General features: G+C 40.1%; 1 long non-coding RNA gene and 1 other non-coding gene across 2 annotated transcripts; one reads left to right on the top strand and one right to left on the bottom strand.

Annotated features, from left to right (window-relative positions):
- Positions 1 to 31,501: 31,501 nt before the first annotated feature.
- LOC129655998 (uncharacterized) lies at positions 31,502 to 91,503 on the top strand. The gene is made up of 4 exons (XR_008716152.1): positions 31,502 to 32,682; positions 45,060 to 45,205; positions 88,151 to 88,305; positions 90,940 to 91,503. It is a non-coding gene; the product is annotated as an uncharacterized LOC129655998 (long non-coding RNA).
- Positions 78,094 to 78,219, bottom strand: LOC129642646 (U6atac minor spliceosomal RNA). Its single transcript, XR_008709897.1, has one exon. It is a non-coding gene; the product is annotated as a U6atac minor spliceosomal RNA (small nuclear RNA).
- Positions 91,504 to 109,132: the final 17,629 nt, after the last annotated feature.

The raw sequence follows: 109,132 nt of genomic DNA, 5'->3' as shown, positions 1-109,132 counted from the left end.
TGAGTCTTTTGAGGCAAACAAATCAGGTTCCTGGGCTAAACCTCAAATTGCTCTAACATACAAGCTATCATTTGTACAAATCTATGAGAAATGAATGAAGAATTTGGCTCTCAAATAATATGGTCATGCCATTTAGAACTTTCTACTTTCTTTTTGTTTTAAAAAAAAATGAAGAAACTATAATTAAATTACTTATATTCCCACCACCAAGTAGTTATTTTTATTCAGTTTAAATGTTTTTATTGTTTACATTTGCCTTAACAGTCAACATGCCATTTATATTCTGCCTCTTTTACTTAACATTATGTAACAAATGTTTCCCCATGATTCTACACTGCCTTCATCATGATTATTTTTAATGACCTGAGCCCATCCTAATGACATTTACTCTATTTATCCATTATTTTATTATTAGACTTCCAGCCAACCTCTTGCTATTGTGCCTAAGACTACTGCAAATGCCTTTGAACACATGACATTATTCTTTTCTTCAGTCATTTACTTTCTATGAATATATTCTCAGAAGGAAAATTGCTAATTTAAGGTTAATAATGCTATTAAATGCATTGTATACATTAACTATTTAGGAACTCTGCTTTTTCTTGAGCCAGGGACGAAGTTCCCTTTTTTAAACAAATATACGGGACATTTGGATTTAGTTCTTTTCATAAAAGTTGCCAGCTTGGGAAATCATTGATGGTTAAACATAGAATCCACAGACCATTTTGTAACAATGAACTGCAAACCCTGAATAGGATCCTGCCTCCATATTTATACATAAAATACAAGGAAACATAGGCAAGCAATATACTAGTGACCAGACAGAAACCAAGCCTGCATAAGTGGGCCAATAAATTAAACTCAAATATACCCTCCAAAAATGCACAAATGACCAGTCACCAAATACAAAGAGCTTTTCTATGTCCTTTATTTGATTATTTAAAAAAAATAACCTACAATTTATTCTTCTCTGCAAATCCTGTTTTTCTCCGCCCAAAGTATCCACCTCGTCTAGTAAATGCTAAAAGCATATAGTTTAACTGGAATTATGAACAGAGAAGGCCAATTTAAACAGATGTCATAATAAAAAAAAAAAATTTTACCCCACTTACATGTATTAGTTAATAGATGTCGAAATGGCCAATTTGACAGGAAGAGAAGACGGAGCCACTTCAGTTACAGATTTCATGAAATCTGCCCCCCCACACAATAGTTCCTCTTATATGCAGTCCAAAGGTGTTGCATAAGCCCCTTCCTGGCAAGCAGGGATACATCATCAATTTCTTTGACAGTTCTGAAAGTCTACTATTCAAATTGCTCTTTCACCATCGCAGTCTCCATGGAAGGCTCCAATATGTTAACATAATTCCAGATTCACTATTCTCAAGTGTGCTGGCATCTGAGAGCTCTCTCTGAAGGAGTCTTCTTGAATGGCCAGATCTGTTTTAAAAATTTTAGAGGTGACTCCAACTTTATGTTTCTCTTATACACATACATACCATTAAACAGAGTGTCCTTGGCAACTACTCAAATTTTAAAAGGTTTTTTAAACTCCAAATGACATGATGGATTATAATAATAATGCCAACTAAATATTTATTGAGTGCCTACTCTGTGCTTGGTGCTGTTCTAAGCATTTTATATTTATTAACTTAGTTAATCCTTATAACAATCCTAAGAGGAAGGGACTATATTATTTCTGTTGCTTTACTGAAGGGAAAATTGAAATAAAGAGAGGTCAAGCAACTTGCTCCAAGTAAGAGGAAGCATGAGAATGGTAAAATCAAGGTTCAAATCCAGGCATCTGGCTTCAGGGTCCAACTACTTAACCATTACAGGTAATGTCTCACCTCTTGATTGTTTAAGGGGCTTCTGTGTTGGTCTTAATTTTTTCAGCTTCCTCTTGAGAAAATCAAGATATTGGTGGGTGCATAACCCTAAAAACCTCAAGTAATTTGATTCTTTCTTGGTTGTCCTACCTCTAAAGGGTAGGTCTCATAATCTACCAATCAGACAGAACAGTTTTTGCAAATGGCCAAAAAAATATTTGTTTTGTTTTTTTTTCTTAGACACCTAAAAAAAGTTTCATTATTAAAAGGAAAGGGCTCAGATGGTAAAGAATCTGCCTGAGGTGTAGGAGAACCAGATTCAATCCCTGGGTCAGGAAGATCCCCTGGAGAAGGGGATAGCAACCCACTCTAGTATTCTTGCCTGGACAGAGAAATCTGATGCTTTTCAGTCCATAGGTTTGCAAAGAGTCAGACACGACTGAGCAACTAACACTTTAACACTTTCAAAATCATAAGTAAAGTGATCTTGAACTTTATGCCCAAAATAATAATAGATATTTTCTTTATTTTTTTTTATATTGGAAAATTAAACCTGAAAGTTCAAGTCATTTTTTCCAAAAATAACTAAACCTACAAAGTGCTAAAAATCAAATGACAATTATGGACAATATTTAGAGAAAGCCACTCCATGACATGTCTGGAACAAGACAGCCTAGAACATTCTCAACATCTCTCTTCTGACTAATATGTTATTGCTACTTTGTAACAGAGACTACTTTCAGCCCACTTTAATTCTCCTGACTAAGAACAGTCGTTGAATGTCCCTAGCTCTTTTACAACCTCCATTTCAAAACTGTATACCTTGTGTTTTTAAATCCTCACTACAACCTTGCCCTACAAGCCCAAATCCTGTAAGAAGCTCCTAAAAACTCTTCTCTTACTGAGACAACTCACAATTCTCCTGGAGTGCTTCTCTGCTGGCTTTAGTAAGCGAGATAAATCTAACTTGGATGGCAGTTTTCTTCTTAGTCCTCTCGGTTGATGGGCTATAAAAGTTTCTAGGTTGTCTTGGTGGAAGTTGGTGCTAAAGTGCACTGAAGAGCAGTATCAGGGAGAAAACAAATTCTATTTCAGATATGTTGCGTGTAGGATGCTTTTGAGAAATTCAAGTAATATGAAAGAAACACTGGTTCAAAAGGGTTTGTAGAACAAAGGGGGAGCCTGGATGCAAATTTTGAAGTTATCAAGAGACAGATGGGAATTAAAGCCAGAACATGGATGAGATCACTCAGTACAAAACGCATAAGAAGATAATGAAGAAACTGAAACTCCAGTGTTAAGCTTCTGTAGAGAAGGCTGACCAGCAAAGGTGGCTGAGAAAGCACATCCAAAGATAAAGCAGAAAACCAGGGACAGATCATCACATGAGTCAAGGAAGAGGATATTTCAAGGCCTATGAAGTAACCAATGGTTGAAAAGCATTTGAAAGATCAAGTAACAAGAGAATGGAAAATGTTCTCTTGGAGTCCATCATTGATACTTTTTGTGAGAGGTTTTTCAGAACTTTGATGGAAGCAGAAGTCAGAATACAGAGAAGTATTCGGTAAGCTAAATGAAGAAAGAAGGATCTTTCAGTATGATAGTGCTGTAAACAGTGATTAAAAGAATTGGTTCTAGAGAGAGACTGATGGAGTTGAAATTGTTTCCATCACTAGCTGTGTGGCCTTAGTGAGGTTACTTATTTCTACTTCACTTTCTCCATCTGTCAACTGGGGGAAAAATGGTAACTGACCACATGCAGTTGTGAGCAGGAAGAGATCAAGTAACAGAGATCCTTTTATATAGTAACATCTCAATAAGGACTAGCAACAAGTATTGCAAAACATGAGAGAGCATGACTTCTTTAGGGACTTGAAATTTGATGAATGTGAATAGTGAGTATGGAAATAAGAACAGCCAGGTTGAAGGGGTCCCAAACATGGAAGCCTTGAGTGCTATACATTTCCTCTCAAGACATTATTGAGGGAATTTAGGGAGAGTGATGTGACTATAGGTCTATTTTAGAAAAATCACTATGACTGTATAGCCTACAGTATCCTGTAGGGTAGAATTCATTGAAGGCCAGGACAGCAGTTAGGAGCCCATTTCAAAAACCTACATGAAAAGAGGTAATGCCTTGATTAAGGCAGAGGAAGTAGAAATGAAAAAAAGACTTAAGGAGATAAAATCATTACGACTTGATTACTGGTTATATATTGTAAGTGAGAAGTCTAGGATACTCACCCTTCACCTCCCAACACGTTCCTGATGTGGGTGGCTAGCTGAATAGTACAGTAATTTACTGAGGAGGAGGAGGAGTCTGTGAAGAAACAGAGGTCTAAGGGGTGCTTGGGAACTAGGGGTTTCTTATCATTCAATTTTGGATTTGCTGGACTTGGGGAATACCCAGATTTTAAAGATATCCCATATGCAAACTAGAACCCTTAGGAAAGTTTCAGCTCAAGATCCATAAGTGGTTATTTAAGTCGTGAGTATCCAAGTAGTTACTGAGGAGGAATATCTCGAGAGAGGAGTATTGAAAAAGGTGTTATGCAGAGATTTATCTAGGAAAATATTGGTTGACAACAGACAAATGTTCAGTCTTCTTGAAAATGTGGTGGAAGACCAATGATGGCAGCAGCCAGAGCCAGTAAACATCCTCAAATGGGCTGCTTTAGTTCAACCGCGGAGAATCAACGATGAGACTAAGAGTGGGCAGGGAGAAGGCTAACCCCTCTCTCCTCCATTCAGCCTTCCAGTGTCTCCTTGTGGTCCACGTGATGTCAGAAAATAAGCATCCTGCACTGGAGAGGTTAACAAGTGGTTCCTTGAAAGGTAGCCAAGCTTCAGGAGCCATGTGTTAAATGAGAAATGTGATGGCATAGGGTCGTTGGTTTTCTGTGAAGAAGGATTTCCAGATGCTCTTGGTGGAAAGGACAGCAGCAAAGGGAGAGTGAGTGAGAAGCGGGAAGAAGCCATTAGGTTAGACGTCAGAACACGAACAGGCAAGATGATGGGCACTGCAGCTACTTTGTCCACTTGGGAAGGATGACAAGGTGAAGGCAGGTAGTTCCAAGTTGTTGGTAATCCAAACAGAGGCCACAAGAGGGCTGTGTCTCCAGGCGTGATAATCACCTCATCCCAGGCAGTAGATACTGTACACTTAGCCCAAGTCACACCCTTTGCCTTACCTTTTTGCCTGGTGAGCCCTGCTCACAGTTCACAACCCACCTGAAATGTCATCTTTTCAGGAAAAACCAGGACTCTGGTGGAGCATATACCGGAGAGTGGAAGGCTATTTTTAAAACAGTGGAAACTGACTATACTAAAACAAAAGCAGTAACAGCAACACTGAGTCATGAGTTGGGGAGCCGGTGTTCTGTTCCTGGTTTTGCCACCAACTATGTGACCCTGGACAAGTGACTTCACCTCTTCAGGCTCAGTTCTCTTATTCATATAATGAGAGAGGTTATATAATGAGAGTCAGTGAGAGACATTCTGTTATGTGAATAATGAGTGAATTCATATAATGAAAGCCAGTGAGTTCTGTGATATTTTATGAGTAGCCCGTGACACCATGGCCATCGCTGGGTGGAGGAGCAGCATGCATCCCGACTGGGCTGCCCTAGCATGCTGTCAGGACTGGCAGAAACCCCTGCCAATGAGTCAGCATCATGGAGCATCCCAGAGAAATCATAAAGCAAGCCTATGGGCAGCCTCGCTTTCCTTGGTGAGTGCCCTCAACAGCAGAGCCTGTTTGCTCTTACAGGACCAGGATGGTTCCCTTACATTGGGTTTTCTAGGGGATCCATTTGATTACCTGTTAACTCTTAGGGAGGTGAGGAGAAGTAAAGAAGTGAAGGGGGAAGGACCTTGCAGAGTGGACTTAGTGTCCTTTGTCAGCCTCTTCCCTTTCCTGCAGTTTACCCACATCACTTCTTCCCTCCCTCCCACAGTATCATTTAAAGAGATCCCTTCTCCATTTTCTAATCATAGTTCTGTTATCTGTGCTCATAGATCCAAACCCACTGCTCTGGTACTGAACAGGGGCAAATACCTAAAGTAAGAAAGTATATGTTTGAGAAGTGAGGAAAAGGGCAACCATCGCTAGACTCAGTCCTGGATCAACATCAGCCTCCTTCTTTTCCTTTATATTAGAAAGTTCGAAGTAAGGATCCTGATGAAGGGGAAACCACAGTTCTACCTCTCCACTTCCATCCCTCATTCACTGCCCACTCACAGCAACCAGATCCGTCCCCACCATCCCAGCAGCTGACATCCACATCACCACATCTGCAGGATACTTTCTTGACCGTACTACAGGGTCTGCCATTGTTGAAGAATCCCTTCCATAAACTTTCTTAAACTACAGATATCATTCAGCCCAACTAACCACATTCTTCTCTTCCCGTCCATATCTCCTCTCAAAGGGATGAACACAGCCAGCCATGTTTTATACCTGAGACTCTTGGGACCGTAGGTGACTGGAATGTGAGTACACACCTGGTCAGTGTATCCTGGATCCTTGATGTGACCTGGCCCTACAAGAAGAGTTAAACCTATCAGAGTCTCCCTTTCTCAGGAATTTGAAATAGACAACAGTATGGGGTAAGAGTTGAAAGGTCCTGGTATATGAAGAGATTCTAGAGGCAGTTGTTTGATCATCTGAGCCCAAAGTTATGAGGGTCAGAAATTATGAATGAACAGAGAAAGAGGTCCTTAGAGAGAAATAGATAAAGTCAATACAAAGAGAGAACCAAAAAGGCCAAAAGATTCAGGGAGATGGAGAGAACATGTGACCTCCAAGTATTGCTTCCCAGAAGCCAAAAGAGACACTTTGGCCTCCCATTGTCTGTTCTCTCTCTGCCCTCCGAGAACTCTTCTCTATTTGTCCTTTAACTGTTGTTGGTTTGTTTAGTTGCTAAGTTGGGTCTGACTCTTTGCAACCCTATGGACTGTATCCTGCCAGGCTCCCCTGTCCGTGGGATTTCCCAGGCAAGAATACTGGAGTGGGTTGCCATTTCCTCCTCCAGGGAATTTTCCCAACCCAGGGATTGACTCCACATCTCCTGCATTGGCAGGCGGATTCTTTACTGCTGAACCACCAGGGAAGCCCCCTTTAACTATTAGCCTTTTCCACGAAGGCTCTGTCCTTTGGCCTTTTTCAGTCCATGCAGGTGGCGCTAGTGGTAAAGAATCCACCTGCTAGTGCAGGAGACATAAGAAACTCGAGTTCAATCCCTGGATTCAGAAGATCCCCTGAAGGAGGAAACGGCAACCCACTGCAGAATTCTTGCTTGGAGAATCTGGGCAGAGGAGCCTGGCAGGCTATAGTCCAATGGACAGAGGAGCCTGGCAGTGTGCAGTCCGTTGGGTCGCAAAGAGTCAGACACAACTGAAGTGACTTAGCACACACACACTTTCCATGGGATGTGGTCTTGGCTTCCAAAAGCCTATATCTGATGGTGCTCAGGTCTGAATCTCTGTGCTAGCTCTCTCTCTCTCTCTCTCTCTCTAATCTCTCTGCTGAGCTCTAGACCTGTTTATTCATCTGCCTGATGGACACTGCCATTCCCCATGGGCATTCCACCAGCACTTCAAAATCCACGTCTAAAGTCAAACTTCCGGTCAAACCTACTCTTCCTCTAAAACTCCTTTTTAGTGAAAGAAACTTTCAGCAGAAAACTAAAATAACCTTAGACTTCTGCTCCTTGGATCCATTGGAACATTCAGTTCAGTCACTCAGTCATGTCTGACTCTTTGCAACGCCATGAACTGCAGCACACCAGGCCTCCCTGTCCATCACCAACTCCCAGAGTCCACCCAAACCTGTGTCCATGGAGTTGGTGATGCCATCCAACCATCTCATCCTCTGTCGTCCCCTTATCCTCCTGCACTCAATCCTTCCCAGCATCAGGGTCTTTTCAAATGAGTCAGCTCTTCGCATCAGGTGGCCAAAGTATTGGAGTTTTAGCTTCAACACCAGTCCTTCCAGTGAACACCCAGGACTGATCTCCTTTAGAATGGACTGGTTGGATCTCCTTGCAGAACAAGGGACTCTCAAGAGTCTTCTCCAACACCACAGCTCAAAAGCATTAATTCTTCAGTGCTCAGCTTTCTTTATAGCCCAACTCTCACATCCATACATAACCACTGGAAAAACCATAGCCTTGACTAGATGGACCTTTTTGACAAAGTAATGTCTCTGCTTTTTAATATGCTGTCTAGGTTGGTCATAACTTTCCTTCCAAGGAGTAAGCGTCTTTAAATTTCATGGCTGCAGTCACCATCTGCAGTGATTTTGGAGCCCAGAAAAATGAACATTAAGTCATAGTCATTCAGCCTCCAATGTTTCTCGCCACTGCTCCTCTTCTCCAGTCCCACTGCTGCTGTTTTAAGCTCAGAGCCTCATAACTGCCCTTTTGGTTTCCTTGGCATCAATCTTATATCCTTGCTTATAACTTCTGTGGCTTTCCCATTTTCCTACAGGGAAACCCAAACTCTTAAGCTGTGGTGTCCAGTTCTTCCATGATGCTTCCCTGCCTGCTTCATCCACACAGTCCTTCTCTGCACTCCCTCTAACCCCAGTTGCAAATGATTCAGACTTTCTGCAACTCCCACAGCATATCAAGTGTTGCCTCCATCTGGACTTTGCTCTCCCGGATCCTTCTTCCAGGAAGGCTAACATCCCTTTCTCTTCCTGTCAACACTTTCCTGTGTTGTTCTTCAGTATTTATGAGCCTGCCCCCACATTTGAATCCCTAGCCTTTTATTACGCCCGAACTCTCCTCTGCACAGATGACTCTGACAGCATCAATATCATAGCACATAATTTTAAAATGTTTGTATTCCTCTGTTCGACCTAGAAGGGCAGGAAATCTATCATTTTTACTGTTTGTCCTGTGCCTAGCAGTGAAAGCATCCAGAGCATGCTGTAGACGAAAGGAAGGAAATGAATACCCTGATCCTCTGGGGGTGGTGGTGGGGTGGTGGGGACCAGCTTACTCTCTCTAGAAAAAGAATAATACCCAATAAGTGAGGTCATGAAATTTTATGGTCATAATTTAAAATGTCCTCCAAAAAGGGAAAAAAAAAATCTCTCTTACAGAGGGCAAAAAAGGGCACCATCCTTTTCCTCAGAAACTATAGTATATCTTTGGCAGCTGGAAGTGGAAACCCCTCAAAGATAGGCAGCCTGTTTCTCATAATGATAAGTGAGCAAAATGAAACAATTTCCTGAACTACATAGAAACCCACAAAAACACAAAGATTTTTTTCATCTGCACCCCTGTCTTATTGAGATGCATGGGTGGGATTTGATCCATTGAGATCCTGGTAAGCAAGGTGAAAATAGAGCCCGTCACAAAGGACTGGCAAGGCTCTGTCCCTGCTGCTAAAACTGCCGGAGCATCCAGTAGTCCCTAACTAGCTGAGCAGCCCCTGCTGCTGGCCGGCTTGAAGAAACTCTCGAGAACAGTTCAGTAATTTCTGCTTAGGACGTAATAAATGGCTCATTTAACCCAGGTGGGAGAAGACTGCCACCCCTCTAGCCTGGATCCCTGGGCTGAAGTGCCGAAGGAGAGACTGGGACTGTGAGTCTATACTCGGGTGTCCCTCCCGTGTGCACTGTGATATCTAAGCACCTGCTCGTGTGTCATGCCCTCATGCAGGAGGGAAGGAACTGGCTGAAGCCCAGGAGGCATGCTGAGAGAGCTCTTGGGTGGAGGACACAGCCGAAAAAGGCATAGGGAATGGGGACGGACCCTTCCAAAAGGGCTCCATCAGCCACGGGCTTTGCACTTAATAGCTTCTGGGGACGGGAAGGACGTGAGAGAAGGAATATTCGCCTGCCAGAATAAAATGGGGAATGCAAACTGAATGCATTCTCCTCAAGAGTGGAAAGCCACTTGATTTCTGCATTGTGAGGAAGATCGTTTTCCTGGGCACGAGGGAGTTGGAAGGCAGGCAATGCGTGTTTCCTCCCTTAGGCATCCTGCTGCCACAGGCCTGCAGGCAGATTAAGTCTCAGACTTGCACAGGTTTCCTCGGTGTGAGTCTCTTCCCTGTCTGGTTAACACTTTCTCACTCTCCAGGTGTCCTCCTGTGTGTCAGTTACTGTGAGCTAACATTCCGCCCACACTTCCAAAGAATTGATGCTTTTGAACTGTGGTGTTGGAGAAGACTCTTGAGAGTCCCTTGGACTGCAAGGAGATTCACCAGTCCATTCTAAAGAAGATCAGTCCTGGATGTTCATTGGAAGGACTGATGCTAAAGCTGAAACTCCAGTACTTTAGCCACCTCATGGGAAGAGATGACTCATTGGAAAAGACTCAGATGCTGGGAGGGATTGGGGGCAGGAGGAGAAGGGGATGACAGAGGATGAGATGGCTGGATGGCATCACCAACTCGATGGACATGAGTTTGCATGAACTCTGGGAGTTGGTGATGGACAGGGAGGCCTGGCGTGCTGCAATTCATGGGGTCGCAGAGAGTTGGATATGACTGAGCGACTGAACTGAACTGGACTGAACATTCTGCCCACACTTCCACCACCACCCCAGCAAAGGGCCAGAGCACCATCTAGGTCACTGCCATGTGGTCGTGAGAGCACAGGAGCAGTATTGGCACGCCTCCTTCCTTATCTGCCCTCAATTCTGGGGCGAACTGACTCAAAGGCAAGAGCCACAAGAAAACCATCAACTCTCCAGATTCTGACACAGAGCATTGTCCAGTCTCACATGTTTAATAAAGGGTTTGAACTTTAATTATCAATATATAATATGTTATACATCATCATTATATATGGTATAAGATGAAATAACCCAAATCTGGCAACATTCTAAACAGAATTCTAAACAGAATTCTAAACAGAGGCATTAAAGACACTCTGAATGGACTATACGGGCTGGAGGACAGCCTAAGCAGTAGGTTTGTGAATGGGAATACAGAGGGCAGAGCTAAACCATTTCTGTGCCAAGGACCCTTGGGTCCCTTCTCAAGCAATTTTTAAAAATATATAGTGAAATACAATACTTTGGCCATTTGGTGCAAAGAGCCAACTCACTGGAAAAGACCCTGATGCTGGAAAAGCTTGAAGGCAGAAGGAGAAGGGGACATCAGAGGATGGGCTAGTTAAATAGCATCACCAACTCAATGGACGTGAATTTGAGAAAACTCCGGGAGATAGTGGAGGACAGAGGCGCCTGGCATGCTGCAGTTCATGGGGTTGCAAAGAGTTGGACATGACTTAGCAACTGAACAACAACCAAATACATAATTTGACGAGGGAAACTAATCATATCGAGATAGTTAACAACAAAGTTTTTAAAATTAAAATTCAGTAATATGTGTTTTTTCAATTACTTATTAAATAATAAGATTAAGTAGCAGTTCTGAAAGCCACTGTGATTTTGAAGTAACAGCCAGTGTAAGAGAAACCTGAAGACATCAGCCACAACTGCAGTAGGACATGAAAATACCTGCACCTTCCCTTGGCAGCAGTTTCAGATACTGCCAGTCCTATTGAAGTTTGCTGCCCACATTTGTAATTGAAGGAAACACTGAATTTCAGTCAGAGGTTAGTGAAAATAAAGAAGTAAGTTTTGTTCAAGATCCAAGATTATGGATGACCTAAATTCTACCTGTGGATCCCCTGCATTGGATAAACCTTCAATCTGTGGCCCATAGGAAAACAGAGCACCTAAAATAACAATTATGAATAGCAACTCTTCCATATTTGGAGGAAAGATATCTTCCCAAATCAGCACAATCTTCTACCTACACTGTGTGATAAACAGCGATTTCAGGAGTACTTCAGTTTATAAAGGATATAACTATTCCTTTATTTATTTAAAATGTTAAATTTTACAAGGCTTACTATAAAATTATAGTAATCAAGAGTGTGATAATTTGTCTAAAAGCAGTTATATAGGTGAATGGAACCAACTAATGAACTCAGAAATACATCTACACATATATAGTCAGTGGATTTCTGACAAAGGTGTCAAAGCTTTTCAAGGGGTTAAAAAAAAGTACTCTTTTCAACAAGAAGTGCTAACCAACGATTAGGTATCAAAATGAAAAAAGAAAATCTCAACCCTTACCACATGTCACATACAAAACTTTTTTTTTTTTTTTTTTGCTGTACAATATATTCTTGTAGTTTATTTCTTTTATACAAAGCAGCTTGTAACTCTTATTCCTCTACTCCCATCTTGCCCCTCACCCAGTTAGTAACCAGTATTTTGTTCTCTACATCTGTGAATCTTTCTTTATTGTATCTATTTGTTGTGTTTTAGATTCAACATATAAGTGAAATCATACAATATTTGTCTTTCTCTGATTTACTTCACTTATACCCTCTAGGTCCATACATGTTGTTGCAAATGGCAGAATTTCATTCTTTTTTGTGGCTGAGTAGTATTCTATTGTATATATACACTACATCTTTTTTATGGGCTTCCCTTGTGGCTCAGCTGGTAAAGAATCTGCGTGCAATGTGGGAGACCTGGGTTCAATCCCTGGGTTGGGAAGATCCCCTGCAGAAGGGAAATGGCAACCCACTCCAGTATTCTGGCCTAGAGAATTCCACGGACTCTACAGTCCATGGGGTCACAAAGAGTCAGACACGATTAAGTGACTTTCACTTCACTTCACTTCACATCTTTTTTATACATACATCTGTGGTTGGATGCTTAGGTTGCTTCCATATTTTGGCAATTGTAAATAACGCTGCTGTGATTATTGGGGTGCATGTATCTTTTAGACTTAGTGTTATTTTTTTCCTTCAGATATATACCGAGGAGTGAAATTGCAGGATCATAATGTAGTTCTGGTTTTATTTTTTTTGAGGAATTTCTAACTGTTTTCCATAGTATGTTGTCATAGTGTATTTCCATAGTCAGTTGGCTGCACCAGTTGACATTTCTGCCAACAGCATGTTATTAGGTTTCACTTCTCTTCACATCCTTGCCGGTTTGTTGTTTCCAGTCATATGATAGCCATTCTTAAGTTGATAACTCATGTTTTGATTTGCATTTCTCTAACGATTAAGAACAGTTAAGCATCTTTTCATGTGCCTCATAGCCATCTGTATATTTTCTCTGAGAAAATGTCTATTTGGGTCTTTGGCTCACTTTTTAACCAGGTGAGTTGTTTTTGATATTCAGTTGTATGAGCTGTTTCTTTATTTTTGATATTAATCCCTTATTAGTCTTATTATTTCAAATATTTTCTCCTATTTTTATCCCATTTTGTTCTGTTAATGATTTCCTTTGTCATGCAAAATATTTTAAGTCTCATTTGTTTATTTTTGCTTTTATTTCCTTTGCCTTAGATACTCTAAAAAAAATTGCTATGATTTATCTTAGAGTGTTATGCCCATAATTTCTAGATGTCTTGCGGTTTCCAGTCTTATATTTAGATCTTTAATCCATTTCAGGGTTATTTTTGTAAGTGGTGTGAGAAAATGCTCTAATTTGAAATGAATTTTAGAGCTAAATGTAAGAGGAAACTGGAAGCCTTCTAGAATAAAATGCAGGAGGAAATATTTGTTACCTTTGGTTAAGGAAAGGTTTCTTAGAAAAACAAAAACCGTAAGCCATAAGTGAAAAATTTGACAATTGGTCTTCATAAAATGTAAAATTTCTGCTCTTCAGAAGAAAATGAAAAGCAGGACCCAGATTGGTAAGAAATATTTGCAAAGCACATTTCTAATGAAGAGTTTGTAGACAGATTACGTAAATAGTGAAATAAAAACTCAGCAAAAAGAGAGGCAAAAGATTTGCACAATATTTCACCAGAAAATACATACAAATAGCAATGAACACATGTAAAACTATTCAATATCATTAATCATCAGGAAAAAATGAACTAAAAGGAGATAACCACTACATGCCCATTCGAATGACTAAAATTAAATGGATTAATAGTACTAACCCGGAGACAACCAATGGAGCTCTAAAGATTGCTGGTGGAAATGCAAATGACACAATTATTTTGGAGAACAATTGGCAGATTTTTACAAAATTGAACATACTTACCATACTTAGCAACAATTCCATAGATGTTTACCTAAGAGAAATGAAAACAGAGGTCCATACAGCAAATGTTAATTGTAGCTTTATTCCTAGTAGCCAAAAGCCCATCAGCAGCAGAATAGATAAAAACATTGTGGTATTACCATATACAATAGAATACTTCTCAGCAACAGCTAGCAATGAGCTACTGATAACAGCAACAATATATGTGAATTTCAAAAGCATTGCTGTAAGTGGACAAGCAGAATAAGCTGGACACATGCCGTACATGCTGTATCTATGACATTAACACAACATTCTAGAAAAGTCAAAGCTGTAGAAACAAAGCAGATTGGATTGGTTGCCATTGGGCTGTGGGTGATGGGAGGAATTGCCTGTATACAGGGGTCATAAGGGAACTTCCTAGGGTGATGCAAATGTTCTACATGTTAGTTTGGCTGTGAACACACAATTGCATGTGTGTCAGATTTTCAAACTGCTCTTTAAAAAGGCGAATGTTATTGTATATGTGATTTGTATCTCAAAACCTGACTTATAAAAAATTCTAAAGTTTTATCAAAGAGAACTTGTAAATATTTTGTTACTAGAGCTAAAGTGTCATGTTAGAGAATTCAAAATCAGGATTTTCCACCCAAAATGAAAAATAGGCATTTGTCTGTACTCTAAATACAGAGAAGAACAGATGTATTGGCTCAGTATCTTATTGGGTTTGTATGCTATTTGGAAATTGGATTGTTTTGACAGATTACTTGCTAGCCAGGAAAAGCATTAAGGGATTATTTGTCCACTGTGTTTTCATATTTTTCCCTAATGATAAAATCATTTGAAATTTAAGAGGGCAGCCAAAGTAATTTTACTCAGGGAGATATTATTTCATACATAGACATGTCAGAAACAGCATAAGCAAGAAAAGAAGATTACTCCAATTTTTAACATTTTTTAGCTTATTTCAACAGCAACAAACAATTTCAATCCTAAGTAGCACATAATTCAGATTTCCTTTTAAGAGTTTCTCAATTTAAAGACTTGAAATCATTTGTTAATGTGGATGTTGTAAACTTCACATTACAATTTGAATCTTTACTTCTCAATGCCTACTTTAATGCTAACTATTTGAGGATACCATCTGATTATATCATTGTTTTTACTTGTGTATAGGCTCTAATGTCTTTCTAATGTGCTGCAGAATGGTTTGCTTTAATAGAATTCTATGTATTTCAAGAATTTCTTTGCAAATAAAGCAAAGAAAAGCTTTAAAATCTTCATAAAAGCAATATTCTTCATTTATTTGTTAATAGAACATTAATGTTACCTACCTTATCTAAAAGAGTTCTTTTTTTTTCCAGTCCACAGTTCATAGAAGGAAAGAACCACCACTTACTTTAAATGAGTTTCTGTGTAACTATCAAATGAATTAATTTTTACCTTTGTGCCTTTGTATTGTCATAACATTGGTTGTTTTAATGAACTGGTGGTAAATAATTTAGTTTATTTTTACATTCTTTTTTTTTTTTGCCAGAAAAGCCAACTAAATTGCTAAATCAGTGCATATTTTTATGTTTCTCCATGGATATACTTGATCTTCAAGTAATTATTTGCTTATTTGCTGTATTTACATGAAGTTTATTCTTTTGTATCTCTAGATCTGCTGCCATCTAACACACTAGCTGCTAGCTATATGGGAGTATTTAAATTAGTCAAAATGAAATTAAAAAAATTCAGTTCCTCACTCACACCAGACAGATTTCAAGTGCTCAGCGGCCATATGTGGTCCGTGGCTACCCTCTAAGACAGAGCTTTGCCATCATCCCACGACTCCTATGGAGCAGTGCAGATCTAGATCAGCGTCAGAAAACTGTCTTTTTGTAGTAAATCCTGTAGCGTTTATGACCAACAGGTAAAACTGAGGTTACTATATAGACACTACTTAGGCATGTGAAAAGCAGCTCTATTTTAAAAATGGAAAACACATTCCTGCAGGCAGGGACAGCAGGCAGCAGACTGCAGTTGAGCTGTAGTTTGCCCACTGCCGGTGCCGGTCATCCAGTCCTTTATTTAAGAACATCTTTTTTGAACAGATCTATGTTTTAAGCACTGGACTAAATATTAAGTATAGTATAGTGAACAAGAAACATAGTCTCAGCTCTCATGTAGTCCAGAACTTAACAAGAAAAGCACCCTAACAAAAATTACACAATTAATAATTTTAATTTAACAACTGAAATGAAGCTAAACAAATAACGGGGGACCCTAAAATGGATAAAACATTGAGTTGATTCTAAAAATTATCTGTAACTAATATTTTTTAAAAAGACAACAACTATTTAGGCTTTCCAGCTGACCCATTTGAAAAAGGCATTGTAAAAGTTAATAAATCTACATAATATTTCTAAATGGGCTGATGTTCAAATATATTCTTACATACCATCTGTTTTATGTATGTGAAATCGTACGTCCAGTGACAGAAATTATATCTGTATAAATATAATTACATTTGTTATAAATGTAGCATTTATTGATGTTTGGTCTTTTGTCTTCCTTGTCTAGCATCTTTTATTACAATTAAAGTGTATAAATTAAATATTTCCTTGTAACCGAGAAAAACTTGCCACAGATAAATTCCTAAAATGGCCCAAGTTTTCTATTCTTTTTATCAAAATTCAAATTGAGGCCATTATTAAATGAAATAATGTGATACATATAAACCTAGGATACTTTGACAGGTATATTTTTTTAGAACATATGTCTTCTTTTCATTTATGAGAGCTCAGTATACATAATCTACACAACAACAACAAAAAATTAAAATATATACTATACTGTCTTCCTATGTATTAGCAGTGTCTCTCAAGATTATATTTGATTTTCTGAGCTCATTACTGCACTTTGAAGTTCTTTTAAATGTGGGCTGTTTTATGGTGGTGTCAAGAACTTGCTGTGAATCTAAATATTTAATCACTGAGCATGTGTGAGAGGGAATTGAGTGAGCAGGTGCCATTCTAAATTGAATACACACCTTGAATGACAAATAGGCCAAACTGAAATTGTTTTGAGATTAAATCATGTGCTATATATCTCCTTTGTCTCAATAAATAAACCCCAAACTGTTAAATGCAGCTGATTATACACCAAAATGAGAATGAAATAAAGGGGATAAAATATTTCCTAAGGTCATGACATGGAGTTTTAATTCTTCAGTTTCACTAAAATTAACAGGCCCAGGAACAAATCCTGCTGACTCAGGTTTCAGTTCAGTGCAGTTCAGTTGCTCAGTCATGTCTGACTTTGCGACCCCATGGACTGCAGCACGCCAAGCTTCCCTGTCCATCACCAACTCCTGGAGCTTACTCAAACCCATGTCCATCAAGTTGGTGATGCCATCCAACCGTCTCACCCTCTGTTGTCCCCTTCTCCTCCCACCTTCAATCTTTCCCAGCATCAGGGTCTTTTCCAATGAGTTGGTTCTTTGCATCAGGTGGCCAAAGTGTTGGAGTTTCAACTTCAGCATCAGTCCTTCCAATGAATATTCAGGACTGATTTCCTTTAGGATGGGTTGGTTGGATCTCCTTGCAGTCCAGGGGACTCTCAAGAGTCTTCTCCAACACCACAGTTCAAAAGCATCAATTCTTCAGTGCTCAGCTTTCTTTATTGTCCAACTCTCACATGACTACTGGAAAAAACATAGCTTTGACTAGATGAATCATTGTTGGCAAAGTAATGTTTCTGCCTTTTAATATGCTGTCTAGGTTGGTCATAAATTTTCTCCAGGGAGCAAGTGTCTTTTAATTTCATGGCTGCAGTCACCATCTGCAGTGATTTTGGAGCCCAAAAAGTAAAGTCTGTCACTGTTTCCATTGTTCCCCCATCTATTTGCCATGAAGTGATGGGACCAGATGCCATGATCTTAGTTTTCTGAATGTTGAGTTTTAAGCCAACTTTTTCACTCTCCTCTTTCACTTTTATCAAGAGGCTCTTTAGCTCTTCTTCACTTTCTGCCATAAGGGTGGTGTCATCTACATATCTGAGATTATTGATATTTCTCCCGGCAATCTTGATTCCAGCTTGTGCTTCCTCCAGCCCGGCTTTTCACATGATGTACTCTGCATAGAAGTTAAATAAGCAGGGTCACAATATACAGCCTTGACATACTCCTTTCGCTGTTTGGAACCAGTCTGTTCCATGTCCAGTTCTAACTGTTGCTTCCTTACCTGCATACAGATTTCTCAGGAGGCAGGTCAGATGGTCTGGTATTCCCATCTCTTCAAGAATTTTCCACAGTTTGTTGTGATCCACACAAAGGCTTTGGCGTAGTCAATAAAGCAGAAGTAGATGTTTTTCTGGAACTCTCGTGTTTTTTTGATGATCCAGTGGATGTTGGCAATTTGATCTCTGGTTCCTCTGCCTTTTCTAAATCCAGCTTGAACATCTGGAATTTCACGGTTCATGTACTATTGAAGCCTGGCGTGGAGAACTTTAAGCATTACTTTAATAGCGTGTGAGATGAGTACAATTGTGTGGTAGTTTGAGCATTCTTTGTCATTGCCTTTCTTGGGGATTGGAATGAAAATTGACCTTTTCCAGTCCTGTGGCCACTGTGAAAGTGAAAGTGAAGTTGCTCAGTTATGTCCGATTCTTTGCGACCCATGGACTGTAGCCTATCAGGCTCCTCCGTCCATGGGATTTTCCAGGCAAGAGTGCTGGAGTGGATTGCCATTTCCTTCTCCAGGGGATCTTCCTGACCCAGGAATCGAACCTGGGTCTCCTGCATTGCAGGCAGATGCTTTACTGTCTGAGCCACTGAGGAAGCCTATTTTCCAAATTTGCTGGCATACTGAGTGCAACACTTTAAAGCATCATCTTTTAGGATTTGAAATAGCTCAACTGCAATTCTGTCACCTCCACTTTCTTTGTTCATAGTGATGCTTCCTAAGGCCCACTTGACTTTGCATTCCAGGATGTCTGGCTCTAGGTGAGTGAATATACCACCGTGGTTATGTGGGTCATGACGATCTTTTTTGTATTGTTCTTCTGTGTATTCTTACCACCTTCCCTTAATATCTTCTGCTTCTGTTAGGTCCATACCATATCTGTCTTTTATTGTGCCCATCTTTGCATGTTCCCTTAATATCTCTAATTTTCTTGAAGATATCTCTAGTCTTTCCCATTGTATTGTGTTCCTCTATTTCTTTGTACTGATCACTGAGTAAGGCTTTCTTAGCTCTCCTTGCTATTTTTTGGAACTCTGCATTCAAATGGGTATATCTTTCCTTTTCTCCTTTGCCTTTCACATCTTTTCTTTTCTCAGCTATTTTTTAGGCCTCCTCAGACAACCATTTTGCCTTTTTGCATTTCCTTTTCTTGGGGATGGTCTTGATCACTGCCTCCTTTACAATGTCACAACTCGGGTTTAAGCTGTTCTTTTATGGTGACAAATGACGTGCTCCAAGGAACTAAAATCTGACATTCCCATCACTTAGAACAATGCAAGTTTGAATGATGCCAATAATAGTAGGGTTTAAGAACAAATTTAAAAACTGTGACTGAATCTATCAAGAAAAGACTCCTTGTATGAAGATTCCATATATGACTCACTTAGCCACAGCACTGTTCCTCCCAGCCTTTGTACAATTTCACTCGGAGATGCTCTGTTATTCTGTAATGGACTTTATTTAACAATTAAGGACTCTGGCTCCCTCAGTGTCAATGTCCTCAACTCATCTTCACTGAGAGAGAAAAAAAGTCATACCTATTTAACACAGAGGCTTGAAGGCCTAGCACAGTTACCCCATCTTAAAGTCATCAGGGATGGAGCATATTGACAACTGGCATGTATTTTCCTCATGGAACATGGAACCTCTCAGCACGCAATGGTACATCTGTAGATAGATCACCGTATGCTTCCCTCTGAGGTTCCTTCGGTCTCCAGGGAGGAGCTTTGCTCTGGTTCACCCACACCACAGCATCACCGCTGGACCCAGTGCCCTTCTGTGGGTTTCCGTTTGCTAGAACCTTTGACATAGGAATTGCTGCTGGTGCAGAGTTGGACTCTGCTGGTTGCAGAGTCGGCTGCTGGAGTCAGAGGAGTAGATCTCAGATCTGCAGCCATCTTGGATCTGCCTCACCCTTCATTTCTGTATACAGTTTGTCAAGTTGGATCCCTGTGTCTTAATCCTCATTCCTGAGGTCTCAACCACATCAAAACGTGTCTTGGCACAATCCAGTTTCTCTACTTGCATTTCAGATGTTCCACTGTTACCATCTGAAGCACTTCATGTTTCCCTTTGACTCCTCTAGCCCCATAGGAAGCTCAAAGATGTGCTGGGTTCTCTTTTCCGTAGTAGAGGCTCTCTGCCTCAACCAAGACTAGTACTCAAACCTTAAAGAAAATGATGGCCAGTAACAGCCTGCTTACTTCCGAAAGTGATTTTCCTTTTTCTGGAATTTTTGATTATGCCATTTCCTTACTTTTTAATATATTTTAAATATGTGCCTTTTCTGTAGTTTATTTGCCTTTTTTTTTTCCTTTGGTGGTTGCAATAAAAGTGTTGGCTTGCCATGACCTACTACATCCTGCCCAAAAGCAGACCTATTCAAGTTATTTTAACATACTGATATATGTCTGCTCCACCTCATTAATGCCTCTGTTCAGTACAGCAAAAGGGAAACCTGTGACAATGTCGCTTTTTTGGTGAAGGGATAGAAATGAATATAACAGTGTGTTTTATAGGGTCTGGAAACAAACTGTAACCCTTTTCATTGGTATATATTTAAAGATACAACCAAGAGACATAAAACTTAAAAAAAAAAAAAAAAATACTAAAAGAGCCAAAGTTGAAAATTATCTGGTTACCATGACCTATCTTTTTAACATAGGAATTCCTAATGTTTATGTAAATGTAATTAATATTTTTATTAATAGAATGTTTAAGAACTCACTTGTCACTTTCATTTCTGTCCTTCCACACACTGAGTGGCAGACTGTCAACTGAGGGAGAGATGGAAGGATGTTACCTGTGTTTACACATCCCCTCCTTGCCCTGGCTTACACATACACCAGCCACACGACCATACACACAGATGGCACTACCGCCGTGTAAATTGTATTGGCTTCTCCTTTTCTGTAGTTTGCTTTGAGGGCATGGATTAACACTCTTACCAATTGTTTTCTGTGTGTGTGCTTTTGCAAATAAGCTTTTTATTTTGGACTAGTTTTAGGTCTCGGAGAAGACAATGGCACCCCACTCCAGTACTCTTGCCTGGAAAATCCCATGGATGGAGGAGTCTGGTAGGCTTCAGTCCACGGGGTCGCTAAGAGTTGGAGACGACTGAGCAACTTCACTTTCACTTTTCACTTTCATGCATTGGAGAAGGAAATGGCAATCCACTCCAGTGTTCTTGCCTGGAGAATCCCAGGGACGGGGGAGCCTGGTGGGCTGCCGTCTATGGGGTCGCACAGAGTCGGACACAACTGAAGTGACTTAGCAGCAGCAGCAGTTTTAGGTCTACAGAAATGAAGTCCCTGTATACCTCTCACCCAGTTTCTTCAAATATTAATGTAGTACATTCACACCAGGCATTTGTCAAAACTAGGAAGCCAACATTGACACATTATATTAACTCCAGACTTGATTCAGATTTCAGTAGTTTTCCACTAATGCCTTTTTGTTTCATGATCTAATCCAGGATACCACTTTGTATTAAGTATTTTGTTATTTATTTTTTAATTGATGTTAAGTTTCACATTTATTAATTCAGTGTCCTGTTTGTGCTTCTGTGTAATCCTCTAGCTTTTATTTGACAATTGTTTTTGAGTGTCAAAGTGCCGTATTTTTCATACTCTAAACTCCTAGGCAGGCCTCTGAAGACAACTTGTTCTTTATTTATGACACTATATATCAATATTAAAGTAACTGAAAATATTAAAAATAATGCTTACTTTGTGCAGAGTCCATGAACTCCAGCCGGAACACATAAAACACATAAATGTCAAATTTGAGCAATAAATTTTGATTGATTTTTACATTCCATTTAAGGCACTATTTTTTTCTGTATAGAATCTCATGGAAAATCTTTTAAAATATAGTTTTATAAAAAATTGTTTCCTGTGGGATCTGGAAGTTCTTTAGGTAGATTTTTAGTAAAATGTCTGAACAATTTAAATACTATTTTGTATTGTCAGAATGATGGATGTTTTTAAATTATTTTATTACAGTGATTTATCACCCAAGTTTACAGTACTCTGAGCATTATTTTTTTTTTTTTGCTTCAACTGAATAACTAGCATTTTTTTGTTTTGTTCTTTTCCTTGTTGTGTACTCTACTCTGGAGCACTTTCAAATTTCAAAAAAGGTCTCTTATCTGGGGCCCATTAGTGAACGGGCATGAGCCATATGTTCAATGAAATAAGTATTGTGTGATTGAAGATTAACTGAGGGAATGGATCATGGTTCTATTGAAAGCAGCAAGATATTCCGGGAAAAGCTATGAAAATATGCTTTTCCATTAAGGAGAAGCACTTATCAGTGCTGCCAGTCCCGGTAAAGATTCTCTACTTTAATATGAAGCAGACATTTCTTGTACATGAAGGAGGGCATTAGGCTTGATCACACCATAACTATCTGCCAGGTAGGACTCTGACTTCTGGAGGTAACTTTGCAGCTCTCGTCAACTACAGATGGCTGCAAAACTTGGCACTGTTCAAGTGGGCAGCCATGCTCTGATTAAGGGTCCAAGCCTGCAGATCCATTTGTAAAGTTTTGACATTGAGATGATTTAGCCCAGAGAGAAAATTATTAAAGCATGGGTCCCACACTGGTGGCTTGAAGTCTTATTTTGTTTGGCCCAGAGAGAATGTTTTGTTTGTTGATTTTTAATATTGGAATTAACTGCTTAACTCTTAAATGTTAGGAGATCACACCCCTGAAATCTGAATTGCCCTCATTTCTACAAGTCTGTGAAAAGCTAGAGAGTTCTTTTTCAATGGGGCATATCCTCTCCAGCCACACACAGTGCCCACCCCACACACCTGTTTCCCTGCCCTGCAACTACCAGTTACCACCACTCCTTACTCAGCTGTTTTCCTATGATGAAAAGGCTCGATTCCACAGTGCTCTGCAAAGTAGGAAAAGGAGCTGTGCTTCAGAAGGCAGTGTTCCTCACTCAATGATGTCTACAACTGGCCCTGAAGATATTTGACCTTGTGACCTTGGGCAAAAAGGTGAGGTCATGTTCACCAGAGCATAGCAACCCACTATCCCAACTCTCAAATTGGAATTGAAATACAAATCCAAACAGTGATTTTTACTTTTAAATGGCTTTTACCTTATCACTTGCAGTAATGGCTTCCCAGGTGGCTCAGATGGTAAAGAATCTGCCTGCCACGCAGGAGACGCTGGTTTAATCCCTGGGTTGAGAAGATACCATGGAGAAGATACCATGGAGGAGGAAATGGCAACCCGCTCCAGTATTCTTGCTTGGGAAACCCCATGGACAGAGAAACCTGGCAGGCTACAGTCCATGAGGTTGCAAAGAATTGAACACGACTGAGCAACTAAACAACAACGATAGTCAGTTTTATGCCTAGATGCTATAGCTAGACTGTCTCGGTTCAAGCTCCCACTCTGCTACTTACAATAATGTATGCTTAGGCCAGTTACCTAACCTCTCTATGCCTCAGTTTCTTCAACTGTAAAAAGAAGATAAAAAGAGTTCTCAAATCACAGAGTTGTTGCAAGGATTCTATGAGCCAGTGTGTGGGAATCACTGAAAACAGAGCCCAGTACAAATAATGTGGCCCAGAAGGATTAGCTGGTACAGTTGTTACTCGCTTTCTCATTGTACTGCTGTATAATTTATTATATGACTCACATTGTCTCCTAATTTATAACTCATCCTGGAGTCTGGTCTTCACGCTGTGTACTCTGTACCTCCTGGGGTCCACATCGGCTTTAGGGTTTGGCCATGTATTTGTGTATTGAAGAAGGTAAATAAGACAATGAATAGCATGCATTCAGAAATGATAGGGGCCTTAGAGATCATCTGGTTGGCAGACTTTTTCTGTGGAGGGCCAGACTGTAAATATTTTGGCTCTGTGGCCATATGGTTTCTGTGGCAACTACTCAACTCTGCTGTTGTAGCGCAAAAGCTGCCATAGATCCAGAATGAAGGGTGTGGCTGTGTCCCAATATCTTTATTTATGGACATTGAAATTTGAATAGCATTTAATTTTCACATATCATGAAATATTATTCTTCTGTTGCTTTTCAACCATTTATAATGGAAAACCCATTCTTAGCTTATGGACCATAAAAACAGGTGGAAGGTCAGGTTTGGCTGACCCCTGATCTAGTCCCAAGCTTACAAACTCCAGTACTTTCAGTGGGAATTCCACCTGGGAATGTTTGGTTGAAATGTGATGCTTCTGGGGCCCCACTCCAAACCCACTTAGTAAAACTCTTGAGTCGTGGGCTATGGAATCTTTACAGTGAACATGTGTGTGATCCCCACCAGTGTGCCTCTAGGAATCATACTTTGGGAAACTACCCAAGGCCTTCCAATGAGGATGGAGAACTCACAGCCCTCTTCATAGAGCTAGAAATGATTTACAGAGACTGAATACAAAGGCACCACATTGCAGAAGTAAATGGGATCACTTGTGAACCTCAATTGTTTAAAGGTATTCCTTACATTCCTTTTTTTTTTTTTTTTTCAAAGTACCCCATCCACAAAGGTCAGTATTTCCTTTTAGTGTGTTGGAGGGATATGGTATCATCTTGAAGTTACCCTAAAATCACTGCACGTTAGAGAAATCTCACTTTGTGTTTTTTTTTTTAATATAATTTTTTTTATTTTAATTGGAGGCTAATTGCTTTACAATATTGTATTGGTTTTGCCAAACATCAATCACTTTGTGTTTTTTATCAACATAAGAACATGTGCATACTTACTGACACATTCTTTGTGATGACAAAAAAAAAAAATCTGAAAAAAAAATTTAAATCTGGTGGTGGTTACTTGAAACTTTATGCCACTATGTAAAGAATGTGTTACAGCTACATGTACTGCCCTGGAGAAGGGATGTTAAGCACATACTAACAAGAGAAAAAATTAGCAAGAGACAGTAATGTATACAACATGATTCCACTTTTATTAAAAAAAGGAAATACACTGAAGACACTGGTTAATCTCAGGCAAATAATACTAGAGAGGGAAGTGTAGGATGAAAGACATTTAACTTCTCCTTTAAACATATCTTTATTGTTTGACTTTTTGTAGGACTGATTTTTAAATAGAAAAAAAATTAAGTGAAAAAATGGAAACAAAAAACTTGAATAAACCTTAATAGCCTGTTTGTTTGGGATAGGAATACAGTTTCCCTGATAAGAATGAGACATCTGCTTCTGAGACTCACCAACTTGGAGAGAGTGGAAAAATTTAATAACGTGAATCTGGCTGCAAAATTGCACAATTATCATCTTCCTTTGCCAACTGAAGTCAACAGAGAACTTTTGATGTGGAATTCCATGATATAAATCTCATCTAAAGTCAGGTAGAACCCTGACTTTGAACAAACTCCTGCTTTGGCTAAATAAGTCAGAAGAGGCAAATCATTCTGTTTCTGTGGCCTTTATTTTTAATGGGCAGCTGTTTGTTCCATTACAGTAAGTTTCTTTTTTTTTTTTTTTTAATTTTATTTTATTTTTAAACTTTACAATATTGTATTGGTTTTGCCAAATATCAAAATGAATCCGTCACAGGTATACAGTAAGTTTCTTTGAAAAGTAATCCATCTAAATAATTGCTGATTACACAGCTCCTGTTAGACTTCCACTTTGCCCTGATATTTTTTCAACAACAGATTTCTTAAGAACTGTGGAAAACACTGCTACCAAATGCTCGTCTAAATTGTTCTGTCTCATTTGGACACGAATGTCATTTTCATATAATTACATTGAGCATTAGATATCATGTTTTCTGGGGTTAAGAGAGAAAACTAGATGAATCTAATCTATGAAGGAGTTCCAAATTAAATATACTCAGCTCAAAGTGAAAATTTCAATATAAAAAGGTGAACTTCTTTCTCTAATTGCAATTTATCTATTTGTTCTCATACCATTTATTGAGTGTTTACTGCGTCAGAACCTGTACTAGAAAATGTATATGTGTTACCACACAAAGGGATCAGCTCAGAAAAGTGAGATGACATGTAGTCACACAAATAAAGGCACAAACAGAGATTTAATTCAGGTCTTCAGTTTAGTCACTCAGACGTGTCCAACTCTTTGTGACCCCATGGATACAGCATGCCAGGCTTGCCTGATCATCAACTCCTGGAGCTTGCTCAAACTCATGTCCATCAGGTCGGTGATGCCATCCAATCATCTCATCTTCTGTCGCCCCTTCTCCTCCCATCTTCAATGTTTCTCAACATCAGGGTCTTTTCCAATGAGTTAATTCTTCGCATCAGGTGGCCAAAGTATTGGAGTTTCAGCTTCAGCGTCAGTCCTCCTAATGAATATTCAGGACTGATTTCTTTTAGGATGGACTGGTTCAATCTCCTTGCAGTCCAAGGAACTTTCAAGAGTCTTCTCCAACACCACAGTTGAAAGTATCAATTCTTCAGTGCTCAGCTTTCTTTATACTCCAACTCTCATATCCATACATGACTACTGGAAAAACCATAGCTTTCACTAGATGGACCATTGTTGGCAAAGTAATGTCTCTGCTTTGTAATATGCTGTCTAGGTTGGTCATAGTTTTTATTCCAAGGAGCAAGCATCTTTTAATTTCATGGCTGCAGTCACCATCTGCAGTGATTTTGGAACCCAAGAAAATAATGTCTGTCACTGTTTCCATTGTTTCCCCATCTATTTGCCATGAAGTGATGGGACTAGATGCCAGGATCTTAGTTTTCTGCATGTTGAATTTAAGCCAACTGTTTCACTCTACTCTCTCATTTTCATCAAGAGGCTCTTTAGTTCTTTGCTTTTTCCGTAGGGTGGTGTCATCTGCATATCTGAGGTTATTGATATTTCTCCCAGCAATCTTGATTCCAGCTTGTGCTTCCTCCAGCCTGGCATTTCCCATGATGTATTCTGCATAGAAGTTAAATAAGCACGGTGACAATATACAGCCTTGACATACTCCTTTTGCTGTTTGGAACCAGTCTGTTCTTCCATGTCCAGTTCTAACTGTTGCTTCCTGACCTGCATACAGATATCTCAGGAGACAGGACAAGTGGTCTGGTATTCCCATCTCTTTAAGAATTTCCCACAGTTTGTTGTGATCCACACAGTCAAAGGCTTTGGCATAGTCAATAAAGCAGAAGTAGATGTTTTTCTGGAACTCTCTTGCTTTTTTGATGATCCGATGGATGTTGGCAATTTGATCTCTGGTTCCTCTGCCTTTTCTAAAACCAGCTTGAACATCTGGAAGTTCACGGATCACTTACTGTTGAAGCCTGGCCTGGGGAATATTGAGCATTACTTTAATAGCGTGTGAGATGAGTGCAATTGTGCGGTAGTCTGAGCATTCTTTGGCATTGCCTTTCTTGAGGATTGGAATGAAAAGATATGTAGTAGATCTTTTCCAGTCCCGTGGCCACTGTAGAGTTTTCCAAATTTGCTGGCATATTGAGTGCAGCACTTTAAAGCATCATCTTTTAGGATTTGAAATAGCTCAACTGCCATTCCATCACCTCCACTAACCTTGTTCGTAGTGATGCTTTCTAAGGCCCACTTGACTTCTCATTCCAGGATGTCTGGCTCTAGGTGAGTGATCACACCATTGTGGTTATATGGATCATGCAGATCGTTTTTGTATAGTTCTTCTGTGTATTCTTGCCACCTCTTCTTAATATCTTCTGCTTCTGTTAGGTCCCTACCATTTCTGGCCTTTATTGTGCCCATCTTTGCATGAAATGTTCCCTTGGTATCTCTAATTTTCTTGAAGATTTCTCTAATCTTTCCCATTCTATTGTTTTCCTCTATTTCTTTGCACTGATCACTGAGTAAGGCTTTCTTATCCCTCCTTGCTATTCTTTGGAACTCTGCATTCCTTTTCTCCTTTGCCTTTCACTTCTCTTCTATTCACAGCTATTTGTAAGACCTCCTCAGACAACCATTTTGCTTTTTTGCATTTCTTTTTCTTGGGGATGGTCTTGATCACTGCCTCCAGTACAGTGTTACAAATCTCTGTCCATAGTTCTCCAGGCACTTGTCTATCAGATCTAATCCCTTGAATCTGTTTGTCACTTCCACAGTATTATCATAAGGGATTTGATTTAGGTCATATCTGAATGGTCTAGTGGTTTTCCCTACTTTCTTCAATTTAAGTCTGAATTTGGCAATAAGGAGTTCATGAACTTATATGCAGAGTACATCATGAGAAACATTGTGCTGGAAGAATCACAAGCTGGAATCAAGATTGCAGGGGGAAATATCAATAACCTCAGATATGCAGATGACACCACCCTTACGGCAGAAAGCGAGGAAGAACTAAAGAGCTTCTTGATGAAAGTAAAGGAGGTGAGTGAAAACGTTGGCTCTAAACTCAACATTCAGAAAACTAAGATTATGGCATCTGGTCCCATCACTTTGTGGCAAATAGATGGGGAAACAGTGGCTGACTTTATTTTCTTGGGCTCCAAAATCACTGCAGATGGTGATTGCATCCATTAAATTAAAAGATGCTTAGTCCTGGGAAGGAAAGTTATTACCAACCTAGACAACATATTAAAAAGCAGAGACATTACATTGTCAACAATGGTCCATCTAGTCAAAGCTATGGTTTTTCCAGTAGTCATGTATGCATGTGAGAGTTGGACTATAAAGAAAGCTGACCACCGAAGAATTGATGCTTTTGAACTGTGTTCTTGGAGAAGACTTTTGAGAGTCCCCTGGACTGCAAGGAGGTCCAACCAGTCCATCCTAAAGGAGATCAGTCCTGGGTGTTCATTGGAAGGACTGATGTTGAAGCTGAAACTCCAGTCCTTTAGCCACCTGATGCAAAGAGCTGACTCATTTGAAACGACCCTGATGCTGGGAAAGATTGCAGGCAGAAGGAGAAGGGGACAACAGAGGATGAGATGGTTGGATGGCATCACCAACTCTATGGACATGAGTTTGGGTGAATTCCGGCAGTTGGTGATGGACAGGGAGGCCTGGCGTGCTGCGGTTCTTGGGGTCGCAAAGAGTCAGACACGACTGAGCGATGGAACTGAACTGAACTGATGTGAGCCATAGTTAGCTCCCAGTCTTGTTTTTGCTGACTGTATAGAGCTTCTCCATCTTTGGCTGCAAAGAATATAATCAGTCTGATTTCATTATTGATCATCTGGTGATGTCCATATGTAGGGTCTTCTCTTGTATTGTTGGAAGAGGGTGTTTGCTATGACCAGTGCATTCACTTGGCAAAATTCTGTTAGCCTTTGATCTTCTTCATTTTGTACTCCAAGGCCAAATTTGCCTGTTACTCCAGGTAACTCTTGACTTCCTACTTTTCCATCCCAGTCCTGTATAATGAAAAGGACATCTTTTTTGGGTGTTAGTTCTAGAAGGTCTTGTAGGTCTTCATAGAACTGTCAACTTCAGCTTCTTCAGCATTACTGGTCAGGGCATAGACTTGGATTACTGTGATATTGAATGCTTTGCCTTGGAAATGAACAGAGATCACTCTGTCGTTTTTGAGATTGCATCCAAGTACTGCATTTCAGACTCTTTTGTTGACTATGATTGCTACTCCATTTCTTCTAAGGGATTCTTGCCCGCAGTAGTAGATATAATGGTCATCTGAGTTAAATTCACCCATTCCTGTCCATTTTAGTTCACTGACTCCTAAAATGTCGACATTCACTCTTGCCATCTCCTGTTTGACAACTTCCAATTTGCCTTGATTCATGAACCTAACATCCCGGGTTCCCATGTAATATTGCTCTTTACAGCATTGGACTTTACTTCCATCACCAGTCACATCCACAACTGGGTGTTGTTTTTGCTTTGGCTCTGTCTCTTCATTCTTTCTGGAGTTATTTCTCCACTGATCTCCAGTAGCATACTGGGCACCTTCCAACCTGGGGAGTTCATCTTTCAATGTCCTATCTTTTTACCTTTTCGTGCTGTTCATGGGGTTCTCAAGGCAGGAATACTGAAGTGGTTTTCCATTTCCTTCTCCAGTGGTCCATGTTTTGCCAGAACCCTCCACCATGACCTGTCCATCTTGGTTGGCCCTACAGGGCATGGCTCATAGTTTCATGAGTTAGACAAGGCTGTGGTCCATGTGATCAGAATGTTTAGTTTTCTGTGACTGTGGTTTTCATTCTGTCTACCCTCTGATGGATAAGGATAAGAGGTTTATGGGAGAGACTGACTGAGGGGGAAACTGGTTCTTGTTTTGATGGGCAGGGCCATGCTCAGTAAATCTTTAATCCAATTTTCTGTTGTTGGGCCGGGCTGTGTTTCCTCCCTGTTGTTTGACTGGAGGCCAAGCTGTGGTGGAGGTAATGAAGATAATGTCAACCTCCTTCCAAAGGTCAAATGTAGGCACTGCTGCACTCGGTGCCCCCAACCCTGCAGCAGGCCACCATCAACACATGCCTCCGCCAGAGTCTCCTGGACACTCAGGGCAAGTCTGGGTCAGTCTCTTGTGGGGTCATTGCTCCTTTCTCCTGGGTCCTGCTGTGCACAAGTTTCTGTTTGTACCCTCCAAGGGTCTGTTTCCCTAGTCCTGTGTAAGTTCTGGCAGCTCTATGGTGGGGTTAATGGCAACCTCCTCCAAGAGGGCCTATGCTATACCCAGGTCTACTGCACCCAGAGCTCCTGCCCCTGCAGCAGTCCACTGCTGACCTGTGCCTCCTCAGGAGACACTCAAACACAGTTCTGTCTCAGTCTCTGTGGGATCTCTGGGTCCTGGTATGCACAAGGTTTGTTTGAGCCCTCTGACCGTCTCTGGCAGGTAAGGGACTTGATTCTAAACGTGTTTTCGCCCCTCATACCATCTTCCTGGGGCTTTTCCTTTGCCCTTGGACGTGGGGTATCTCTTTTTGGTGGGATCCAACATCCTCCAGTCGATGGTTGTTCAGCAGCGAGGTGTAGTTTTGGAGTTGTCACAGGAGATGAGTGCACATCCTTCTACTCTGCCATTTTCCAGGTTAGGCAACAGCCGCTGTTGCTCCAGGGATCAGGAACAACTGCACAGTGAGGTCGCCCTGTTTCCTCTCAGTCTTTCCGGTGGGGTGGGCAAGTGAGGGGGCGGTGAGAAAGGTATGCGATGACCCCACTGCCGGACTCTTCTCTGGCCACAGTGGCTCATTGCCTCAGCAGGCCGCCCGCTGGCCACAGCTGCATCCAGGACATGTCAGTCTGCTACCACCGCCCAGGGGCACTGACCCTGGTCAGTCTTGGCCATGGCTCGGGAGAGCATGGACGGGCTGCCCGGTCCTGAACTTGGAGTCTACGTATGTATTTAACAAACATCATTGCAGCACAGTGCCAGGCACTGTTCTAGGGACTTTATGAAGAGTAACACATCAAATCCTCAGTAATTCCAGATCGTCTGAACCATTTACAGGTGAGTTCACTCACTCAGGGAAATTAAATGAATAGTGGAGCTGGAATTCAAACCCAGGCCATCAGACTCCAGAGTCCATGCTTTGAAGCACCACACTAGATGGCCCCTTCTGTCCTAAAGGTTTTGTTACCCCCGGCACTGGGCTGCTTAGGAAGGCAGACAGACTCATAAGAACAGAAATGGAATGAGTTAAGGACTGACGTCAACAGAAGTGGCTATGTAGCATTTGGAACTCTGTCATATTGACTGAAAATCCAACCCAATGCCTTCAGAAAAAAAGGAGGAGAGGGAATTTATTGTATCATGCTTTGGACTGAATTTTATATCCACAGAGCTCATATGTGGAAGCCCAGTGTGACTATATTTGGAGATGGGGCCCTTAAGGAGGTAATTAAGGTTAAATGAGGTCATAAGGGTAGGTTTCTGGCATGATGGGATTAGTGTCCTTATAATAAGAGACACCAGAGACCTTTCTTTTTCTCTCCCTCTCCTTCCCCACTTCTCCTTACACACACACACCCCCCACACCCCAGCATAGAGGCTGCCTGTAAACCAAGAGAAAAAGCCTTTGAGTGACACCTTTGCTGGCACAGCACCTATTTCCCAGCCTCCAGAACCATAAGAAATAAGTTTGTATTGTGTAAGTCACCTAGTATATGGTATGTATTTTGTTATGGCAGCCTCAGCAGACTAAGACATATTATGGCTATGAAAACTCCTAGGACTAATCTAGCTCAGACACAGATGGACTCGGGGGCTCAAATACTAACACAACACTGGCTCTTGCACGCTCAGTCTCTCTCGCCCTCCCTCTGTCCCTTCCTGACCACTCTTGTTCTGCTTCCCCCTGAATGGACTTTATTCTCAACTCAGCACCTTCTGTGTGCTCCCAGCCCTCAGGCTGACCTAACAGCTCTCGGTCACGAGCCAGTCCTAGTGATTTGGGCGCATGATCCCAGTGAAATCCCAATGAGAAGAATGCGTCTCTCTTCACCCACAGCTGTAACAAAAGGGTTGCAATCAAGTCATGCTGGGCTTGCTGGGGTCAGGTACTACCCCCCGCCACAATCACTATGAATTGGCTAAACCTGAGTTACCTATCTTCCCCCGGAGCTGGCAGCCTGGGGTCCGCCCCCTTTGAACTCTGCGGGCTGTACCTGGAGGAGCCTGAGGGCCCAGGAGGAAATCAAGATGGCTGCACCGGGCGAGCGGAGGGACGCAGACCAGCAATGCCAGAAGTCCACCACCGGGTTCGTTATTAACCTCCTTGGTCACTCAGAGGCTATGCATTGAAATGACGAGAGTTTGTAAACACTAGATGCCAGAGGCTCACCCTCAGCCATTCTGATTAGACGGCTTCTGTTCAGAAGCCTTTGGAGAGTGCAGACACCAGGGCTCTAGTCTGAGACACCGTTCTTTTTTCATTTTGTAGCTTAATGCTGAGATTCAGTGTTTATAGATACACGTAATTGGAAGCTAACAAGAATGTGATATTGTGATTAAATACGTGTTTGATCTTCGTCCCTATTTCTGGCACAGAGCTCCAAAAACCCTTGAACGTCTTAAGTGATAAGAGTGATAAAGGTGTCTTAATATTCTCCTTTTTTTGTTTTGGAAGGTATACTTTTTTAATGCATATTTATTTACTTTTTGTTTGTTTGGCTACATCAAGTCTTAGTTGTGGCGTGTGCTGCTGCTGCGGCTAAATCGCTTCAGTCGTGTCGGACTCTGTGCGACCCCATAGAAGGCAGCCCACCAGGCTCCTCTGTCCCTGGGATTCTCCAGTCAAGAACCCTGGAGTGGGTTGCCATTTCCTTCTCCAATGCATGAAAGTGAAAAGGGAAAATGAAGTCGCCCAGTCGGTCCAACTCTTCGCAACCCCATGGACTTTAGCCCACCAGGCTCCTCCGCCTATGGGGTTTTCCAGGCAAGAGCACTGGAGTGGGGTGCCATTGCTTTCTCCGTGTGGCATGTGGGGTCTTCATTGGGTCCTGTGGAATCTTGTTGCTGCCCACAGTCTACTGTAGTTGCGGCATGCAGCTCCAGACTTCAGAGGCTCAGTAGCTGCTGCTCGCAGGCGTAGTTGCTCTGTGGCATATGCCATCCCAGTTCCCTCTCTGACCAGGGATGGAACCTAAGTCCCCTGCATTGTAAGGCAAATTCTCAACCACTGGACCACCAGGAAATTCTCGAGGTGTCTTAATATCCCTAATAACCCCCTTTCAACCACACAGTGAGTTTATGTTAATATGGTCCTTGGTCCCTTCTGTAAGCACTTAAGGATGCTGTTGGTTGCTTCTATAAGCACTTAAGGATGCTGTTGGTTGCCTGGGGAACCAACCAAGTGATTAGAGGGTTGGAGATTTCAATCCCACCCCACCTCTGGGGAGGGGAGAGGAGAGGGACTGGAGGTTCAATCAATCAACAATGGCCAATGATTTGATCAATCTAAAGCCTTCTTTAAAACAGTGAAGATAGGGTTTGGAGAGCTTCTGAGTTGGTGAACACGTGGAGGTTTGGAAAGAGTGAGGCCCTGAGAGAGGGCATGGAAGCTCCACGCCATTTCCCCGTACCTTTCCCAGTGCTGCCATCTACCTGGCTGATCCTTAGCTATACCTTTTTATTATAAACCAATAATCTAGTGAAGGGCTTCCCTGGTGCCTCAGGCAGTAAAGAATCTGCCTGCATTACAGGAGACACAGGTTTCATCCCAGGGTTGGGAAGATCCCCTGGAGAAGGGAATGGCTACCCACTCTAGTATTCTTGCCTGGAGAATCCCATGGATAGAGGAGCCTGGAGGGCTACAGTCAATGGGGTCACAAAGAGTCAGACACGACTGAGTGACTAAGCACAGATGCACAATCTAGGGAGTAAATTGTTTCTGAGTTCTGTGAGATGCTAGTTGGAATCTCCAGTCTCTAGCTGGTTGTCCAGAAGCACAGTTAACACCTGGGCTTGTGACTAGCATCTGATGTGGGAGAAGATGGTTTTGTGGGACTGAGCCCCTAATCTGTAGGAGCTCATGCTGTTCTCCAGGGGAGGTCAGAATTGAGTTGAATTGTAGGCCCCAAAGCTGGTGTCAGAGAATTCCTTGTTAGAACTGCCCTGACCACACACACACACACACACACACACTAGAATTGGTGACTACAATTTTTGGAGAGACTTTCAATTCAACCACTTTTTAATGTTTGTGTAAAATACTCCTACTAAAATGTCGGTGTGTACCAAAAATGACATTCCTTTTCCTATAAATTAGCAAGTAAAAGAAATAAAATTGTCCTGTGAGAAGCAAATTGTAAGATACACAATCAATGGATTAGAGTATAAATCTGCAGAGCAAACTAAAGGAGCAGAATGGAGCTTGAGGCGGGCAGGACAACAAACATGCAATGCATACTCTTATTTGACTTTTGTAACTTGTCATTTATACGTGGTGCTGAAAATACTCACTTCCAACAGGAAAAAAACTACATTGTATTTTTCATCTGCGTGCAACTTTCTCCTCCAAATATTGATCACTGTTCAATTTGCTAATGTTAACTGCCACTGATAGATATCATTTCTTTGTTTCTGGATTTTATTTTGTTGAGTGTGTGAGAAATAAACATGGAACAAAATCTAAATGAAACAAACAGCAGAAGAAAAAAGCAGAGAAGAAAGAATACCGAGCTTGGGAAGACTGGGAAACCCCATTCTACTGAATTTCCCAGCTGAAGAAGCAGCTGGGATAGTCAAAGAAAAAACAGAATGCATACCATTGGGGATAGCCGTTGTTCAGTTTGTGGAAGTGCCCATATATGTATGAATATGTGTATTAACAGAAGAGTGAGATCTTACTCTGAAACTGCTGGGGAAAGAAATGGACGTGAGCATTCAAGTTGCATTAGGAAGAGAGTTGCAATACCCTCTTAGCAGCAGAAAATAATTCTGGCCTACTTTTCAGCAGAAATGGAGTTTGGTTAAGTGAATAAAGTTTAGCTCATGGAAGCACCATAAAACCAGATAGCCAGGCTTAGAATGTGGACAGAAACAAGGTCAGACCAGACCAGAATCGTGCGACAAGCCAGTGAGATGAGATCATCGCTGCTGCCTTCATGGGAATCTGGACCGTGCATTCGGCTCGCCCAGCCCCGCACACTGAGTGTCATTGCCACATGCCTGTTTTACACATAGTCAGTGTAAACAGTGACTTCATGAACAGCAACTCCCACTTATAAAGAAAGTTAATTGTAACCAAACTGTATTTAATTTCTCTTAAACGTGTACAATTTACCACATGCAATACAAATGAAAATGCTTGCATTTTAACACCCAGTAATTTCACTTTGGAGTATGTGTCCTGGCAAAATGCACTGAGTATACACAAGGATCTCCACACCCAAGAATCCTCTTTGGGAAATAGTCAACCTCAATTTTTTTTTTTTTTTTAATTGATGCCATAAGTGCAGATTTTAAAAAATGCTTAGAAACTACCAGATGGCCAAAGCTGGGAGAGAGAAAAAATAATTTCTAAAAAATCAGTCTGAATCAGAAGAGAGGTTCCAAATATTTTCAGAAGCCTGGAACACTAGGGTAAACCCCACAAAATGGAGTATAACAAAGGTACTTTTTTTTTTTTTTTTTTTTTTTTGCTTCACCTTTTAATAACCAGCTGCGTTGGTTATTAAAGCAGGCTTGACTTGTGGGGCTATTTCCTGAGAAAACAACTTGAGAAGTTTGAGTTGACCACAAACCTAAATGCATGTTATATGGCAGCTATAAAGTAGCTCTGCCCTTAGGTTACACCCAGCCTCCTGTTCAGTTCAGGAGAAGGGAAATTGACAAACCCGGGAACCCCTCAAAGAAGTGAGATGAAGATGAGAAGTGAGCTACATTATACGAAAAAGAATTGAGGGAAACATTAATATTTAGGCTGAAAACAAAGACTAAGGGAAGCTGGAACTCTCTTCTAATATTATATGGAAGGCAGAAAAAAACCCTTAAAACCACAGAATTTCAGCTAAACATGATCTGTATTCCTCTAGGGGATAAAATGTAAGCAAGTATATAGAAATTACATGAATATGGATTTTGTTTTATATAAGAATAAACTTTCTAGCATCTGTAGGTAGTTTAGTAAGTGAGTAAGTAGTTTAGTAAGTTAGTGAGGTTCTCACCACTGGAAGTAATGACGGCTGTCTTTGAATTCTGTTGGGTGAGAGATTTTAAATGTTTAAACTTTTCTTCGTAATACTCTTTTGCATTCAAATTGTTTACTTTTCAGATAAGGAAACAGAGCAAAGAAAAAAGAATACTAATAGCTTGGTGAAAGTACTATGTTTAATACCTAACTGATCTTAATCAGAAGCCTATGAGCTTAATTACAAAATAACCTAGTTTTTGTCTCTCCTTTTTGTCCTGCTCAGTGGGGCTGTTCCTTTCCCTGTTTGGATAGCATCTTGGGCCAGCCTGTGACTTTACAGGTTAAATTTAATGAATAGTAGCACATTCACTTCAAATCAGAAGCACAACCGAATTTGTGACTTAAAACCTCCATTACTGTGTTATCCTCAGAGTTTAAACTTGATTGAAAGTGAACACTCTCCAGCCTCCACGTCTCCCTTGGCCTGCCTGCCTTTGGTTGCCTACCTGCAGCGCAAGAAGGCTCACAGAAGGGGGAACAGGGGGCAGAAGAGACTTTTCCCTAACAGACACTTTTATGAGACCTCTGCCTGTGGAGGAAATGGCAGCCCACTCAAGTATTCCTGCCTGGAGAGTCCCCTGAATAGAGGAGCCTGGCGGGCTACAGTCCATGGGGTCGCAAAGAGTCGGACACGACTGAAGCGACGTAGCATGCAGCACGCAGGCCTGTCTTCAGGAGGTTGCGTGTGTGGGGGGTGAGGTGGGGCTGGTGCTGACACGTTCTCTCACGGGAACCCTTCCGTCTCCGGGGACTCCCTGACAGACCCCTCCACTGAACTGCTTTATCACGGTCTGGGCCCCAGCTTTGGCGGAGCCTCTCCACCCGAGCCCGAGTCCCTGCCCCAGCCAGGATAGTCACGTGTGCCTACCACCTCCTTTCCCTGGCAGACCATGCCCTCTGGTGGGATCCCTTCAAAGACAATCGCAGTCTGACGTCACAGCCATGGTTTCCACAGCTAATCCCCAGGGGTCACAGAACTTGATACAGGGCGAGCGCTGTTACTGCCCAGAGGCAGCTCTCGGCTCTGTTGCCATCAGAGCATCATCAGCTGCTCTCACTTCCTCAGGCTTGAGGTGGACCGCAGTCCCTGGGGCTGAGGAACACCTATTTCTCTCTCTCAGTGGTTCCAGCGAAGCCCCTCTCACCACGCCTGGCTTCCAGAGGCTGAGCCAGCACGCCCCTCCGCACAGGGAGTTGGGGGAGGCGGGGAGGTGAGAATGCTGCTCTCACCCCCAGAAAGTCTCCTGACAGACCTCCAAATCCCAATCTTTTTGTTTTTTATGTCACTGCTCTGAGAGACAGAGGAGCCTAATGGGCTGCCATCTATGGGGTCGCACAGAGTCGGACACGACTGAAGCGACTTGGCGGCAGCAGCAGCAGCTCTGAGAGAAGGACCCAGGTAAACAGCTCATAATTTCAAAGGACTTGATTATTTTTGTTATAATTTTACATTTTGAAGATCTGTTTTACCTGGTAGCTAGTATACCTTGATGCCCTGGTTAAAATGTCCAATGAAATATCCCTATTATACTCATTTATTCCCCTCACAAGCTTATTTGATAAGCCTCAATATCCCCGTTTTATTAATAGGAAAAACTGAGGCACAGAGAGATAAAATAATTTTGTCCAGTCCATGGTAATACAATTTGTAAATTGTGCATGCATGCTGTCATTCAGCCGTGTCTGACTCTTTGTCACCCTATGGACCATAGCCCACCAGGCTCCTCTATCCATGGATTCTCCAGAAAGAATACTGGAGTGGGTTGCCATTTCTTTCTCCAGGGGATCTTCTGACCTAGGGTTACATGTCTCGTGTATTGGCAGGCGGGTTCTGTACCACTGGCACCACCAATTGTGAGATTGGTTATACATCCAGAATCTGCTATCCACATCTGCATCATACTGTGATGGGTAAGCAGGTTGTGTTGTGCAGAAGAATCAACCTATATGTCTTGTTTTCCTTGTGGGAGCAGGCGGAGGATTGTTTGCAGGAGACCCAGGTTCGATCCCTGGGTCAGGAACATCCTTTGGAGAAGGGAATGGCAGTCCACTCCAGTATTCTTGCCTGGAGACTCCCCATGGACAAAGGCAGCTGCTGTAGGTAAAACTGCAAGTTCATCCTCTGCCAAGGGTCCCATGACAGGGACCACAGTGATGCTGTCCAACAGGCATGGCAGAAGAGAGACTGTGTCCTGAAAATCATTTAAACAGAAGGAAAGGAAGCATAGTTAAAATAAAACCTTCAGAAATGGTGTTGTAGGGCTGAGACAGAGCCAAGCTGAGAAAACTTTGGGATACTTTCTTTGCTCTTGAGAACGATTCTAAGGCTTGAATATCAGCCAGGTGGAGAAAAAGGGAGTAAGTTCACAGCAGACCTCACAGCAGAAAGAGAAAAGCACAAACTCACAAATTTGGGGAAAGTGAGCATAACAATACAGAAAAGTATTTTAAAATCCACTCAAAAACTGACCAGAGTCTAAGCTATGGCTGGATGTTTGCAAACACAACAGCTGCTGCATTCCACAGTCTAGAAGGGAAATAATGGAAACTTTCTTTTCTCTTTTCCAACAAGACACAACAAAAGCAGAGCTGATGTAATTAATGAAAAAAAGATGGCTATTTAAAACAGTGAAGGCACTGAACAACAGAATGGAATGGAAATGAGGCCCACATTTAGGGACAATTCGTTATTTATCTGCTGTTCTTTTAATGCACACTGCATTCTGCTAATATTCCCCTCTCCAGGGAGACTACCAAACCAGGTTGGTTAGCGATACAAGCATGAGAAGTTAGATGCTATGATATAAGCAGCTGGTGGATGGAGTTATTTCTTGAATATTAATTAAAGTAGTCCATCCAACTTGAAGACTCTTACAATTGAATACTTCAACTTAATGGATCTGTTTTCAAATTCCCTTTAATGGCCCTTCTGTGACCATAATATCTACTTTTCCAGACATCCTAAGTAGAAACCATTATGGACAATGTATGTAAAATCCCCCAAGGATAGCATATGGAGGAGAAACTGTGGACTGCCAAATTCAGCAGCTCTGGAGAGAGTGTTTCTGAATTAAACTTGAGTCTACAGGGATTACAGTTCATTTATGACTGGCAAAATATATCTTCCCAATTCCGAAAGATAAATCCCACTGATATATATGTGGATTTCACAAGTGTTTCTCAAAAAACACAAGACAAAAAAATCTTCCACAAAATGTAGAAGTTCTATGATATTTTGAAATTATGATAAGTCACATGTTATGTTGGCTTTCACGGTTAGAGAATTTTGTAAGTGCTGTACCAACTCTGACCTGAGGAAACTTGGTTCAGAAATTTCATGCTGAGATGTTAGGGTAAAATGACTGTTTTGAAAAACTTAAAAGGACTGACAAGGCAGTGACTATAGTCTTTGGTGTTTTAAAGATAAATTTAAAAACTTCAAAAGTTTGGAGAGGAGGGAACCAGAGTATTGCAAACTTTTTCTTTTGCCAAATAAGACCAGTTTTAATTTTATTTTAATTTTATTTTTTATGAAAAAGATAATAGATATTATTGATAGCACAGACGCAGAGTTTAAAGTGCAGTTCTTTAAATTAATGTACTTAGCTTCATGAAAAATCATCCTGGTTTATCTTCATGTTCTGATTTCATTGTGGACCAGGGAAAATACTGTGGCAAACCAGAGCTGGTCTGTGAACCCACAGTTGAAAACCACTAGCTTGATTCACTTCATTAGAATGAGCTGGTTCTCTACCCTAAGCAACCATTAAAATCTAATTCAAAAGCTTTCAGCATCCAGCAAACTCCTGTAATTTAGCACAAAGTGATTAAATCTTCTAGTGAATGTTTACATTTATGGTGAATGATATTTTATTCTGTATCCATGCAATAAATTTCTTGGGATGCTATTTATTTTTTAAATTTCCACTTTCAAGGAACTGATATAGCTAGAATTTTAACCATCTTTAAATATTTAAGACTATTATTTTAACTTGAAATGCTAGTAAACTTCTAACTTACATGCACAGAATACTTATTCTTATCCTGAATAGAACTTTTTTTTTAATACTCTTTTTTTAACCCTAACCCTAACCCTAACCAAGTCAGGCCATTAACTCCAAGAATCTACTAAGATGGCTTGTTTATTGGCACTGTCTTGTATTTGTGTTCAGATCAGATCAGTCGCTCAGTCGTGTCCGACTCTTTGTGACCTCATGAATCGCAGCACTCCAGGCCTCCCTGTCCATCACCAACTCCCAGAGTTCACTCAGACTCACATCCATCGAGTCAATGATGCCATCCAGCCATCTCATCCTCTGTCGTCCCCTTCTCCTCCTGCCTCCAATCCCGCCCAGCATCAGAGTCTTTTCCATTGAGTCAACTCTTCTCATGAGGTGGCCAAAGTACTGGAGTTTCATGTTGGATGTTTAATATTAAATTCTCCTATAAGCAGAGAATTAAAAAATTGTATTATTTTGTGATTTTTGATGTTGCAATATTTCTAAATGGAATTTGGAATTATTTTAAAAGAACTTAATTTTTAAATTCTGGTGGAGTAGCTTTCCACTGAAAATGAAAACTCTAAAAATCAAGTCTTACTCTGTACCTACTTTTGAAAAACTTGATTTGGGATCCTTATATTCAAGAACACGTAGTTCTTTTTCCTACCTGTTTGAAAATTAATATTAGCACCTTGACACTTCAAGGAGAAAGAACTGGTTAAATTTTCCCTCTAGCAAGGCCCTTGAGCAGTCTTCTTTGGCCAAAGAAGGAGAATAAAGTATTCCCTCCCTACCCTGTTACTCTAAAGACAATGTACTCTTAAATTTCATCCATTCACACAAACTAAGTCTAAGATCCCAAACCAGGTAATCCACACCTCCCACCCCCACAAAATCCCATAGTAAATTAATCTGAATCCTTGAAAGTAAGGGGAATGCTAATGAAGAGACTCTCACTTTTTTACTGGCATCAGTTCATGAGTGTTTGAATTTTTATTTCACAACAAGCTTGTCTTCCTTTTGTAATGAGTAAAAATCTATCAAGTATTGTTTTTGAAATCTGTGTTTTCCTGATTCTATAAGAATTATTCTTTTATTCTTAGGAATAAGTAAAACAGGTGGGAGGTGGAGGTAAAAACCCAGAACACATTTCTTGAACTAAAGAATGATTGAATATAGAATTTGGAACTGCATCAAAGCCAGCAGAGATCTGTTATTTTTTTCTAAACATTTACTTTTCAATTCATGCTGCTGCTGCTGCTAAGTCGCTTCAGTCGTGTCCGACTCTGTGCGACCCAGTAGACAGTAACTCCCAAAAAGCAGCTGCCATTTGCTGAAGTTGTTGAAGTTTGGCTACGTTATCTGAGAACCAGTAGAGGTCGCCATCAACCACATTCTAGCACTTTCGGGAGAGGAAAAAAAAAATGTTTCCTTAGTAAAAAATGCACAACAGGGTCAGAAGTTTTCAATATGAAGCTTTCCTCTTGGAAGCTTCGCATAATTGACTCAATACTCAACTCAGAGAAAAAAGTATAAATACAAATAATAGATACAAGATGTTGGTGTTATAAAACTTCAAAAAATAGAATTTCTTAGAAATTACATTAAAAATTCTTCTAGTTGATTTAGTTAATACAGATTCTTCTTTATGTTAAAATATTGGGACAAAAACCTCAAAAAGTTATCAAAGCTCAACATGGTAAAATCCGTAGATTTGTAAAATGAACGTGGTCTCTATCACTATGTTTGGAACTCTTAAAAGTCTCAAATACTTTTTATTTGCCCCAAAATATCCTGTGACTTTCATTCTATATGTTAGTATGTTTTCTCAACTAACAATACAAGTTACTGTGTCATAGAGTTACTATAACTAGTGCCTATCACAGTGTACATAGAATGTTGAAGCCTGGTAAGTGATTATTGCTGCTGAGTTTTCCAAAGATAGTTTAAAATTTAATTCATTTTCTTTTAAGGCATGGTGGAGATGGGGAAACAGTGGAAACAGTGTCAGACTTTATTTTTTTGGGCTCCAAAATCACTGCAGATGGTGACTGCAGCCATGAAATTAAAAGACGCTTACTCCTTGGAAGAAAAGTTGTGACCAACCTAGATAGCATATTCAAAAGCAGAGACATTACTTTGCCAACAAAGGTCTGTCTAGTCAAGGCTATGGTTTTTCCAGTGGTCATGTATGGATGTGAGAGTTGGACTGTGAAGAAAGCTGAATGCCGAAGAATTGATGCTTTTGAACTGTGGTGTTGGAGAAGACTCTTGAGAGTCCCTTGGACTGCAAGGAGATCCAACCAGTCCCTTCTGAAGGAGATCAGCCCTGGGATTTCTTTGGAAGGAATGATGCTAAAGCTGAAACTCCAGTACTTTGGCCACCTCATGCAAAGAGTTGACTCATTGGAAAAGACTGATGTTGGGAGGGATTGGGGGCAGGAGGAGAAGGGGACGACAGAGGATGAGATGGCTGGATGGCACCACTGACTCGATGGATGCGAGTCTGAGTGAACTCCTGGAGTTGGTGATGGACAGGGAGGCCTGGTGTGCTGCGATTCGCAAAGAATCGGACACGACTGAGCAACTGAACTGAACTGAAATGAAATGACTTGTGAAGAAAAGACATTATAGTTTGGAGGTAGAATGTATAGATATCTTAAAATAATAGAAAAACAGCCCTTAGGAATTCCCTGGCAGTCCAATGGTTAGGATTCAGCACTTTCATTGCCAGGGCCCAGGTTCAGTTCCTAGTGGGGAAATGAAGATCCTGCAAGACATGCAACACAACCCCCCCGCCCCCCACACCGGCTGGCAAAAAAAAAAAAAAATCAACTCTTTAGAAAAGAGAATAAGGTTAAGCTTGGTAATTCCAGAATGGATAAATGGGTAGATATAGAGATATATGCAACTCAAACTAGGGAAATTTTTTTCCTATAAACAGAATTTTCTCACACAGAAGTGATTACTTCAGAAGTTAATAAGTTTACCATCACTGAAGCTATTCAAATGGATTAGATATTCACTTGATGAGAATGTGTTAGAGATTTAACTTCTTAAATTTGCATGAGAAGCTATACTAAAGTTCTAAGAACAATTTTAATTCTTTAAAAAAATTTTAATTGGTGATAGTGTTGTATTAAAATTGTGAGATAGTAGGAAAATCCTGGGGGATGTGACAGATTAGTCTAAAACAGTTAGTGGCTTAATATGACCACTTCTTTTAAGCTCAGGCACTGGTCCAATGTTGTTTATTGATGGTTAGAAGTTGATCTTCCTTTATATGGAGATTCAGAGACTCAGCTTCTGTAGGTCTTGTGGCTCATCATCTCCCTGGGTGTTGAAGTACTTTGCTTCCAGCCACAGGAAGGAGAGAGAGAGAACAGGGAATGTACACCTACTTCTTAACTATCTTATCCTGGAAATGACACAGGAACTTCTGCTCCATATTCCACTGGCATGAGTAAGTCATACAATTCTGCGTAAATTTAGAGAGAAAGAGAGGCACAAACTTTGATGCACAGTTAGCTGTCTTTTCCACCATCCAAATCTCTGACCACTAAACATTTGTGAATACCCTTCTTCTTACCCATGAAACAAAGTCATTTCCCCTTCAAGTCAACTCAACCTTACATTCAGTAACTTCTTCATCCAACTCAAAGTTCAGAAAAATCTCAGTCCCCTCCATCAGGTATGGATGTTACTCTTCATCATCCAGTGTCTATGTTTGTTTCCTAAAATAGATTGCAACATTGGCTCAAATCTTAACCACTCCTTCATCTGTATCCTTGGACACTTTGCAGCGTCTGGCTCACTGTGGATGAAAATTTATACCCACCCTTTGACTCTGAGCTCAGCCACATGATTTGCCTTGACCAGTGGGTCGGTAGAAGACAAGCTGTAAGCAGAAGTTTGCCCTCTGCTACTAACATGAGAATGTGCTCAAGGCTGACCTACAGAGAGATGAGACACATAAATGAAGCAGAGCCAGTTGGCCCAGCCAAGGTGTCCTAGGTCAGTTGACAGCTAGCTGAGCTTCAGGTACATGAGTAAGCTAAGTCAAGACAGAGCCACCTGGCTAAATCTCAGCTGATCATGACATAAGCAATAAAGATTTAATACTGTGTGACACTTAGGGTTGGGTAATAGTTTATGTGCAGCCATATTGTGGTAACAGATAACTGATACCTTTCCCATCTAGACTTTCAGCACTTAGTGCTGAAAACTTGTTTTCCTGTTTGTAGTGTGGATAATAGCTATTTCTATGCTTTTCCTAATTGGAGTGCACATTTTTGTTGAGCTCAGTTTCATAGATAACAAGATTTAGCTAGAGAATATGCTTGAAATGATGTTTAACATAAGTGTAAATCACTTTTTATATAGTTCTTGCACTTGGACTTTTCAAATGACTTTCAGATCTCCTTTCTTTCGATTTTCATAGCAATCCTGCGGTCAGGTGCGTGCTCAGCCGCCCAGTCTTATCCAACTTTTTGCAACCCTATTGGTAGCCTGCCAGGCTTCTCTGTCCATGGGATTCTCCAGGCAAGAATACTGGAGTGGGTTGCCATTGCCTCCTCCAGATGTCAGGTAAAAAGAAGTATTTATTCTATATTCCTATCAGATCTCCATGACTGAGTGACTTGCTTCAGTGCCAATTGGATAATGACAGAACAAGACTAAAACACATTGGAATCCATATCTCCTGGCTCTTAAAATCTGCTCCCACTGCTGAATAGGCCTCAGTAGAGAATTAAGGACAAAATAATTTTTCCATTTCTATTCTAACATGAATATGTTTGTGATATTCTCACCTTATCAGTGGATATGTTCAAGGGACAGCTTTGTTCCTTCAAAAAAAAAAGTTCTGATCTCAGCTTAAGCCTATTCTCTATAATGGGATGCTAGCACCAATATTTTCTATATGGTTTAGGGGAGCTGAAGAACTAACTGATCAGTAAACAAGAATTGGATGCAAAGAGATTTTGTCCTACAGCAGAGTTGTTCAGCCTCAGCACTATGGATGTTGTGAGTTAGACAGTTCCCTGTTGGGGGAAGGAGAACAGTTGCCCTGTTCATTGTAGAATGTTTAGCAGAGTCCCTGCATGTACCTAGTATCTGCCAGTAGCATTCCCGAAGTTATGATGATCAAAAATGTCTCCAGATATTGCCAAGTAACCTCCTCCCTCATTGAGAAACATGGGTCTACAGATTAAATGCAATTAGGATTTTACAAGAGCATCAGATTCCTTGAACATGAGGGCTGACATCTAAGGCATGAGTTCGTGCAACCTTTTCATTTTATAAGGTTTCATTTTATTTAACTACACCCAAGGGTTATCATACAAGGCCACAAGCCTGGTTACTGCCACATCTTTTGACACAAACGCATTCATATACAGTATATGTGCTCACCACTGCTCAGCAAGTGCAGTCATGGAGTTTCAAATAGCCCTTTGCACTTCTAATTCCTGTTCTGGGTCCAGGTAATGATTATTTATTATGATTTATTAGCCTTCCTTTGGGTGTCTATAGGAGCTTGATCCTACCCAAATAAGGCCACAGGTAGGGCGTCTCTTCTCTGCCTCTAAAATTCACCCACACACTTGACCATATTTGCCATTTTTCCCTAGGCCACACCCAAGTGACAGTCTTTTTTTGTCTCTTCTCTTCAATCTGTATTTTTAGTTCTAATTCTCCAGCTGTTCCCAAAATGGTGATCTCTTTGATTGTCCCTAGATATTATCTTCTTCTTATCCTTTTCCTCGTTTAGGCCTCAGGAAATGTCCTTTGCCATTCCACAGTTCTAGACCCCTGGGTACCAACTGTCTCAAGGCAGGGTCTCCTCCAGCCAATAGTGCCTTTTCAACACAAAATCTGCATATCTCCTTTTTCATTTCCATCACCCATCCAAATCCCCAACGAGGTATTCAAAAGGCATATTTTTCACCTTAAAAGACAAATTATCTATTTGTCCTTGGACTTCCCATTGCTCTCTCTTTGAGACACCTGTATGTATGGTTTCAGTACACAACCCTTTCCTCCTCCCTCCCTACATAGTAGCACCTCTTTTTTTATCATTGCTTTGGGGCACAGGGTGTATTTTGCATCCCAGTCCCTTGTTTGAAACATATAAGTGAGCAAAACAAAATAAGATCTCTATGAGACATGAATTAACATATTCAATCCTTTGAGAATGCTGCTCTATGAAATGGGTGGAAAACAATTATTTGATAAGGGTGCTATACTACAATGAAAAGTCCATAATTAAAAAGCTTGCTATCATACTATTTAAAAAGAAAAGTGTCAGCTATTTGTGTTCAAGAAATTGGCTCCTTTCATTCCAGCTTATCCAGAATATAATCTGGTTTCAAATAGTTAAATATTAACCAGTTATAAAAAGTTGCTACTGTGTGGAACAAAGAGAAAAAAACACAATCCCAGAGAGCACTGGGGTAAAAAACAGTTGGACATTATAAGCTCTTATCACCTCCTTTACGACTGGTTATTCGCTTTCTTTTAAAATTATCTTGGCTTATTTAAGAAACAGATGAAGGTAGGGAGAACTTTGGGAAAGGAAGAAACTCAAAAACCTCTGTCGAGATTATAGTTGGGGTAACTAAAAACAGAAAAGATTTATAAGTGAGGATGCAGTTTGATTCTGGCATAGATATAAGTCCTGAGCAACTTCCAGAAGGAATCTTAAAAAAAGAAGCTGAGCCCAAGATCTATAAAAACAAGGTGGAAGTATATGGGTATATATAGTTCTGACTGTCCCATTAGCATGCAATATATGTTAACATATATATTGAAAGGGGCTTCCCTAGTGGCTCAGAGGGTAAAGCATCTGCTTGTAATGCAGGAGACCTGGGTTCAATCCCTGGGTCAGGAAGATCCCCTGGAGAAGGAAATGGCAAATTTAAAATTTTAATTCTCAGCTCTGATTTCAAGTTATATACTTTTTTTTTTTATTCCAGGAAAAGTAATTTCCAAGCTTGAGAGGATTCTTTTGGCTTGTTTGGATTAGAAAGGAACAGTTTTTATCATATAAACAAATAATTTTTAATGAAAACATGTTTTAAAATGTACTCATAGCTATTTATTTTTAAAATACCTACTAATGAGAACTTTATTTTATTTTTTTGAGAATTTTATATTAAACAGACACTGTATGTGGGTCTAGAAAGCCTCAAAGTGTAGAGAAAAGCTGACTGTAATCAAGTAAATTTAGGCTGTGGTTATGTGTTTGTACATGAAATTTGGTTCTGTAAAATTTAGTTAGTTTGCCTGTATTCCTCTTAATGCTTCATGAAAACATGATGGTCAAATAGTATAATTTATTTCTCATTTTTTTATTTATTTGTGAGTCTTGGCAAGAGGAAACATGGAACATCCAGAGCAGGGCTCTGATTCTTCACTATAAGTGGCTGCTAGACAGCAGGAGACCAAATCAGGGACTTTTGGCCACAACACTGCTGTGTAAACAACACACAGGACACTTTGGAGATGCCTACAACAATAAACATTGATTTTTTTCTGATGCATACAGGGCTTGGCTGGTGTACTGTGGATCTCAGCGAGGCCTAGTTCAGTTCAGTTCAGTCGCTCAGTCGTGTCCGACTCTTTGTGTCCCCATGGACTGCAGCACACCAGGCTTCCCTGTCCATCGCCAACTTCTGGAGCTTGCTCAAACTCATGTCCATTGAGTCAGTGATGCCATCCAACCATCTCATCTTCTGTTGTCCCCTTCTCCTCATGTCTCCAATCTTTCCCAGAATCAGGGTCTTTTCTAATGGGTCAGCTCTTCACATCAGGTGGCCAAAGTATTGCAGCTTCCACTTCAGCATCAGTCCTTCTGATCTCCTATAGGATGGACTGGTTGGATCTCCTTGCAGTCCAAGGGACTCTCAAGAGTCTTCTCCAACACCATGGTTCAAAAGCATCAATTCTTCGGTGTTCAGCTTTCTTTAGGGTGCAACTCTAACATCCATACATGACTACTGGAAAAACCATGGCTTTGACTATTCAGACCTTTGTCAGCAAAGTAATGTCTCTGCTTTTTAATATGCTATCTAGGTTGTCTAGGAGAAGGCAATGGCAACCCACTCCAGTACTCTTGCCTGGCAAATCCCATGGACAGAGGAGCCTGGTAGGCTGCAGTCCATGGGGTCGCTAGGAGTCAGACACGACTTCACTTTCATGCATTGGAGAAGGAAATGGCAACCCACTCCAGTGTTCTTGCCTAGAGAATCCCAGGGACGGGGGAGCCTGGTGGGCTGTCGTCTATGGGGTCACACAGAATCAGACACGACTGAAGTGACTTAGCAGCTTAGCAGGTTGGTCATAGCTTTTCCTCCCAGGAACAAGTGTCTTTTACTTTCATGGCTGCCTTCACCATCTGTGGTGATTTTGGAACCAAAGAAAATAAAGTCTGTCACTGTTTCCATTGTTTTCCCATCTATTTCCCATGAAGTGATGGGACCAGATGCCATGATCTTAGTTTTCTGAATGCTGAGTTTTAAGGCAACTTTTTCACTCTCCTCTTTCACTTTCATCAAGAGGCTCTTTGAAGTTCTTTGTCGCTTTCTGCCATAAGGGTGGTGTTATCTGCATATCTGAGGTTATTGATATTTCTCCCGGCAATCTTGATTCCAGCTTGTGCTTCTTCCAGTCCAGGATTTCGCATGATGCACTCTGCATATAACTTAAATAAGAAGGGTGACAATATATAGCCTTGACGTACTCCTTTCCCGATTTGGAACCAGTCGGTTGTTCCATGTCCAGTTCTAACTGTTGCTTCTTGACCTGCATACAGATTTCTCAGGAGGTAGGTCAGGTGGTCTGGTATTCCCATCTCTTTAAGAATTTTCCACAGTTTGTTGTGATCCACACAGTCAAAGGCTTTGGTGTAGTTAATAAAGCAGATGTTTTTCTGGAACTCTCTTGCTTTTTCAATGATCTGATGGATGTTGGCAATTTGATCTCTGGTTCCTCTGCCTTTTCTAAAACTAGCTTGAACATCTGGAAGTTCATGGTTCACATACTGTTGAAGCCTGGTATGGAGAATTTTGAGCATTACTTTGCTAGCATGTGAGATGAGTGCAATTGTGCGATAGTTGGAACATTATTTGGCATTGCCTTTCTTTTGGATTGGAATGAAAACTGACCTTTTCCAGTCCTGTGGCTGGAGTTTTCCAAAGTTGCTGGCATATTGAGTGCAACACTTTAAAGCATCATCTTTTAGGATTTGAAATAGCTCAACTGCAATTCCATCACCTCCACTAGCTTTGTTCATAGTGATGCTTCCTAAAGCCCACTTGACTTCACATTCCAGGATGTCTGGCTCTAGGTTAGTGATCACACCATCATCTTTATCTGGGTCATGAAGATCTTTTTTGCATAGTTCTTCTGTGTATTATTTCTGCCTCTTCTGTTAGGTCCATACCATTTCTGTCCTTTATTGTGCCCATCTTTGCATGAAATATCCCCTTGGTGTCTCTCATTTTCTTTAAGAGGTCTCTAGTCTTTCCCATTCTATTGTTTTCCTCTATTTCTTTGCATGAATTACTGAGTAAGGCTTTCTTATCCTTCCTTGCTATTCTTTGGAACTCTGCATTCAAATGGATTTATCTTTGCTTTTCTCCTTTGCCTTTAGCTTCTCTTCTTTTCTCAGCTATTTGTAAGACCTCCTCAGAGAACCATTTTGCCTTTTTGCATTTCTTTTTCTTGGGTATGGTCTTGACCCCTGCCTCCTGTACAATGTCAGGAATCTCTGTCCATAGTTCTTCAGGCACCCTGTCTATCAGATCTAATCCCTTGAATCTGTTTCTCACTTCCACTGTATAATTGTAAAGGATTTGATTTAGGTCATGCCTGAATGGTATAGTGGTTTTCCCTACTGAAAGTTTGCTGCGGAGCCGTGAAAGATGCTGGGATTCTTGGTCTCAGGAGGAGAAGAATTCAATCCATGGCCAGTGACAAGACTTGATCACTTAGAGCTTTTGTGTAATAAAGTTTTATTAAGTATAAAAGAGATAGAGAAAATTTCTGTCATAGACATTAGAAAGGGACAGAAAGAATGTCCCCCTGCTAGCCTTTAGCAGTATGTTATATACCTATCAGCAAGCTGTTAACTCAAGAAAGAAGATGTCTGAAAACTCAGAGAGGCACCAGGCCCCTCACCCACAACATGCATTTTGAGATAACATTGCCACCAGGTGACTCATCCTGTGCCATAAAATGATTGACATGAATCTTGAAGAAAGGCAGGTTTCCAAGTAAATATGTAGTTTCTTTAACATAGATAAGGAGAGCATGAGTAAAACATACAGGTTTGTTGAGACTTGAAGAAAGACAGTCTAAGGTTCAGTCTAAGTCTAAAGACATAGTTCATTAACATAGCTTAAGAAAAACATTTCCATAAGAAAAAAACACATCGTTAGGTCCTGGTTTGAGAAAAGTTAAGTTCAGGTGAAGCCATGCGTCACTGTGACAACACAGAATTTTAAGAGAAGCCTCCTTTTAATTTTGTGTAGAGAAGGGGAAAAAATCTGACACTCGTAGTTTGTTTCATCCTGCTGCTCAAGAGAGAGAAAAAATGCCTGACACCTGCAGTCTATTTCCTTCATTTGGCGACCCCTGACCTTCCTGCCTGTTACCCTCTCACCTACTTTCTTCAATTTAAGTCTGAATTTGGCAATCAGGAATTCATGATTTGAGCCGTAGTCAGTTCCCGGGCTTGTTTTTGCAGACTGTATAGAGCTTTTCTCCATAGTTGGCTACAAATAATATAATCAATCTGATTTCAGTATTGACCATCTGATGATGTCCATGTGTAGAATTTTCTCTTGTGTTGGAAGAGAGTGTTTGCTATGACCAGTGTGTTCTCTTGGCAAAACTCTGTTAGTTTTTGACCTGCTTTCTTTTGTAAAATTTGCCTGTTATTCCAGGTATCTCTTTACCTCCTACTTTTGCATTTTACAAATGAAAAAATGCAGCTAGGCCTAGCCAATCTGAATTGGTCTTTCTTCTGCTTTGCAGCCAACTGGAAGGCCAGCTAAGAGCTGGCTGTTCTAGGCTGTCCTTAGCAGGGGCCACTCTGCTCACCTCCAAAGTTTTCTCACTTCCCTTTAGTAGGCTACTAGGACTCGTTCTCACCATGGTGGCAGGAGCCCAAGAGAGCAAGTAGAGGTTCACAGAGCCTCTAGAGGCCCAGCTCAGAACTGAAATCACAGAACATTGTTATGACCAAAGCAAAGCCAAGGCCAGGAGACAGACTCTAGGTCTTCATGGAAGGAACTAGAAAGTCCTATCTCCAACAGGTTAGGCAGAGAGAGGGGTAGAAATTGAGGCTTTTTTGCAGTGAATCCTCTACGTAGGACAACAATCCTGGTAGAAATGGACATTGGGGAGGGAGGGTGTAACTCAAGGCTGTGTTTTCTAAGCAAGCACCCTGCTTTTATGTAGATTCTGTATTAAGGGAGGTGTGATGATATCTACTTTGTGGCTGTCACTATTGACAGTATTTTATATTTTAAAACCCTATGGAAAAATCCGGAGAAGGCAATGGCACCCCACTCCAGTACTCTTGCCTGGAAAATCCCATGGATGGAGGAGTCTGGTAGGCTGCGGTCCATGGGGTCGCTAAGAGTTGGACGCGACTGAGTGACTTCACTTTCACTTTTCACTTTTATGAATTGGAGAAGGAAATGGCAACCCACTCCAGTGTTCTTGCCTGGAGAATCCCGGGGACGGGAGAGCCTGGTGGGCTGCTGTCTATGGGGTCTCACAGAGTCGGACACGACTGAAGTGATTTAGCATAGCATGGAAAAATCAGACAAACCAGTTCAAGGTTTGGTACATTTTAGTAATTCAGGACTTCATTTATCTAAGCAAATTTGTTCCAATATCCACAAACCTCATATTATGAGTCTTTAATTTCTTTTGTACATAAAAGTTAGGACTATTTTTTTCTTTAAAATTTCCATAGACAGTATGATTATATCTCTCTTATACTTACTTGTGTGTATGTACTTCCACTATTACTAATTCCCCTTGGAGTTAAAATCTCTCTCTCTCTTTTTTTCTTCTTCCCTTAAGCATATATTCCTCCTCCTTACAATAGCAGCATTTTTTATTTCTATGGGGAATACCCCCTCTTCCATTTTGTGAAGGCCTTTCATGGCTGTCAAGATATAGGGACATAACTCAACTTGGGCAACGGCCCCTCTGCCCAGGGAATTTTAATACTTGGTGCCTTGGTGTCTCCTTTAATTCTGTGAATTACGTCATAGCTTTCCAAGACATTTCCTTTTGCAAGTTATCCAGAAGTGTTTTTTATTCCTTATAGTTAGAGAACACTGGGAAATGCATGCCTTAAATTTTACTACCTATGCACTTTTCCTTACCTGCAAAAATTTACAGTATATTGCTGTTGCTCCAAGTTCTTATCTAAGGAGTATAACTTAGGTATTTTTACCTTAAAAAAAAGGCAGAAAGATATTAAATATTTAGATGGATGAGAAGCCATGGTGGAAAATATAGTGTCTATTTATATTTTTTGACAGTAAAATGAAGCTAGAGATAGTAGAAAGGATGTGACCTTTGAAACCAGACAGATCAGGGTTCTAATTATAGGTTAACTACATACTAGACTACAGTCTTGGATAAGGTAAAACATTTAGTTTCTTAACTATCAAAATGTGACTTATAAGACTTTATCATAATAATCCTAGAGAGAGTTAGAAATAATATATAAAGTGTTTGCCCCACTGCAGGTGCTCAATAATTTATAAATAATAGTATTTAGCATATACATAGTGAAGAACTAACTTTACCCAAGGAGCAGTCTGGCCTTTGTCCCTGCTTCTATGAGTTAAACTCTAAATCCATGGAATTTCCCATGTAATAGGAGCATTTTTGTTATTTATGGTGGGTTCCTCAGACTACACCTGATATTTTATGGTAATGAGATGACTCCATGGGCCCCTGGATACTTTATGTTGCCAAGACGACTCAAGATGGGGGTGGACACACTCAAACACCATGTGATAAGAGAGGATTGAGGCTTTGGCCAGGGTTATCAGCCTGAACTCTGGGGAGGGGAAAGGAGTAGACTTTGACTACAACCACATGAACTTCAATTACAGTTAAGTAATAAAATGTCAGTAAAAACTGGAAACTGAGGCACAGATGAGCTTTATGGGTTGACAGTACTTCATGCAAAGATTAATTACCACAATTCGATGCTGATAAGGCCAAGGTGTCCCTAAGAAAACAGAAGATTCAAATTTGAAGCCTGCCTAAACCCAGGTTCAACTATGTGCATCTCTTCTTTTGGCTGGTTTTGAGTTGTATCCTTTAGCTATCAGTTCAGTTCAGCCGTGTCTGACTCTTTGTGACCCCATGAATCGCAGCACGCTAGGCCTCCCTGTCCATTACCAACTCTCTGAGTTTACTCAAACTCATGTGCATGGAGTCAGTGATGCCATCCAGCCATCTCATCCTCTGTCATCCCCTTCTCCTCCTGCCCCCAGTCCCTCCCAGCATCAGAGTCTTTTCCAATGAGTCAACTCTTTGCATGAGGTGGCCAAAGTATTGGAGTTTCAGCTTGAGCATCAGTCCTTCCAAAGAACACCCAGGACTGATCTCCTTTAGAATGGACTGGTTGGATCTCCTTGCAGTCCAAGGGACTCTCAAGGGTCTTCTCCCACACCACAGCTCAAAAGCATCAATTCTTCAGCGCTAAGCTTTCTTCACAGTCCAGCTCTCACATCCATACATGACCACTAGAAAAACCATAGCCTTGACTAGATGGACCTTTGTTGGCAAAGTAATGTCTCTGCTTTTGAATATGCTATCTAGGTTGGTCATAACTTTTCTTCCAAGGAGTAAGCATCTTTTAATTTCATGGCTGCAGTCACCATCTGCAGTGATTTGGAGCCCCCCAAAAAATAAATCCTGACACTGTTTCCCCATCTATTTCCCATAAAGTGATGGGACCAGATGCCACAATCTTAGTTTTCTGAATGTTGAGCTTTAAGCCAACTTTTTCACTCTCCTCTTTCACTTTCATCAAGAGGCTTTTTAGTTCCTCTTCACTTTCTGCCATAAGAGTGGTGTCATCTGCATCTCTGAGGTTATTGATATTTCTCCCAGCAATCTTGATTCCAGCTTGTGCTTCTTCCAGCCCAGCATTTCTCATGATGTACTCTGCATATAAGTTAAATAAGCAGGGTGACAATATACAGCCTTGATGGACTCCTTTTCCTATTTGGAACCAGTCTGTTGTTCCATGTCCAGTTCTAACTGTTGCTTCCTGACCTGCATATAGGTTTCTCAAGAGGCAGGTTAGGTGGTCTGGTATTCACATCTCTTTCAGAATTTTCCACAGTTTATTGTGATCCACACAGTCAAAGGCTTTGGCATAGTCAATAAACCAGAAATAGATGTTTTTCTGGAACTCTCTTGCTTTTTCCATGATCCAGCAGATGTTGGCAATTTGATCTCTGGTTCCTCTGCCTTTCTTAAAACCAGCTTGAACATCTGGAAGTTCATGGTTCACGTATTGCTGAAGCCTGGCTTGGAGAATTTTGAGCATTACTTAATTACTGTTGAGATGAGTGCAGTTCTGCGGTAGTTTGAGCATTCTTTGGTATTGCTTTTCTTTGGATTGGAATGAAAACTGACCTTTTCCAGTCCTGTGGCCACTGCTGAGTTTTCCAAATTTGCTGGCATATTGGGTGCAGTACTTTCACAGCATCATCTTTCAGGATTTGAAATAGCTCCACTAGAATTCCATCATCTCCACTAGCTTTGTTCATAATGATGCTTTCTAAGGCCCACTTGACTTCACATTCCAGGATGTCTGGCTCTAGGTGAGTGATCACACCATCATGATTATCTTGGTCGTGAAGATCTTTTTTGTACAGTTCTTCTGTGTATTCTTGCCACCTCTTCTTAATATCTTCTGCCTCTGTTAGGTCTGTACCATTTCTGTCCTTTATCGAGCCCATCTTTGCATGAAATGTTCCCTTGGTATCTCTAATTTTCTTGAAGAGATCTCTAGTCTTTCCCATTCTGTTGTTTTCCTCTATTTCTTTGCATTGATCGCTGAGGAAGACTTTCTTATCTCTCCTTGCTATTCTTTGGAACTCTGCATTCAGATGCTTATCTCTTTCCTTTTCTCCTTTGCTTTTTGCTTCTCTTCTTTTCACAGCTATTTGTAAGGCCTCCCCAGACAACCATTTTGCCTTTTTGCATTTCTTTTCCATGGGGATGGTCTTGATCCTTGTCTCCTGTATAATGTCACGAACCTCTGTCCATAGTTCATCAAGCACTCTATCAGATCTAGTCCCTTAAATCTATTTCTCACTTCCACTGTATAATCATAAGGGATTTGATTTAGGTCATACCTGAATGGTCTAGTGGTTTTCCCTATTTTCTTCAATTTAAGTCTGAATTTGGCTATAAGGAGTTTATGATCTGAGCCACAGTCAGCTCCTGGTCTTGTTTTTGCTGACTGTATAGAGCTTCTGCATCTTTGGCTTCAAAGATTATAATCAATCTGATTTTGGTTGACCATCTGGTGATGTCCATGTGTAGAGTCTTCTCTCGTGTTGTTGGAAGAGGATGTTTGCTATGACCAGTGCATTCTCTTGGCAAAACTCTATTAGCCTTTGCCCTGCTTCATTCCATATTCCAAGGCCAAATTTGCCTGATACTCCAGGTGTTTCTTGACTTCCTACTTTTGCATTCCAGTCCCGTATAATGAAAAGGACATCTTTTTGGGGTGTTAGTTCTAGAAGGTCTTGTAGGTCTTCATAGAACCATTCAACTTCAGCTTCTTCAGTGTTACTGGTTGGGGCATAGGCTTGGATTACTGTGATATTGAATGGTTTGCCTTGGAAACGAACAGAGATCATTCTGTCGTTTTTGAGATTGCATCCAAGTACTGCATTTCGGACTCTTTTGTTGACCATGATGGCTACTCCATTTCTTCTAAAGGATTCCTGCCCACAGTAGTAGATATAATGGTCATCTGAGTAAAATTCACCCATTCCAGTCCATTTTAGTTTGCTGATTCCTAGAATGTCAATGCTCACTCTTGCCATCTCCTGTTTGACCACTTCCAATTTGCCTTGATTCATGGACCTGGCATTCCAGGTTCCTATGCAATATTTCTCTTTACAGCATCGGACCTTGCTTCTATCACTAGTCGCATCCACAACTGGGTATTGTTTTTGCTTTGGCTCTGTCTTTTCATTCTTTCTGGAGTTATTTCTCCACTGATCTCTAGTAGCATATTGGGCACCTTCCAACCTGGGGAATTCATCTTTCAGTGTCCTGTGTTTTTGCCTTTTCATACTGTTCATGAGGTTCTCAAGGCAAGAATACTGAAGTGGTTTGCCATTCTCTTCTGCAGTGGACCGCATTCTGTCAGACCTCTCCACCATGACCTGCCTGTCTTACGTGGCCCCACACAGCATGGCTTAGTTTCATTGAGTTAGACAAGGCTGTGGTCCTAGTGTGATTAGATTGGCTAGTTTTCTGTGATTATGGTTTCAGTGTGTCTGCCCTCTGATGCCCTCTCACAACACCTACCATCTTACTTGGGTTTCTCTTACCTTAGACGTGCAATATCTCTTCACGGCTGCTCCAGCAAAGCGCAGCCACTGCTCCTTATCTTGGACGAGGGGTATCTTCTCATGCTGCCCCTCCTGACCTTGAATAGCTCCTCTTGGCCCTCTTGCACCCGCATAGCCACCGCTCCTTGGACCTATAACCACAGGTGTAGAATTTTCCTGAATTCTATGTCATTCTAGTGAACTGTTGAAACTGATGATAGTTTTGGGAAATACTCAATCTTGTAATTGATGTCAAGTCTTGGACTGACTTGGCAGTCTGGAAGACTGTGTCCTTAACCTCAAATTTGGGTAATTCTGAATAACATATTGTATTCAACCAAGAAAAATGAATATTACCTCCTTGAAACTGAGAAAGAAAACCTGATTTTTCTTCTAGGCAGGTGGGAATGGTTATTGGAAATTAATTACATTTAAAATATGCAAATACAAGAACTACTCTTGTAATTAAAAGCATGTACTATATATTATCATTGTTTTATTTTGGCAAATGTAAAAAAATAGCATTTTTAAGGACTTTCAGATGTTCATATTAATCTCCCAAGCCCTTATCCTCCTTTTGTTAATATCTTACATTCTTCTATCTGTAGATAGAAGGGATTTTCAGAAATATAACCCTTATATTTGGAAAGAAATATCTTTGCCTGTCTTAGGCTGCTGAGCAGGATAGAATGTTTCTGAAACTTGCTTATATTAATAATTACCAGCATTTAAGGAGTCCTTGTCATATGCCAGACACCGTGCTCAGTATTTTGTTTGTATGTAACTAACCTGGAAGTTATTTATTATTTTCTTTTTTAAGATGTCAATTATTGAACCCGAGAGACCTTTATAAAAACTTGTCAGTCAAGTGAAGCTAAGTTTAATTTTAATAGACTTACTACAGTAAGGGAGAACACCGCTTTGACAGTCTTGAAAGTGAAAGTGACAGTTGCTCGGTCGTGTCCAGCTCTTTGAGATCCCATGGAGTGTAGCCTGCCAGGCTCCTCTGTCCATGGAATTCTTCAGGCAAGAACACTGGAGCAGGTTGCCATTCACTTCTCTGGGGATCTTCCCGACCCAGGGATTGAATCTGTGTCTTGTGCTTTGCAGGCAGATTCTTTACCATCTGAGCCACCAGAGAAGCCCTTGGCATAGTCTCAATACCATCTTAAAAGAGTTGTAGTTCAGCTGCTCAGTCGTGTCCAACTCTTCATGACTCCATGGACTGAAGCACGCCAGGCTTCCCTGTCCTTCACTATTTCCCGGAGTTTGCTCCAGATCATGTCCATTGAGTCGATGATGTCATCCAACCATCTTATCCTCTGTCACTATTCTCCTTAAAAGGGTGGGAAACAGTATTTACAGGGTTTGGAGTTTGTGATTAAATGGTTAAGCATGGTCTTTCCTTGCAAGAAATTTATTGCAATTGGGCAAAATTCATGATATAATAGTTCAAAATTAGAGGATGCAACAAGATGAAGGTTTTAACTATCAGTGAAATTTTCTAATAACTGAGTTGTTAGCTCAGATGAGTAATTTATTGTCTGACAGAAGAACTGTTTCCCAGAATGAGAAAACTCTTTGCCCAGGAAAATTAATTTGCAAAAGTTTCTTAAAGCAAAAAGTGAGATAATCCATTAGTCTGCATTCTTATTTTTCTAGACATGAATTACCTGAAATTAATATTTAAGTCATGTTGACAAAGTTAATCTTAAGTTTCAAAAATGAGGAAATTTAGTAATTTTCAAGAATTACACCTAGAACTCAATGAATCCAAAGTCCCAGTTTATTTAACAGCGTAAGGTGCTCCTTCCAAATATATTTATATATCCCTGAAAATAAGACTACATGTAGCCACATCACCACCAAGACTCAGAGCTATTAAAAATGATTAAAGAAGACAACTTAGGTGATACAAACAAACTTTAATACTTCATGAAGTGAACAGTCTCCATGTGGAGAACAGTGAAGCAGGGGAAAATGTGGCAAGCTTTCAAAGAGGAAAAAATAAGGAACAAGGAAGAGAAAATTTTAAAAATGAATAAGGAACAAGGAAATAAGTAAAAAGCCCAGAATTGGCTTGATAATTGAGGATTGGCTTGTTATTGAACCAAACCCTGCTTGTCTGGGCACAGCAAAGCCAATCTACTGATGCCAGCTTGTTGCGAAGGTAAGTGTTTATTGCATTTGTCAACAACAACAACAAAAAATGCACAGCCTTAAAGTTGAGAGCTATGTTTGACTTGGTGAACAAAACCGAGGACTTAAGCCTGGGACTCGGCACCCCAGGTAACTCTCAGAGACTGTTCTGAAGGGGCAAGAGAGGGAGCCAGGATGCATAGGAGTTTTTACAATGAAGACCAGGTAGTTGGAAAAACCTAAAGACCTAAGGAAGACTAGATATCTCAAGTTAAGAAATGCAGTACTTTTCTGTGTATGGAAAGATAAGAGCCTAGGCTCCCTGAAATCATTCCTTTGATGTGCACTTCAGCTGTCTGTGGCGTATTTCTGTGCTTCTCATCCTGAGTCCCTCAGGGCTCACTCAGGGTGGCTGTGATGTGATGGCTTCATGGCTGCAACATCCTTTGTTTACTGATATGGCAGGTGGCAATTTTAGTTCACACAGAGCACCAAGCAAGGAGAATGGGCAGCTCATGTTCAAAAGACCCAAAATCCCTGGTAGCTTTCAGGCCAGGGTCTTTAAAAACAGCGTTAGAGGAGAGGGTCATAGGATATGGGATCAGCTTCTGAGCAGCTTTCAGACTGCCTGATGGTGAGAGATAACAGGGTGATGTTTCAGGAATCTCTATCATCAGCCTTCTGAGTCCAACCAGTCTGGAATCTGTATGCCTATGGTCAGCATATAATCATCATCCTCTTCCTAGTGGGGGTGGGGTTGGGGGACAGGGGCAGTCTTAACTTCTGATGAACAACTTAAAGATATGCATCAGATTTCTATCTCTATCCCTTCAGGAGGAACCAGGCATCCTATGACTATTAATCTAATATGCTTGAATCTGCTCTTTGGAATTCAGTGAAGGCCTTGGAGACTGAAGCTTTGGGAAAAAAATCAAGAAATGGGGGACACAGAGGTGCTTTTGTACCTGGGAAGGCCCCACAGAATCCTGCTTGGTTTCAATCCCCCCTTTTCTTTGCTACTCCTCAGTCCTGAGGGGAACAGGGACAGGACAAGAAAGGAAATAAAATTTTCTATAGAGAGATTAATCATATATTCAGCAGGGGAACTCTGTTTTAGAGGGACTCAGTTTCAGGTTGGCTGGCTATAGTGTGTTTCTCGTCAAGCGGAGTATTTATAAGGACCTAAACATTATCCAAATTTTCGTTTGCTGACATGGCATTCTTGGAAGGAGTGGCTCCATTTTGGACCTGGATGCAACAGAACTAGGGTTACCTGGATTGCAACAGAACTAAGGTTCCCTCCATCAATATGAAGTTACTATCTTTTACCAGGAAGATAAGGCTATAAACCAGTGAATTACTTCAGTGCTTTGTGGAGGAGGAAAATTAATTTTCCTTCTACCCTTCTGAGTTCTTGGCTGAGAACCCCTGTAATAAAAGACAGATTTTTAAGAGGAAAAAAATATTTTTAATTGCATATGCACATAAGGGAGCTTCACAAAGATATGAGACTGTAAAGGCAGCTAGGCGATTGAAGCTTATACGTCATCCTGAGTGAAGGGAAGGGGTGGGGGCTCAGGCTTTAAAGAGGGGAAGCCATTCCTGGGAAGGCGAGAGGACCAAATATTTAGTGAACAAAGGTTATCCTGCCAGGCAGGTAACTCTCAGGTAAAAAGATTATCTCCAGTAATACATCTCTTCCTGGTACAGACCCCCTTCTAATGCAAATTCTCTTAAATATAGATTTTTATTATGAAAGGGTAGCTTCTGTGTTTTCAGAGCTCCTCCAGGGCTTGCAGTTTCTTAAAAATAATCAGCTCAAAATAATCCTTATGCCAAAGATTATTTTGAGGTGGCACATTCTGCTACTTCTCAGCTTGCTTCAGGAACTTCAAGAAAATTCACTCAGCAAAATAAGGTATTCAACCAGTTACCTTCTTAGGACAATAGTTGCTCAAGCTGCTTGCTGATAAGTAATTGTTTACTCCTCAAGAATCACTTTAAGATCCTCACCTATCTGTAACTACCAATCTTAAACTATTAGATTTATATCAGGAATTTTTTCTTATCCCAAACAGATCCCTGCCTTGAAAGACTAAGATTAAACCACAGGAGCCCAGACCTTAAGCCCCTGTAAATACCTATCTCTGACCTCTTCTTTCAGAGACTTTATTAAAACTTTAGGGCTTCGCCCATGGCTCAGTGGTAAGGAATCTGCCTGCAATGCCAGGAGATGTGGGTACGATCCCTGAGTGGGGAAGAACCACTGGAGAAGGAAAAGGCAATGCACTCCAGTATTCTTGCCTGGAAAACCCCAGAGACAAAGTTGCAAAGAGTCGGACACGACTGAGCATGCATGCATTCAATGTGATAGTCTCTCTAACAGTAGGGAAAAAATATTTTAAGAAAAGTAGACAATTGTCCAGATTTGCCTGATCAGCTGGTTATTCTGGTGGTATCTAGGTCTTTTGAGAGAGTTGGCAGTTGACATCCTTTAGGATCTGACATTCTGCCTTATAGGCAGGGTCTGCTTAAATGAATGAGAAATTATTATAAATAGGTACACCACTTGACATAGTGCATCAAGGGTTACAAAGCACTTCAACCTACATCATTTGGCTTAACCATCATAGAGCTACTTAAGGTAGATATTGTTATTGCACTTCCTTTAATCCTTAACTTTCTTTTATAGGTCAGTAAACAAACATTCAGAGAGAGAGGCCAAATGCTTTGGTAAAGATCAAATAGTAAGTAATCAAGATGGAACTTGCTAGATAGATGGCATCAAGCATAATTTTTTTCAAGTTGTGATCAAGGCTCTCATATTACTTAATCTCTTTTGTTTCAGTATCCTTGCCCAGTTTTCCACTTCCAGATATCTTCAGTGTTCCAGTTCAAAATTTCCTCATACTGATCTACTGCTCTTTGACTTTTGCTCTTTGATCTTTCTGCTTCTTTGACTCTTCCAATCACCTGTTCTCTAGGAAGCATCCCAAGTGGATCATAGTGTAATCTTCCACTACTTGTAGTTAACAAGCTAACAATGTCTTTGCTTATTCATAGTAATGTAGTTTATGCATGCACACTAAGGCGCGTTAGTCATGCCAAACCTTTGCAACCTATGGACTGGAGGCCACCAGGCTCCTCTGTCCATGGGATTCTCCAGGCAAGGATACTGGACTGAGTTGTCATGCCCTCCTCCAGGGGATCTTTCCCAGCCAGGGATCGAACCGGTGTCTGTTGCATCTCTTGCATTGGCAGGCAGGTTCTTTACCACTAGTGCCACCTGAGTATTGCTTTTTAAAGGTAGTCTTTTTCTCCTAATCTGTTTGAGGTCCTTATCTTCTAAATGGCAGTCAGCCTAACTAAAGGACTGCTATAACTTCCTTGGTAAAAAGTAAGTTCAGGCTTGCTAAGTCTCTCGAAAGAAAACAACCTGTGTGTGAACAGGAGTTACTGAGCTATCGACTGACCCTGAGATTCAGCGTCCTCTTGAATGTCAGGACACATCATCATGCCCCTACTGTTATGAACTCAGGGGCCACTGCTTCAGCTTTGGGAGATTTTTTTCAGCCAGAGACACAGGAAATTGTTCTGTAGGCTGTGTTCTGTGCAAGGCCTTCTGACAAACTGAGCTGGTGTTGGTAAAAACTCAGTTCACATTCTCCTGGCCAGCTTTGCCTACCCAGAGGGGAGTCCTTTTTTCTAATTTACACAAATAATGACTTGTGCTCAGTCTCTCAGTCATGTCCGACTCTTTGTGACCCTATGGAAGGTAGCCTTCTGGGCTACAGTCAGGCTCCTTTGTCTATGGGATTTTTCAGGTACTGGAGTGGGTTGCCATTTCTTCTCCAGGGACCAAACCCACGTCTTCTGTGTCTCCTGCATTGTAGACAGATTCTTTACTGCTGAGCCATCGGGGAAGTCCTAAATTGCACAAAGACAACAAGTAAATTAGTGAAGCTTACCTGGCCTGAAATATTTGCCTAAGACTTAACTAAAGGGAAATACTAGAGAGAGTAACCTGCTACTGAACAATCTAGTACATGAATGTATCCCCAGCTTGCACCCTGCTTCTGAATATCTTTCTCCTGATCTCTGGGCCAGGATTCCCAACAAAGACTACATGCTCCTAAAACAGAATAACATATCAAACCCTTCTAGAGTAAAGTGCTGCACTCAATATGCCAGCAAATTCAGAAAACTCAGCAGTGGCCACAGGACTAGAAAAGGTCAGTTTCATTCCAATCCAAAAGAAAGGCAATGCCAAAGAATGCTCAAACTACCACACAATTGCACTCATCTCACATGCTAGTAAAGTAATGCTCAAAATTCTCCAAGAGAGGCTTCAGCAATATGTGAACCGTGAACTTCCAGATGTTCAAGCTGGTTTTAGTAAAGGCAGAGGAAACAGAGATCAAATTGCCAACATCTGCTGGATCATGGAAAAAGCAAGAGAGTTCCAGAAAAACATCTATTTCTGCTTTATTGACTATGCCAAAGCCTTTGACTGTGTGGATCACAATAAACTGTGGACAGTTCTTCAAGATATGGGAATAGCAGACCACCTGACCTGCCTGTTGAGAAACCTATATGCAGATCAGGAAGCAACAGGGAGAACTGGACATGGAACAACAGACTGGTTCCAAATAGGAAAAGGAGTACGTCAAGGCTGTATATTGTCACCCTGCTTATTTAACTTCTATGCAGAGTACATCATGAGAAATGCTGGGCTGGAAGAAGCACAAGCTGGAATCAAGATTGCCGGGAGAAATATCAATAACCTCAGATATGCAGATGACACCACTCTTATGGCAGAAAGTGAAGAGGAACTAAAAAGCCTCTTGATGAAAGTGAAAGAGGAGAGTGAAAAGTTTGCTTAAAGCTCAACATTCAGAAAACGAAGATCATGGCTTCTGGTCCCATCACTTCATGGGAAATAGATGGGGAAACAGTGGAAACAGTGTCAGACTTTATTTTTCTGGGCTCCAAAATCACTGCAGATGGTGATTGCAGCCATGAAATTAAAAGACGCTTACTCCTTGGAAGGAAAGTTATGACCAACCTAGATAGCATATTCAAAAGCAGAGACTTTACTTTGTCAACAAAGGTCTGTCTAGTCAAGGCTATGGTTTTTCCAGTGGTCATGTATGGATGTGAGATTTGGACTGTGAAGAAAGCTGAGTGCCGAAGAATTGATGCTTTTGAACTGTGGTGTTGGAGAAGACTCTTGAGAGTCCTTTGGACTGCAGGCAGATCCAATCAGTCCATCCTAAAGGAAATCAGTCCTGAATATTCATTGGAAGGACTGATGCTGAGGCTGAAACTCCAATATGCTGGCCACCTCATGCAAAGGGTTGACTCATTGGAAAAGACCCTGATGCTAGGAGGGACTGGGGGCAGGAGGAGAAGGGGACGACAGAGGATGAGATGGCTGGATGGCATCACTGACTTGATGGACATGAGTTTGGGTGAACTCCGGGAGTTGGTGATGGACAGGGAGGCCTGGCGTGCTGCGATTCATGGGGTCACAAAGAGTCGGACACAGCTGAGCAACTAAACTGAACTGAAGAGTCCCTGGGTGAAGAAAATGGGAATAATAAGGATATATTGTAAAGATTCTGTGAAAATATGCAAAGAGTTTTTAATACCATGCATGACACATAGTAAGTACTTGGTACTGGTGGCTATTATTATGATTCAATAGCCTTTGACTTCACTTTTCCTCTTTGTTGTGTCCAACTCCATATTCAGACTCATCAGTGAAAAGATTAGACTTTGAACACTAAACAGAATTTATATGCCTTCAACCTGAATCTTGATCTTGAATCTTAGGGCAAAGAAATAAGCATATATTTCTTCTAAAGAAATATAACATGCATAATATTTATAAAATTTTTATAGAATATTTATGATAGTGTATTTTCACATATAATGTTTGAGTGTATATACTAAAAGCACTTACTAGATACATCTATTGTTCCAATGTTCATATCATACCTAAACAAAGTGTTGAGTGTGATAGATTTTTATTTTAAAAATAAAAGCTCTTATCTATATAATGCTGCTTTTTATAACTGACAGCTGTAATCCACCAAGAGTCAGGGTGGGCAGAATTCAGGCTCTCTTCAAAAATATGCCTGTCCCCTTTGACTTCAAGAAGGCAGGCAATCCTCCCAGACATGTCACCAGCCTAGGACTGATTTCCTTTTCCTTCTTAGAAGGGCTGATAGCATCTTGCGGTTACATTTGCTTGTTAGTAAAGCCTTTTCTAAAGAACTAAAGTGTGCCACTGAGTGTCATTTAGACTCAGTCAAGCTGGATTGATACAAAGTAGAATATTTTGGAGATAAGAATGGAGCGATATTTTTAGATCTTTTTAAACTTAAAAAGCCTTATGCCACCATTAGCACTTTCATTAAAGTAGCATTCAAATAGGAGATGGGTTTTTATGCATCTATAATATATCAAATTAAGCAGAAGAAAATAATTTTAAGATTTCTTATGTTGACTGCCTTTGCAGTTCACAGGTTTTGGAAAAGTAATTCTTATTTTTTCAATTAATCTTTTATTAAGGACTCCTGCAGAACGGGCAATTCAGTGAATACTTTTGAGAAAAACAGAGATTAGTCTAAAATAGTTAAGATATCCTGTGGGGTCTTTGTTTAAGTATTCTACATGGAAGCAAGTCTGACCCCTCTTTTCTTCTTCATTCCTGTTATCTGCATGCTATGAGCAGAATCACTAACCCGAAAGCCCAGGGAAACCAGACAGGTAAATAAACAAAGGAACCAATGACCAGTGTAGGGTAATGGAAGTATGGAGACTGGAAAACTGGAGCCAGTGTGACTTAGCCCTTATCATAGGTGTTACTTAGTTCCAACCAATTGGAATTGTAGGCCCAGTGTTGATAAATCTGCCTATTGATGGAAATCCTTTTCCATTTTTAAATGGCAGCTAATTCAAATTAAAAGGAAAGTGATTTGGTTGGCAAAAAAGCTTTTATTTTTTTGTAGCATCTTACGGAAAAACTCAAATGAACTTTCTGGCCAACCCAATTTATTCTATAGGTCTTTTCCGTGTGGGCCAACAAGAAAGTAGCTATAAGCTAGAATCAGGGCATAGCCTACCAAGTACAACTCTCACTAGGAGTGAAATGAAATCAGAAGACAGAGCTGTTAGACACATTCTAACTCCCTGTTAGGAGATACCAGCTTTGATTGGATGCTTTGAGGAAGAGTCCAAGGAAGAGGGAATTTTCCCCTCTATTGGGTGCCGTCAGAAAGTTGCAACAAGTCTATGACTGAGTATCTCAGTTAATCTTACCTGGAGAGAGGTAAGATTAGACTAGAATGAGGCTAGAGCTGTAAATTAGTTTAAAAAAAAAAAAAAAAACCTGCAGCCAGTCTTATTAAATTGCAAGAGGGGCTGTTTGGTATTTTGTGGTGTTTGTACAGAGACCTTGTTTTTTATCAGTGCTGAGAAGAAATTATAAAATAGCCTTGTTTAGACTAATTTTATCACAGTTTCAGAGTGACGTTGTTTGATGCTGGCATTCCACAGATTGTATATGTCCAACAAGAGAACAGTGTGGTCCAGCTGTGAGTGCCACACCAGCTTCAAACAACAGAAAGCTGTCTGTAAGTGATGTCAAGGCTGCATTTTTCTTTCTCGGATCTGAAAGCTTTACTTTTACTTATACAAAGTTATTTATATGCAAAGATGTTCAATGTAGCAATATTTATAGCAAAACAGTCTAAGTATTTACCAGCAACAGAAAGGTTTAATAACTGATTATTATAACATCTAATGGGTCACTATGCGACTTTCAAAAGTGCTGTATAGGTGTACTGATATGAAGAATTCTAAAATACTGTTAGGTGCTAAAAGCAAAATATAAAATATCATTTGTTTCTGTTTGTGTTAATGGTCATTAGTGTTTTTTGGCAAATACTGTTTCATTCCCTTTCTAAGATAGGTATATATTTCCTGACCCTGTTGTGTTTAGACAAGGCTATGTTATTAGTCCTTGTAAAGGAGTTATCAATACTATATGAGTTACTTCCAGATTTAATTGTTGATCTAAGATCCTTGGTTACTCTCTTCCTTTGACATGGCTACTGGCAATGATCCAGATGAAGGACTGGATCCCAGAATAAGAAAACCATGAAGCAGAGTCTCTAGTTGACGTGCAGTAGAGATACAGCATGAGGAAGAAAAAAAACTTATTGTTTCAGTCACTGAGATTTTGTGATTGTTAGTAACTGCAGCATAATCATTCCTGGCTAATAGCACCAGAAATGGAGTGCTATAGCGAAAAAGAATATGTGGAGTTGGGTTAAGGGCTGGTGGTGGTTGATGAGAGAGAAAACTTCTATCTGTGGCTGTAAAGATGGTGATTCATATTAGGCAGTAACAAAACACATGGTAAAATGGTCACCAAAAAAAATTATAAAGCAGCTAATGTACCTATTAGAATTAGAGCTTTAAGAGAAGAAGTTGAAAGACAAAATATTAGTAGCAAGTCTTAGCTTCTAGTGGCTGTTTGACAAAATATTACAAGAAAGACACAAGCTATTAGATTTAGCCAGTCCATAAGCAAGGCTATGGTTTTTCCAGTGGTCATGTATGGATGTGAGAGTTGGACTGTGAAGAAGGCTGAGTGCCGAAGAATTGATGCTTTTGGACTGTGGTGTTGGAGAAGACTCTTGAGAGTCCCTTGGACTGCAAGGAGATCCAACCAGTCCATTCTGAAGGAGATCAGCCTTGGGATTTCTTTAGAAGGAATGATGCTAAAGCTGAAACTCCAGTACTTTGGCCACCTTATGTGAAGAGTTGACTCATTGGAAAAGACTCTGATGCTGGGAGGGATTGGGGGCAGGAGGAGAAGGGGACAACAGAGGATGAGATGGCTGGATGGCATCACTGACTCGATGGACGTGAGTCTGGGTGAACTCCGGGAGTTGGTGATGGACAGGGAGGTCTGGCGTGCTGCGATTCATGGGGTCGCAAAGAGTCAGACACAACTGAGCGACTGAACTGAACTGAAGCAGGAATACAGTGGCCCTTTCACCTGGTAGTTTCAAGCCATCTTTTGTTTCAGAAAAGGCCTTTTGATGTATATATTATTGTATTTGTTCTCTTCTGTTGCTTTAGCTTCTGCCCCGAGGATCCCCTTTTATGTGTGTGCTTAGTCTTCCTTGCCTGTCAGCTTATACCTGTCGCTGTTTTTCAAATACTTTTTAACATCCTACTTCTTTTTCATTTTTTATCATTTGCTTTCTATTTTCTTAAGGCATTCAGTGTGTTTATTGATTTTCTCTTGTGTCCTTCCTGATTCTTCAATTCTGAAATGACATTTTCATTTATTAAAGATTTTCTACATTTGTAAGCTCAAATTTCAAATTTTTCTATTTATTCTCCTGTTCTCCAATTATATAATTTCTAAAATTTTGAAATTAAGATTTATGTTATTTCCTGGTTATTAACATTTTCTTAAATCATCTAATCTCACTTTGAAGAATTTGGTTATAGTTTTCATCTATTTTTGCGTTCAGATCATCCTGGCATGCCTTCATTATCTGTAAGGATATTATTTTGCTTCTCGTTTTCTTTCTTATTATAAAATTTTCTCCTTATAAAATCCTCTTCTGTTATGCTCTTCATATGTTTTGCATTTTTCTGTATTACAGGGAGGGAAATCCAGATAGCTTTCCTAGAATCATAGCTCTAGATTTCCTCCTGTAATTTTCAAAATGTGTTGAATAATAAAGTTGACATTTTTATAAGACCTTCTAACTCTGATTCTTTCCAATATTTTCCTGAACCATTTTTTGTCTTTTTTTTTTTTCCTAATTGGGAGTTCTATTTTCAGTATTTTATACTTGATGCAAGATTTGATACTGAAAGGGAATTTTAGCTGATTACTCTCAATGGCTTATAAAGACCAGATTTTTCTAAGACCACTTTACATACCATGGTCCCTTAGCTCACACTGTGAATTCAGGCCTGCTTCTCCCTCCTGATTCCAGCTGCTAGCCTTGAAATATCTTGATGAGTTTACCAGTGAGTACCTGCTGACAATTTGGATACTTTTCAGCTCTGGAGCTATGAGAAACTTTTGTCTTTCCTCTGCTTTCTCTCACAACATTGTTGAAACTGTGATTCTTCTTGGTGATGGTGGTTGGTCTCCACCTGCTCATATTTGGAAGTTTATAGTTAACCTAGTGATAGACGTTGTCCATGTAGGTTTTAGGCTTTGCTCCCCTATTCCCTGTACCTATTTACATGATGCGATTTGGGGAAATTTAAAAATTCTGCCACCAGGAATTCCCTGGCAGTCCAGGGGTTAGGACTTGACACTTCCACACCGGGGGCCTGGGTTCAATCCCTGGTGGGAAACTAAGGTCCCACTGCCACCGCCTTCCCAGGAGTCCTCCACCTTAAATGTTTAAACACCCACTTTTTTTGGATTTATGCTTTTATATATTTTTATTCTCTCTTAAATACATACTTTATCATATTTTTATATATTCATATATGTGTGTGTGCATATCAGTGCAGTCATGTGACATGCTGAATGGAGAAAACTGCAAATTCGTGACATGTATTCCAGCTTTGGAACTATTGTCAGTGACCCGGATCTCATTATATGTTTCTAGCATCCATATTTTGATCTCTAATCTACACACACATGTGCACATATGCACACAATAAAGGCTCTTTGAAAGGTAGACGATGCCAAATTTTAGGGCAGAAAAAAGAATCTGTATGAACCTGGGCCAATCTATTTGTACTAATTTTATAAATAAGGAAACTGAACTCCAAAGGATGTTGCTGGACACAAGCAAATGTCAGCACAAGTGCTGAAATAAAGAAAGGCAAATTACAGAGGCTCTTACTGGCCAGGTTTATTTGCGAAGGACAGGGAGGCCTGGCGTGCTGCAATTCATGGGGTCGCAAAGAGTCAGACATGACTGAGCGACTGAACTGAACTGAACTGTAAATAAGATTAGTGATAATTCTTGTGACAAAAGTTAACTAAAGAAGTTGACTCTAAGAAAGGCTGGACGTTCCTAATAATACTCAAACAAGAAAAGTTTGTATGAGATCCCCAAAAGGTATTACAATATAGAAGAGTGTATCTAATAGAATATGCTTCATATTTTATTGATCCAAATATATAAGGAATTGCTAATATATAAAAAATTTACCTAAATATCTATCTATAAAGTTTAGGTATGTACTTTCTTTGATCCAGTGAGTCCATAAGGAAGCCAGGTTATCCCAGCAAAAGTAGATTCAGTAGCAAGAGAAGGAAAGCCTGAACAGCACATATAATTAATCAGATTCAAAGGGTGTCTGCAGCTAATCAGCTTCACTGGTCACACACAATAATCAAGCAAAAGGAGGATTCAACAGAGTGTTCTAAATGATGAATTAACCAAATGTACGAAAGAGTAAAGCTGACTATGCAGACACTATCCCTCATCTCCTAGAAGCTGACAATTCTTGATGGTCCAACTAATTAAAATAAAATACTAATAAGAAATATATAAGATTTTAATAGTACTGACAGACCACACTAATATATCAATGTGACAAGGCAGTGGATAGGATAAAACTTAGAAGAATTCCTTACCTCTTTGAAAGCTACTGTGTCTCAAAAAATTAAAACTTTTATATAAATAAAACAAAAAAGTTAAAAGCCTCACAATGCAATGATTAGAATTTTACTAGAAAAAGAAATTTACTACTGGTTAACAGCCTGGAAATCACCTTAGACTGCTCAGTCAGGGCCATGTCTCAACTAAGAATTAAAACTTTTCATGAAGTGAAAGTATTAGTCGCTCAGTCGTGTCCGACTTGTTATGACCCATGGATTGTATGTAGCCTACTAGGCTCCTCTGTCCATGGAATTCTCCAGGCAAGAATACTGGAGTGGGTTGCCATTCCTGTCTGCAGGGGATATTCCTGACTCGGGGATTGAACCTGGGTCTCCTGCATTGTAGGCAGATTCTTTACCATCTGAGCCACTCAAAACCTGCTGCTGCTGCTGCTGCTGCTAAGTCGCTTCAGTCGTGTCCGACTCTGTGCGACCCCATAGCTGGCATCCCACCAGGCTCCCCTGTCTCTGGGATTCTCCAGGCAAGAACACTGGAGTGGGTTGCCATTTCCTTCTCCAATGCATGAAAGTGAAAAGTGAAAGTGAAGTCACTCAGTCGTGTCCGACTCTTCTCGACCCCATGGACTGCAGCCTACGAGGCTCCTCCATCCATGGGATTTTCCAGGCAAGAGTACTGGAGTGGGGTGCCATTGCCTTCTCTGACTCAAAACCTAGTTAGGCTAAAATGATAGCATTTTCTTAAAGATCTGGTGAGATTGGCAAAGCCCCGTGTAGGGATCTTAATGGAAACCAAGGAAAATAAGAGAAGAAATAATAGAAAGACAAAATATAATATATATTACATACATAACTTTATTCTTGGTTTTAGAGTTAATGTGTTTATTAGTTTTGTAATCATTATAGTAGTATGCTGTCTATTTTCAAAAGGTGTTTAAAACATTAAAGTAACCTAAAACATAAAGTGTTTGTTCAGTAAGATATATTTAAAAGTTTGGGGAATTTTGCTAAATTCTTGAACTTTGTTTTATTGATCTCTGTAAGTAGTTTTTAGAAGAATTTAAAAACTTACTATTTACTCTAATAATAAAATTAATAATAAATTAGATACTAATAAAGCCAAATGTTTGTGTTACTGTCTAACATAAAGGCCTATCATATAATAAAAACTATTGATAATATTCTAGTCAGGAGAAAGTAGAAATTTAAAAAGCAAACAAATAAATGAGCAAGAAAATTTCAGATAAGTTAAAAGAAGCAAAGTAGAGTGATCAGCAAAATGTCGGAAACATGTTAATCTGGACGAGGGTCATGGAAGGCCTCAGTGCAGCTGTGATGTTTGGGGTGAGACTTAAAGGATAAGCAAATACCAGTCCTATAAAAATCTGAGGGCTGAGAGTTCTGGCAAAAAAACAATAAGAACCAGTGTCCTAAAGCAAATGTCCTTTGCTGTATCGAAGACTTAGAAAGAAGGCCAGTATGGCTGGAAAATGATAGGTGAATCTCAGAATGGTAGGAGAAAAGACTAGATCATGTAGGGTCTTGTGAGCCACAGTAAGAGGAGAGGATTTTATCCCCAGCATAGTGAAAAGTCACTGGAGGGCTGGGTACAAATGAGTAAAGAATGAATTAACTAATTGTATTTGGGGAATCGATTATTGGGAAGTAAGAGGGGATGATGGGAGACCTGTTTGTTCTTTACCTGGATCCTTGTTCCAGTCTTTCCTTGTCCCATGAAGTCTTCCCTGCTCACCTGAATGGAGATAATTTCACTCTTCTTTGCACTTTTTAACACTGCATCACTGCTGTCTTAGGACACTCATTATATACAGATTTGTACTTTAGGGAGCTGTTATGTTTCATCTCCCCTTGAAAATCTTAGGATGTATAAGTTCCTACAAGGTAGTGACTATACCTTGTGTATCTTTGCATTTGTAATACAGCTTAACTTAGTGGCTAATACAAAATTAATATTACATGAGGATGAAAAAGTAAAATTTTGTTTTGCTTATGGTAATTTGTTGTTGCTCTTCAGTCACTAAGTCGTGTCTGACTCTGCGACCCTATGGACTGTGGCATGCCAGGCTCCTCTGTCCTCCACAGTCCCCTAGAGCTTGCTTAAATTCATGCCCATTGAGTCAGTGATGCTATCTAACCATCTCATCCTTTGCCACACCCTTCTCCTTTTGCCTTCAGTCTTTCTCAGCATCGGATCTTTTCCAATGAGCCGGCTCCTGGCTTTAGGTGGCCTATTGTGTATGGCCATACATAGAATCAATTCAGCTCCAGTCTATATAACTATTGAAAGAATTAAAAAATAAATGATTATTGGTATCCACATTAAAAAAGCATGAAGAAGGTGGGCACAAAAGTTGTCTCAAATGTTTATTCAAGGCCAATCCAATGGCTGTTCTGGAGAAAATATATCTGGATAAAACAGAGAAAACTTTTTGAAAACTTTAAATTTTCTAACAGTTTAAAAAATATCTGGGTGGAGAAAATTGGGTTGAAAACATTACTAGCAGTTTGACAAGGTTCCTTTGGAAAACAAAAATAAAGAAGCAAATAACTTCTGTATTCTATTGATTATACTATTGGTAGAAAAAGAAACTAAGAAAGCATTTCATAGACAGTATTAAAGAGATGCAATATCATACATCAGAAGAGAATGGGCTGTGCTAGTGAAGGCCAGGACTAAGGAGAGGTATTGGGGTCAGCACAGAACGGTGAGCACTGGTGAGAAGGAAGATTTCAAAGATGTGAGACACGAGGGTTGCTCATCCATGAACAATGCTCTGAATAGAAGCAAAGGAAATACTTCTGGTCTATACTTACTGAGGAGAACTCTGTGAAGTTGGAAAAACAATTTTAGGAACAACAACAACAAAAGGAATATTAATTATCATCTGTCCAAGCTTTGTATTTTGTCAATGAGAAACCTGAATTGTAGAAATATGAAACGGCACACTGGTTGTTTCACACAGTCACACAGCCAAGGAGCAGAAACAGTTCCAGCTCATTGCTCTTGCCAGTATACTCTGCAAACTGGGTGATTGCAACCCATTTCCCCCTAATTTTTGACATAGTGCTTTAAGTGTTGGGGAGGGGTGTTCATTCTTGCCATTGTCCACCATCTTAGGGAACTGAGGAGCACGTTGGCCCCCAGCGAGGGCTTGAGTAGAGGACACAATGCTGACAAAGTCCACTCACTCTCTGGGACTTTGAATTCTGAACACAGAATCTAGGACAAAACCTTCATCTCGGATGAAGCTGAGTCATCTCAGCAGGGGCAAGCTGACAAGCCTATCAGTTAAATTCAGCTCTTGGATCCCTGGAGCCACGTTATTTTTTGCTCCTTGTGAGTCTGTTTCTTTTGCTTTTCCTTCTATTTTCAAATTATCCCATATTATGCACATTTATTTATTTTTAAATATATTTTTAAAGTTTTTTGTTTAGTATGCTGCTGCTGCTAAGTTGCTTCAGTCGTGTCCGACTCTGTGCGACCCCATAGACGGAAGTCCACCAGGCTCCCCCGTCCTTGGGATTCTCCAGGCAAGAACACTGGAATGGGTTGCCATTTCCTTCTCCTCGCTTAGCATAGCAGAGTCAATTTCTTTTGTTCACTATCCAAAAGTTCTAATTACTGCACTGCTCCTACGAATATAAACATGTCAGGCCATAAGACGAGAAATTAAAGAAACAGTGAAAAAGAAAAGGCAGTGCCTGAAGTTTTTATAAGTAAGACTGAAACAGAATTTCAGATTAGGGTGTACATGTAGGTTTAATACAGTTTTATTAAATAGCTAATCTGTGTCCAGCAGTGGTGAGATAACAACCTGTGGACATTTGAATGAATGAATGGAAATAAAAAGATCCCATAACACATGTCAAGACTCAATAGGTGAGTTGGACAGCCTGATGCAAAGAAAGTGGGAACCAAGAATGAGGATGAATAAATTGGAGTTGAGAGCAGTCAGGAACAGAATCTACAAGATGACTGAGCTACCTGGGTGCCCAGGGCCACCTCATTCTTACTCCTGAGCCTGGTTCTTTCCCTCTTCCTTTGAGTCTGGAAATTCTGAAATTGATTTCTGTACCTGTGTTCACAGGTAATTGAGTCCATAGGTAGCACTAAGAACAGAAGGCCCAGAGATTCCTTTAGTGTCTTTCCATCTTCTACCTGGGCCTTGAAACTCTATTAAAATGTCACTGAAAAAAATTCTCCAAGAGGTATAATTGGAATTCTTGCCTGATGTTGCATTTAGTACCCATGAGCCAGATAGTTTAATCTTGCAGCCTCAATTTCCTCTTCTATGCAATGAAGAAACAACACTCGCTCTGTTTACCTCCTGAGTTGTGAGAAACACATGAGTAAGTGGAGGCAATAGCTTAGTAAATTGAGAAAAAAGAACAAGAGAAAAATGTTACTTTCCCTTCGGCATCATTTCCAACCTGTGTTATGAACAGTCATTTCTCAGCCATGTCAGAGAGAGAAGCTTTAAAAAACAGTTAGTTAAAGAAAAGAGATTGAGACTCTGTTGCCACCTTCAAAGGCCAACCTTCAGGTTATGCAACTCCCTAGAAATAAAGACAGAACAGAGGAGTTTTGACAAAAATTAAAGTACATGAGACTTCACTTTCACTTTTCACTTTCATGCATTGGAGAAGGAAATGGCAACCCACTACAGTATTCTTGCCTGGAGAATCCCAGGGACGGGGGAGCCTGGTGGGCTGTTGTCTATGGGGTCGCACAGAGTCGGACACGACTGAAGTGACTTAGCAGCAGCAGCAGCAGCAGAAGTGACTTAGCAAATGACTTAGCAAAGTATATGAAAGGTATGCCATGACTGAGAAATTGCCAGAGTATTCATTCAGAAAATAGGTATATTTCCATGAGAAATCATCAATTAGAGTATGAGAATGTATCTTGTATTTCTGAATCCCATGCATCTGGCATAGGTTTATCAGATACGCATTGAGTAAATGATTGAACGAAAACTCTTCTTGCCTTGGCCCCAATGCATGTACTTGCCCAGTGCGACATGCCTATCTCCTAAGCTAGTGACAGGACGTGCCATTCAGAATGGTAAGCTAGTCATAAAAGTCTGCCTGCTGTCCCTCTGGAGTCTTGTAATTTTACATCACTGATGTTAAATTTTAGAAATATAGAAAAAGAAGACAAGGATGGGCTTAGCTCATAATAGTAAAGTAAGGCGCTGACTCTTTATTAGGAAGTTCAATTCCATGAAAGCAAGAAAGAGCGGGGGGAAGAGAGGAATAAAGTAGAAAAGGAGGAGTAGAAAATTAAAGGGGTACATCTTTGAGCTGGCCAAATGTTTTTAATTTGGGCAACCAATTCTTGGGTTTGGAAAGGCCATATAAACTTCTGTGTTCCAGAATGTTCCATAGTCAAGGAAGAAGAACTATTAGAATCTTTAGAACTATTCTGTCACCTTCTTTCTGTCTCAGGTCTCTTATTGTTCAAGTCTAACCCACATCATAGCACCTCATGATTGTGTTACCCATCTCTTTGGGAAGATTCTGGAAGCCCTACAGGTCCGGTGAAGCTACTTGGTCAGGTTCTTTTTCCAGCACTGGCACCATGGTTGGTTCTCTTCATAATGCAGTTGTGTCAGCAACTACAAAAAATTGGCTCCATGACTGTGGGAATGGATTGAGCCATTGGTAGAACTCCTGTGGGCAAGACGCCAAGTGGAGAGCTGAGGCACTCAGGGAGAGCAGAACAGTTGCAGGGATCTGAGGGAGTACTTGTACTGAGTCTGGAAAAACTCCCAAATACCTTTTTAAAGACTTGACTTTAGCCCAGCAAAATAAGGGAGTAAATGAGAGAGTCAGAAAATAGAGAAGCAAAACTGAGGATAAAAGAAAGGCAGAATGACAGCTATGGAGCAAGGCTGGACAGCAAATGAAGCATTTTAGAGCAGAAAAATGGGGGTCTTTCTATGAAAGATATTTGTAAAAACAAAAATGGTATGTTTAATACATGACAAAATTAAATTGTTCAAGAAAAAATAAAGGCAATTATAAATTCCAGAAAGCAAACCAAATCAAACAGTAAATTCCAATAATTGTAGAGCCAGTTATATATTCTAATAACCTTGAACATCTAAAAGTGAAAAGTATAACTATTAAAGTTAAGCTAAGATAGAGATTTGAAGACATGATAGAAAAGCTAGAGGCACTCATACTTCCACCTTACAAAATAGGCATTTGAGATGTTGGTGATCAAAAAAAAAAGTGAGATGAATGAACATTGAGAAGAATTATTTCAAGTGACTTTAACACATAGCAATTTGTACATTCCTAGTACTCTTGCCTGGAAAATCCCATGGGCGGAGGGGCCTGGTAGGCTGCAGTCCATGGGGTCGCGAAGAGTCGGACACAACTGAGCAACTTCACTTTCACTTTTCACTTTCATGCATTGGAGAAGGAAATGGCAACCCACTCGTGTTCTTGCCTGGAGCATCCCAGGGACGGGGGAGACTGGTGGGCTGCCATCTATGGGGTCGCAGAGAGTCGGACACGACTGAAGTGACTTAGCAGCAGCAGAAGCAGCAGCAGTATTTAGTTTAAGAACAAAAGAATATCAAAAAATATTGAACTGCATTGTGCAATGATATTTTAAACTAATTATATGTTGGAAAATAGAAAAAATAAACAATTGTGCTGATGTTTTTAGGAACATTTGTAAAACAAAGAGAAATGCAAAATCAGTGAAATTAACCAAAAGTCATGTAATGACTTTATGTTTCCATTGGAATATCAGTACAGTTTACTTTTTTTTTTATTATTTTATTTTTAAACTTTACATAACTGTATTAGTTTTGCCAAATATCAAAATGAATCCGCCACAGGTATACATGTGTTCCCCATCCTGAACCCTCCTCCCTCCTCCCTTCCCATACCATCCCTCTGGGTCGTCGCAGTGCACCAGCCCCAAGCATCCAGTATCGTGCATCGAACCTGGACTGGCATCTCGTTTCATACATGATATTTTACATGTTTCAATGCCATTCTCCCAAATCTTCCCACCCTCTCCCTCTCCCACAGAGTCCATAACACTGTTCTATAAAAAACAGTGGTTAGATGCCACGAAGTAGGTGGCAATGCCTTAACCGTATGCGTGTTGTCAGGCCCGAAAGCCTCTTCCATCCTTGTCAAGGGGAGTGCTAACCTTCTCTCCTTTCATACAACACTACAGTTTACTTTTATCTTGCTAATATAATAAAATTTAATAGCCTATTTCATACCTTTGTGTACTGAAAAGGCCTTCAAATATGACAACCTAGTATAAATAAGCAACTCTAGTACCCAGATTTTGGTCTCTATTATTTCTCATGAAAAAGATCTAGAAATCCTTTTTAAACTAGTTCCAGGTCTCTGACAGGAAATAAAAAGATGATTCTGGTATATGTTGTTGAACTAAAGACAGGGAAGCTATTGCAAGATTATAGGAGTCAGGTCAAAATGTCTCAGGAGCCAACTTGAAGTTCTCACTGGCATAAAAATGAAAAATTTAGCACTGAAAAGAATGACCACACTGTATAAAACAGATTATATATATAAAGAAAAATCTGAATTCTTCATGATACTAAAAACAAAAAAGGCAGCCTCATTGATTTGCTAGAGCAACATATTATTATTCTGAAAACGGTAAAGAAAGGAAATAAATCAAGCACTTCTCCTGCCTTTCCTATACAAACCACATTTCAAGGTAACAAATAGTTAATGTGGAAAAATTATTTATAGTAGAACAGATAATTCAGAAGACATAGTAAAATTAAGTATGTCAACATTTTATAATCCTTAGTGAAATAACAGATTTGGCCAAAGGTCATCAGTGGCTGCTAAAACCATTAGGTAAATGTTGACAAGGAACTTGATGAATGAGACATTTCCCAAACTCACTAATTAATCTTCTCATCACTCAGAAAGGAGCAACCAGGTCTGATGTCTCTTATGCTAACATGATACTTTAGAAAGTACACAGCACCATCCATGAAATATTATTGCAAAAATTATTTTAATATGAATTTAATTCAGCCTCTAGTTCTAACTACCGATTTTGTCAGTTCAGTTCAGTCGCTCAGTCATGTCCGACTCTTTGCAACCCCATGAACTGCAGCATGCCAGGCCTCCCTGTCCATCACCAACTCCTGGAATTCACCCAAACTCATGTCCATCGAGTCGGTGATGCCATCCAGCCATCTGATCCTGTGTTGTCCCCTTTTCCTCCTGCCCCCAATCCCTCCCAGCATCAGGGTCTTTTCCAATGAGTCGACTCTTTGCTCATTGAGGTGGCCAAAGTATTGGAGTTTCAGCTTCAGCATCATTTCTTCCAAAGAAATCCCAGGGCTGATCTTCAGAATGGACTGGTTGGATCTTCTTGCAGTCCAAGAGACTCTCAAGAGTCTTCTCCAACACCACAGTTCAAAAGCATCAATTCTTTGGCTCTCAGCTTTCTTCACAGTCCAACTCTCACATCCATACATGACCTCTGGAAAAACCATAGCCTTGACTAGATGGACCTTTGTTGGCAAAGTAATGTCTCTGCTTTTGAATATGCTATCTAGGTTGGCCATAACTTTTCTTCCAAGGAGTAAGCGCCTTTTAATTCCATGGCTGCAATCACCATCTGCAGTGATTTTGGAGCCCCCCAAAATAAAGTCTGACACTGTTTCCACTGCTTCCCCATCTATTTCCCATGAAGTGATGGGACCAGATGCCATGATTTTCGTTTTCTGAATGTTGAGCTTTAAGCCAACTTTTTCACTCTCCTCTTTCACTCTCATCAAGAGGCTTTTCTTTGTAGAAAGCATTTAAAATATCACATATTAACAACATTATGACATAACACACACAATTCAGCTATTACACATTTCTGTTTTCTCTTTCTTCATATGAGAAAAAACTGCAGGTTTGAATTACCATGGAAACTATAATTAGTATTCCCAAGGATTACAGATACATTGCTCTGGAAGTGTGAAGTTCTCAAGAAGGTTTCTCACTTTCATCCATTTCTTATTCAACCAAGATTTATTGGCCATCTTCTGTAGGTCCAGGGATGTGTTAAGTGATATTGATTGAGAAATGCACATTAGAGTCTCTGACCTGGATTTGATCACAATTCCCTCAAAATTTAGGACTCCATTCCTAGAGGTAAATTACCTGGGCAGAGATATTTGGAAGGGAGTAATGGAGTGAGCTCTGACCTAGTTATCTAAACATCATAACTGGTAAAGCAGATATTAGACATGACCCAGGGCCATATTAATGAGAATGTTAAGAGTTCTAATTTTGGAAATTAAAATATACGTTTTTGAGAGTTGGACTGTGAAGAAGGCTGAGCACCAAAGAATTGATGCTTTTGAACTGTGGTGTTGGAGAAGACTCTTGAGAGTCCCTTGGACTGAAAGATCCAACCAGTCCGTTCTGAAGGAGATCAGCCCTGGGATTTCTTTGGAAGGAATGATGCTAAAGCTGAAACTCCAGTACTTTGGCCACCTGATGCGAAGAGTTGACTCATTGGAAAAGACTCTGATGCTGGGAGGGATTGGGGGCAGGAGGAGAAGGGGACGACAGAAGATGAGATGCCTGGATGGCATCACCGACTCGATGGACGTGAGTCTGAGTGAACTCTGGGAGTTGGTAATGGAGAGGGAGGCCTGGCGTGCTGCGATTCATGGGGTCGCAAAGAGTCGGACACGACTGAGCGACTGATCTGATCTTATCATAACATGGCCTATTCTCAATTTTTTCTTGGTTTCTTTGAAAGTCAAGTTTATATAGAATTGTTGGAATAAAAGATAAATCAGAAAGTCTTTAGCATTTAAACACGAATTCTTTTGAATTGTGTGGCAGATATTTTACTCACAGATTTTTTGTTTTAAAGAAACTAGTGCACATAAATGGTTTGGGGATGAAAGTCAACCAGAAGAGCATTAAATATTTTGTGTCATTAATCAAAAATGGATTTCTAGGAGAGGCAACTGATTCTTAAATTTTTTTTTTTTAATTCTTCAAAAGAAGAATAACAGAATCTCTGGAATTTTATTTTCATACGACAGAATTCAACAAAGAGTTTCCTGTGGTGGTTGCTTTCTTCATATCAAACAGAGAAATTATATGCAGGTTTGTCATGTAATTGGAATAATATGTCACCTTTGTAGAGGAACTTGAATTGCATCATTCTGTCCAGTAAGCATTTTTCTATCATCCTGGCTGGGAAGAAAGCTCAGGAGAATCCCTAGCCTTTGAAATAATTTTGATAAAGAACCTTTCATATTTTATAGAATACATTTTTCAGCAAATTAACTACAGTTATGAGAGCTTGGAAAAATAAGTCCTCTGAACTTCCTGGGGTTAGTGAAAGTTTAACTTACTTTCAAAAGGAATCTTTCTGTTTTATTGGCCCTCCCTGGGCAGCTTGAAAGACTACTTCTTCACTTAAACTTGTGTCAAAATCTCACTTTCAGAGGAAGAAATCAATCTAGTCATTTGAATCTGGCAAAACTCTTTAATTTGCATCGAGGACAGTGGCAAGAAGCTAGAATGGAAGGAAAACAATCAGGACACCAAGAGACAGACTTCCTGGAGATGCCCTGAGCACCCATATGGGAAACTCTTTCAAGGGAAAAGTCTAATCAGGGGATGTAACTGTGGCAATATAGGAAGTAAGCTTGAGATCCTGTCCCAGCTTCCCTGTTCTGCGCATTTTTGCTTCTTTCAGGTCATCCCCTTGGCCCTAGCGCAGTAGATCTATCTTTGAATGCCTCGATTATAAATTGTGAATCTTAAAACTTCTTGGTATCCATATTTTTTGCAACACACATAAAAACTCAGAGATAACTGGCCAGTAGGGGAAAAGGAGGAATAGTGAAGCAGAGGTATGAAAGGATGAGAGAAAAAGACATCGGAAATAAAGACAGAGACAGTCCTGAATGTTGGTATGCTGGACAATGTTTAACAATCAGTTCCCTACTTAAAAAACTAGGGCTGTTTGTAGCATTGGCCAGTTTCTGCGGTATACATTTTCCTCTGTGTGTGTGTGTGTGTGTGTGTGTGTGTGTTAACCACTCAGTCATGTCTGACTCTTTGCGACCTTTTAAATGGTAACCTGCCAGGCTCCTCTGTCTGTGGGATTCTCCAGGCAAGAATACTGGAGTGGGTAGCCAGTCGCTTCTCCAGGGGATCTTCCTGACCCAGGGATTAAACCTGGGTCTCCCACATTGCAGACCATCTGAACCACCAGAGAAGCCTATGGCTGATTTCAGACTAACTAATGGGATCTTACCAAATGTGAATTGGAAAGAGATTCCTCGTACCACATTGTTATACAGTTTTTCCAACATACAGACAATAAATCTGAATAATTTCTGGAGCCTATATAATACTAAAATACCAAATAGAGAATATTAAAGTAAATAATAGTAAAAAAAAATTAAGAATTGGTGAGACCTGATAAATTAGTACCTAAATAATATAATTTAATTAACTGTAAGTTTAATTTTTAATGATGATTGTGTTTTACAACCAGCTTATAAAATTCTTGAATTTAATAATTGACTGAAATGGCAACCCACTCCAGTGTTCTTGCCTGGAGAATCCCAGGGATGGGGGAGCCTGGTGGACTGCCGTCAATGGGGTCGCACAGAGGTGGACACGACTGAAGTGACTTAGCAGCAGCAGAGCTGGTTCCGGTACGCCAATGGTCTTGATGATGTTACATGCCTGGTGTCAGCTGTATTGTAAGCCGAGCAACCTCATTTTTATCCCTGGATTACTTGTGATAGCTCAGTACCTTTATAAATCTCTATCTCTGTTACACATAGCTAACTCAATTGGATTTTGGCCATTTGTACCGCAGGCAGCTATTTTACTAGGAATCGCATCTCACTAAAATTTTAAAGGTAATAGGAAAAGAAAAATATATAAAAGAAACCTTTAGTAGCACTTCCTTTTTGCTGATGCCTTGTGTAAAGTATGTGGTTAACATTTTGATGTAAACTAACTTCAGCTTCTTTCCCTCTTGGTTTCTGGTACAGATTAGCCTCTTGCCATCCAGACAGCCACTAGATGTTTGCTTATGAATTCCCTCAGGGCCACTGAGAATGTAATTTCAAAGAAGACAAGGCTCATCTTCAAGTTTCAAATCAGGTTTCACAAGAAAAAAAAAAAAAAAGTAAAAGCAAGCCTTTCTATTATAGAAGCTCAGCTTTTTTGAGTGATACAACGTCTTGATGATTTCCAAAGCCTGAGATCCTTGGAGTTCTCAGAGCACAGTGTTTATGCATAAATCAGAGAGTGAGGGGGAAATCTATGACAATAGTCTATTTCAAAAAGATCAGCAGACTTCCCTTGCAGTTTAATGCTTAAGACTCTGAGCTTCCATTGCAGGGGGAGCTAAGATCCTGGTCTGGGAACTAAGACCCCGTATGCTGTGTGGCCAAATAATAAATAAATGTTAAAAAAAAAAAAAAAAGATCAGGAAGTTAGGACAGTGAATAATAAGGGAGAATTACTAGGACACAGCTCAACCTTGGATTGCGGATCCCTCATGGGTCCACATTTCTGGAATGGGAGTGTGTGGGTAGCAGCACAAGGAAAACAGTGATACACCCTTTACTATTGTGATTATGTAACTGTTACTCATACAATATGATTGTATCATGATTAGTCAACAGAAAAAGAATAGAATTCTATATCACCAAAACTACCATCTAATTAAAAAAAAGAAACTATAAAATCCAGAAGAATATCAGAATTATCTTGGAATTTTTTGAAAAATACAAATGCCCAGGTATTTCTGTTTTTTCTCCAGAGCTCCAGATGTTTCTAATGAGCAGCCATGTTTAAAAACAACTGGATTATATGATGATCTTTTGCTTTTATCTAGCTTGTTTCAATTTTTCTGTTTCATAGTCAGTGCTCCCGTTTCATTTAGTTTATGTTTTCCAATTTCTCCATCTCTTCTTCTTTATATGTTCTTTCTGAAGCCTTTACCAAGTGTAGTAGAAAAGCTTTTGTATACATATATACAAATTATATGTATAATATATATATATAGGAAAACTTATGAATTTTTGCCTAACTAAAAAATGTATGACATTTTGATTCTACTTGTTTGACTTAGTATGAATAGAATGCTTGATTTCTAATTTTAAAAATAGATATGTAATAAGCAACAAAGGTTTACTGTATAGCACAGGGACCTATAGTCAATATCTTACAATAACTTGTAATGGAAAATAATCTGAAAAAGAATATATGTGTATTTGTATAACTGAATCACCTTGCTGTGAACCTGAAACATTGTAAGTCATTGATACTTCAATTTTATATATATATATGTGTGTGTGTGTGTGTGTGTGTGTGTAATAAGAAAACAGTGATAGAAATCCAGAATATATTTGAGAGGCTCCCAGAATATAAAAGACTACAGGCTTCTGCAAGGTACTACCGCATGTTTCTAACATGGACGCTGAGCAGTAAGCTTCCCTGGTGGCTCAGCTGGTAAAGAATCTGCCTGCAATGCGGGAGACCTGGGTTTGATCCCTGGATTGGGAAGATTCCCTGGAGAAGGGAAAAGCTACCCACTCCAGTATTCTGGCCTAGAGCATTCCATGGACTAGTCCACGGGGTCGCAAATAGTTGGACACGACTGAGTGACTTTCACTGAGCAGTAAAGTAGAATGCCTGAGAGGATGTACCAATGTCTGGGTCTAAAGACAGCCTCAGAGACTTGCCAAGTCCCAAGGAGAAGAGAAGAGATGCTGGGACGAGTGGAATGGGAGAAGCCTGGAGAAAAGGAGGCTGTTGCAGCGCTGGGTCTTGTGACACTGAGTGTTACAGAGACCAGCTGCTGTTTGCAGACACATTGGATTGCCCTCAGCAGAGGCCAGGAAGAAGAGAAGACGATAGTGGGGTCAGGGGTGGCAACTTGGCAGGATTGGCATGGCCCCCCCGAGAACCCACAGTCCTTCTCCAGAGAACAGGAGAAAAGAGAAAGGGATGAGAAACACAGACGGAATTAACTGAGTAACCTCCAGGTGAGTGTATTTTGCAGTGGGAGTGATTGAAGTCTCCTGAATTGGTAAAATTTTTATTATTTACCTTTAGCAGACACAGGCCTTGTGAACAAAATTACCTTGTGTTGTATATAGAGAAACTTTAATAGTCACTTTTTTCACAGTTGAAAGTCTTCAAAAATACTTTTTATAAGTACTTCCCAATAAAAACTTATGGTTCAGTTTAGGGTTATGAATAGGGATCAGAAGATATGAGGTGTAGGTTTTTTTTTTTTCTTTTTGTTTTTTTTCAATCAAGCTATAGTTGATTTACAATGTTATGTTAGAATCAGGTGTTCAGCAAAGTGATTCAGTTATATATCTATATCATCTATATCTATATCTATATCTATATAAAATCAAAGGGTAAGCCAGGCTCTGGGGTAGACTCCTTCTTTGTCTTTCGAGTGACTCCAAACGCCCCTTGACTACATAACTCCAACCTATGGCTGCATCTTCGCATGGCCTTCTTCCCTGTGCCTCGGTGCATCTCTGTCAGTTCTCTCTTTGGCTTTTCCCTTACAAGACTCTGGAGTTACAGAACTATGAACTATAAACAGGTGAAAATTTAAACCTAATTTTGTGGTAATTTGTTATAGCTGCAATAGAAAACAGATATAGCTAACTTCAGGAACATTCTATTAGATCATGGAGCTGAGGTCAGGGTCTCTCTAAAAGACAGATTGTGCAGTGTGGTCTACAGCTGCAGTAAGGCCAGGCCCCCTCTCCTTTCTCCTCCTCTGGAACTCTATCTTCAGTTCCCTCTTACTCTATCCCATGTTCCTGATCAAAGATGATAGTAGCTTCTTCCATCCTAACATGTCCTGAGATGGGCTGCCCAGACCTTGGAAGTGCTAGGCACTAAGACATATCTCCTTGCCCTTTCTGCTTCCTGAGGGCTGGAATATGCAAAGATGTAGTGTTAGTCGCTCAGTCGTGTCTGACTCTTTGTAAGACCATGGACTGTAGCCCACCAGGCTCCTCTGTCCATGGAATTCTTCAGGCAAGAATACTGGAGAGGTTTGCCATGACCTTCTCCAGGGGATCTTCCTGACCCAGCAATTGAACCCAGCTCTCTCACTTTGCAGGCAGATTCTTTACCATTTGAGCTATGCAAGAAGCCCTTGCAAAGATATAAGTGCCCTCTTTTTCTACTCAATTTTTGAATGTCTTAACACTTGAGATAACAAATTGGTAGATAGAGAAACTAAATATCCTCTTTTTTTAGAGTTCATGTATAAAAGATTTGATAATCTCTATAGTAATATAAATCAGTATTTAAAACAAAGTTCCTTATAGTTTCTAAATATACAATATATTGTAAAATCCTAAATAATGATATCCTATAGTATAAATCAGTGATCAAATAATTCCAATAATTTCTAAATTATTTGTTAATTTGTATAATTTTTTTAATATATAATTTTGTTTGATAGACTTGTAACAACTTGTCTAAGCCATGATCTTGGAGTTTCATCAACCTTTTCAGCTTCCCAATTAAAGTTATACATTTTAGATGACATATAATTTAATAAGGAATATCCATTAATTTGTTCGCAGTGCTACTCTCTCAGATTTTGCTCTTATTTCAATAATACAAACTAAACTTTTTTAAACTTTAGCCTTTTAAATGTGAAAATCTCTAATCTGTATAGTAATATAAATTAGTATCTAGATCAATATTAAGATCAATTCCCTTTGTTATCTAAATCCTCTTTGAAATTTTTATATATTCAGTATCTCTATTATTGACTGAGTCATAAAATAATTTATTGAAATATTTATTTAATAGGCTTAATTTCACTGATTTCATTCCCCTACTTCATTGAACAAAGTTTGCAAGTTTATTTGGACAATTTTCAGGAATCAATAAAATGAAAGATTTTTTTTCCTTCAGTGATCAAAACAATTGCATTTTCATTTGATTGGTGGACACCTGACTAATTTTGATTGAAATGGTATCTTATTTTATTTTACTTAAAATATGATTTTTACATTAATTTCATTTGTTTCATTATCATACTTTATGTAATTTTATATATGCAATCATTTTAATCATTTGTTTATTAACATCAGCATTTATAAACAAGATATATTTTTTGATTGTAAAGTTAAAGGCTGTATTGCATCTTTAATAAACTATTAGAAGTTAAAGCCAAATCTGTAAACATCCCATTTCACAATTTCTACTAAATGCATAAATGAAGCCTTTGCAATCTTGGCACAAAACATCATCCACTGAAGTAAAAATATTCTTCCAGTTTTCATTATTTTAATCCAAGGTCTTATGATAATGTTATTTGACTCCATACAAAGTTTATTTGATGAATGGGAGTAAATAAGTTTATCAAGAAAATACTGGTTCCAAAGGGAAAGGAGTATGTCAAGGCTGTATATTGTCACCCTGCTTCTTTAATTTATATGCAGAATCAGTTCAGTTCAGTTGCTCGGTCGTGTCCGATTGCAACCCCATGAATTGCAGCATGCCAGGCCTCCCTGTCCATCACCAACACCCGGAGTTCACTCAAACTCATGTCCATCACATCAGTGATGCCATCCAGCCATCTCATCCTCTGTCGTCCCCTTCTCCTCCTCCCCCCAATTCCTCCCAACATCAGGGTCTTTTCCAATGAGTCAACTCTTTGCATGAGGTGGCCAAAGTACTGGAGTTTCAGCTTTAGCACCATTCCTTCCAAAGAAATCCCAGGGCTGATCTCCTTCAGAATGGACTGGTTGGATCTCCTTGCAGTCCAAGGGACTCTCAAGAGTCTTCTCTAACACCACAGTTCAAAAGCATCAATTCTTTGGTGCTCAGCCTTCTTCACAGTCCAACTCTCACATCCATACATGACCACAGGAAAAACCATAACTAGACAGACCTTTGTTGGCAAAGTAATGTCTCTGCTTTTGAATATGCTATCTAGGTTGGTCATAACTTTCCTTCCAAGGAGTAAGTGTCTTTTAATCTCATGGCTGCAGTCACCATCTGCAGTGATTTTGGAGCCCCCAAAAATAAAGTCTGACACTGTTTCCACTGTTTCCCCATCTATTTCCCATGAAGTGATGCAGCTATACAGATTATATCACATGAAATGCCGGGCTGGATGAAGCACAAGCTGGAATCGAGATTGCTGGGAGAAAGATCAATAACCTCAGATATATAGATGACACCACCCTTATGGCAGAAAGCGAAGAAGAACTAAAGAGCCTCCTGATGTAAGTGAAAGAGGAGAGTGAAAAGTTGGCTTAAAACTAAACATTCAGAAAATGAAGATCATGGCATCTGGTCCCATCACTTCATGGCAAATAGATGGGGAAACAATGAAAACAGTGAGAGACTTTGTTTTTTGGTGGGGCTCCAAAATCACTGCAGATGGTGGCTGCAGTCATGAAATTAAAAGACACTTGCTCCTTGGAGAAAAGTTATGACCAACCTAGACAGCATATTAAAAAGCAGAGACATTACTTTGTGAATGAATGTCCTTCTAGTCAAAGCTATAGTTTTTCCAGTAGTCATGTATGTATGTAAGAGTTGGACTATAAAAAAACCTGAGCACCAAAGAATTGATGCTTTTGAACTGTGGTGTTGGAGAAGACTCTTGAGAGTCCCTTGGACTGCAAGGAGATCCAACCTGTCCATCCTAACGGAAATCAGTCCTGAATATTCATTGGAAGTTTGATGCTGAAGCTGAAGCTCCAATACTTTGGCCACCTGATGCAAAGAACTGACTCATTTGAAAAGACCCTGATGCTGGGACAGATTGAAGGTGGGAGGAGAAGGGGACAACACAAGATGAGTTGCATTGCATCACCATCTCAATGGACATGAGTTTGAGTAAGCTCCGGAAGTTGGTGTTGAACAGGGAAGCCTGGCATGCTGAAGTCCGTGGAGGCACAAAGAGTCTGACACAACTGAGTGACTGAACTAAAGAAAATACTTAAAATGATTTATATCATCTGGTGACAATTAAATACAGTGATTAAGTCAGTGCTAAATTAAAACGTCTGGAAATTCTTCTAAAATGTTACCTGGAGCTCTCAACTTTTCCCCTAACTTTCCTCTAACATAATATGCACAAAATTCAAGAAGTATTAAAAGTCATTTTTCTCATCAAAACAACTATTTTATTTTTCAGGCAACAAAATTATGTTATTTTAGCTCTTATTCTTTCTCGCTTTACAAGATTAACAAAGTACAACATTTTAAACATAATTCAGATTTTAAATAAATTATTAAAATATTTTTATGTGAAACAGTTGAAGCCTCATTAATAAATTAAAAAATTGAAATTCCATTATCTCAATATCTGTTTCTGAGCAGATATTGTTAATATATATACACACATTATTCACTTAAGTTTGGGTTCAAAATGAACCTCTCCTATTATGAATTTCCTGAGGGAAAAGTTTAAAGATTAAATCTCACCAAAAGTTATAAGCTAAAGACTAAATTTAGAAATCAAATTGTCTTCTCAGTGAGGTAAATTTCCTAAAGAAACAAAAGTTCAAAACCTGTAAGTTAAAGTAATTAAAAATTTAAAATCAAATGTACTTTTTCCTATGAATTAAAATTCAAGTAAGTGAAAACCCAGGGCCCCAGAGTCCAAAGGTTAATAAGAAACAGTATATTCTAACAGTTATATACCCCCAAAATTTAGAAAATAAGCCAGTCATCAGGCTTGATGCAGTCCTCCAGACCTAGGATTTAGTGTTATCAAAGACCATAGCAGAAACTAAGCACTCTCTTGTATATTTAAACCTCACCAGGTGTGAATCAAACCAAGGTCAGCTGCCCAAGATCTACATCTTTCGGACCTTAAATTTAGTTGCAAGAGATGTCCCACCTAGAGATTAATTTTGGCAATATGATTATACCACAAGTGACAGAAAGTTCACCTATGCATATGATTTTCTTTCTCAGAGAGTGACATTTTTGACATCCTTGCCTTTTGCAAGTTTAGCAATTTCTTGTGGTGGTAGTCCCAATTATCAGGTCTTAAGCTGAGGTATCTTTTGCATATTTAATTGAATGATGACTGCAGATATGACATTAAAAGACTCTTGCTCCTTGAAAGAAAAGCTATGATCAACTTAGCAAATTAAAAAGCAGAGACATCACTTTGCGGACAAAAATCCATCTAGTCAAAGCTATGGTTTTTCCAATAGTCACAAATGGATGTAGGAGTTGGACCATAAAGAAGGCTAAGCACCAAAGAACTGATGCTTTTGAATTGTGCTGGAGAAGACTCTTGATAGTCCCTTAGATTGCAGGGAGATCAAACCAGTCAATCCTAAAGGAAGTCAACTCTGAATATTCATTGGAAGGACTGATGCTGAAGCTCCAATACCTTGGCCACCTGATGTGAAGAGCTGACTCATTGGAAAAGACCCCGATGCTGGGAAAGATTGAAGATGGAGGGGAAGGTAGTGGCAGACTTGAGATAGTTAGATTGCATCACTGACTCAATGGACATCAGTTCAGTTCAGTTGCTCAGTCGTGTCCGACTCTTTGTGACCCCATGAACTGCAGCACACCAGGCCTCCCTGTCCATCACCAACTCCCAGAGTCCACTCAAACTCATGTCCATTGAGTTGGTGATGCCATCCAACCATCTTATCCTCTGTCGTCCCCTTCTCCTCCTGCCCTCAATCTTTCCCAGCATCAGAGTCTTTTCAAATGAGTCAGCTCTTCACATCAGGTGGCCAAAATATTGAGCAAATTCCTGGAGATAGTGAAGGACAGAGGAGCCTGGCATGCTGCAGTCTATGGGGTAGCTAAGGGTCCAAAACGACTTATCAACTGAACAACAACAAAACACTTGTTAATTTCTGTTTGCTCATCCATCCTAGTGTTTCTGGTCCTCCACTGCTGAACTGAATATACTGTTAATTGAATCTACCCACAAAGACTCTACTTGATATCCAGTAGTTTCAGTCCTGCTACAGAAGATTTTGACAATGCCTCTTGGTGTGAAATTGCTTAAGTTGAAGATACCTGCCTCCTGGGTAATTTCTCTTTCATCTCCACATATATTTTAGCAGAAAAGTCATCCTCAACCTATTCAAATACCGAAGCTTCTCATGAGTCTTTAATATGTACCTCTGGGATCCAGGGTAGACTGATATCCCTGCTACGTGCTCCTAAGACATGGAAATTTCTCACATTTGTAATTTGCTGAACATGAATAGCATGTCTCTTGTTATTATATCTTTTTCTGCCTCAGTCATCTCTCAATACTTTTCAGAAACTTGAATCTGCTTCTTAAATGGACGCTTTGCTTCCCTAATCAGTATAAAATCAGTACCATTTACAAAATCTTAAGATCTTGGGGTTTTGTTTTTTTTTTCATTGCTACTTTGCTTTCTGGACAGATATTTATTTGTGTAACCATTTTTCATAAATTTGGCTCAGTGAGGATCTTTCATAATAAGAAATAGGAAATGAGTGAGCTCTGGTGCTCCAAAAGCAACTATTTTTCAAACAAATGTTGGCCACCTTCAAGTCTATGGATTGGATATTCTCACTCAGGAGGAATTCTCCTAACAGACCAACCTCTGTCCAAAGCCTGACCTTGATCTATTATTCTCCAATTTGGCATCCCTTGAATATCTTTGTTGCACCTTCTCTTGGAATCTCAATTACATAAATTTCTTAATCTGGCTCCCTCAGGACAACACAGGCAATAGCTGTTCCTCCCCCTCAACACAGTAAGAGTTTAATTTCACTTTGATCCTCTGTAATCCTTTGAATATTTTATGCTGGTCCTCTGGACTTCCTTTTGCAGACCAGTCCAATTTATTTAACTATTTCAAACAGCTGTCACAATCTTTAAGGCGATAATTTCCAGATAACTCCTCGTATAGATGCTAATTGTGATTTTAACAGATTTCTTTCTGGGGAACTCCCCTTCCACCACCACCATTTTGGGGAAGTTTATTCCATGAAGCTTTCTGAGACCTTGTCTCTTTTTCTTGGCTAGATTCTGTCAGAACCCAGTGCGGTTTTCAATTAAACAGTAAGTCAAACATGAAACCCATTTCTAAATCACGTTTTCAGGAAGGGTAAAACCATATTTATCTCCTTTGTGATTTTCTCTCTTTCTGTTTTAGCATTCATGATCTAATTTTTCCATGCATATCTCTCTGGTCTGCCTTTAAAATTTCAACTTCCACCTAAGGAAGAAGGAATTCTTCCTCTTGCTTACTTCTTGGTTCTTATCCTGCTGCTCCTTTTCTGACAATAAGACTGAAGGATGTTTTTCAAACTATTCTGGTTTCTCCTTCATCTCCTAAACAAAACGAATTCCTGGAATCAGAACATCCCAGGAACAAGACTACTAGTTATTTTAGTCATTTTAGAACCTTAGAGATTAATATGGGTACCAACTACCCCTTCATGTGTGAGTTAACTCTTTATATCTCCAAAATCTAAAGGCAAAGTCAGGAAACATATCTTCAAATCCAAAGCAAAGCTGGGTGTGTGTTAGTCGCTCAGTCATGTCCGACTCTTTATGACCCCATGGATTGTAGCTTGCCTGGCTCCTCTGTTCATGGGATTCTCTGGGCAAGAATACCGGAGTGGATTGCCAGTTCCTTCTCCAGAGGATCTTTCTGATCTAGGGATCAAGCCTGGCTCTCCTGCATTGCAGGCAGATTCTTTACCATCTGAGCCACCAGGGAAGCCGGAAGCAAATTTGGTACTGCATAACTGAAGAAACATTTAAGGGTCTGTAAACAAATGAAGGCAGGAAGTTAGCCCATCTACCTGGGGCAAAGATCAGGTTTTATAGGTTCGAAGCTTTATACAATTTGGGGAAAATAACACATAATTTTGAATACAAAATTAGATATGAAAAATATATAGTGACTGAGAATGATAGAAAAAAACACAGTAAATTATAAACTTTTAAAATCTGACAAATGTTACCATATCTATAAAAATAATATATTTTATTAATTGTTTAAATATCTAGGTAGTAATTTTCTCCTACATCTTTAGTTGCATGCTTTTTGATCTTCTTTTTTTTTTTTTTTTTTTTTAGTTAATTACTTTATTACATTTTAGTGCTTTCTTAAAATAAATATAATAATATAATTATCAAACATACAGTGAGAAGTAAAGCACACGTGTGAACGGCATGTCACAGGAGTCCACTCAGGACTGTTTCAACACTCAGCACTGGAGAAACCGCACAGGTCTACCTATGTACAGACGACCAACCGGCAGGGTGAGGCCGCCGCGTCCCCTCCGTCCTCGTGGACATGGTCACTCCCCTTTGCATCGGAAATGACCAGTTTGCGTGTTTTAACTTTTTCTCTCTGTTGAGCTTCAGTTTTTTTCTTTTCTTTCTGCAGTTTTGAGATAAATTCAAGTAACACTCCCAAGAAAAAAAAAAATGTGCAAAACTAAATAAGTGACTCCAGAATGTCCCAGCGGTCGGGTCAGCGGGTCAGTCGCACGGGCAGCGTGTGTGCAGGCCGCGCCGGAAGGTCTGGTCCCGAGAAGCACCGGGGGCCGGCAGGAGCACCAGGCCCACCATCGGAGGGGAGGCGGGGGGGACCGGAGCGTCCCGCGGACTTGTGGTTCCCGGACAGCTGCCAACGACCACTTTCTGTTTGAATAGGCAACGCGACCAAAAGCTCCGTCGACACGGAGAACCGCAAGCTCCCCGGCAGGCCCGAAGCTCTTCCGGAAGCCAGGATTGGGACGGGACGAGTCAGGACGTGATAAAAACACTAGAAAGAACTGTCAGCTTAAGTGCATCATCACCTTTTTAAGAGAAACATGCTCAGAGTAAAAAATATTCTACTTTACCAAAAAATCTGTCTTTATTAAAGTGAACAATCATGGGCGCGCGACCCCCAACGTACCGGGCGAGGGCTGTGTGGGCACGGCTCGCCACCTCCAGCCGGGCAGACGCCAGCGAGTACCGTGCCTCCCTCGTGACTGCGTGGCGGGGGAACCCGCCGCACTTGTAAACGTTATTCTAGCAGAAGACAGACCGCAGATTTCAGTGCTTTTAGGGAACTGCTAATTTCAGTAAACTTTTTCTGAGCAGCAAGAAACAAGAATTTTGTTTTTTTTTTTCCCAGAAATCTTAGAATTGGATATAAACGTTGGCAGTAGACACAATCAATAAATATTATACAATTTCTCAAATGAAAACAACTCCCCACCATGAACTCCTTTCCTACAGACATTCAAACACCCTGACCCGAGACCAAGTCTCAGTCCTGTGATCCCGTGAGATCACAGCCAGCCACAAGAGCGGGCGGGGGTCAGGTCATGTGCAAAAAGGGGTGAGGTGGGAGGCGAGGAAGCAAAGGAGGTTTTTCCATACAAATTGTGAAATTATTTGTTCTAGCTCTGTGAAGAATGCTGTTGGTAGCTTGATAGGGATTGCATTGAATCTATAGATTGCTTTGGGTAGTATACTCATTTTCACTATATTGATTCTTCCAATCCATGAACATGGTATATTTCTCCATCTGTTAGTGTCCTCTTTGATTTCTTTCACCAGTGTTTTATAGTTTTCTATATATAGGTCTTTAGATTCTTTAGGTAGATATATTCCTAAGTATTTTATTCTTTCCGTTGCAATGGTGAATGGAATTGTTTCCTTAATTTCTCTTTCTGTTTTCTCATTATTAGTGTATAGGAATGCAAGGGATTTCTGTGTGTTGATTTTATATCCTGCAACTTTACTATAGTCATTGATTAGTTCTAGTAATTTTCTGGTGGAGTCTTTAGGGTTTTCTATGTAGAGGATCATGTCATCTGCAAACAGTGAGAGCTTTACTTCTTCTTTTCCAATTTGGATTCCTTTTATTTCTTTTTCTGCTCTGATTGCTGTGGCCAAAACTTCCAAAACTATGTTGAATAGTAATGGTGAAAGTGGGCACCCTTGTCTTGTTCCTGACTTTAGAGGAAATGCTTTCAATTTTTCACCATTGAGGATAATGTTTGCTGTGGGTTTGTCATATATAGCTTTGATTATGTTGAGGTAGGTTCCTTCTATTCCTGCTTTCTGGAGAGTTTTTATCATAAATGGATGTTGAATTTTGTCAAAGGCTTTCTCTGCATCTATTGAGATAATCATATGGTTTTTATTTTTCAATTTGTTAATGTGGTGTATTACATTGATTGATTTGCGGATATTGAAGAATCCTTGCATCCCTGGGATAAAGCCCACTTGGTCATGGTGTATGATCTTTTTAATGTGTTGTTGGATTCTGATTGCTAGAATTTTGTTAAGGATTTTTGCATCTATGTTCATCAGTGATATTGGCCTGTAGTTTTCTTTTTTTGTGGGATCTTTGTCAGGTTTTGGTATTAGGGTGATGGTGGCCTCATAGAATGAGTTTGGAAGTTTACCATCCTCTGCAATTTTCTGGAAGAGTTTGAGCAGGATAGGTGTTAGCTCTTCTCTAAATTTTTGGTAGAATTCAGCTGTGAAGCCGTCTGGACCTGGGCTTTTGTTTGCTGAAAGATTTTTGATTACAGTTTCAATTTCCGTGCTTGTGATGGGTCTGTTAAGATTTTCTATTTCTTCCTGATCGAGTTTTGGAAAGTTGTACTTTTCTAAGAATTTGTCCATTTCTTCCACGTTGTCCATTTTATTGGCATATAATTGCTGGTAGTAGTCTCTTATGATCCTTTGTATTTCTGTGTTGTCTGTTGTGATCTCTCCATTTTCATTTCTAATTTTATTGATTTGATTTTTCTCCCTTTGTTTCTTGATGAGTCTGGCTAATGGTTTGTCAATTTTATTTATCCTTTCAAAGAACCAGCTTTTGGTTTTGTTGATTTTTGCTATGGTCTCTTTTGTTTCTTTTGCATTTATTTCTGCTCTAATTTTTAAGATTTCTTTCCTTCTACTAACCCTGGGGTTCTTCATTTCTTCCTTTTCTAGTTGCTTTAGGTGTAGAGTTAGGTTATTTATTTGACTTTTTTCTTGTTTCTTGAGGTGTGCCTGTATTGCTATGAACTTTCCCCTTAGGACTGCTTTTACCGTGTCCCACAGGTTTTGGGTTGTTGTGTTTTCATTTTCATTCGTTTCTATGCAAATTTTGATTTCTTTTTTGATTTCTTCTGTGATTTGTTGGTTATTCAGCAGCGTGTTGTTCAGCCTCCATATGTTGGATTTTTTAATAGTTTTTCTCCTGTAATTGAGATCTAATCTTACTGCATTGTGGTCAGAAAAGATGCTTGGAATGATTTCTATTTTTTTGAATTTACCAAGGCTAGCTTTATGGCCCAGGATGTGATCTATCCTGGAGAAGGTTCCATGTGCGCTTGAGAAGAAGGTGAAATTCATTGTTTTGGGATGAAATGTCCTATAGATATCAATTAGGTCTAACTGGTCTATTGTATCGTTTAAAGTTTGTGTTTCCTTGTTAATTTTCTGTTTAGTTGATCTATCCATAGGTGTGAGTGGGGTATTAAAGTCTCCCACTATTATTGTGTTATTGTTAATTTCTTCTTTCATACTTGTTAGCATTTGTCTTACATACTGCGGTGCTCCCGTGTTGGGTGCATATATATTTATAATTGTTATATCTTCTTCTTGGATTGATCCTTTGATCATTATGTAGTGACCATCTTTGTCTCTTTTCACAGTCTTTGTTTTAAAGTCTATTTTATCTGATATGAGTATTGCTACTCCTGCTTTCTTTTGGTCCCTATTCGCATGGAAAATCTTTTTCCAGCCCTTCACTTTCAGTCTGTATGTGTCCCCTGTTTTGAGGTGGGTCTCTTGTAGACAACATATGCAGGGGTCTTGTTTTTGTATCCATTCAGCCAGTCTTTGTCTTTTGGTTGGGGCATTCAACCCATTTACGTTTAAGGTAATTACTGATAAGTATGACCCCGTTGCCATTTACTTTATTGTTTTGGGTTCGAATTTATACACCATTTTTGTGTTTCCTGTCTAGAGAATATCCTTTAGTATTTGTTGGAGAGCTGGTTTGGTGGTGCAGAATTCTCTCAGCTTTTGCTTGTCTGAAAAGCTTTTGATTTCTCCTTCATACTTGAATGAGATCCTTGCTGGGTACAATAATCTGGGCTGTAGATTATTTTCTTTCATCATTTTAAGTATGTCTTGCCATTCCCTCCTGGCTTGAAGAGTTTCTATTGAAAGATCAGCTGTTATCCTTATGGGAATTCCCTTGTGTGTTATTTGTTGTTTTTCCCTTGCTGCTTTTAATATTTGTTCTTTGTGTTTGATCTTTGTTAATTTGATTACTATGTGTCTTGGGGTGTTTCGCCTTGGGTTTATCTTATTTGGGACTCTCTGGGTTTCTTGGACTTGGGTGATTATTTCCTTCCCCATTTTAGGGAAGTTTTCAACTATTATCTCCTCAAGTATTTTCTCATGGTCTTTCTTTTTGTCTTCTTCTTCTGGGACCCCTATGATTCGAATGTTGTAGCGTTTAATATTGTCCTGGAGGTCTCTGAGATTGTCCTCATTTCTTTTAATTCGTTTTTCTTTTATCCTCTCTGATTCATTTATTTCTACCATTCTATCTTCTAATTCACTAATCCTATCTTCTGCCTCTGTTATTCTACTATTTGTTGCCTCCAGAGTGTTTTTAATTTCACTTATTGCATTATTCATTATATATTGACTCTTTTTTATTTCTTCTAAGTCCTTGTTAAACCTTTCTTGCATCTTCTCAATCCTTGCCTCCAGGCTATTTATCTGTGATTCCATTTTAATTTCAAGATTTTGGATCAATTTCACTATCATTATTCGGAATTCTTTATCAGGTAGATTCCCTATCTCTTCCTCTTTGGTTTGGTTTGGTGGGCATTTATCCTGTTCCTTTATCTGCTGGCTATTCCTCTGTCTCTTCATCTTGTTTAAATTGCTGAGTTTGGGGTGTCCTTTCTGTATTCTGGCAGTTTGTGGAGTTCTCTTTATTGTGGCGTTTCCTCGCTGTGTGTGGGTTTGTACAGGTGGCTTGTCAAGGTTTCCTGGTTAGGGAAGCTTGTGTCGATGTTCTGGTGGATGGAGCTGTATTTCTTCTCTCTGGAGTGTAATGAAATGTCCAGTAATGAGTTATGAGATGTCTATGGTTTTGGGGTGACTTTGGGCAGCCTGTATCTTGAAGCTCAGGGCTGTGTTCCTTTGTTGCTGGAGAATTTGCTTGTTATGTCTTTCCCTGGAACTTGTTGGCCCTTGTGTGGTGCTTGGTTTCAGTGTCGGTATGGAGGCGTTTGATGAGCTCCTGTCAATTAATGTTCCTTGGAGTCAGGAGTTCCCTGGAGTCAGGGATTGGACTTAAGCCTCCTACTTCCAGTTATCGGTCTTAATTTTACAGTAGTTTCAAAACTTCTCCTTCTATACAGCACCACTGATAAAACATCTACGTTAAAGATGAAAAGTTTCTCTACTGTGAGGGTCACTCAGAGAGGTTCACAGCGTTACATGGAGAAGAGAAGAGGAAGGAGGGAGTTAGAGGTGACCCAAATGAGATGAGGTGGAATCAATAGTGGAGAGAATGGGCTAGCCAGTAGTCACTTCCTTATGTGCACTCCACAACTGGACCACTCAGAGATGTTCACGGAGTTATACAGGGAAGAGAAGAAGGAGGAAGGAGACAGAGGTGGCCAGAAGGATAAAAGGGGGAAATGAAAAGGCGGGAGACAGATCCAGCCAGTAATCAGTTCCTTAAGTGTTCTCCACCGTCTGGAACACACAGAAATTCACAGAGTTGGGTAGAGTAGAGAGGGGTTAGGGAGGAGATACAGGTGACCTGGTGGAGAAAATGGAGAGTCCAAAGGGAGAGAGAGCAGTCAAGCCAGTAATCTCGTACACTAGTGAAAAATGGGTCCTGAAGATTGGGTTCTTAAAGGTACAAAATTGGTAACAAATACATAAAAACAAAAATTAGAAATTAGAGTAGAGTTTGGAATTTCAAAAATGCGATGTTAATGAAAAGGAGAAGGAAAAGAAAGAGAGAAAAAAGGAACAAAGCAAAACAAACAAGGTCGTGAAAGTAATAAAGAAACTACAGGTACAAAATTGATAACTAATACCAAACAGCAAAAATTAAAAATCCAGAGTAGAGTTTGGAATTTCAAAAATACAACGTTAAAAAAAAAAAAAAAAAAAAAAAAAAAAAAGAAGAAGAAGAAAAATAAAGAGAGAAAACAAACAAACCAACAAAAACAATGTCGCAAAAATTATAAAGAAAATACAGGTACAAAATTGATATCAAATACCAAAAAGCATAAATTAAAAATCTTGAGTAGAGTTTGGAATTGCAGATATACGATGTTATATAAAAGAAGAAGAGAAAGAAACAGAGGAAAAAAAAAAAAAAAGTCACAGCAATTATGAAAAAAACTATAGGTACAAAATTGATAACATATATCAAAAGGCTAAAATTAAAAATCTAGAGTAGAGTTTGGAATTTCAAAAATGCAATGTTAAAGAAAAGAAGAAAAAGAAAAGAAAAAAGAAAAAAAAAAAAAAAAAAAACCACGGTCAAAAAATTATAAAATATATATATGAAGTTTGCTGAAGAAGAAAAAAAAAAAAAAAATAGGGTCTTTTTTTTTTTTTTGCAAAGTAATAGTTATAAAAGTGAAAATTAAAGGACAATAGAGGACTTAAAAAAAATTTTTTTTTAATTAAAAAAAAAAAAGAAAGAAAGAAAGATTGATCGTAAAAATAGTAAAAATATATCTAGGTCTTTCTCTGGTTTTGTTGTGAGTATTGTGGGTTCAGTTCATTTTTGGCAGTTCCTTAGTCCGACTTATATTTCTCAAGATCTATAGGCCCCTTCCTATGTAATCCGTAGTAACCACAGGGTTTTAATCTATGGCCTGTAGCTTCCAAGGCGTTTCCCTCTGTTAGAGCTTCTTCTGTTTGCTGGTCTCTTCAGTGTCTGGTTCCCGCCCTGACGCAAAGGGGACGGTGGAGGACCCTATTTTTTTTTTTTTTTTTTTTTTTAATTTAGGCTCACTTGTTCAGCCGCGCTGTGGGGAGGGAGGGAGGGAAGCTGCAAACAGATAACACTGGTGTGCGCTCGAAGTGCCTCAGCCACACTGGGTCTGCCCCCGCTCACGGCGCGTGTAACCTCCCTGCCCACACTGCTTGGGCTCTAGGTTGTTCCGCCGGGAACAATCAGAGGCCGGCCCTGGACTGAGCTCCCAGGTCCAAGCCGCTCAGGTTCAGGCACTCGGGTAGTCCTCAGAGGCGCAGACTCGGTTGGGCCTGCGTTTTGTGTTCTTCCCAGGTCGAGCAGCTCAGGCGATGAGGTGCTTGGCGGGCGCCAATGCTGCGACTTATCGCCTCCCCGCCACTCGGTTATCTGGGTGTAAAACCGGCGCACCTTCTCAGGCAGATGTTGACCGTCCAGACCCCCAAGAAGTTTTAGTTAGCAAAGAAGCCTGCTTACAGTTTTATAGATAGTGTCTCTCTGGGGCTGCGATTGCCCCCTTCCGGCTCTGGTTGCCTGTCACCGGAGGGGGAGGTCTGCAGCCGGCTATCTCTGTTCAGTCCTTTGTTCTGTGCGCGGGCCTGGCGGTGTCTTAGGTTAGGGCTGGCTTTTCGCGTGGTAGATATCCCACAGTCTGGTTTGCTAGCCCAAATTATTTCGCTCAGATAGCGCTCAGGACATTCGGCCCGATTCTTACTCTAAGGGACACAGCCCGCGCCGCACTTCCCTGCCCAGCCCCCGCTTGCTAATGCCGTGTGCAGGCGTCTGCGCTGCTTCTCCGCTGGGGGAGTTCCCGTAGGGCTCACAGTCCGCGATTTTTAATTGTTTATTTTTTTTTTTTCCCCTCCCTTTTATGTTGCCCTCTGTGCTTCCAAAGCTCGGCACAGATTCGGCAGTGAGAGGGTTTCCTGGTGTTTGGAAACTTCTCTCTTTTTAAGACTCCCTTCCCGGGACGGAACTCCGTCCCTCCCTCTTTTGTCTCTTTTTTTGTCTTTTATATTTTTTCCTACCTCCTTTCGAAGAGTTGGGCTACTTTTCTGGGTGCCTGATGTCCTCTGCCGGCATTCGGAAGTTGTTTTGTGGAATTTACTCGATGTTTAAATGCTCTTTTGATGAATTTGTGGGGGAGAAAGTGTTCTCCCCGTCCTACTCCTCCGCCATCTTGGCTCCTCTCCCCGCTTTTTGATCTTCTTATACTGATGACACTCCCTATATAATGTGCTGTAGAGCATATAAGAAGGTATCTAGCTTAGTCTTAGGTTGATTGAATTGTTATTAATAGTGTGTGCTCACTGCTCAGTTGTGTCTGACTCTCTGCAACCCCATGGACTGTAAGCCGTCCAGGCTCTTATGTCCGTGCCATTTTCTAGGTAAGAATACTGGAGTGGGTTGCCATTTCCTACTCCAGGGAATCTTCCTGACCCAGGGATCAAATTCACGTCTCATGTCTCCTGCATTGGCAGGCAGATTCTTTACCAACTCTGCCACCTGCTAATGGCCATAGGAACCCATCAAATATTTTATTTCACAGACATATATATATTTAGAATTCATCATACAGCTACAGAGCTGTGGTTCAAAGAGCAATTCTGTTATATTAGTTTCTACCTGAATGCCATCAACAAAAGAAATACAATGAATTCTAGGTATATTCATGAAATGTATTTTGTGTTGTTTGGGAACCTCCATTTGGACCAGGGATTAATGAAAAAGGAATAACCACATCTAGTTTTGTGTGTTTATAGGTAGGAGAATAGTTCACATGTCAGGCCTTGTTTATCTTCCTCTGCTCATGTTTCTATTATATCAGGACATGGACTTGGGGCCTGCACCTTTGTATATGATTGCTCAGTGAGGCAAGACAGTGAGCACTGATGAACTCCCAGAAACTATGCCCACTCAGGGATGACAAGCAATAACTTTTCTGAAAGGGACTGTGAACCACATAAATATATCTCACTGAATCCAATTCCATTGTATCTCCAAATCAGTTACCCTAAGCAAGACTCCACGGCAGCCTGCAGCCATTTGTCAAAAGAAGCAGTCTCTAAGCAACTGCAGTGAAAATGTCTTAATTCTCAGATTCCATGAAAACATAGTCTCGTGAGCATATTGGAAAGGACACATGCAATGCAGGGACCCTGAAACCAAAACTTATTTAGCTTCAGGATGAATCTGCCTCTGTCCTCAGCAGAGTCCTCTTCCTCCCTGAGTCCTAAAAGCAGTTGAAAACACAGAACAATGGCCCAGAATCTGAGGCAGCACAGCATTTCTCCTCACCCAGGTCTGGCACAAATGACTTGAAGCTAGAAGCTTGCACAATAGAACTCCTGTAAACTCTCAGAAAACTCAGCTGCTGTCTAAAGCCCTGGTTTACCTAACTGATTGAAGTGAAAGTATTGCTCAATCGTGTCTGACTCTTTGTGAGTCCATGGACTGTACTCCACCAGGCTCCTCTGTCCATGGGATTTCCCAGGAAGTATACTGGAGTGAGTTACCATTCCCTTCTCCAGAGGATCTTCCCATCCCTGGGATCAAACCTGGGTCTCCTGCATTGCAGGCAGATTCTTTACTGTCTGAGCCATCAGGGAAGCCCAATTTATCTAATAACATAGTTAAATAGAAAATATTTCTTTGGCCTCTGTTATTCAAAAGTTACTCATCAAAACTCTGCCCAGCCCATACCATCTTAGGGAAATTGGTACCTGCTCATTTCAAGGTTAAACCAAAGCAGCCTGAGACTTGAGTGCACTCTCCTGAGGCTGGCTTGGCCAATATTAAAACTCCCTTTGCTGGTGGATAAAGCAACAGAGGTTGAGTGATGAGCCAAAGTGGGGGAAAAATTCCTGATCCAAATTCTCGTGCTCAGTGTCATTTTGATCCTCAGATTCCACTGAATTCTGTTTCTTAAGCTCCCTGGTCGTTATCAGATGCTCAGTTGTGTCTGACTCTTTGAGACCCCATGGACAGTAGCCTGTCAGTCTCCTCTGTCCATGGGGATTCTCCAGGCAAGAATCCTGGAGTGGGTTGCCATGCCCTCCTCCAGGGGATCCTCCCAACCCATGGCATGGATCAAACCCAGGTCTCCAGCATTGCAGGCAGATTCTTTAGCATCTGAGCCACCAGGGAAGCCCAAGAATACTGGAGTGGGTAGCCTATCTCTTCTCCAGGGAATCTTCCTGACCCAGGAATTGAACCAGGGTCTCATACATTGCAGACAGATTTTTTTTTTTTTTAACCAGATGAGTTACCAGGGGAAGCCAAGAATACTGGAGAGGGGTGTTTCTCCTCCAGGGTATCTTCCTGACCCATGGATCAAACCCACGTCTCTTACATCTCCTGCCTTGACAGGCAGATTCTTTAGCACTGGCGCCACCTGGGAAGCCCCTTAGCCTAGGTTGCCCCCTGACAGAGAGCTTGACACATGGGTTTGCAGGCAGATAGTTCATTCCTAGGAGATGATTCCAGAGAAGGGTAGTGAAGGGTGGAAACTGAGCCCATGACGAAAGAAAGCCAGTACAACAGTGACTTCTTGAGAAGTTCATGACTGGGAGCAAATGGGTCTTTATCTCATTTGGGAATGTTTTCAGGTCTATGTAATATATACCTTGGAACTGTGCCCAGCGAGAAGAAAGTGTTTATCCACCAGCTCCTGTTCCTGTGTTGTTCAAGGAGTGTTATTAATAACTCCCTTGCAGATCTGGGTTATGCATGCATGAGGGCAGGACATGTGTCAATGCCATGCAAGCGTGAGTGCTGGGAAAGATTTCTTAGGCATCCAAAGCTGTAGTGTTTGAAAAGCCCTGTGGCAGAGTGAGAGAGAGGTCCAGTGAGGTGGACTGCTGTCAGGGACACGGAGTTGGTTACTGCAGCATGGCTGGTGTGAAAGGGAGACCAAAAGAATATGAAGCTGACCACAAGAGGCGTCTGGCTCACTGCAGAAGCTCTGAATCAAAAAGGAGATTAGAGAAACTGGCCCAAGGGGGGAGAACACCGCCTTATTAACATTAAATATTGGGAAATATGGCTTGGGTGCATGGTGACAATGTGCTTCCTTATATTGACCCTCAGACTTAGACGCTCAGAGGTGATACCTGGCCACCACTGAATGTCCCACGGGGAGGGCGGTTGCCCCTACAAAATGCAGCAAGAAGGAGCTGACTCTCAAAAAGAAGAGTGGGAAGTCAGAATTGATTGAGCTGCATATGCTGGACCCTTTGCCCCAAAGTCTCATGCAGAAGAGGGAGGTAGGGGTTGAAAGAGGCAGAGAGTTTCTGTTAGTGGCCCTTTCTTTATGAGTGGAGAAGAAGCATTCCATAGCAGGGTTATTATTCTTGTTTAAGTATACCTGTGGCGGATTCATTTTGATATTTGGCAAAACTAATACAATTATGTAAAGTTTAAAAATAAAATAAAATTAAAAAAAAAAAAAAGAATTTTCTCCACCAAAAGGAGAGCCAGATTCACATAGGATTTAGGAGAAAAAGCTCTGGACTTTGGAGAGCAGTCATCGGTGTGGCTCAGTTTAGCTCAGCTCAGATGTGGTCACTGTCTTTTAGGGCAAAGCCTCAGAGTGAAAAGGGGTGTACACAGCATGGCCTTATCTTCTTGGTGACTTCTAGGAACAAGAAAGATAAGATGGGGGTATTCAGAGTCTCAGGTCCTTCCCATCTCTTTCTCCATCACCAACTTTAAAATTAATTACAGCCATCTGATTGTCTATGAGTGGTCAGGATTTCTGGATTAAGGGGATAAACTCAGAATTATCCTTTAAGAAAGAAAGAAGGAAAATCACATATATTTCTTGGCCTAATAGGCATCAAGAATAATATCATTTCATAAATTTTCTCCTTTAATCCTTATAATTAATAAAAGTGAAAGTGAAGTAGCTCAGTCGTGTCCAACTCTTTGCGACCTTGTGGACTGTAGCCTACCAGGCTTCTCCCTCCATGGGATTCTCCAGGCAAGAATACTGGAGTGGGTTGCCATTTCCTTCTCCAGGGGATCTTCCCCGACCCAGGGATAGAACCCTGATTTCCTGCATTGCAGGCAGACGCTTTAACCTCTGAACTACCAGGGAAGCCCTGTGTATTATCAACTTAATTTTACAAATGAGGAAACTTCTACCAGGAGATATTGGAAAACTTAGTAAGAGCTAAAATATTTCTTAAGTTTTATTATATCTTATATAGGAACACTAAACAGTATTAGTATGACCTTTTCCCTATTAAAAAAATTCCCAATTGGATTCATTATGAAGGAAAATATCTTTTCCTTTCACTCTCCTCTAATTGCAATATCAAATAAGCTTTTTGACAAATCTGGAACTCCATTGCATGGGGTTGTTTCCATTTGCAAGAGTCTGGGCTTAACATGCTATGTAATTATTTTCAGGTTCTCAAAATAAAAATCTCATGCCAGTAAAGTACATAGGGGGAAGTTTCAGTCTTTAGCCAAAGCAAAGAGCCTGAGCACATAAGTAACATCTCCAAAGTTCTTAATATTTCCAGACAGCCAAAATGCTAGTTTATACAGCTCATTTCTAGCTGTCAAGATTTCACATTACCATTAACAAGAGGCAATGAATACAAGATTCTTTTCTGAAAATGCCTTCATGTGTTAAGAATCACTCAAGAATTCATGTCATAGTATGCCCTTATGCTTTTCCCTCCATAGAAAGAAAATAAATTGAATTGTAATGGTAACGAAAGCTATCTCTAGCTACATTATAAGCTTGTCTGCCCTTCTCCAAGAAGTGTTCATGTTGCAAGAAGTTTTCCAATTTACTTTACTGAATTGGTCAAGCAAAAACAAGCATATGTGAGCTTTTTTAAAATCAAAGTTGAAGGAAATTTATCTTTTAAAAGAGAAGGAAAAAATATTGCTATGAACCTATATTCTCAGGAAGAACCCAAGAAGACAAAATAACAGGGCAAAGGCCAAGGAAACAAAACAAAAAGCCTGGGAAAAAGTAAAAAAAAAAAAAAAAAAAGTCAGACCCAGGTCCAAAAGTGTGATGGAAAGGCAAATTTATCCCATTCAAAAAATGAGAAAAACAATAGTTAATCCTCAGTTTCCTTCTTCTGACCTGGAGATAAGGAATCACACAAGAATCAGAAAGACAGTTGATAGAAGACCAAGATTCATCCCACGCTTCCCCTTCTCTCTGCCCTTTCTTGACCTCCCTAAGCAGAATGCACATACCTCCACAGTTGCCAAGAAGCATTTTAAGACCACCAAGGCCCTCGGCACTGGTACATTTGATGATCACACCCCACATGGTAAACAAACACTAAAACCCATCCACATCCTGAAAAGTTGACATGATTTAATAATAGTTACATTTTCAGAGCGTTTACTTGCTAATACCCACAGTCAGAACACTTTATGTCTGTTTCATTGTCACATCCATCCTATGTGTAAGGATTACCCATGTTCCATAAGCAAGGAAAAAAAATGATTAAGTAACTTGCCCAGGGTCACATAACTGGTAAATAACGGAACCAGGATTTAACCCAGGCAGTATTATTCAAAATGTCATAAACTTTCACCAAACTATCATGACATAATGGTATGTTCTATAGGGATTTAAATAAATATTCATGCATTTTAGCTGTCTTTTCATATGTGGGAGCCAGTGTATTATTTTTCCCTAAGCATCATAATGTTTAATGATCCCTTTAAAAAAGGATATGTTCCCTATGTTCTGTTCCAATGGTGACTATTAAGTAAAATAACACTACTTCCCTTATCACATTGTTTTTCTTCCTAACCTGACTCTTTTTCTACAATGTCTGAAGTTAAATAGTTAAAATGCTCTATATAGAGAGGCATTCAGTATGCGTTTAACAGCCAAACTGGAGTGGTAATAGAAGGGAGAAGAACATAAAACTGAGTCATTGGCTAAAAACAATTTGCTGAAGATTAACTCAGGGCTGGGTATTTGGAGAAAGGAAGTACCGTAGGAAAGTGACCAATTAGCTAATAATGAAGTAATAGGGTATGCTATGTCACTTCAGTCATGTCTGACTCTATATGGCCCTATGGACTGTAGCCTACCAGCCTCCTCTGTCCATGAGATTGTCCAGGCAAGAATCCTGGAGTGGGTTATCATTTCCTCTTCCAGGGGATCCTCCTCACCCAGGGATCAAACCTGCGTCTCTTATGTCTCCTGCCTGGTAGGCTACAGTCCATGGAGTCACAAAGAGTCAGACACGTCTGAGCGATTTTACTTCAGTACTTTAGTAAGGTATAATAGCCCTAATATTTTGTTGTAATATGCTTTGAAATTTATATTATTTGTAAAATACAGACATTTAAGTCTAGAATCATATTATATCAATTATAAGTATTTCATTGAGCCCACAGAATGTTATATATTATTTATAACAAGTCATTGTCTTTTCATTTATTTGACACCTGATCTCATGCTTTTAAATTCAAAGGATGTTGTTACTTTGTTAAAGTAACCATAGAGATTCAATAGTCTACTGAAGTCCTGTTTATTCAGCTTTATCTATATGCTTATCATTAGCTAAGAAGTAGAGAAATATACTTCCTACTATTTTGATGAATGAAAATATATATGCATGCCATTCAGTAAAATAACAAAGTTAAAACATACCATCATTGTTTATATGAATGCTATAGAAACTGAGGTCATAGAGAAAAAAGTATTAAATTAGTACAACTGAAATTATTAAGGATGATTTCCCTGGGCAGAGCAACATCAGAGTTTTTAAGCATGTGGATTTTAATCAAAAGACTTTAAATCATATCAATTCCCATCACCTATTTTCTTTGTGACTTTGGATGAAGTTATTTAACATCTCGCACCTCAATTTCTTCATCCATTGAAACAGAAACAATAGTTAGTCATGGAGTTAAAGATTCAAATGAGACAATTATTGTAAAGTGTTCAGAACAGAGTCAAGCTCATCCAAGGCACTGGTTAATGATGCAGAGATAATTGATGATTAATGATTTTGAAGGAGTAGTTGCTGTCGTAGTCCCAGTCTTAGCAGTAGGAGTAATAATAGCAGCAGCACTGGTAGTATTAGGAGCAGGAGTGGTAGTAATAGTCATGGCAGTCGTAACAATAATTAGTTGCGTTGATTTGTATCAGCAAAGAGCAGAAGAGTGAACACTTTAATGGTGGCAATAGAACAGACAGGAATTGAGAAATAATTATGAGTGCTTATTTATTTTTAAATTTTATTCAAATATAGTTGATTTACAATGTTATTAGTTTCAGGTATATAGCAGAGTGATTCAGTTCTACATATATGTGTGTGTGTGTGTGTGTGTGTGTGTGTGTGTGTGTGTGTATACACACATATATGTATGTGTGTGTGTGTTGTTGACTAAAAAAAAAGATGTACAACTTGAGAGTTGTAAGTTAAGTTTTATTTGGGGCAAAATGAGAACTGCAGCCCAGGAGGCAGCATCTCAGATAGCTCTGAGAGACAGCTCCAAAGTGGAAGTGGGGGAAAGACAATAAGGTTTTGGTGAAGGGGGAGTTCAATACCATGAAGCATTCATTTTACAAAAGGCTTTTTGTTAGTCATGAGGATCTGACATCACCATGAAGGGATTTAGTGCTTCTCTAGATATGAGGAGATGCAAGGATTGAGACCATAAAATGTGTTCCTAAAAACATCCAACTACCTAAAGACCTGTGCCACCAGATTCCCTGGAGCACAGAGTGCCTTCCTCCACCCTGAACTACCTCAGGGGTTGTTGAAGGTCAGTAGCTATAGCAACATGGGGTTCAATCTCCGTAGAAAGTGAAAGCGAAGTCGCTCAGTGGTGTCTGACTCTTTGCGACCCCATGGACTGTAACCTACCATGCTCCTCCCTCCATGGGATTCTCCAGGCAAGAGTACTGGAGTGCGTTGCCATTGCTTCTCCAATTTCAATCTCCATAGAGGCAGATGGCAAATGCCTTTGTTGTTCAGTCCTTGGCAGTGTTCTTGGTAAGTGCCAGTTTGTAGTTGACAGTATATATATATATATATATATATATATATATATATATATATATATATATATTCTTTTTAGATTCTTTTCCATTATAGGTTATTATAAGATATTG

The sequence above is a fragment of the Bubalus kerabau genome, chromosome 1, assembly GCF_029407905.1.
Source record: "Bubalus kerabau isolate K-KA32 ecotype Philippines breed swamp buffalo chromosome 1, PCC_UOA_SB_1v2, whole genome shotgun sequence".
NCBI classification, from domain to species: domain Eukaryota; kingdom Metazoa; phylum Chordata; class Mammalia; order Artiodactyla; family Bovidae; genus Bubalus; species Bubalus kerabau.
Note: the sequence above shows the minus strand (reverse complement) of the source record. Positions and strands in the feature narration are given on the sequence as shown.